Below are 116,401 nucleotides of genomic sequence, written 5' to 3' on the forward strand. Positions count from 1 at the left end.
GGCTTTTTCCATTGAGAGTAGGGGAGATTCAAACAAGAGGACATGAGTTGAGAGTTCGGGGGCAAAAGTTTAAGGGTAACACGGGGGTGGGGGGGAGAATTTCTTTACTCAGAGAGTGGTAGCTGTGTGGAACGGGCTTCCAGTAGAAGTGGTAGAGGCAGGTTCGGTATTGTCACTTAAAGTAAAATTGGATAGGTAAATGGACAGGAAAGGAATGGAGGGTTATAGGCTGAGTGTGGGCCACTGGGACCAGGTGAGAGTAAGCATTCGGTACAGACTAGAAGGGCTGAGATGGCCTGTTTCCGTGCTGTTATGGTTATATGGCCTCGGAGTCCAATGGCTGTTAACGAGGGGCTAACGAGCCACGTTTCCAGAGACTCCCAATAAACACAGGTTTCACAGAGATGCTGCCTTTCCTACTGAGTTTTCCAGCATTTTGTGTTCGTTGCTTTGATTTCCAGCATCTGCAGATTTTTTCTTTATTTGAGCTAACGTTTATACGGAGTTCTCCAACCGATAGAAAGCAAGGATGCTACAGGTATATGCTTTCTGTACTATCTGATCCACTTTTGTTGCCACCTTCAGAAAGCTATGGACTTGCAATCCCTGTACATCAATGTTCTTAAGGTCTGCTCATTCACTGTGCATTTTCATCTTCAATTTGACATCCCAAAATGCGTCACCTGCAGAATCTAACTCCATCTCCCACTTTGCTGCCAAACTTTCCAACTAATTTTACCCTGCTGTAACCTTAACTTTCCTCATGGTCCACAATACCAACAGTTTTCCAGTCATTTGTAAACTTATTAAGAAGCCCACCTACATTTTCAGATCCCTCCTCTGCTCAAATCCTATCCAGTCTTGTGTCATAACTGAAGCATCCAATTCAGGGAGCATCCCAATAAATCTCCTTTGCACTCTCTTCAGTGCAATCACATCCTTCTTGAAGTGCGGTAACCAGAAATGCATACAAGTCCAGTAGTGAGCTAACAATGTTTTATAAAGCTGTACCACAATTTCCTTACTCTAATATTCTGTACCCCAGCTGTTGTGTATTTAATATTTCAGTAATATTTGAGTAATATTGTAAATACATCATGTGATTAAGATTTCTTCATTGTTTACATAATTTATTATGGGCTATATATAAAAGTACATGAATGGCATATGTCATTACAGCATCAGGTCCGTGAAAAGTGGGTGATAATAATCATAAATTTAAAAAAAAAGCAGAACTGGCTGACTACATTGAAAGGCAGGCACCCTCAAATGAACAAGGGGTAACTGGATTTTGTATACTGAGCAAATTGAACAGTATTGTGAAGCAAATGGAATAGCCAATGAAAAGCGAGTGGCAGTTTGGCTGGGTATATTGGGTGGAAAAACATACAGTATGCATATAAGTTTGACAGCTAAAGTGAGCTTTGCTGATATTGTGAAAGTAATGCAGGAATATTTAGAACCGAAACACTGCTCATTGCAGAGTGCTTTAGGTTTCATAAGCAGAATCAAAAGGAAAGGGAGCCCATTTCAGCATGCACGGTTAAATTGAAGATATTGTCTGAGCATTATAAGTTCAGTGACGGGCTTAATGACGCACTGAGAGGTTGTTTACTTCGTGGGATGGTACAAGAAAGCATTCAGAAATTGCTCCTAAATGAAACAGAACTTCAGATAGCATTAGATAGAGCTCTTAAAGATAGCAGAGTCAAGGGATATGGGGAGAAGGCAGGAACGGGGTACTGATTGTGGATGATCAGCCATGATCACAGTGAATGGTGGTGCTGGCTCAAAGGGCCGAGTGGTCTACTCCTGCACCTATTGTCTATTAACTCTCATTTAAAAGAGCAATTGAAATGGGTGTATCAATGGAAACAGCAGCCAGAGGCACAATTGAGTTGTAGTCAGGTATGAAAGTAAGCATGAACAAAATTGCAACATCTAAACTGCCTGGCTAAACAAATTGTTACCATTGTGGGCTCATATGAACCAGACCAATGCAAATTTCAAGGTAAAACTTGCAGGATACATACAAAAAGCATGCCAGGCAGACACAAAAAGCATTGCACATGGGAGAGAAAAAAGATTAAAAAGTCAAGTTGCAGTTTTAAAAAGAGCACTAATCTGCATGCTGTTGATGAAAATCTGATAATGATGAGAGTAACACAGGACTGAATAGGCTTGAGATTTACAATGTGAAAACTAACAAGACTCATGCAATATGGCTTATACCAGAAATGAATGGCAAATTAATTAAAATGGAATTGGATACAGGCTCAACTGTTTCAGTTAGGTCACAAAATGAGTTTGAGTGGCAGTTCAAAGAAGCTGAATTGAAGCCTGCAGATATCCAGCTAATAACTTGCATTGGAGAAAAGATAACTCCTGTGGGAATGATATTAGTTACAATGAAATACAACAGCCAACATGTCACACTAGGCTTGTATGTGGTTAGTATTTTGGGGACATGATTGGTTGAGACAAATACAACTTAATTGGAGATCTGTCCACAATTTGCATGCCACATCCACAGCAATAGAGACAATTGAAAGTGAACTAAGAAAGGTACTGGATGTTGCCACAGCAGTGTTCAAAGATGGTGTTGGAAAACTTAGACGTATCAAAGGTGTAGTGTAGTGTCAGCCTCCGTTAGTCTCAATAGACCATGGGTTTGCACTTTGGAAAGTTTCCAGGACACAAGCCTGGGCAAATTTTTTTTTTAATGGAAGACTGGCAGTTGCCCAAGCTGCAAGACTCCTCTCTCCATGCCCCCAATGTTGTCCAAGGGAAGGGCATTAGGACCCATCCAGCTTGGCACCGGTGTTGTCGCAGAGCAATGTGTGGTTAAGTGCCTTGCTCAAGGACACACACACAGCCTCAGCCAAGGCTCGAACTAGTGACCTTCAGATTAACCACTTGACCACGCGCCAACACCTACCAAAGGTATAATAGTCTTAAATGAAAATGCTACACCCAAGTTTTAAAAGTCTCTCTGGTTCCTTATACCATCTGTGATAAAGTAGCCAGAGAGTTAGATTGGAAGGAAGTTGAAGAAGTTCTCTCCAAGGTTGAGTGAAGCCCATGGGCAATACCAGTGGTCCCAGTAGCCAATAAGAATGCACCTGTCAGAATTGGTGGTGATCTCAGGGTTACAATCAACAAGTGGAATATTATCCACTGACCAGGGCAGAGATAGTTTTGCAAACCTTTCTGGAGGGAAACACTTCAGCAAAGTGGGCTTAGCTGAGGCCTACCTACAGATGGAGATGGAAAAGTCCAAAATGTTTCTCACTATAAACACTCAGAAAGGACTTTACTGCTATAATCGGCTTTTTTTTTTTTTGAGTAGCATCTGTACCAGCACTTTGGCAGAAAGCTATGGACCAGGTGCTGCAAGGCTGCCCACGCATTCAGTCCTACATCATCGTTACCAGTAAGGATAACAAAGAACATCTCCAAAATCTCAAAATAGTGGTAAAACGATTAGAAGATTATGTGCTCAGGGCATGACACAACATGTGTGAATTCTTTAAGCCAAGCTCACTTACTGTAGTTATAGCATTACAGGCACAAGTTTATACAAGTGCGCTGAGAAAATTCATGCAGTGGTGGATGCCCCAGAGCCAAAGGACATGTCACCCTTGTGTTCCATTTTTAGGATTTGTCAATCACTGTAACAGGTTCCTGTGGAACCTGGCTACTGTGCTCCATCCTTTGAACTCACTTCTGCAGGTCAGGAAGAAATTGCAAAGAACAAAGCAGTGTGAGGTGGCTTTCAGAAAGGCACCAGACACTGTACTCACACATTATGATCCACATCGTCCACTGAAGCTTGTCTGTGATGCCTCACCTTATGGTAGAGGTGCAGTGTTAAATGATGAGTGATGGAAGTGAATGCCCGATAGCCTTTGCATCATGTTCCCTTACTACTGCAGATTGACAGAGAGACTTTAAGTCTGGTTTGGGGTGTAAAACATTTCAACCAATAATTGTATGGGAGAGAGTTTATACTCATTACTGATCATCAACCACTAACGTCAATTTTTAATCCACAGAAGGGTGTTCTACCAAGTGCAGCAATAGGCTGGGTTTCTTGGAGGTCACAATTACAAGATCAAATTCCAGAGGATGATTAATCATGGAAATTTTGATGGATTGTCCTGTTTATTTTTGGAAAAGGAAATGACTGAAAAAGTTACAACAAAGAGGACACTCCTCTTGGTGCATTCTTCCTGATGCAGGTTGAAAGTATCCGTATCACAGCCGAGATGATCGAAAGGGAAACCAGTAAAGACCCCACACTGTCTCAGCTTTACATGGCAACCCAAAATGGCTGAAATGTGCAGTAGAAACTCCAGTTCTCCCATTTTTACCAATGCTGGATTTAACTTGCCCTTTTCGGGGGTTGCTTTACGTGGAGATTGAGAGTTGTACTGTCCAAGTTGAGGACTTGTGTTGGAGAAGCTACTGTACATTCCAGTCATCTAAGTGTGGTCGAAATGAAACGGTTGACCCAAAGCTTTGTTTGGTGGCCTGGGATAGATCAGCACATCAATCAGCTTGCCATGCACTGTTTGGGATGCCAACATGTTCAGAAGATGCCAAGAGCAATGCCTGGGAGTGGCTTGCATCGTGGTGGCAGAGATTTGCGGATTTTGCCGGGTCGTTCAGACACAAATTTCTTCGTTGTAGTGGATGCAGCTACGAAGTGCCCAGAAGTGCTCCCAATCGCCTCCACTACCACCTCATAGATGGCTGATGTGTTGAAAAGTCTCTTCTTAGGGACTAGTGTTCCAGAACACTTAGTGACCGACCACATTTTATTGCGGAACAGTTTCAGCCATTTCTGACAATGATTGGAATTAACCTGTACCATGGCTTGTTGGAAAAGTTTGTCCAGAGTCTAAAGAACACACTGCGAGCAATATCAGCAGAACACATTACACTAGCACTGAACCAGAAGCTTGTCAATGTCCTCCTTGCACATCACAATGCAGCACACTCCACAACCAACAACTCACCAGCTATCCTGTTCCTGGTTCATCCCTTGCGCGCATGCTAGGTTCTACTCAAACCCAATCTCAGGAGTATGCAGGACAATCAGCTGAGACAAACTGAAGGCTCCTCAATCAAGGACATTCAATGTTTCACTCCTGAACAAGCAGTCCTGGCACGGGACGACAGAGGTGATTAAAAGTGAGTACATGTGAAGATTAAGGATAGAACTGGACCACTCTCCTACAGTGGAGATGGTGTCTGACATCATCTGGAGCTGACACAGTAAGTAGTTGAGGAGTGCATTCAATTGTTGGAGAAGAAAGGTGTCTGGAACTGTCGGAACTATTTCCTGCAGTCCTGGAGTGAACTCCTACGACTACCACAGAGGCCCCAGAACCTGAGATTGTTTTAAAGCCATAAATTCACCTGGCATGTTATAGTGAACTGCAGTTTATATGTATACACGTATAATTTTCCCTATATTTAAATGTGTGTGTGTATACATATTGAGTCTGCTCTGCTATTTCACCATGGCTGATCCAATTTTCCTCTCAGCCCCAGTCTCTTGCCTTCTCCTCATATCCTTTTGTGCCCTGACCAATCAAGAATCTATCAACCTCTGTCTTAAATATACATAAAGATTTGGCCTCCACAGTGGCAAAGAATTCCACAGATTTACCACTCTCTGGCTAACAAAATTCCTCAAGTCCATTCTAAAAGGACACCCCTCTATTCTGAGGCTGTGCCTTCTGGTCTTAGACTCTCCCACTATAGGAAACATCCTCTCCGCATCCATTTTATCAAGGCCTTTCACCATTCATAAGTTTCAATAAGGCTACCCATTCATTCTTCTGAATACAGTCCCAGAGCCATCAAAAGCAAACGCTCTTCATATGACCAGCCATTCAATCCTGGAATCATTTTCATGAACGTCCTTTGAACGCTCTCCAATTTCAGCACATCCTTTCTAAGGGGCCCAAACCTGCTCACAATACTCCAAGTGAGGCCTCACCAGTGCTTTATAAAGTTTCAACATTACACCCATGCTATTTCTCTTGAAATGAATTACAACTTTGCATTTGTCTTCCTCACTGCAGACAACCCACAAATTAACCACTGGGAAATCCTGCACAAGGAATCCCAAGTCTCTTTGCATCTCAGTTTTTATTTAAAGTTTCTTTCCATTTAGAAAATTGTCAACCATTTCATTTCTTCTGTATTGAATTGTAGTTTGTAGCTAAGCAGGAGTGTTGTGTATTTTGTATTTCAGTAAGTATTCTTCGTTGTTTACATACTACTTTAAGGGTTATATGTAAAAGTACGTGGATGGCATGTCATTTCACCACTATATCATAAGAGCACACCTTACTAAAGAAACAAATTACACATGTACCTTCCAACTCTGTGTTTTTCTTTCAATTAGTTTTATGTTTTGAAGTTACAAAACACAACATAGCTACTAAGAACAACTATCTATATGCAGGCACGAGAGACTACAGATGGTGGAAGCCTGGAGCAACACACAAAGTGGTGGAGGAATTCAGTGGACCAGACAGCATCTATGGAGGAAAATGGACAGTCGCTGCCTTTCAAAGTGTAGGTACATTCTATCCTTCCCAATAACTAAGCATCATGCATGCCTTCACTTCAGTGAATTGAAGTAGAAAAGAAAGGTACAAATACCCACTTGTTGCTACTCAGTAATCATCATCTTCGCTGAAGCCCCTTACTCACCAAAGCCCACGTACCATAATTGACTTCATTTGTAAAGTTCATATTTACAATTAAAACTGAGGTACCTCTTCACTTAAAAGCACTGTCTGGGAATTTAAGTTGCTCGCTTTGACAAATAACGTAACAAGAATGTAATGCTGAAGCTTTAAGGCGGCACTGGTGAGTCTTCACTTGGAGTACTGTGAGCAGTTTTGTGCCCTGATCTAAGGACGTGCTGAAATTGGTGAGGGTTCAAAGGAATAATTCAGGGAAAGAAAGGCTTATCATATGCAGAGTGTTTGATGGATCTGGACCAGCAATTACAGGAATTTAGAAGAACTTTGGGGCAGGGGTGTTGATTTCATTAAAACCTGTTGACCCTTAAAAAGCCTAGATAGAGTGGATGTTTCCTGTAATGGGGAAGTCTAGGGTCAAAGGCCACGGTCTAAGAAAATAGAGGGGCAGCCATGGAGGCCCAGTCATTGGGTGTATTTAAGGTGGGAGTTGATATTATTGGTGGAAGACAGGAGAATGGGGTTGTGGGGGAAATGGATCGGCCATGAAATGACAGAGCAGATTTGATGGGCTGAATGGCCTAATTCTGCTCCTATATCTTAGTCTTATAAACTAAGCTAAATGATCTGTACTGTAGATTTTCATTCAGTGATACAGTGTGGAGTAGGCCCTTCCAGCCCCTTAAGCCACACCGCTCCAGCAACCTCAATTAACCCTAACTTAATCTTGGGACAATTCACAATGACCAATTAGACTTCCCAGTAGGTCAACGATGAGAATAACATCAGCGAATTTGCTGATGATACTAAGCTGGGTGGCAGGGTGACATGTGATGAGGATGTTAGGAGAATTCAGGGTGACTTGATTGGGCTGGGTGAGTGGGCAGATACTTGGCAGATGGCGTTTAATGTGATAAGTGTGAGATTATCCACTTTGGGAGTAAGAACAGGAAGGCAGATTATTATCTGAATGGTGTAGTTAGGTAAGGGAGAAATACAAAGAGATCTAGGAGTCCTTGTTCATCAGTCACTGAAGGTGAATGAGCAAGTGCAGCAGGAATGTTGGCCTTGATTACAAAGGGAATTGAGTACAAGAGCAAGGAAATCCTCTTGCATTTGTACAGAGCCCTGCTGAGACCGCATCTGGAGTATTGTGTACAGTTTTGGTCTCCAGGGTTAAGGAAGGACATCCTGGTTGTAGAAGAAGTGCAGCGTAGATTCACGAGGTTAATTCCTGGTATGTCTGGACTATCTTACGCAGAGAGGTTAGAGAGACTGGGCTTGTACACGCTGGAATTAAGGAGATTGAGAGGGGATCTGATTGAAACATATATTATTAAGGGATTGGACAAGATAGAGGCAGGAAATATGTTCCAGATGCTGGGAGAGTCCAGTACCAGAGGGCATGGTTTGAGAATAAGGGGTAGGTCATTTAGGACAGATTTAAGGAAAAACTTCTTCTCCCAGAGAGTTGTGGGGGTCTGGAATGCACGGCCTTGGAAGGCAGTGGAGGCCAATTTTCTGGATGCTTTCAAGAAGGAGCTAGATAGGTATCTTATGGATAGGGGAATCAAGGGATATGGGGACAAGGCAGGAACCGGGTATTTATAGTAGATCATCAGCCATGATCTCAAAATGGCGGTGCAGGCTCGAAGGGCTGAATGGTCTACTTCTGCACCTATTGACTGTGGGAGGAAACCAGGGTGTCTGGGGAAAAAACCTATTCATTTCATTGGGAAAACATGGAGACTCCATACAGAACAATACCAGGACTGAACTCCGGCACATGCTAACCCCTATACTACCATGGCTCTTTGCCTTCTCTCACCTACTGAGGTCTGCACTCTGAAACCACTGAACTCTGGGATCTACTGTGCAAAACTTGGAGCCTAGCCTCTTCATGTGGACACATCAGGTTTCACCTCTGTACTCTAGAGCATTGATCAGGTTGCAATATCCTTGGTTATGAAGTGGAGTCAACATTTAGACAATTATCCATGTTATAATGCAGTCTCTGTCCATGAAATATACAGCTTCTTTCAATCACAGAAAACTATTCATCCTGTTAACCAAATGAATACTTATGTACTTCAATTAGACAAACTTAATGTTACCCATAAATGCAACAATAGATGACTCAAATCATTGCTCAACAGCTGTAATGTGCATCTTCAGGTCGTCCATGCAGGTCTTGAAAATGCAGTTTCGACTTTTGTCATCAGAGTTGGTGTGTCAGCTTCCAGCTGAGTTAGTGTGGGGTCAGCAGTGAGAGTAGTGGAGTGCAGCAGGGCAAATCTTCAACTAGTGACAAACGGCAATACATAGAAAACCTACAGCACAACACAGGCCCTACATAGCTGCAACATTACCTCTCGGCTCCTAAATTCCATTCCACAATTGATGAAGGCCAATACACCATATGCCCCCTTAACCACAGAGTCAACCTGTGTAGCTGCTTTGAGCGTCCTATGGACTCGGACCCCAGGATCCCTCTGATCCTCCACACTGAGGCACACCACTGGTCACTGACCTCCATGCAGAGTAAGATCTGTCTACAACATATTTCCATTTCTACATTCTCATTATACATACATATTTTGACCAGTGAAATTTCACTGATAACTATCTCCTTGGTGCTGCAGAGATGTTTTCTGTAGATTTGCAAAACCAGGGTGCTTCCAAACTCTCTTCACAGGAATAGGGAGCTATTACTTCCAAACTCCATGGTGTGCATACACAATAAATCGCATAGACAATAGTATTTTGGCACATTCTCTTTAATTGCATTTGTAGTCAAGCATTTCTTTTCCTGTGATGGGAACCATTCTTGTAAGTTTTATCATGTAAAGCAACCTCAAAAAACATAAGTTTGCTAAAATCTACCAATTTTCACTTAAACCAGAACATGAACATAAGAGTGGATGCTTCCCAAAATCTACAATACACCGTAAAACGTGTGCAATTTATTTCAGAGATTACAAAATGCTGAAAGCTAGAATCTAAAAATTCAACTGTTTCAAGCAGCTCAGGTTAATAATATTATTAGGATAATAAAATTAGGATTAAGTCATTAATGTCATAGAATAAGGTAGCACTGTAAAGCAAAAAATGTTGATAGTAAGATTGAGAGGGCAAAATCCCATAAGGGGCAAGATGAGAGATATTCTGTCAACCCCCTCATAGAAAACTTAGATGGGATCCTGAGAGTCTTTGTCATCTGGTCTTCCAAACCATGAAATTAAATACATTGATCCAATGCTTCTAAATTTGACTAAAGAGATTTAAAAAAAAAGCATGGTCTTATTTGAACTTCAAACAAGGTTCCAGAAATTCAGTGAGCAACTCCAGTCCTGTTTAAGCAACTGGATGCTGCAGCAATTTTATTCAAATACTGATTCCACTTATTGCCTAAAACAAATGTGAAGAATGGAGTGGGCAACGGCAGTTACACCGGGCAGGAAAAATACAGGGAATCTCTGAGGCAGGTGATTCAATTGAGGTGTCTGTTTCTCCAGATCCCAACAAATTAATGCTCAGATCCAGGTAAGAAATTCGAGATCCTAGGTTTTATTTACTCAGAATACAGTCATCAGTGGATCAAGCATCAGGGAGGCACACTCCAAGTTTCAGCCTGGTGATGGTGAAATAGTGGTAATCCACTGATGCATGTGCAATTGATATCACAACCACCTATCCTATCACTTTGCTTGTATGCAATGGAGGGCTTGGGCTTAGGAAGTGTTGCAAAGCAGCTGCACTGAGTTGTGGAAATGCACTACAGAAAAAAATAAAACTGTTGCCTGGATCAAGCTTCTTGAACTGTGTTGCTGTTATAGTCTTGCAGGTTGTGGAAAGATACTGGTAAATTCAGAAAACCATTCAGGCTGGCATCTCTAACCTCAGAAAAGATAACGTACCTTAGTTATAGCTACAAACACTTGAATAGTACAAATCCTACTTACTAGCCAAAGCCTGAATGTTGTCTCCATCTTATTATATATGGAAATTGACTGTGGGATGTTGCAAGTGGTGCTGAAGATCTTGGAAGTAACTATCCATTTTTGAACTGAAGGGAAGATGTTAATGTTGGGACACTGCCCCGAGGAAGTTTATAGCAAATACAGTAGGCTGCGTAAATGGTCAACAATCATCACCATCTGTCTTTGTACCAGCTATGAATCTGGCACTCATCAATCACAGTGATTCCACTGACTTAAGGCTTCATGGGTCCTATTCAGTGCCATTAAGAACAAATACTCAGTTTTCACCTTTGATAGATGCCTCTTATCTGTCAATATCACAGGACTGCATTTTTCATTAATTAATGAACAGCTGTTTGGACCGATGGCCTCAGCAGCCTGCTGAATGGTACAGGTCAATAACAACCATGCTCAGACCACCCTGAAAACACTGCCATGGTAGCACATTTCAATATGTGTTTCTTCATATGTTCTCGCATGCAGAAACTTGGGAAGATTTTTAAAGAAATACTGTATCTTGTATGAGAGGATCTTTTGTTCAGCAATACCATCTTAAAAGTATGCAATTAGAAGATATTAGTTCTTTGTTGTAAAACTAATGTACATCAGCATGTGATACAGCAAAGAAAAGCAAATGTTGTTCATTATTGTTGTAAAACTAATGTACATCAGCATGTGATACAGCAAAGAAAAGCAAATGTTGTTCATTACCTTAGGGAAACAGTAACAAATTAGATTAAAAGTGCATTTATAAATTGATAGGCTAACCAGAACAGAGCAAGTCAAGTTAATGTGATACAGCTTCTTGGTCTACATTATAAATTGTGGGATTTAAAAACTGCAAGATCTACCAACCATATCCTCTGATTATGATAAACATTCCCTGCTGCAGGTTAAGATTATTAATTTCCAACAAGTACTAAGCTCAAAGATATTACAAATATTAACTGAAAATGAGGGGTCTTATATTAATTTCTCCCATTAACAAAATACTATTCTATTCTTTAAAAAAAAATCAAACCTCCAAAATTAATCCTGCAGATGTATTAACAGATTTCAATAAAACCTACAAGATGACTTTGTTATAAACATCTGATTTGATACCTGTGATTGAAAATACATGTGTATTTACAAGCTGAGGTTCTTTTTAGGTACTAGTAAATTTAGTGTACACGATGAGCATGGACTTCAAAATATACAATCAGAAATGACAGAGCTCTCAACTAGCTGTTTCATGAATATGACAATTGGCTCTAATAGAGGAACAAATATCTTTTCTTAAAATTAACTTTAATTATATTTTTTAGAGTATATTTATATCAATTGGCAGTAATCCATTAATGTAGATTTCACACACCTGCCTGCACAGCACATTTTGGTTCAGGTGCTAAATATCTTTTTATTCAGTCTACATACAACACTTATTCCCACCTATGGCTGTAGAGATGTTACAATTGTATGAATACAAACATTTAGGCATCCACAAAAAGATCTAGAAAAATCTGATTTTCTTATTTTTGAAATGCCATATTACCAACCTACTGATAATATTGTAAACATATTTAGAAAAGAATCTACCAGTATTTTCTAATTGAAAGGCAGCTGTTCTAATTCAACCTAATGACAAGAACCAGCTGCTTTTAGCAGCAATAGTCAGCGACAGACCAATGCATTAATAATTTTAAATTACTGTAATTCAGATGAATTTACAATCAAGTTTTGTCTATAAATCAGCAGGGAAGAATTCAATGATAAATATATGGACACAATAACTTCCTGATAAAATGGTAAGTCATGCTGCTAAAATTTCTTACCTTTAACCAATCAGGCTGTAGGACATCTTTTATTCTTAACAATGATAGGGAATCAGTGGCAATATTGTTCTGCATAGCACAACTCCCTGTATCAATTTATTCTTAATATGTTTACAGAAAAGAATTTGATACAAACCTTTCTGTGTTTGGACATTTTAACCACTCACAGAAGCTGTGGAATAAATTTATATCATTACAAATTGAATTTTTGTTTTATAAATAAATGTCACTCCAGTCATCTAATTGTTGAAGTATGACCACAAAGTACAGATCATTTCCCCTTTATTTTAAATGAAGACATTGAATATAGTAATCAGTCCATCATCTGAAGATTATGGTATGACTTGATAAATAATCTTTCTGAATTTCTTTGAAATAAAAACACTGAACAATTTAAAAGGCAGACCATCATCTGGAGGTAAAAAATAAACAATGATCAGTAATGTCTTGAGTGGTATTGAGACTGTAGAGGTTAGAATGTAACTAACAATTTATTTAGACAAAAGTTTGTGCAATCCGAAAATGTTTTTTTGCACACACCAAAAGTTGAGAATAGCTTGTGATCATTTTTTTTCCATCCTGGCTTAATGCTAGTGTTCAAAATCATTTAAAATCGGAAGGGAGTGATTATTTATGTGGCCATCGAGTGCAGTTACCTGAAAAAAATATTTAAAAAGTTAAATTAAAATTATTTCTTAGCAGTGAAAAGTTAAATATGGTTAGACAAAGATACAAAATCAGTTTGAGAAGATGATAAATCATTTCCATTATCAGGCTTCTGCCAAAATATCAGTGACATTCATTTCCAGTACATAATTATCACTAATTTTAGAAATTACAGATAAGTTTACTTTTCGGGTGATGTATTAATTGTGGTAGACCCACATCGAGACAATGGACTGGAAAAGCAGTAGTTGTTACACGTTTAAGAATCCAGAGGCTTAGGTGAAAGGTTCTGGCAGTGAGAGTTCATGTTCCATTACAACAAATGATTAAATTCAAGGAATTAAACAAATCTGGAAAAATCTATTTGAAATAGTGACCATAAAGTCCTCAATGGAAGGAAATCTACTATCCTTACCCTACCCATTCAGATCTACAAGGTGCAATAATAATAATACAACAGCACTGGTCTTGATCTTGGTCAAAACATTGCAAAATTCTTCTAATCAACATTTGGGATATGTGTTTCCATTAGTAAGCCCTATCATAAACCAATCAAACCAAATCCCCAGTCAGATTGATAGCAATGGACCTAAGACCAATATTGGGATTCCAGAATCTCCGTTCCATCTCTGGTAGCTTTTGTAAATTACTGGAGATAGAAAGAGACTTAACACAAAGGAAAATGATACCTCATTTCACTTATCTACCTGCCACAAATACATTTTTCCATAATAGCAGACACCAAAACCATTGTCTTGTGACTTTTCAGTGGCAGATTCTACTATACCAAGGACAACATCTATTGTGCTATGTTTACTAGCACCAGCAAAGAGGCAGATTCAATATTGATCTAACAGACTTCAATGAAGAGCTGTGGAATATATCAACATCAGAAATGCATTTCACCATAAGGTGTAACCTCAAAGCTGAGGATTTTAACCATTTCCTTCATATCATGTCAAAATGTTAAATATACAAAATATAAGCCATAGTATCAAAGCTAATATATGGAAAAAGATGCCAAAATCTGGCCCAGTACTAACTGAAATAGAATTCAATATAATGAAATTCTTATCGGACTATAATTACACAAACAGATGTAATGCAATTTTCATTGCACTGCAGCAAGTGATCAAGACTTAGAATTGAATATCCAAAGATATTCAAAATTTACATACATAATATTTCAATATTTTGAAAAACGTGCAAAATTGCAAGGAAACAGAATTGGATAAGTGAGGAATGAAGGTATTGTAATAGAAAGAATAATTAGTTCAAACAAAGATAAGGAATCAGTCTGGGTGTAACTCTGTACCACTAATAACAGGATGACATTGGTGGTATTTGCCTAGAGGTGTCCAAACAATGTGCCAATGGCAGTGACTCAGCCAAGGAAGATCAGAAGACAGATTGCTGCAGCTAATGAAATTCATTGTGCTGGGCATAAGCATGGGGTTTGATGCTGGGTGGAATAAGAGAGAACTACTGTGCATTTTCTATGCTATTCCAGATTCGAGAGTGAATGATATTTAGAATTTAATTTGAAATGATGATGAACATGAAGCATTTTGTCATGATCCACCAAATCTTTCTATAATGGATCAATAATTTCTTCACGCACTTAGATTATTAGCATGCTAAACTTGCTGAAGTGTGACCTTTAGAACAAAATGCTCAGAATATAAATTTTCAAGCAGCAGTGCTGCATTTGCTGTAAAATTGCTCATGATACTTTATTACATAAATAGTAATTAGGTTAACCAGTTTTTTCAAATTTGAGTAGCAATGCACATTACAATCTTTATTCATAATCAAAAGAATTTTATCCGTACTTTGCAAATTTGTGTAGTTAAAAAGACAACATCAAAATTAGGTACAAAATAAGCTGCTTCCCACGAAAGGATTCTGAGACAAAGGATATTTCTCACATCATAATATCTTGAAGGTACTCACAAACTGGAAAAGTGCTCAGTAGCAAAGATTTTTTAAGTGCATTGAGGCTTGCCAGCATGTGTCCATTTTGGTTTTCATTTGAATGGTTTTATTATTGTAATCCCTTTAAATTAGAATAACCATTTCAATGGTTTAGGGAATCTTTTGAGAGATTAAACATATTTAGGAAGTCTAACGTGGTTGATTTAATTCATGTAAAGCAGAAAGTTGTGATCCTGCAATACAATTCATAATGTTACACAACTTGCAAAAAGAAACTTCGGTCTTTTCAAAGTAGAGGACTCATTCCTGGTGATGTAAACTGAAAGTCATCCCAAGGACGTCCAAGTGGCAGGTTTTCTTACCACTAAAACCAAGAGCCCTCAGATTTACCATTGCACCAATAACCAACTCAGGATAATGTTTAAAACCATGACACATTATTTGTGTGTTGAAATAAGATGAAAAATAAAATCAACTTACAGTTTTAGGCTTGTAAGCTCCAATCTTGAAACGGCAACAGATGACATCAACTAAAAAACCCACAAATCCATGCAGCATGCCTAAGGAGAAAATAGGTTAAGCATGTAAACAACTCACTGTACTAATACAAAAAGACTTCATTAGTACATTGACCATAACTCTGTAAAGTACTTTTCTAAACCTCAGGATCAATACATAAAATTCAATGGCACAAAAAGCTACAAGATGAATTTTAGAGCAAATAGGTTGTTCCCATGATCCAGCTATTTTCATGAATTAGTCATGAGAAATAAACAGAACTCCACTGGGTGTTTTTGCTGCTTTTCAGAAGGAAACGTTGCCAGAATAATCCAATTAAGTTTAGGAAAAAACAAAATTTAACAGCAGTTCTATGAAACCACAATCCGTTCCAGCTAAATTATGGCAATGAAATTCTGCAGAAAGCACTCAATATACTATAAAAAACAAATTTATTGGGATGTTGCTAAAGATAAATTCCCTATTTTAACTGAACTATTACCATATTTCATTAGTAAATTTCAGGGTAGCCGAATTATGTGAGATCAGCAATAATGGTTGCTACACAGTCTGGAAAAAAAAGTCCTAAAACTGTTGGCTATATTTTAGTTTTAGAAAATAAGATGAGGGCCCATGGAATTACAGGAAGGATATTGGAATGGGTGGAGCGTTGGCTGATAGGCAGAAAGCGAAGAGTGGGAATACAGGGATGCTATTCTGGTTGGTTGCCGGTTACTAGTGGTGTTCCTCAGGGGTTGGTGTTGGGGCCTCTTCTTTTTACACTGTATATTGATGATTTAGATTATGGATTAAATGTTTTTTTGGCTAAATTTGCGGATGACACCAAGATAGGTGGAGGAGCAGGAAGCGTTGAAGAAATGGAAAGGTTGCAGAGAGACTTGGTCAGTTTAGGAGAGTGGGCAAAGAAATGGCAGATGAGATACAATGTTGAGAAATGTACAGTTGTACATTTTGGAAAAAGAAACAATTGGGCAGATTATTATTTAGATGGGGAGAAAACTCAAAAATTGGAAGTGCAAAGGGACTTGGGGGTCCTAGTGCAGGATACCCTAAAGGTTAACCACCAGGTTGGATCGACAGTAAGGGAAGCGAATGCTATATTGGCATTCATTTCAAGAGGAATAGTGTATAAGAGTAAGGAGGTGTTGATGAGGCTCTATGGGGCACTGGTGAGACCCCATTTGGAATACTGTGTGCAGTATTGGGCCCCTTATTTTAGAAAGGATGTGTTGATGTTGGAGAGAGTTCAGAGAAGATTCACCAGGATGATTCCTGGAATGCAGGGACTAACATATGAGGAGTGTTTGTCGGCTCTTGGATTGTATTCATTACAGTATAGAAGAATGAGAGGGGATTTCACAGAAACATTTTGAATGTTGAAAGGGTTGGATAGAGTAGATGTGGAAAGGCTGTTTCCCTTGGTGGGTTAGTCCAGGACAAGAGGTCACAGTCTTAGAGGGTACCCATTTAAAACAGAGATGAGGAGAAATTTTTTTAGCCAGAGGGTTGTAGGTATATGGAATTTGTTGCGACATACAGCTGTGGAGGCCCAATCATTGAGGGTTTTTAAGGAGATAGACAGGTATCTAATTAGTCAGGGTGTCAAGGGATAGATAATAGGTGCAGAAGTAGACCACTCGGCCCTTCGAGCCTGCACCGCCCTTTTGAGATCATGGCTGATCAACTACTATCAATACCCAGTTCCTGCCTTGTCCCCATATCCCTTGATTCCCCTATCCATAAGATACCTATCTAGCTCCTTCTTGAAAGCATCCAGAGAATTGGCCTCCACTACCTTCCGAGGCCGTGCATTCTAGACCCCCACAACTCTCTGGGAGAAGAAGTTTTTCCTTAAATCTGTCCTAAATGACCTACCCCTTATTCTCAAACCATGCCCTCTGGAACTGGACTCTCCCAGCACCTGGAACATATCTCCTGCCTCTATCTTGTCCAATCCCTTAATAATCTTATATGTTTCAATCAGATCCCCCCTCTCAATCTCCTTAATTCCAGCGTGTACAAGCCCAGTCTCTCTAACCTCTCTGCGTAAGACAGTCCAGGCATCCCAGGAATTAACCTCGTGAATCTACGCTGCACTTCCTCTACAGCCAGGATGTCCTTCCTTAACCCTGGAGACCAAAACTGTACACAATACTCCAGGTGTGGTCTCACCGGGGCTCTGTACAAATGCAAGAGGATTTCCTTGCCCTTGTACTCAATTCCCTTTGTAATAAAGGCCAACATTCCATTAGCCTTCTTCACTGCCTGCTGCACTTGCTCATTCACCTTCAGTAACTGATGAACAAGGACTCCTAGATCTTTATATTTCTCCCTTACTTAACTCTACACCGTTCAGATAATAATCTGCCTTCCTGTTCTTACTCCCAAAGTGGATAATCTCACACTTATCACATTAAACGCCATCTGCCAAGTATCTGCCCACTCACCCAGCCCATCCAAGTCACCCTGAATTCTCCTAACATCCTCATCACATGTCACCCTGCCACCCAGCTTAGTATCATCAGCAAATTTGCTAATGTTATTTTCAATGCCTTCATCCAAATTGTTGACGTAAATGGTAAACAGCTGTGGTGCCAATACCGTGCCCTATGGCACCCCACTAGTCACCACCGGCCATTCCGAGAAACACCTGTTCACCGCTACCCTTTGCTTTCTATCTGCCAACCAGTTTTCTATCCATGTCAATGTCTTCCCCCCGATGCCCTGAGCTTTGATTTTACCCACCAATCTCCTATGTGGGACCTTACCAAATGCCTTCTGAAAATTGAGGTACACTACATCCACTGGATCTCCCTTGTCTAACTTCCTGGTTACATCCTTGAAAAACCCCAATAGATTGGTCAAGCCTGATTTTTGGTAAATCCATGCTGGCTCGGCCCAATCTTATCACTGCTATCTAGATATGCCACTATTTCATCTTTAATAATGGACTCTAGCATCTTCCCCACTACTGATGTTAGGCTGACAGGACGATAGTTCTCTGTTTTCTCCCTCCCTCCTTTCTTAAAAAGTGGGATAACATTAGCCATTCTCCAATCCTCAGGAACTGATCCTGAATCTAAGGAACATTGGAAAATGATTACCAATGCATCTGCAATTTCCAGGGCCACCTCCTTTAGTACCCTAGGATGCAGACCATCTGGACCTGGGGATTTGTCAGCCCTCAGTCCCATCAGTCTTCTCATCACCGTTTCCTTCCTAATGTCAATCTGTTTCATTTCCTCTGTTACCCTATGTCCTTGGCCCATCCATACATCTGGGAGATTGCTTTGTCTTCCTTAGTGAAAACAGATCTAAAGTACTCATTAAATTCTTCTGCCATTTCTCTGATTCCCATAACAATTTCACCCAATTCATTCTTCAAGGACCCAACATTGTTCCTAACTATCTTCTTTTTCTTCACATACCTAAAAAAGCTTTTGCTATCTTCCTTTATATTCCTGGCTAGCTTGCGTTCGTACCTCATTTTTTCTCCCCATATTGTCTTTTTAGTTAAGTTCTGTTGTTCCTTAAAAACTTCCCAATCATCCGTCCTCCCACTCACCTTAGCTCTGTCATACTTCCTTTTTTTTTAAATGCTATGCAATCTCTGACTTCCTTTGTCAACCACTGTGGCCCCTTTCCCCCCTTTGAATCCTTCCTTCTCTGGGGGATGAACTGATTTTGCACTTTGCGCATTATTCCCAAGAATACCTGCCATTGCTGTTCCACTGTCTTTTCTGCTCGGCTATCCATCCGGTCAACTTTGGCCAGCTCCTCCCTCATGGCTCCATAGTTTCCCCTGTTCAACTGCAACACTGACACCTCCGAGCTGCCCTTATCCTTCTCAAATTGCATATAAAAACTTATCATATACCTCCTAATGGCTCCTTTACTGCAAGATCGCTTCTCAAATCCTGTTCATTACATAACACTAAATCCAGAATAGTCTTGTCCCTGGTCGGCTCTCGTACAAGCTGTTCCAAGAATGCATCCCATAGGCGCTCTACAAACTCCCTATCCTGTGGTCCAGCACCAACCTGATTCTCCCAGTTCACCTGCATGCTGAAATCCCCCATAACTACTGAGACATTAACCTTTGCCACATGCCAATGTTAACTCCCTATTCAACTTGCAACCAATATCCATGCTACTGTTTGGTGGCCTGTAGACAACACTCATTTGGGTCCTTTTGCCCTTACTGTTCCTCAGTTCTACCAACACAAGACTCTACTTCTCCTGACCCTATGTCCCCCCTTGCAAAGGTCTGAATCTCACTCCTCACCAACAGGGCCACCCCACCTCCTCTGCCCACATTTCTGTACCTACGATAGCACGTATACCCTTCTACATTCATTTCCCAGGTCTGATCTCCCTGCAGCCATGTCTCCGTTATCCTAACAACATCATAGTTACCCATTCGCACCTGGGCTTCAAGCTCATCCGCCTTATTTCTGACACTTCGTGCATTCAGATATAGAATTTTTAGCCCATTTCTCCTCTCTCTGTTTGAATCACTCCCTATTGTGCTTAACCCAGCTCCCCGAACTCCCATCGGGCTATACACCCCTAGAATTTAATTGTCCTTCTTAAATTTACTTATTCTTTCAACACATTTAACTCCATGTTCCGTCAGACCATCCCTCTGTACGTGTCCTCCTTATCACCTGTTCAGCCTCACCTTTCTCTACTACACACTTAATATTCCGGAACCGTGTAGTCCCCACCTGTCCTTTATTCTTCATCTTGCTATCCTTTCTCACATTCTGGTTCCCCGCCCCCTGCAAATTTAGTTTAAACCCCCCCAAGAAGCACTAGCAAACTTCCCTGCAAGAATGTTAGTAACGCTCCAGTTCAGGTGTAAACCGTCCCTTCGTAACAGATCCCACCTTCCCTGGAACAAAGCCCAATTATCTACAAACCTGAAGCCCTCCCTCCTGCATCATCCTCTCAGCCACATATTAATCTTTATAATCTTTCCGTTCCTTGCACGTGGCACAGGTAGCAATCCTGTTACCCTGGAGGTCCTGCTCTTCAGCTTCGCACCTAACTCCCTGAACTCCCTACACAGGACCCCCTCACTCATCCTACCCACGTCATTGGTCCCTACATGGACCACAACATCTGCATTCTTGCCCTCCCTCTGAAGAATAACCTGCACCCGATCTGAGATGTTTCGGACCCCGGCACCAGGGAAGCAACATACCATCCGAGACTCCCGATCTGACCCACAAAATCTCCTATCCGCCCCCCCCCCGACTATAGAATCCCCTAAAAATACCGCTCTCTTCTCTTCCCTCCTCCCCTTCCTAGTCGAGGGTCCAACCTCAGTGCCAGAGACAGGACCACTGCAGCTTGTTCCTGGTAGGTCATCCCTACCAACAGTATCCAAAACGGTATACTTATTGTTGATGGGAACGGCCACAAGGGTGCTCTTCTCTCTCTGTCTGCTCCCCCTGCCTCTCTTGACTGTCACCCATTTGCCTACCTCCTGTCTTTTCGGTGTGACTACCTCCCAATAACTCTTATCTATCTCTGCCTCTGCCTCCCGAATGATCCGTAGTTCATCCAACTCCTGCTCCAATTCCCTAACTCGGTCTGATAGGAGCTGCAGCTGGATGCACCTATTGCAGGTGTGGTCATCAGGGACAACTGTGTTGACCCTGACCTCCCACATACTGCATACGGAGCATACCACTGCTCTGTCTCCCCCATTACCTGATCCCAGATTTGTCAGAATAAATGAAATGCAGGCTTCTTGCCGAAGCCCGCTGAGCCAAAGCCCAGCACTCTGCTCCTGCGCACTCCGCTGCTTGCTCCTGAAAGTGGGCCGGTTTTTAAAGCCCGCGCTTGCCGCTGATGTCACCCGCGCTTGCGCTTGGGAAAAAAGCCGGAAATTGGAACTAGATGGGAGAATAGTTTAGATCATGGTGGAGTGGCGGAGCAGACTACATGGGCCGAATGGCCTACTCCTGCTCCTTTGTCTTCTGATCTTGTGAAAACAGAAATTGTGTTTTTTCATAATTAGGTTTTATGAAACGTTTAATTTCTTTCCAATTCAACAAAATAGATCTTCTAGCCATTAATGTAAGAAATGCAATCACCCGACAAGCAGAAGAAGATAAATAAATTGACTCCATCACTGGTAAACCAAAGATTGCAGTAATAGGATGAGGTTGCAAATCAATGTTCAATACTGTGGAAATAATATCGAAAATGTCTTTCCAATATTTTTTCAAAAGCAGACATGACCAAAACATATGAGTTAAAGAAGCTATCTCAGAATGACATCTGTCACATATAGGATTTATATGGGAATAAAAACGAGCCAATTTATCCTTGGACATATGAGCCCTGTGCACAACTTTAAACTGTATGAAAGAATGTTCAGCACATACAGAGGATAAATTATCTAATTGAAGAATTTTATCCCAATTCTCAATAGGGATAGTAAAGTTAAGTTCTCTTTCTCAATAATTTTTAATCTTATAAAAGGCCTCTGAACGTATTTTCATAATTATATTGTAAACATTTGATATTACACCTTTCTGAAAAGGATTTAGTTCTAACAATTTCTCCAAAATACCCGAAGAATCTAGATTTGGAAAGGTAGGAAGTACAGTGTTTAAAAAGTCCCTACCATATTTCATTGGTTTTCTCTAACTATGTTATGTCTAAATTTGGAAAAAATTAGACGCGTCATATATGACCCTTCTATTAAATTTGAAAAGACTTGGAGGCCATTTATTCAATATTTTCACATGATGTAATTTGACCCTGTTCCAATCCTATTTGTTTTTCCGGTTTTGATTATATATATGTTGAGAGGATCAGAGTTGGGGACACTGATGATGCTTTGTCTTTTTTGGATACTACAAACAGCCCATTTTTTCTTTCTTTCCCTTTTTTCCTTATTTTTTCTTTATTAGTTAGTGGTTAGTTTGTTAGATTAGTTTTTCTTAGGGTAATGATATATTTTTTCCCCTTTTTCTCTTTTTCTGTTTTTTTTCAACATAATATACCTAGTTTTTTTTGTTTCATTTAAATGATAGTTGTATCATTCATGATTTGGGAAGACTTAACTATACTGTACTTGTTGCTTGTGTATCCTTTTATGTTTATTTTAATTTTGTAATCCCAATAACTATGTATTAATCTTATCATGTTGATATTAATAAAAAGATTGAAAAAGAAAGGGTTTATGAAACGTGATGGTACTGTGGTGAGGGGGTTAAGAGAGGAAGATGAAGCAGACAAGGGCATCAGATGAATAGTCATTATTTGACAGCTAGCATCATCAACAAGCAATACTGGGCCAAGCTTAATCAGTATAAAGCTTCTGATCCATGTCAAAAATCTGCCTTCTGTTTAAAGCAAACAGAATAGTTTGCTGTCATTGCATAAATTTCTCATTTTTAAAACCTTGATATACCTTTCCTTACCATTCATTCATCAAGTACTTCAACAAATACAGTTGGAAATTTGCTTGGATTTTGAACATACTGTGACCACATATTCAATTAAAAAAAAGCTGCAAAAGATCTGTTAAATCCTTCTATTAAAAATGATTTCATTTGAACTATATAATAATTTAGTTTCTTCCAATACCTTGAACTCTGCACAGCACTGATATGTATAGAACTCTTGGCCCTCCTGTCTAAATATTCAATAATAAAGACATCCACCTGGGTTGTGTGTTGTCAACAATCTGGTGCGAATACCTGACCTCCAAGGGCACTTCCACAACAAAGAGGGTGCCTGCTCTGTCGGGTGGAGTAATGCAGTCACTAAGCATTGAGAGTAGGGCTATCTTCTGGTTGCCTGGCATTTCTCATCATCTCTTATTGGATGCTTTGGAAGCTACAGACTTCTTTCTCCATTCAGTTGCACATCTCTCCCGATCCTAGATATTTCTCTGAAATCAACAAGTGGAGCAGATGCTGCCAATCCCAGCAAAGGTTTGCATGCACCATGATCATCCAAGCTGACCATTACCTGTCCTCACAGGCAGCCACTTAAAACTGCACCACGGGAAATTAATCGCTGTGAGAGCAGGGCGTAATGCCGGTTCCTAATGCCGCCAGCAACGTGTCTCTGCATGTGATATCATGGCCTCCTCTAGACTCACTTCCATTCATGCTGATTCCTGGGAAAGTGTTCTGGCTACAAAGTAAGGTACCAATTTCAGCTTTTAGAATGAGTTAGATCTTTTTTTCTAGTTCCATAGCTTTACTTTTATTTTCAGTGACCAATACTTATTCTGTTTCCTTCTTCCTGAGAATAACTAGATAATGACAATCTGTTTCTTAAAAGGAGACAGATCTTTAGCTCTTTCAGATGAATTGGATTTTAAAAACTAAAGCAAAGGTTAGATGTTGAAACAGCAGCTGAAGAGGAACCAAAACGTTTGATTAAATTATAGTGCATCATGTGAGTCTTACTGACACTTAACTGTCCATTCCTCTAACTGAATTACTGCCTGCTTGATGGCAGTGCACCTATAACGTCATTAAGCATGGCGCTAAAATGACTCAAACCAGCAGCAACAAAGGAATAGTTAGAATATTCAAGTCAGTTCAGTTTGCAGTTTGGAAGAGAACAAGGAGGCTGAGGTGTCCCTTGCCACTTTTGCATTACCAGATGGGGGAGATTATGCAATTGATAAGTGTCACAAAAGTTGCTTCAAGATCATTACAAGCAAAATGTGGACCAATGACTGAGGGAATCTAATTAAACAAACTATTTGTCCTGGCTAATGAGCTTCTTTAAGAATCCAATTGTAGTAATGTTGAATGTTACTACAATTGGATCAATCCAGGCAAAGAGAGGGTATTCCATTCCACTTCAGAATTCTGAATTGCAGATGCTAGACAGCTTTAGTGAAAACCAGACAGGAGATAACCACCTCAAAATATCCAGCCACTGGTCTGTTCAGTCAGTCATTGGAGAAACTATTTAGTTTTTGGGTAATGTTGATTCCCCCCCCCCCACCGCCGCAAATTGGTAATTCCTTTCAAATGAAAGCATAGGTGGTAAAACTCTTATTTGTTATTGCTGGTCAATGATAGTGGAGGGTCACAAATACAATCTAACAATTATCTGTGCAGGACTTGCAGTGTGCCAGCACAGGCTGCCTTCATACAAACCATGCATAAGGTAAAAATCCTTCTTCTGAATTGTACTGACAAAGCAGCTAAGCAACTCTGGCAGTAACATCCTGTGATATAGATGACAGCCATCTAAGGGACCACATCAGTGTTGCATTCTGCCAGGCATGGACATAACCATTTGAGAAGTTTTCTTAGATACTATGAGACAGAGAATTGTTGTTGGAGCCATTTGAAAATTGAATGGAGCCATTTGAAAAGTCTCATCGGGAGTGAGTTTTATTTGAGCTAATATAAATAAAGGAGGTGTAAGGGGAGCAGTCATTGTTGGGAGTGGGCCATTGTTACAAGTGGGAGGGTTTGGCAAGAACAGGTGGTGGTTCCAAGCAAATTTTTTTCTTTGTCTATCACAGGGGTCACCAACTGCACCGCAGACTAGTTTAATATTGACAATATTCTTGCAGACTGGCCGACCGGGCAGGTGTTAATCACGACTGGAATATGGGTGATAAGTCAACTATAAGTCACTTATAAATGGCTAATACACTCAATTTCATTTCTAAAAGGGTTTATCTAATGAATTTAATATTAAACACACAGTGCATATTTTCCTCACATGAATATAGTGATAAGTCAATTACAACTCACTTATAAATCAATAGCATCGTAACATATTAAGTAATGATTGGATATTAAATGCAGCACATATTTTCCACATATGAACATATAAAATCATTGCAGCACACCAGTGAGAGGACAAGGTAAGGGCTGGACGTCCCCGTGCCGGGGCCGCGGTGGCTGCAGTCCAGAGAGAGCGACCGACCGAGCAAGGAGAGCGACAGGGTGCATGCCCACCCCCCCCTGTAGGTAGGTAGGACCTATCAGCTGATGAAAGTTTGGCTCGAGGGATGACTTTCAGTAGATCGCAGCGAGGTAGCTGCTCTGCTACTTACAAAATCCTGAGCCTGAATTAGGTCGTCTGCAAATATTTTAGTACCGGGTTCCCCATGAGCATTCGGTGTGCTAAACAGGTTTAGAGGCGGCGCCCATCTGTCCACGCTCCAGGCCAGTGGCAATGGCACTTCTCGCCAGCCGCACAAGGCGGCCGGTTACCCAAGGCCAACCAGTGATCCCCCGCGCGAGGATGTCCCTGCGTTTAGGTGACTGATGACCTTGCTTGCGTGCGTTCAAATTTAACAGTGGGCATGAAAGGGAATGAGGAAAGGTGCAGCTGACTCTTATCATTTCATATCGACAAATCATATAATTTCCTCACGGCCTGGTACCGGTCCGCGGCCCAGTGGTTGGAGACCACCGGTCTATCAGCTAGTGCACTGAGACTAGGCCCAGAGTTAGTGGTATTCAATTTATGTGAGATGTGGGAACTCTGGGAGACCTCAAGTCTCCCTGAAAACTACATCTGCATCAAGTGCATTGAGTTGCAGCTCCTTACAGACTGTGGTAAGGAACTGGAGCTGCAGTTCAACTGCTTTTGGCTCAGACAGGAGAATGAGGTGATAGATTGGAGCTCCAGGGAGGTATTCATCCACAAGTTGCAAAAGACAGGTACCTAGGTGACTGTCAAGATGAGGAAAGGGGAATAGGCAGCTACTGTAGAGTTCCTCAGTGGCTGTTTCCCTGAATAATAAGTATACTATTTTGGATACTGCTGGAGGCGATTACCTGTCAGGGGAAATCACAGTGACCTGTGTGTCTGATTCTGTGGCTCAGAAGGGAAGTGGGGAGAAGAGAAATGCAGTAGTGACAGGGAATTCCATAGTTAGGAGCAGATAGATGATTCTGTGGATGTGAAAAAGAAACCTGGATGGTATTTTGTCTCCCAGGTGCCAGGGTCAGAGAAGTGTTGGATCAGGGCCACAGCACTCTAAAGAGGGAGGGCGAGCAACTACATATCATAATACATACTGGTACCAATGGCACAAGTAGGAAAACGAAGGAGGCCCTGAAGAAAGAATATAGGGAGTTAGCAGGACCACCAGGATAATATCTGGATTATTGCCTGCGCCATGTGCCAGTGAGGGCAAGAACGGGATGATCTGGCAGATGGTTATGTGGCTAAGGAATTGGTGCAGGGAGCAGTTGCAGATTTCTGGATCATTGGGGTTTCTTCTGGGAAAGCTATGACCTGTTACATCTGAACCCAAGGGGGACCCAACATCCTTGTAAGAAGGTTAGAGCTGTTAGGAGGGTTTAAACTACTATGACATGGACATAGGAACCAAATGATAGGACTGAGGATAGGCAGTTAGTATACAAGTAGATGCAGTGTGTAATGTGACTGAAGAATGACAGGCAAATGATAGGAAAATATTGGGAGTCAGTAAGATGAGTTGAAAAGTAATATGGGGGTAAAAATCAAAAAGGGTGATGAATATAGGGTTGAAGGTGTTATATTTGAATACATGCAGTTAGATTGGAAAGTGTGATGTTATGGGCATCACTGAGTCAGAGCTGAAAGAAGATAACTTAACATTCAAGGATACATACTGTACCAAAAGAACAGGTAGGTAGGCAGAGGGGATGGTGTGGCTCTGTTGCTGAAAAATGAAGTAAAATCTTTAGAAAAAGGTGACATAGGATCGGAAGATGTAGAATCCTTGTGGGAAGAGTTAAAAAAACTACAAAAGGACCCTGATGGGAGTTATATCCAGGCCTCTGAATAGTAGCCAGGATGTGAGTTACAAATTACAATGGGGGATAGAAAATGCATGTACAGAAAGAAAATGTTGCAATAGTGATAAGGGATTTCAATATGCAAGAAGATTGGGAAAAACGGGTTGGTGCTGGATCTCAAGAGGAAAGTAGTATGATGCTTGAGATAGCTTGCGGTTGAGACCACTACAGGAAAGGCAATTGAGTTGGGTTTTGTGTAACAAAGCAGATTTGATTAGGGAGTACAAGGTAGAGGAACCCTTAGGAGGCAGAGATCACAAAATGACAGAGTTCACCCTGTAACTTGAGAGGGAGAAGATGAAGTCAGATATATCAGTATTGAAGTGGAGAAAAGGGAATTACAAAGGAGCTGGCCCAAGTTGATTGTAATGGACATTAGCAGGGATGATGGCAGAACAGCAATAGCTGGAGTTTCTGGGGTCAATTTGGAAGGTGCAGGATAGATACATCCCAAAGATGAAGAAGTATTCTAAGGGGAGGATGAGGCAACCATGGCTGACAAGGGAAGTTAAAGACAGCAGAAAAGGAAAAGAAAGAGCATATAATAGCAAACAAAAAGTCATAAGGAGAGAAAAGATTAAATATGAAAGTAAACTATCCAATAACATAAAAAGTGGATACAAAAAGTTTTCTTTCCCCAGATATACAAATAGTATAAGAGAGGTGAGAGTGGATATCAGATCTCTGGAAAATGAAGCTAGAGAGGTAGTAATGGGGTAGAAGAAAATGGTAGATGAACTTAATATTTTGTGACAGTCTTCAATTTGAAAGACATGAGCAGTGTGCCTGAAAATCGAGAGTTGGGGCAGAAGTGAGTGAAGTTCCTATTGCTAAAGGACAATTCCTATTGCTTGGAAAGCTGGAAGGTCTGAAGATAGACAAGGCACCTGGACTAGATGGACTACACCCAAGGGTTCTGAAAGAGGTAGCTGAAGAAATCTGTTCAGGCATTAGTAATGGTCTTTCAAGAATCACAGGATTCTAGAATGGTTCTGGAGGACTAGACAATTGCAAATGTCATTCCACTTTTTAAGAATGGAGGGAGGCAGAAGAAAGGCTATTAAAGGCCAATTACTCTGACTTCTGTGCTGGGAACACGCTGGAGTCAATTATTAAGAATGAGCTTTTGGGGTGCTTGGAGGTACATGATAAAATAGGCCAAAGTCAGTATGGTTTTCTTAAGGGAAAATCTTACCAGACACAGCTGCTGGAATTCTTTGAGGAAATAACAGGCAAGATAGACAAAGAAAAATAAGTGTATATTGTTTACTTGGATTTTCAGAAGGCCTTTGACAAGGTATTGCACATGAGTCTGCTAAATGAGAGCCTATTATATTACCGGAAAGACACTAGCATGGATAGAAGATTGCCTGACTGGCAAGAGGCAGTGAGTGGGAATAACAGGGACCTTTTCTGGTTGGCTGCCAGTGGCTAGTGGAGTTTTGCAGGGATCAGTATTGAGACTGCTTCTTTTTTCATTATATCAGAGTGAGTTGGATGATGCAATTGATGGCTTTGTAGCCAAGTTTGCGGCTGATGCAAAGATAGGTGGAAGGACAAGTATAATGTTCAAGAAGCAGGGAGTTTGCAGAAGGACTTAGATTGCGAGACAGTAGAGGGAAGTGTATGATTATGCACTTGGTAGAAGAATTAAAGGGGTGGTCTATTTTTTTAAATGGGAGAAAACTCAAAATTCAGAGCTACAAAGGGATTCAGGCAGGATTCCCTGAAGGTTAACTTGTAGATTTAGTTGGTGGTTTAAAATAAAAGGCAAATGCAATGTCAACAAGCATACAAGAGCAAGTATGTATTACTGACACTTTTTAAGGCATTGGTCAGACTGCACGGAGTACTGTGAGCAGCTTTGGGCCCTTTATCTAAGAAAAGATGTGCTCGAATTGGAGAGGGTTCAGAGAAGGAATGATTCTGGGAATGAAAGGGTTAACACCGGAGCATTTGATGGCTCTGCCCTATACTCGCTGGAATTTACAAGAATGGGGGGGGGGGGTGGATTTCACTGAAATCTATGGAACATTGAAAAGTCTACATGGAGTGCATATGCAGAGGATGCTTCCTATAGTGAGAGTCCAAGACCAGAGGGCACAGCCTCAGAATAGAGGGACATCAACTTGGAAATAGAGATGAGGAGGAATTTTTCTAGCCAAATGGTAGCGAATCTGTGGAATTCATTCCCACAGACAGTTGTGGAGGCCAAGTCACTGATGTCCTCTGGAAGAGGAGAAAATCAAGAAAAATAATTCACTTGGAACAGCTGGTCAAGCTTAGCCTTGAACACTTCACTCTGCATGGTGAATAGTGGGAAAGTCATAGAGCCTAGAGTTGCTGAGAAGTTATACATTGGCTTCTTGGTTTTATTAACTACAAAAGTTGTTATTTTAAATTTCAAATGACTATTATGCTTCGAGCCATTAAATCTTTTTCTGCAATGCCAGGGCATTAAGTAACTGAAATCTCAATTTCAGTCACCATTCCTGTTACTTAAACAAAACGAAACTAAAGCACTTGCCTGTTGTTGAGAAGATTCCTCCTATGATTCCACACAATCTTACTAAGAATTGCCCTAAAGGCATGTGCTGCTCAGTCACAGTAACCATCAAGGAGCTAATATCATATTTTATGAAAATACCCGAAACTCCATGGCTGCCTGCTGCATGGTTAATCACTCGCTCCTAGAAACAAAAACAGAACAGTTAATAAAAGACATTTAGTGTGTTACTCCTCTCAGTGTAATTAACACATTTTCAATATTTTAAAATAATCACTTCAATTTATGTTCAACAAAATCCATCATCATTTTTGTACAAAACTCTGATTAAAACCCAAGAAAGCTGCTACCCCAACTTGGCAGTCACACAGAGACAGTCCCAGATCTCAGTACCGCATAAATGCTCAAGTTTCATATAGAAATTATGTTGAAGTATCATTATCAACTTTATGCTACATTAAAAAACATGACAACTGCTTATCTCAATCTAATTATCTCTGCACTGGCCCGAAGATAAAATGCCAAAGGCTCATAGACAATGTGTTCACTTGAACGAAATAACAGATCACTATAAAAAATTATAGTTGAGTAACTTTTCATTCAGCTTCATTTAACATAATAGAAATACTTTTTGAATAAAATGCAAATGGCTATTTCACAGTTGTTTTGCTTCACTCTCGAAATTTGACATAGAAACATAGAAAATAGGTGCAGGAGTAGGCCATTCAGCCCTTCAAGTCTGCACCGCCATTCAGTATGATCATGGCTGATCGTCCAACTCAGAACCCTGTACCTGCTTTCTCTCCATACCCCCGATCCCTTTAGCTACAAGGGCCATATCTAACTTCCTCTTAAATATAGCCAATGAACCGGCCTCAACTGTTTCCTGTGGCAGAGAATTCCACAGATTCACCCACCGCTCTCTGTGTGAAGAAGTTTTTCCTCATCTCGGTCCTAAAAGGCTTCCCCTTTATCCTTAAACTGTGACCCCTCATTCTCGACTTCCCCAACATCGGAAACAATCTTCCTGCATCTAGCCTGTCCAATCCCTTTAGAATTTTATACGTTTCAATAAGATCCCTCCTCAATCTCCTAAATTCCAGTGAGTATAAGCCTAGTCGATCCAGACTTTCTTCATATGAAAGTCCTGCCATCCCAGGAATCAATCTGGTGAACCTTCTCTGTACTCCCTCTATGGCAAGAATGTCTTTCCTCAGATTAGGGGACCAAAACTGCACACAATATTCTAGGTGCGGTCTCACCAAGGCCTTGTACAACTGCAGTAGAACCTCCCTGCTCCTGTACTCAAATCCTTTTCCTATGAATGCCAACATACCATTTGCCTTTTTCACCGCCTGCTGTACCTGCATGCCCACCTTCAATGACTGGTGTACAATGACACCCAGGTTTCGTTGCATCTCCCCTTTTCCTAATTGGCCACCGTTCAGATAATAATCTGTGTTCCTGTTCTTGCAACCAAAGTGGATAACCTCACATTTATCCACATTAAATTGCATCTGCCATGAATTTGCCCACTCACCTAACCTATCCAAGTCAATAGACAATAGGTGCAGAAGTAGACCATTCGGCCCTTCGAGCCTGCACCACCTTTCTGAGGTCATGGCTGATCATCTACTATCAATACCCGGTTCCTGCCTTGTCCCCATATCCCTTGATTCCCCTATCCATAAGATACCTATCTAGCTCCTTCTTGAAAGCATTCAGAGAATTGGCCTCCACTGCCTTCCGAGGCAGTGCATTCCAGACCCCTACAACTCTCTGGGAGAAGTAGTTTTTCCTTAACTCTGTCCTAAATGACCTACCCCTTATTCTCAAACCATGCCCTCTGGTACTGGACTCTCCCAGCATCTGGAATATATTTCCTGCATCCTCTTAGCATCCTCCTCACAGCTAACACCGCCGCCCAGCTTCGAGTCATCCGCAAACTTGGAGATGCTGCACTTAATTCCCTCATCTAAATCATTAATATATATTGTAAACAACTGGGGTCCCAGCACTGAGCCTTGCGGTACCCCACTAGTCACTGCCTGCCATTCTGAAAAGGTCCCATTTACTCCCACTCTTTGCTTCCTGTCTGCCAAGCAATTCTCTATCCACATCAATACCATACCCCCAATACCATGTGCTTTAAGTTTGCACACTAATCTCCTGTGTGGGACCTTGTCAAAAGCCTTTTGAAAATCTAAATATACCACATCTACTGGCTCTCCCCTATCCACTCTACTAGTTATATCTTCAAAAAATTCTATAAGATTCGTCAGACATGATTTTCCTTTTACAAATCCATGCTGACTTTGTCCGATGATTTCGCCTCTTTCCAAATGTGCTGTTACCATATCTTTGATAACCGACTCTAGCATTTTCCCCACCACTGATGTCAGACTAACCAGTCTATAATTCCCCAGTTTTTCTCTCCCTCCTTTTTTTAAAAAGTGGGGTTACATTAGCCACCCTCCAATCCTCAGGAACTAATCCAGAATCTAAGGAGTTTTGAAAAATTATCACTAATGCATCCACTATTTCTTGGGCTACTTCCTTAAGCACCCTGGGATGCAGACCATCTGGCCCTGGGGATTTATCTGCCTTTAATCCCTTCAATTTACCTAACACCACTTCCCCACTAACATGTATTTCCCTCAGTTCCTCCATCTCACTAGACCCTCGGTCCCTTACTATTTCCGGAAGATTATTTATGTCCTCCTTAGTGAAGACAGAACCAAAGTAGTTATTCAATTGGTCTGCCATGTCTTTGTTCCCTATGATCAATTCACCTGTTTCTGACTGTAAAGGACCTACATTTGTCTTGACCAATCTTTTTCTTTTCACATATCTATAAAAGCTTTTATGTTCCCTGCCAGCTTTCTCTCAATCTTTTTTCCCTTTCCTAATTAAGCCCTTTGTCCTCCTCTGCCGGTCTCTGAATCTCTCCCAGTCCTCAGGTGTGCCGCATTTTTTTGCTAATTTATGTGTTTCTTCTTTGGACTTGATACTATCCCTAATTTCCCTTGTCAGCCATGCGTGTACTACCTTCCCTGGTTTATTCTTTTGCCAAACTGGGATGAACAATTGTTGTAGTTCATCCATGCGATCTTTAAATGCTTGCCATTGCATATCCACCGTCAACCCTTGATAAGTATCATTTGCCAGTCTATCTTAGCTAATTCACGTCTCATACCTTCAGTTACCCTTCTTTAAGTTCAGAACCTTTGTTTCTGAATTAACTGTCACTCTCCATCTTAATGAAGAATTCCACCATATTATGGTCACTCTTACCCAAGGGGCCTCGCAAGACAAGATTGCTAACTAACCCTTCCTCATTGCTCAATACCCAATCTAGAATGGCCTGCTCTCCAGTTGGTTCCTCAACATGTTGGTTCAGAAAACCATCCCGCATACATTCCAAGAAATCCTCTGCCTCAGCACCCTTACCAATTTGGTTCACCCAATCTATATGTAGATTGAAGTCACCCATTATAACTACTGTTCCTTTATTGCACGCATTTCTAATTTCCTGTTTAATGCCATCCCCAACCTCACTACTACTGTTAGTGGTTCACTTTTGAGAACCTTACACTATTTCCACATCAATGTGCAAAGAATGTGTTTGCTGCCTTTTTTGTTTATGTAGGAAAAGATGGACCATGTGGTCCTGGTGACACCCAACTTTGGGCACTGCAGTATGTTACAAAGGATGAACAACTCTGATGGGCAGAAGGGTGCAGAGTTGCCCATGCCCCCCCTTTTTGGAGAATCGCAAACTGTTACTATTTTGATGCTGCTAACGAGAGAGTAAGAGAGACAAAAGAAAACAGGCCAGGACATCTATTACTGATACCAGCCTGAGACAGAGTTATGTTTATCCACCATGTTATGACTCTCAAAAGACTTATGGCTGCGGAGAGGACTGTTTACGTGGTACCATCCTGCTCATTAAAATTCCTCAGTGGACAGCCAGAATGGGCTGGTTTAATGGGTTAAGTCATTCAAACCTGATTGACACCTGAGACCTCGTGAGTGGGGATAAAAGTGAGGTCTGGGGAGACACCCCTCAGACACACCAGGAGACACACTAGTGAGCATCAGAAACCCACGAGAAAGTGTGGGGCATCAGAGACCGAACGAAGGATCAGTCAATTTCACTCACAGTGGTTATAGCAAGGCCGGTGGGGGCTTGTGTGTGCGTCCACCCTTGCCTGGGTGACGAGTCCACCACTGAAGAACGGTCTAGCTAAAGGACAGAGGGGTCATACTTGAATGGCCACAACAACACATCGACGGATCAAGATCGTAAAGGAAGGTTTGCAAGACAATAGCTGTCACTGTTTGATCGCCCTCTCTCTCTCCAACAATTACAACACGTCAACCAAAAACTACCTCAGCCTGCATGAACTGAACTGAACTTTATATTTCCATGTGATAATTCATTATCCCCTAGACAACAATAGAGCTTGTTTATCATTATTATTATACCCACACTTTTAGGTTTAGTATTGCTAACGTGTATTATCTGTATATTTGCATTGATATTGATTTGTATATTTTACTAATAAACACTGTTGAAAATAGTACCACCAGACTCCAACGGATACTTCTATCTTTGCTGGTAAGACACCCAGTTATGGGGTACGTAACAAGTACAACATGGATTTCCCAGCATAGCAATGATTTAGGATATCTGCCATAAGTGAATTACTTAATTTTTATTCTTCGAAAACCCTTCAACATTACAGTGACTGAGGTGGTCCCCCAACAGATGAACTGTGATCTCAAGACTTCCATGCACTCTTCTTCACAACTGATGGTCTCCAATGCAAAGTTCCTTCCCCAAATGCATCCGTTTCTCCAGCAGCTGATCTGACTAATCACCTTGATTCATTTGAGTCAAATATCAACTCTCAATAATGTCCTGACCTAACTCAAGTGCCGATACCAAGTCCCCTAATCCCACTCAAACACAGAGCTACTCAAAGACAAAGGAGGGAATCCGTGTTTGCAATTAGAGGACGAGAAGGATATAGAGGGTAGTGAGTGACAGCAGTATGAGACTTGCTAATGCGATGGTGAATTTTGAGATCGTGGTGGTGGTGCCAAGTCTTTTGAAGAGCTTTCTGACAAGTTCTAGAGGCATGATGGATATGTTTTAGGTTTTTTAAAGGGGACTCCTGCATCATTGCTAGCAACAGGCCAAATTTGTTCTTCTGTTCTAGAAGGGAGATCGGGATAATCTAGGAAATATTTGGTGATAGTGGTTAACAGAGAGGATTTTTTGAGAATAGGGATAGTATTTACGTACACATGGAAAGGCACGGCCTGATGAGGGACAGTCAACGTGGAAGGGCAGGTCATGATTTACAAACCTGGAGAGTTTAATTTTAAAAGAGGTGACATATGTAAATTGACACAGGGAAGTGGTAATTCTAAGAAAGAGCATACCATGAGATAAAGCAGTAGCAGTTAGAGCAAGCAACAGACACAAAATGCTGGTGGAACTGGCAGCATCTATAGGAAGAGGCACTGTCGACGTTTCAGGCCGAGACCCTTCGTCGTCCTGCACAAAGGGTCTCGGCCTGAAGCAGCGACAGTGCTTCTTCCTATAGATGCTGCCTGGTCTGCTGTGTTCCACCAGCATTTTGTTTGTATTGCTTGGATTTCCAGCAACTGCAGATTTCCTCGTGTTAGCAGTTAGAGCAAATTTTGTAATCAGGATAGCCAGAGAAATTGTCAAAGCAGGGAAAGGAACATTCAGTTAAACTGCTTTTATTTCAATGCTCAAGGTTTTAACAGGTAAAGCAGGCAACCTCAGAATATGGATTGACCTCTGAGGACTATGACATTAGACCATTAACAAAACACGGCTGAGGCAAAGACAGAGCTGGCATCTCGGACGTTCAAATGCCAGTGGCATGACACATACAAGTAAGTGGGTACGTGCAGCTATGCAGAGATGATTTTCTCAAGTTTTATTCAGTGAAGTAGCATGGGTAGAACTTCGGAACAATGGGAGAGTCACTCCAGTGGGGCTATATTATAGATGCCCCCTCCAAAAATAGTCATTGGAAGCTTCAGGAGATGTGTAGAGAAATTGCCCATAGATTAGGAAAGTGTGGTTAAACTGGAAAGAATGCAGAAAATATTTACAAGCTGTTGCCAAGACACAAAACCATAAGTTATAAAGAGAGGTTGACCCAGATTTGACCAGGCCTTTATTTCTTGGAACCAGGGAGAAAGAGATGTGACCTTATAGAAATGTTTAAAATTATGAAAAGCATGGGTAAGGTGAATGGTAACTGACTTTTCCTTATGATAGGGGGGGGGGGGGTCCAAAACTAAGGGCCATTGATTCAGGGTGAAAGGACACAATTTAAAAAGGGACCTGAGGGGTAACATTCATACAAGTGGTGAGTACATGGAATGAGTTGCCAGAAGTGGTGAGGCAGGCACAATAGTGTCGCTTAAGTACTTGCATAGGTAGATGGAGGAGAGAGGCTTAAAGGAATAAGGGCTGAATGCAAGACATTCAGACTAATGGGGTGGGCATGGACTCACAGGGCCAAAGGAAATGGAAGAGAGTTGAGGTGAGGTCAAATCTAAGAGGAAAATATACAAGTCCACAGTTCCTTGAAAGTGATCATGCAGTTGAATTGCATGGTCACGAAGCTATATGACATAATTGCCTTCATAGGTCATAGCACCTAGTTTGAGCGTCAGGAAGTCACATTACAGCTACATAAAGCTTTGCATTTATGTGTGCATTTCTGGTTTCCTCATTATAGGAAGGATGTGAAAGCTTTGGAAAAGATACAAAAGTTTACCAGGTTGCTCCTTGAATTAAAGAGCATGTAGCTACAAGAAGTTAGACAAATTTGGACTGTTTTCTCTGGAGTGTTGGGTTTGGGTGCTGAGAGCACACCTGACAGAAGATTATACAATTATGAAATGTTGACAGCATGGACATTCAGAAACTTCTCTCCTCCTCCCCCATAGTAAAAATGTCAAATACTGGAGGGCAGAAAAGTTGAGCTGTGGGGGGAGAAGAGATCTTTTTTTTATAAGAAGTACGGTGGTGGGTGCTTGGAACAGGCTTCCAGGGTTAGTGGTGGAGGCAGATACCATAGTGCCATTTAAGCAGCTTTTAGCTGAGGGCACTGGAAGAATGTGGAGGAATAGAGATTTAGTTTAATTTAATAGAGTCCACCGTGGCATTTACACCTGTGCTGTACTGCTCAATGTTCAGATAATTTGAAACTACATTGAAATACTTCCTTAGCATATGCTCCCTGTGCAATTGGTTAAGCAACTGACAAGAATATTTAAAAAAATGAATGTACACCAGCAAAGAGAATAAACCGAAGAAAGAATTGAAACAGATGTGATTGTTTAACTTGCTCATCTGAGTGATGAAATAAAACCAAACTTCAGAAAATAGCTTACCCTCTCTGTGACTGAATACTGATGGGTTTCTGCTGAGAATTTGTAAGTATTCAGTTTCGTTGGCACAATTGTGATGAAGTATTGAAACATCTGATTATCTAAAATACAAAATAAATGCATTTGAAATTTCAGAAAAGCAATCAGAGAGCATTCAAATACAGTGGATTCCAGTTAATTGTGTCAACAGTTAATTAGAGTGGCCACATATTTGGGACAACACAAAGAACAAACTCTACAAGAAAATAGCCAGGATTCCCTTCATTTATTTAGAACATTATGCCACTGTTTTAGGAGACTGTTGTTAAACTTTCTAACTAGCATCAATTGTGTGCACATGTGGCCGTTAAACGCTAACTGTGCTTAGACCAAATAATTTTTAAATAGTAAACAGAAAGTGCACAGCAGATGCCGGGGTCAAGGCAACATGTACAACATGCTGGACAGTGATTGACGAAGGGTCTCGGCCCGAAACGTTAACTGTTCGTTTCTACAGATACTGCCTGACCTGCTGAGTTCCTCCAATATTTAAATAGTATTAGATGCATGTGTTTGTGTTCAAAAAGCAGTGATTTTAGTCAGTGATAGTTGGCACGAAATAAGCAGTAAGACAATTTAGAACTGCTTTGCTCACTGCAGCTTTAAGCATTCAGACTTGGAGATGCCAGAAATGGCCAGGAGTGAAAAATTAAACGATTTCACTATTTCAAATTTGGAACTACTAAGAATTTGAAGGTTTCACCAATCACGTTAAATGTTACAATGAAAATGGAGATTTGGAGGATACAGTCATTGAAAGCATTGTATGAGGTAGTCCATTATCTGCACTGGGTGTCTATGATGATTTTGTTCACTTACAGTCAGTCAAAAAAACATGGCAGTATATACTGAATTAATTCCCCTGTTGCTAAATATTAGGTACTACAGTTTCATAGTACTGTAGTAGTATTGTTAGTGTTCCGGTTTGTTCTACATTTCATTTAAATACATAATTTGTCTTTCTTTAAAATAAGTTTTAACTATTTTCATGTAACCTTGGCTAACTGGAGCAGTCACTTAATTGGGTCAAAATGTACTGGGTCGCATGTATTCCTATTAACTAGAATCCACTGCATTAGGGTTCTCATTACCTTTATACCAATTGTGAACAGTAGGGTCTGGGATGGTGATGAGTTTCAGATTGCTCTGACCAGCTGAAACATACAAGATGAAATTTCCATATAAAGCTGGTATCCAGCAGTCAACCCCTCCATCTGTCACTGCAGAGATGAAGTCATACCTAAATTTTCATTTGTTATTTTGGCCAGCTATTTATCCCTCATGAATTTGACACCTTTGTGCACTCAGTTGGTATAGTGGTCACAAATTTCAGCTACCAAGCTGGTTATTTCATGAGAAACTGTCAGCCTTTACTCCAGTAACTGTTTTAATGTAAAGAACTTCTTGATAAGTTTTCATGAATATGCAAGTCCTGAGCTTCGACATGATTGTATCCTCTGGCATCTCAACTAGTTTCTGTTTTGAGACTAATGTGGAATACATATTTCGGCACTTCAGGATAAACAGGATAAACACACTTCTGCACTTTCTGTTATCAGGAAATTATCTTGCTGCAACTAAACCACAGTGTAATAAATTTGTAAACTAACCATGAATACTATTGTTCACATCTCTATAGTTACAGGTTCAGGCTCCAGCAAATTCAACTATGCCACAAAAGACATACTTAGTGAATTTTAAAAAAATGCTTAAAAATCATATAGAAGATGAATTGCCCTGTAAATACTTCAGTCAAGTGTAGTGTATTGACATCATTTCAACTACATACGTATGTGGCAGTTTAGTACTGTAATTTACTGTAATTGTTATACTTGTGTATCTCTCCCCTTATTTGCCTCCATGTATACATATAAGCCTCAAATTCTGAAATTATTTCTTTTAGAACCCAAGCCCTTTTGTTTCCTTTTTACTATCTTCAACACTCACCTCTTTCATCAAGCTATTGTTCAACCCTCTTACATCTCCTCATAACTGGATTCTTTTTTGATTTTTGCTTCAATGCATCTTGGAAATTTACAAAATGTACCTTGTTATACTGGATGGTTGCATCTCTCACTGTCCCTACTGAAATTGTACTTGTTTCTTCTTTTTTTGAATTTTCATCTACTTCATTAATTCTCATCTGTTATTTCCTTTGGTTATTTTTCTTAAATGGGTAGGAGACAGGAAAGTACAACATATATGTCTGCGTACTGGTTTGTGGTTATGAGGAAAATATAGGATTAGTGCTTCTCCCTTTTGTGCTGTCCTCTTCTGTCTACTAACTTCAATATTGTTTTCTTTTTTATTATTACCTTCCCTCCTAATATCACCTCCTGCTGACATTGCCTGCTCACTCCCTGATATCCTCCACCTTCCTCTCCACAGCTTGTTGTGCTACTGACACCTGCTCCTTCATTTGAGTTGTGGGCAAGTTGCATTATCTCACTGTGAACAAATTGTTATCAAATCAATACAGCTCATGTCACAGAATAGAAAGATTAATAATCAACCTGTAAGATCTCAATGAAATGTCTGACTTGAAGGCATCACATAAAATCAGTGTGAAAGAACAACTGCTGAGTAAGAATTCAAGAGTAAAGGACACACACAGGAATAAAACGAATGGAAGAAATTCTCCACTTGTGTTCCATCTGCAAGAATACAAGAAATGCATAGAAAAGTTTTCTTCATCATTTTACAATGGACAAAATAATAAATTAAACTCACGATCTATGGCAATTTTTTCTGTTCCATCTAGTGGATTGATAATTCCTGGAATTGGTTCTCCAAATGAATAGTGATCTATTCGATGTGAAAAATTGTACACTGAAAACAAATTTTAAAGATTATTATACAACAGTAGTCTTCCATTTTCACGAATATATCAAACAACTCTTCAGAAACTTGTTAGTTTTGCATGTAAACTTCAATCTGTTCTCCTAAAATTGTCCATTTTATAACAACAAAACAGCCAGAATTAAGCTAGTACATTGAAATGCTGGATTTACAGGCATTTCTCATCTTTTTCCTCTCCAAATCTTCCTAAGATACAAATATTCTTTTCAGAAATTGTGGTCAAAATTAAGCACACAAAAATTAATATTCAAATAAAGCAACCTTAATCCCTTGAAGACTTTGTTGTGGAACAGACTATTTGAAGAGTGTCTCCATGTGGTTAAAAACATTGTCTCGGTGAAATTTTATTTTATTGTTTTATTTTACAGATTTATTTTAAATCTTGCGTGCAGTAGAAGGTTATAGGTTAAAAAACTTCTTAGAAACCAGTTAACGGAATGATAATGCTGTGATATATTAAAAGCAACTTTAAATCTAATTTAATTCCACTGATTGATATATATGCCACTTGGATCAGCAAATATTAGGCCTGATTACATTTGATAACTAATATAAGTGGGGTCAGGGATAAAGGTGGGTAATTGACTGCAAGTGCTTTTTAACTGAGGGAGGGGAGAAGAATCAGTCAATTCCCAGACGTGACAGCTATTCATTGATTACTGCTGGAATTACAGAAGTGGATTCTTGCCAATTAAACTGTGATAATCCCTGTGATGACTCAGTTCATGAACAATTCTCACTTTCTAGGCTCTCATATGAAGTAAAGCCACTTTGGTGAGATGCCAGGGAATACCCAGCAGCTGTGAAACAAACAAAAGAAAAATCTGCAGATGCTGGAAATCCAAGCAACACATACCAAATGCTGGATGAACTCAGCAGGCCAGGCAGTATCTATGGAAAAGAGTACAGTCAACGCTTCATCAGGATCGGAGAAAAAAAGATGAGGAGTCAGAGTTGGGGGGGGGGGGGGGGTGGTGGTGATGGTTAGGGAGGAAGAAACACAAGGTAATAGGTGAAACATGGGGGAGGGTTGGTGAAGTAAAGTGCTGGTAGGTTGATTGGCAAAAGAGATACATAGCTGGAGACAGGGGAATCTGATGCGAGAGGACAGAAAGCCATGGAAGCAAGAAAAGGGGGAGGAGCACCAGAGGGAGATAAGGGGCAGGTATTGTTTCAAAGGGGTTTGCATCCAATAAAAAAAATTTGAAGTGTATTATATTTTTGAAATGTTAGAAATGCAATAATAATATATACACAGATAGCAAAGTCATAAAGGCCAAATAATTCATTTTACTGATGTTGCTTGGCCAGAGCTTTCCTAATCTTTTCTGAATGTGTGCAATAGGATTTTAAAAAAAGAGCCATTAAGGTACACAGAATCTCAGAGTAAAGACTTATCCAAAAAGTAGGACATCTGATAGTACAATACTCCCTCAGGATTGCACTGGAATATAAGCATAGATTGCACTTAAGTCCCTGGAGCAGGACTTAAACAACCTTCTAACTCAGAGATAAATGCCATTAACTGAGCCATAGCTGAAAAGGTACACAGAAGTTCCCATTAGTTAGCAGTCCACATTTTATAATGATTTCAATGACTATCATGTATTTAATATAAAACACAGCATCTTTCTTTATTAATCAACCTATAATAATATTGGACAAGAATTCATCAACACTTACCATCATGACTAACAAGAGCTGCCATATGTGCATGACCTCTTGGGTGAGGGATTGCCCTAAAAATGCAGAGAATTTATCCATTGGAAATTAATATGCAAGAATTTTTGTCAACTGGATACAGTCCCAAAGAATCCAGTAATCCTGTATTTTTAATAGTGAACTGTTGAAAAAGTCACAACGTATTAATAGTTATCAATAAAGCCATCATTCAATATAATCTGATGCTTATTTCCCCATGCAGACCATAAACTTCAGCTTACCGAGAAGAGGTAAGACTTCAATTAAAACATGAGTGCAGGGTAGCAAAGAAGAGGCCAGCTTGTGAGTAGTGGCAGGTCAAAGAGAGAATCTGGTTAACAATATTAAAATTACTGCTAATTTCCCTAGTCCTACTCCAAGTAGAGAAATCCTGAACACTTTGTAGAAAATATTAGGACAGGTCTGGAAAACAAAATCACAAGAAAAAAGAGAAATGTATTTCCATGGTCTTGTAAGAGCTATGATGTTGGTAAAGAAAGGTCCAAAGTTCTGCAAAATGAATTTAAGTCTGGGAAACAGGCTTTAGATCAGATTTTTAGAGGTATTCTCCAGCACAGAAAATGGTAAAATGAAATAAGAAACATGTATTGGTAAGAATGTGATATCTGAAAAGGATTTTTGGATGTGGTCATATGATTTAGCATAGATAATAAGAACTATTCTGCACAGACCATTTAAAATAGAACTGGCAAATATGAAATGAACATCAATTGATCGTTCAAGGATTCTGGCAAGGTTCCAAAAGATTGGAAAATTGCAAATGTCACTTCACTCTTCAAGAAGGGAGAGAAGCAGAAGAGAGATTTATAGGCCAGGTAATCTGAACTCAATGGTTGGGAAGATTTTGGAGTCGATTGTTAAGGATATGGTTTTGGGGTGCTTGGGGGCACATGATAAAACAGGCCAAAGTCAGCATGGTTTCCTTGTGGGAAAATCTAGCCTGATAGATCTGTTAGAATTCTCTGAAGAAATAACAAGCAGGATAGATAAAGGAGAATCAGTGGATGTTATGTATAGATTTTCAGTAGGCCGCTGACAATTTGCTGCACATGAGGCTGCTTAACTAAGAGCCCCATGGTATTAGGAAAAAAAACATACTGCATGTATAAAGTATTGGCTGATTGGCAGGAGGTACAGTGGGAATAAAGGGAGACTTTTCTAGTTGGCTGCCAGTGACCAATGGTGTTTCAAAGTGTTGGATCTGCTTTTTACATTATATGACAATGATTTGGGTGAAGGAACTGATGGCTTTGTGGCCAAATTTGCGGACAATACAAAGATAGGCGGATGGGCAGGTAGTGTTGAGCAAGTAGAAAGGCTACAGAAGGACTTAAACAGATAAAGGTGAATAGGCAAAGAAGAGGCAGATGGAACACAATATTGGGAAGTGTACAGTCATGCACTTTATCAGAAGAAATAGAAGCATAACTATTTTCTCAATGGAAAGAAAATTCAAAAATCTGAGGTGCAAAGAGACTTGGGAGTCCTCATTCAGGATTCCCTAAAGGTTAATTTACAGGTTGAGTCAGTGGTGAGGAAGGTAAATGCAATGTTAGCATTCATTTTGAGAGGTTTAGAATATAATAGCAAGGAGGTAATGCTAACACTTTATAAGGCCCTAATGAGGACTCATTTGGAGTATTGTGAGCAGTTTTGGGCCCCTTTCTAAGAAAGGATGTGCTGACATTGGCGAAGGTTTAAAGGAGGTTCATGAAAATGATTCCAGGATTGAAAGGCTTATCATATGATTAGAGCATATAGCTCTGGACCTGTACACAATAGAATTCAAAAGAATGGGGTGGGGGGGCGGGGGGAAGAAAAAAAATCACTTTGAAACCTATCAAGTGTTGAATGGCCTTGTTAGAATAGAATTGGAGAGGTTGTTTCCTACAGAGGGGTGGGGGGGGGGGGGGGGGGTCTAAGGCCAGAGGACAGAGTTTCAAAATGGAGGGATGTCCATTTAGAACAGATGAGGAGGAATTACTTTTGCCAGAGAATGGAGAGTCTGTGGAATTTGTTGCTATAGCCGGCTGTAGGAGTCAAATCTTTGAGTATATTTAAGGTAGAAGTTGATAGATTCTTGATTACTCAGGGCATGAAGAAATACAGGGAGAAGGCAGGAGTTTGGGGCTGAGGGAAATGGATCAGCTATGATGTAATGGTGGAGCAGACTCAATAGGCCAAATGGCCTAATTCTGCTCCTATACTTTATGATCTTATGGAATCAACTAATAGAGAAAAAAAACATTTGGCATAATATTGATGTAGCAAGTCAATAAATCAGGAGATTAAGGAAAAATGAATTAATATCAAGCTCATTTACTAAAACACAATAAACTGAAGAATATGTATAATAGATTAAATGAACAAGGGATCATCTTAATGTAGAAAGTAATAGTTACTTTGCTAATGAGCCAAATATTAGAGAGAAGCAAATCTTAGTTACCCAAGAGTAGGCTCATGACGCAGGGAAGAAATTTTCCTTTTAATTGTCAGGTAAAAGAAAAGCAAACATCAATATCTGATGGGATATATCCCAAGATCATGAGAGAGAAATGGTAGGAAATTATCTGAGTACTATAAATTAATGTGCATGATTCCACACATGTTATTCCACACACTGCTCCTCCTCACCATCACCTCTTTAGATGCTTCCGTCACATTCAAACAGCTAAATACTTATCTTACATCGAATACTGGATGAGCAGAAATAACAAGAATAAACTGGCTGTAGCAATTGCCTTCAATCCTGGTATCAATAATCTTTTGTGATACCTTATCATGTACCTCTGCAAATCCTTAAAACACCAAGCCTACCAGTTCCCCTTTGTTCATTATGCTTTATCATTTGGGATTGGTGAACTTAAGTATTTATTTTAAATAAATATTTTAATTATTAAAATTTAATGGTTATGTCATTTTACCTTAGTGGGTTTTTGAATGCTTCTGAAAAAACATTGGCAGGTTTGTCAACAAGTAAAGCTTTGTAATACTTTTGTCAACTTTCTCAGCAGCTTTGTAGGTATGGTGAATGCTGGACCGAGTGACATTTAAGGCCACAATCTGCTCCAATAAATTTCAAAAGCATATTGTTTCTGTATACCTACAGTAAACAGATGATGGTGGTGGTGTATGACTGGTGACCCCCCCCCCCCCCCCGCCCAACCCACCAGGAACTTCTGAATCAATTTATGTGGAAAAGTCTCCTAGTGCCTTATTGATAATTCATTGTGCATAAAAATGGAGAAAGATTACTTTCACTTTGGTTAAAATTCCCCACAGATGTATGCAGTGGTAAAGGTATAGGCTATTCAATCCTTTTAAGTTATTCGACTAATCAATGAGATCATGGCTGATCTTTATGTTAACCTTCAACATATGCCCTTTATTACCTTTGCTTTAAAGAAACACAAGCTAGAAAGCCACTTGCAGATGTAATACCAAAATCCTACCACACCAGGAGAATTATGTTCCCAAAAATTCTAGCCCCGATTTTTCATGTCATATACTCTTCAGCTGTACTTCCCTAATCTTTCCATCCTTGACATCCCTCACAATTTCAACAAAGCTCATCATAAACTTGAAGTCTTTCAAGAACACTTTAGCACAAATAATTATTTTTCTATCTCTATCAATATCACTTTCGAACTTATCCTGTTTATTACCATTCCATTTTGCCTTATAGTATAGTCATCACTTCATCTATCCTGCATTCCACTGCATATTTGCTTCTTAACATTTGTTCTTTTTTCTCTTATCCCGTACAATGCATCTGAAAAACTGTTTAACTTATTTTTAGTTCCAATGACAGACCATTGACCAGAAACATTCTGTCTTCCTTACCAAAGAAGTGGCTAATCTTGTTTAATCTTCCGAGTGGCTTGTGTTTTTAGATAAGTTAATACATCATTCCTTAGTGCTGGATTTCTTTTTAATTAATTCAAACATCAAAAAAAATTATTGGGATCTCAGGCATGCCCAGTTTAATGTAAATTGTCTTAGTAGCTGCTTGAAGTCAATCAAATATGATTATGATTTAAAAACAAATGAATAGTAAATGGGAGCAATCTAAGATCACCTGGCTTCATGTTTGAGTAGTCAGTCATAGCACAGAAACAGACCCTTCAGTCCATCTAGTCCATGATGAACCATTAATCTGCCTAGTCCCACCGACCTGCACCCAGATCATAGCCCTCCATGGCCCTCTCATATATGTATCTATCCAACTTTCTCTTAAAAGTTGAAATCAAATCCACATCCACCACTTCCACTGGTAGCTCGTTTAACACTCTCACCAGCCTTTGAGTGAATAAGTTACCCCTCATGTTCCTCTTAAACATTTCACCTTTCATCCTTAAACCATGACCCCTAGTTCTAGTCCCACCCAATCCCAGTGGAAAAAGCCTGCTGATATTCACAATATCCATGTCCCTATGTATACCACTACCAAATCTTCCCTCTTCATCCTATGTTCTAGGGAATAAGTCCTAACCTATACACAGTATGTGCGCTTGCAACACTGTGTGTCAGACAGAGTGGTCAGCAGCACTGGGGCTCCACAGGGGACTGTCGTGTCTCCCTTTCTCTTCACCATCTACGCCTCAGACTTCAGCTATAACAGAGTCTTGCCATCTTCAGAAGTTTTCTGATGACTCTGCCATAGTTGGATGCATCAACAAGGGAGATGAGGCGGAGTACAGGGCAACGGTGGGAAACTTTGTTATATGGTGTGAGCAGAATCATCTGCAGCTTAATGTGAAAAAGACTAAGGAGCTGGTGGTGGACCTAAGGAGGGCTAAGGCACCAGTGATCCCTGTTTCCATCCAAGGGGTCAGTGTGGACATGGTGGAGGATTACAAATATCTGGGAATACGAATGGACAATAAACTGGACTGGTCAAAGAACACTGAGGCTGTCTACAAGGAGGGTCAGAGCCATCTCTACTTCCTGAGGAGACTGAGGTCCTTTAACATCTGCCAGACGATGCTGAGCAGACACCAATAGAATCAACAAACTCATTCATAAGGCCAGTGATGTTGTTGGGGTGGAACTGAACTCTCTGACTGTGGTGTCTGAAAAGAGGATGCTGTCGAAGTTGCATGCCATCTTGGACAATGTCTCCCAACCACTCCATAATGTACTGGTTAGGCACAGGAGTACATTCAGCCAGAGACTCATTCCACCGAGATGTAACACTGAGCGTCATAGGAAGTCATTCCTACCCATGGCCATCAAACTTTACAACTCTTCCCTCGGAATGCCAGACACCCTGTGCCAATAGGCTGGTCCAGGACTTATTTCCACTGCATGATTAACTTATTATTTAATTATTTATGGTTTTATATTGCTATATTTCTTCACTATTCTTGGTTGGTGCGGCTGTAACAAAACCCAATTTCCCTCGGGATCAATAAAGTATGTCTGTCTGTCTTTCCCTACATCTCAGGTCCTTAAGTCTTGGCAATGTCTTTGTAAATGTTCTCTGCACTCTTTCAATCTTATTGACATCTTTCTTGTAGGTAGGTGACCATAGCTGCACACAATATTCCAAATTGGGCCTCAGCAACATCTTATACAACTTCAACATAAGATCTCGTCAGGAAACACTGTCAGACCCTTAGGACTTGTCCATCCTAATTTGCCTCAAGACAGCAAACACCTCCTCCTCTGTAATCGGTATATGGTCACCGCTATTTTCCTCACTTCTGTAGACTCTGTCTCCCAGGTAAATACAGATGCACAAAGTCTACACGAGATATCCCCCATCTCTTTCAGCTCCATGCATAGATAATTTTCAAGACCAATTTTGTCTCTTGCTATCCTTTGCTCTTCATATATCTGTAAAAGCCCCTGGGATTCTCCTTCACCTTATCCACCAGAGCAACCTCATGCCTTCTTTAATCCTCCTGATTTCCTTGTGTTCTCTTGCACTTTGTCAAGTACCTCATTTGTTCCATTCTGCCTATACCTGCTATGCAGCTCCTTCTTTCTTAACCAAGATCTCAATATCTCTCAAAAACCAAGGCTCCCAAAACCTGCTATCCTTGCCTTTTATTCTGACAGGAATATACAAACTCTATACTCTCAAAATGTCACCTCTGAAGGCCTCCCACTTACCAAGCATGTGAACATCAACCTGAGGACCAGACCCACGCTTTTCCAAAATTACGCTGAAACTAATGACATTATGATCACTAGATGCAGTGTTCCCCTACACAAACTTCCGTCATCTGCCCTGTCTCATTCCCTAATAGTGCAATACAAGACCTCCTCTCTCTAGTTGGGACCTTTATCTATTGATTAAGAAACTTTTCCTAAACACATCTAACAAACTCAATGCCATCTCACCTTTTTAATCGAATGGCAGTCCCAGTCAGTATGTGGAAAGTTAAAATCACTTATCACAATCTTTTGTATTTTTGCAACAGCCTGCAATTTCTCTACAAATTTCCCCTGTAGATCCTGCGGACTGTTGCATGATTTATTATATATTCCCATTAACATAGTCATCTCTTTCTTATTCTATAGTTTTGCCATATGGCCTCTAACTGAGCAACGCTGTGACATTTGCCCTAACTAGTAATGCCCCTTTATTCCCTCCCGCTCTACCAAGTTTAAAACACCAGAACCTTGAAAATTTGAGCTCCCAATTCTGCCCCTCCTGCAACCAAGTCTCACAAATGGTCATAACTGAATATGCTGATCCATGCCTCAACATCATCTGCCTTCTCTATAATAGTTCCTACATTGAAATACACAACTCAGAACGTTAATCCTAACATGCTCAATTCTCAATTCCTGACTTTGAATACAGACCTAACATTTTTTTTTTGCAGAAAAATATCCTAAATACACTCAAGAAATTTGCTATTATTAGATTTGAACAAATCTTACTCTAATCTACTTTGGTTAAAAATCTGTAATAAAAGCATTTATACAAGTGTCTATATTTTGCAATAATAATTACTCCACTTCACAGATCCTACTTCTTAGCTATATGCTCAGGATTGAGAATCACCACCACTGCAGCCAATTTGCACAAAGCTATTATCCATGCTATAAAAAGGTAATTAACAGATCAACTATTTTATTCCTTTATCAAAGTATTTTCTTTAAGGAAAATATTACCTGAACTTCTTCTCTCAGAAATCTGTTCTCAGGAAGTCTCAGACCTGAAACTTAGTTTCTTTACGTAGATGGTATTTGACAAGCTGAGCTTTTTCAACATTTTCTGTTTTTATTTTTTTATATCTTTTAATCTATTTAGTAGCTCCTGCATAGTTGTTATGCAATATATACACCAACTCTGTGCATTTGAAAATGTTTTAGTTGAATGATCCATATAAATCTCTTGTAAACTTTAATTACAAAATACCTGATGGACCATTCTTTCCCAGCTTTGCCATACCAATAAAGTATTAAAGCAACAATCAATTTTACCAGCAAGTTGTTTATAATCTTGCCTCTTGAAACTCAAAGTATTAGTACCTTTAACTATCTACGACCAAGTTGGACAATTGATCACAGAATGAAGTGAATAGGGAGAGAAGTGAGTACATATATGTCTTCTGAACAATCTCTTTGAACTTGTCCTACCAACGTTTGCATACCACATACAGCACAAGAATGATGGCAGAGAATGCCTCACACTATAATGTTCATAAAAAATTCTAAATTTAAATACCAATGGAAACTAATTAGTCATTTGCTTCAGAAAGGAAGAGTTAATAATATATTAAAGATGCACGTACTTGCCCACAGTTATGTGGAAATTTCCTGCTACTTTGTTGACATACAAATGTCCATGTATTCTACAGGCATCATGTGGATAAGATAATTTGTCTTCCCTGCAAATATTAAAAATAATTTTCTTTGTAGTTACTAAATTTACTATAGTCACAACCAACCAATATTTACAAATACTAATGAACACCGAAGAGCTGAACACAATGATTTCAAAACTAATCAGTGCTCAGAAATATTAAGATTACTGATTGTGAAAAATGGAAACATTGCATTATTTTTACACATAGAAGTGCAGACACCTCAGTCTGTAATCTTGTCAAGCCTAAAGTTGAAACTGGAGAAGGTCAAGTTTCATTTATCTACTACTTATATCCCCTATTTATCTACCAAGCATCCAAAATCATACTGACATATTAGACAGACATTTTATTGATACCAAAAGAAATTAGTGTCATAGTAGCATTACAAGTGCACAGATATACAAATATTAGAGAGGAAAGAATCCATATTAATCAGTTATGATAATCTATTAAACTAAACAATTTCTCTTCCTATAGAATGCACAATTCAATTCGGATTCTATATGTAACATCATGAACATTTTTGAGAATAACATGAAATTCTTGACATTTATATACATACTCTACAAAAATAAATTGAATATTGAACAAAGAAACCTTTTATTAAATTAATAAAGTAGTTTACTCTTTATTATATGGTGCAATTTAATACTTAATAATTCAAAGGTATTTATTTGTGATTTGTGCAATCTCACAACTTAAAAATTGTACCATATATAATCATGGAGAAAGCAAAAGATCGAAACATGAATGTGGTGTAGTTAGCATGGATACATCATCACCAGAACTAACTTACAAGTTACTTTGTCCTTCAGATTGAGAATAATTGAATGTCTCAAATCACTCTGCAACATTAATTCTGAAAACTGGAGGTTACAAATTATTCCTCATTGGTCAGCACTGCATATCTTTTCTCATTATAAAACAAATATATAAAAGTGTTTAACCAGGAAGATCCCAGAACTACTTTCCGCCTTTATGGCCTCTTTAGGCTGATATTCCACAAATTAGACATCTCAGTGAAGTATGAACCTATGTGCAGTCAAGTTATTCTATATCCAACAGCATTTGCAGATGCTTGATTTAACTTTTTTCACAAAATGTTATAAACATAATTAAAATTAAATTAGATCACTTGAGTGCTATGTAAATGGGTATATCATTCTTTTGGCAAGTGTTTAATGTCCGAACCGACTGTGACACAACAGGTGCATAATCTATACTGGGAATTCCAACACTGCATGTACAGGAGTGAGTAATCCGGACATCAGTAATCAAGACTGAATTGACTACAATATTTGGGGCAAAGGTGTGAGCAATATTTTCCTGGGTCATCTCGTGCTCTTACAACATTCCAATGAAAGCATTGGAGCACCAGGAGCAACACTTCATATTCCATCTAGGTAGCCTGCAACCAGATGGAATGATCATCGATTTCTCCTTCAGATATTCCCCCCTCCTTCCATTCCCCACATTTTCCCAGCCACTGAAGTTAGGCTAACCAGCCCACAATTTATTTTTTTTCCTGCCTCCTTAAGTTCTTAAAGAGTGGAGTGATTTTGCAATTTTCCAGTCATTTGGAACCATTCTAAAATCTTGTCATATCCATCACAATCTATCTGCTTATTGAAATCCCCCATGACTATTCTAACATTGCCTTTTTTTACATGAGTTTTTTTATGTCCCATTGTAATTTGTACTTCAAATCCTGGCTACTACTTGGAGGCCTGCATTTAATTCCCATCACTGCAGTTTCTTAACTCTGCCCATAAGGATTCTAATCCTTATCATCTAATCCTACGTCACCTTTCTAAGGATTTGATTTGATTCTTTTACCAAGCGCCACCACACCGCTCTGCATACTTGCCTGTCCTTTTGATACAATGTGTATTCTTGGATGCTAAGCTCCCAACAATGATCAGCCACGACTCAGTGACGACCACAACATCATACCTGCTGATCTCTAACTGTGCGACACGATCATCTAATTCTATATACGATACACATTCAAATACAACACCTACAGTCCTGTATTCATTATCCTTTTCCAATTATGCTCCCACGTTACACATCAACTCATCCCACTGACTGCAATTTTGCCCTATCATCTGCCTGCCTCTCAGTCTCACTACACACTATGTCTACTTGTATACCAACTGACCCATCCTCAGCCCGATCACTCTGGTTCCCACCCTGCTGCTAAATTAGTTTAAACCTTCCCAAACAGTACTAGCAAATGTGCCTACAAAGATATTGGTCCCTGTTGGGTTCAGGTGTACCTAGTCCTTTTTGTATAGGTCAATTTTCCAAGAAGAGATCCTAATGATCCTGAAAGCTGTAACCCTGCCCCCGGCACAGAGAGCAATCCAGAAATTACTACCCTGAAGGTCCTGTTTTTCAGTTTTCTAATTCCCTATATTCTAGCTTCAGAACCTTCTGCCTTTTCCTACCCATGTTGTTGGTACCAATATGTACATGACTTCTGGCTGCTCACCTCACTCCATTAGAATGATATGGACCCAAACCGAGACATTTCTGAGCATGGCACCTGGGAGGCAACAAACCCCCAGGGTGTCTTTCATGTCCACAAAGTCTCCTATATGCTCCTCTGATTATGGAATTCCCTATCACAATTGCACTTCTCTTCTTCCCATCCACCCCGCTTCTGAGCAACAGAGCCGGATTCAGCACCAGAGACCAGACCGCTGTGGCTTTCCTCTGCTAGGTCACCCCCACCCCCCACCATAGTAACCAAAGCTGTATACCCATTATTGAGGGGAACAGAGGTACTCTGCACTGGTAGCCTAACTCCTTTCCCCCTGTCTGACAGTCACCAATTACCTGGGTCCTACACCTTGGGTATAACTACCTCCTTGTATGAACTGTTCATCTCCCTTAGCCTCCTGAATGATCCAGATTTCATCCAGTTCTAACTCCAATTATTAAGATGGTCTCAAAGAAACTGCAGCTGGATGTACTTTGTGCAAATATGGTAGTCATGAAGGCAAGGTCACATCACGCAAGAGGAGCATCCCACTATCCTGCCTCTCATTCCCAAAGGCAGGATAGTGCCAGTGGGAATGCAAGGAGCAAGAAAGAAAAATTAAACAAAAAAAAAACGACCTACAGCTTTTGCCTCTCTTCTCTGAAGCCTCTATGAGCCAAAGCCTGAGCACCCCACTTAATCAGTAATTGATATATTCTAGAACAAACTTTGTTAAGTTTCAACAATCAAATTTAGCTGGATTATTTACCTTGGTGGTAATGCAGTTGGGGAGCCTCTAAAAGCACTTTTGAATAAAAGGTCTTGAAGAGAGTGTTCTTCTTGCACTTTTTTGCGAATCTTTTGAAGTGTTCTTAAAAAGGAAACATCAAATTATTTGAGCCACTACTATTTCTGTATTCTAATTAAAACATCAGCATGCTACTTATGTAATATAACCAATTAATTTTAACAGTAATAAATCTAATGAACCTGCAGGTTTTCATTTCGATGACCAAATTGAAACGGCAAGTCAAAAAAAGCTCTGCATGATAGACAAAAATAAACAAATTGTTTGGTTGTGACATTTCCCTACTGGCGAACTGTTAATCTGCTTTCCCTAGAATAAAATAACATGGCTATGGATGTTGCCTCCTCTTGCAAATTCTCTCAATAATTCATTCAGTTATATTCTACCACTGAAAGAATGTAAGAAGATATAGACCAATGACTTCCTCCAAGATATTGTCAAGTAGGCTAGGGAACATAAGGCATTGATAAACGGAACATGAACATTTTATGCCCTTAAACAACCTTCACAAAGCTTGCACCCTAATTGAAGGCAAATTGTGGAAGGAATTGAAGCTTGTTAGGAGAATTGTGTTTATTTTGCTGCATTCGGCAAACAGACAAGCAATTCTACATTTCAGATTTTGAATTATTAAACATGAACAGTCACGGCAATATTTGTGACAAAGCAGTTGGCAGATGCTTTGTATTATTAAGTGATATTTAAAAAACAATTTAAAATCTGTTTCTTACCTTTGCCACATTTTCTGATGAGAAGATAATTCAAACACAGTCTGTGATATAAAAGAAATGCAAGTCAATTACATACAAAACCCAACTTACAAATGAAAATTCTTAGTGATTAGATTGTCAGGCTGCACGTAAGTACAATGAACAAGATGTATCACAAAGTAATTGCTGAAATATTTAGGCCCACAGAAAGAGACCTCATTTTAATGGGCTATTAACCAATTTGCAGAGCTGATATGTTTATATCAAAATGAAGTGTTAGGACCCTTTGTACCTTCTCTCCAGGTTTCATGAAACTGAACACACTGAGGGATATACAGGGATGGAAAATTGCAAGGAATACAATTTGAAACTGAACAAGCCAGATGCAGCTTTGCACAAAGCTTATGGAAAAATGAAATACAGGTCTACCATCTCAAATCTGGTGACCAGTAATCCAGTTCCACTGCTGGTTTGGACATAATTTTCGCTAACCTAATTTCAAATTTCCCACATCGCTGCGCCAACCCTGTTTTAGTGGCGCCATTAGCAGAATCAGCTGTTGGCAAGGTCTTTAAAAGAAGCAAGTTGTTCCTCTGTTATTCGGCATTTATTTTATAACCTGTGTTAAGGAAGTGCTTCTCATGATGTAAAGCACTAACACCATAAATTATCTATACAAGGTGGAAGTTTTGAAAAAAAAAACACAACTGGTGTGCCTGTGAAAAGCATATTGACTTGTTTAACATTGGCTTTTCCACATACAAAAGGAAACAAAAAGTTGTTCTAGTCCTTTGCTGACAGTGAATCAAAAATAATTATCTGTTTTCTAAGGAAAATTATGAAAGATGAAGATGTTCACAACTAGGTAAAGTTCTCAAAGTGGTTTTAAACTCCGCATTAGTGAAGGCGTAGAACTGTTAAGAGATGAAGGAACAAGCAAAATTATTTTGAGAAGAATTAGGACTGCACTATAAGTGAGATTATGAATGCAATTACAGTGAAGGGTGGCTTCCACATTTCAAACTGGCATATGGCAGGTGGTGCTGGCATTGGAGAGGGTTCAGAGGAGATTCATAAGGATGATTCCAGGAATGAAAGGGCTCTCATACGAGGAATGTTTGATAGCTCTGGGTCTGTACTCACTGGAATTTATAAGGATGGGGGGAGGGGGATCTGACTGAAATCTTTTGAATGTTGTAAGGACTAGACGTAGAAGTGGAAATGATGATGGGGGAGTCTAGGACAAGAGGGCACAGCCTCAGGTTAGAGGGGTATGCTTTTAAAACAGATGTGGAGGAATTTCTTCAGCTAGAGAGTGGTGAACTTCTGGAGTTTGTTACCATAGTCAGCTGTGGAGGCCAGGTCTTTGGGTGTATTTAAGGCAGTGCTTGACAGGTTCTTGATTGGACACAGCATCAAAGGTAACAGGGAGAAGCCTGGGGGTGGAGCTGAGGAAGAGAAAGAAGGATCAGTCATGACTGAATGGCGCAGCAGACTTAATGGGCCAAATGGCCTAATTCTGCTGCTATGTCTAATGGTATTTTTTCCTCTAAATCCATGTTTCTTCTCTATTTCATGTTCCCTTGGGGCTATTAGCTAATTTCCCTTTGGCTACTTTCTCAATGAACTGACAATGCTACATAATCAGCCAAAACTTCCTGCAATTTGTAGGGAATTTCCCTACAGGTGTATGCAATTTCCCAACTGCTCTCTAAACCAGACCATAATCTTACATTTCAGAGGATTTGTGCGGGGAATAAGTTGAATTAATTGCACTTGCATGCTTTGATTGTTTTCAAGTATTTTAATTTAATATTTTCATAGTAATATAATTGTAATAGATTTCCCATTCACTTTCTAATTTTTCTAACATTTTTACAATAATATGGCAATGCTGTCTTGCAAATTGTCAAAAAATTTTAAGCATTTCTGAGGCAGGACTTCTATGCAAAGCAAGTTTGGGCTTAAGCAGCTGAGTACAGGGGCTTGCTGTTGTTAAGAAATTCTCATTTCACATACCATCAATTATAATTGTAGCTACGTTTCCAAACTTGTAATCTGGAGAGCTTTAGGAATACTCCAGAGAGTAATTTCATTAAAATACAAAAACAAAAATGGGGTAGCAATCTTAAAAATCCAGCTGTTCGTTCAGACTTACCTGATCTGTCCTAATTCCAAACTAATGCAGATGACTTAATCTGCCCTCTTAATACATCAAACTGATAGTGGTTTAACGAAACAACTTCTCAACGTCAAATTGAAGGTGGGCAATACAAATGCTGATCCGGTCAGAAATATTCACATGCTAGGAATTAATATACTATCACAGATTATAAAATCTAATAAACAGAGGAATTTGAATGTACATTTCCAAAACGATGATGATTCTTCATTTAGATCTCTAAAGCAGTTTATTTCTCTTAAAGCTGTGAAGTAGCTATGTAATAGCACCTATTATCTGTCGTCAACGATACATACTGGTTCATATTTTAGCCCTTCTGAAGCAGCCACCATTGTTTCTGCTAAGTCCAGGACATCTGCACCGACATCTATTTAAAAAAACAGAAGTATTATCTCAGTGATTGATTAAAAATTCTCTCATTACTGTCAGATAAAAGCATCAACTTTCTTCAGTAAACAATTCTTGGATATTTGAAATAACTATACTTTATTTTACTCATAAATCACACTACTGAATTTGATGTAAATTAACCCAAGTATTATAGGGGAAAATCTAGGGAAGCAAACATTTCATGAGGGAAGTACTATTCCAGTTGACCATAAGGACTGAATTAGGCTGATCGAGTCTCTTCTGCCATTCCATCTTGACTGATTTACATTCCCTCTCAACCCCAGTCTATAACCTATAACCTTTGATGCCCTAACAAATCTATCAACCTCCACTTTAAATACTGGTATTCTTTATGGCAATAACTGAAAATAGAAAATTATATACAAGTACATTTCAGTTAATAATTTCACCTGGAAACACCCAAGACAACTTTATCAAAAACTCACATCAAAAACCTAGTTAGCAGTTCTGCCACTTGTAAACAATAATATTCAAAGGAGTATATTTTGTGCAAGGTACTCCTCAAAGGAGATCATATTAAAAGTATAGCCACATCAAGATGCTTGTTATTTGGTTACATTTGGACCCCTTCCAAAAAGAGAAATGACACATCATTGAATACATGCAGTTCTCCAAGGTACCTATCTGAGCATCAGATTCAGCCAGATAATACTTGCCAAATAGAAAAGCAAGTCTGAGTGGGTTGCAAAACCAGATCAAGACATATAATGAAAACATGAATGAAAAAAAAGTTGCCTCCATGCTTAAGATAACAGTTTAAGATTCACAGGTAACACATGTTCAAGTTGTAACAGATTTTCTCAACTGCTCAGGAGTTTTGAACAATATCTTCATTGTCCAAACTGACCCGATTATTGTATTCATTTCACTGAAAGATGCATTCATACATTAAACATCACCCTGGTATTCACAAAATCAAAAAGTCACTTTTTTTTTGGCAGTAAGCATTACCATGATCAAAAACAGAAAGCAGCAGAAAAATCAATCAACCATACTCTTGAAAGCTACTCAATTTATTCAACATTTGTTCCTTTCTTCACAAGTATGCAAATACTCCCTCCCCTTCGAGACAGTTATCAGTCATCTGTACTCTATTAAACTACAGAGCTTTCAATTCTTGCTCTCACGGAAAATATCCACATTTCTCCTTTCAGCAGAAAATAGTGGACAAACTCCTCCATCGATAACTATTAGGAACTATAGATTTATAGTACTGTAGCCGTATTACTAGTGTTCCAACATCAGGTGCTGAAAATGCAGCCAATACTGATTGAACGACTGCTTAATAATCAGCACAAAGATTAAGATGAATTTGTTGCTGTGCCCATAAAGCATTTAAATTCAGTTCATGTTTCCATTAATCCTGTACTTCACAAATGTGTTTATCAGCAAAATTCTGTTAGGAGCCCACGTGCATGGAATCAACAGGTCACATGTTAAAAAGATAGTTTAGTAAACAAGTTACCTTCACAACAACTATAAAAATTAGGATGAACTCAGAATCGGCAATAATATTGACGGAGTACTTACAATGGCATTTCATTGAAACTGTAATATCTAAATTGATTCTCAGTTTGCTGTAAGATAAAATAAGAAACATTTACTGCTCCAGTGAAATAATTCTGTATTTCTGAATTAGTCAGTAATCAGATTCCAAAATAAAAAGCATTATGAACACAGCCACATTCACTCCCTCTGCATAGGAGATACATACTGTAAACAAACTATTAACATTCAAATTTAAATCCAGAAATTGGGCCTTTTGTGGAAGAGAGTTCCAATTTCCCATTTGATATGTAGATGCCTCTATCACTGAGTTGTAGAAGGCCATTTAATTCTCTTACCATCCTTGTCTCTCCAACCTGAAGGAAGTTTATTTTCTTTATCTACTTTATCAGTTTATTTAAATACCTTAAAGCCCCCATCTGCATGACAGGCTCTACACTCTACGGGAGAACACATATACTGATAAATGCCAAGTCTTTGATTTTCTATTTCATGTTTCAGAATCACATAACTGCCACAGGCATCTCTTTAAATCACTGATGGCCATAGGCACTTACTACATTTAACAATTCTGCACAAACTGAAAAATTTCTGTTGATGATCTGGTTTCTCCTAATGATTATATACCATGGCACAACAATGGTAGCTCTGGAGCTTAAGTTTACAGAGGCTGGCAGCTTTCTGCGTAGTCACACTGAGTCTTAACTACTGAAGACTTATGCCAGCAATGACAGATACGGAGAAAGCCTCATCAGAGGTTCAGATTGCTTCCTGTGCAGTTGAGAAATTTTATCTTAATTCCCCAGGCAAAAATTTAGCATGACATGACAAAATTGCAAAAGCTTCATATTTAAAAAATTAATAATTAAGCATTCTTTTATATTGACATACACAATGAAATTTGTTTTCATTTCTAAAAATTAGTTAACTAGAGGGATTATTAAAAGGCAGGGGCTTTTTTGGAGCTGGAATTTCAGACAAAATCTTCCTTGAAGGCAGCATTTACAAAAATGAGTTCTCTAATTGCATCTTGAATCTTATGACTAGAAAATTACTTAGTGCACGTCTATTTTCTCAGGCATGTTATCACCATAGTCGCAAGGCTTCAGCTGGCAGAAATTCACTGCTTGAATAAAGCTTAGCAAAGCAGGAAAATGTTCCATTATTGATGTGCTTTGGACATTGAAGGATTTGTCTCCTCTGCAATTCACTGAAGGGGATTTAACCAACAGACCACTGAAAGAAGATTCAAATGTTACTCTGAATATATATGCAGCCTATTTTCATTGTGACTAATGATATTGGGACATTTGATATCAGTGAGCCTGAGTAAAAGCCTCACTAATTGTCAAGGGCATTTAGGAACTGAACCAATCATTTACAATTGGAGAGTCACCAGTCAGCTGGAAACTAGCCTCCATTCAGAATTTTGAACTCAAGGCCATATTTGAATAAACAATATAATCCAAGGCCAGGCGATCAGTTATCAGAAGATCCAGCTCACTAATATATCCTGTCAGCTCTTTCCATGTCTCCATTTATCCCAACCCACCCTCTCAATTCTAATATCATCTGAATAGGCAAGACAGTGGCTATATTCCTTTTGGAGTTTGAGGAGATTTGGAATGTCACCAAAAACACTCAAAAATTTCTACAGATGTACTGTGGAGAATATTCTGACTAGCAGCATCACCGTTTGGTATGGGGAAGCTACTGCACAGGATCGAAGCAAGCTGTAGAGAGTGATAAAATTAATCAGCTCTATCGTGGGTAATAGCCTCAGTAGTAACCAAGTCACCTTTGAGGATCGGTGCCTCAAAAAGGCAGCATCCATCATTAAAGACCCCCACCATCCAGGCACACCCGCTTCTCAGTGTTACAATCAAGCAAGAGGTACAGGAGCCTTGAAGGCACGCACTCAGCGACTCAGGAACAACTTTTTTCCCTTTGCAGTCTGATTTCTGAATGGACATTGACACCATCAACATTACCTCACCACTATATATATACTCTGTAATTTGCTTCCCCACCATATTATCATGTATTGCATTGTACTGCTGCCACTAAGTTAACAAATTTCATGACATATGCAGGCGATTTTAAATCTGATTCTGATTACTTCTTTACTTCTGTCCTCCAATCATCGTGGAAAGGATTACAAAAGTGCCCTCAATTAAATAAATCAAATAGTCACCTGGCAAAATCTTTATCCACTTCATAATCATATTTCATCCATGTGTCCTGATAGACAAAAAATTCCATAATGGACAATAGAGCAATGGTGGTAAAGGCAATTATAGAAACTGCAAAGAAGAAATAATTGTTATTGTAGTTAACTATTAAGAATAGAGTTGTTTTGAAATGTTTAAAAGTCCTGTTAAGAAACTAAATTTAAAATACCTGTTCCACCAGCTGTAGAAGTTTCAATATAACTTTCAGGAATCTTTGGGAAAGCATCAAGCTCCTTCATTAAATTCAGTGCCTTTTTCTTATTTAATCGCCTCATCTTCAAAGATGCATTTAGGGATTTTCACTTTCAGCTTCATAAATTAAACCTGCAAATACAGTAAGTACCATTAATTTAATAGTGGAAATTCTGAAAGAGATGCAAGTTTTATATCAAATGATATTTCGTGTCACACAGTACATCATTCCTTCTCTCCCCACTAAAGCCACAATTTAGGTTACTTGAATCACAAAATGGATGACCAGCTCTATTTCGTACAATGATCTCAAAGCTGTTAAGTTTAAGCAATTAGATGTACCTGTAGTGTAAGACTGCAAGAAATTGCAGAGATATGAATGCATCAGTCAGTCTTGCAAATCAACCCTTTTTCCATTGATTTTAAGTCAAAAACACTTCCCAGTGGCCCAGAAAAGCAGCAAAATAAGCAAGGACACCTTCCATCTCTGTCATTCTCTATTTTTTACCCTTCAGGAAAAGAAAAAACCTGACCACACAGAACAGACTCAAGGTCAGATTCTATTGTTGTTATTAAACTTATGAACAAACTTCTCATATGCTGAACAATAAACTCTTGATCTCTTAATCTCTCAATGTAGCCCTCCCTTACATTTTTTGTCCATTTGTACTGAACTTTCTCTACAACTGTGAAACTATGTTCTGTATGCTGTTTTCTTCCTACTACCTCAACATAATTATGCATGGCATGACTTATCTGAATGCCATGCAAGACCAAGGCTGTTTGCAGTATCTTGGGACATGTGAGAATAATAAACCTACACCAATTTGTATGAGAATTACATTTGAGTTAGTGACTCAATTTTCCTACAAACATGTAGATTTGTAGGAAATTAATATAAATTAGAGCAAACTTGTTTTCCTTTGCAAGCTTTCTTCTCTATTTTAATGAAGTTACTGAACTTTCACAGGTTTAATAGGCATCACAGTAACATGACAATATTACAACTCAGGGCGCACTGGAGCTCAGAGTTCAATTCTGGCGCTGTTTATAAGAAGTTTATGGTTCTCCCTGTGAACCATGTGGGTTTCCTCTGGGTGCTCTAGTTTTCTCCCACAGTCCAAAGACATATTGGTTAGGAGGTTAACTGGTCTTTGTAAACAATCCTGTGATTACGCTAATGTTAAATAGGTGGGTTGGTGGACAGTGCGGCTCATTGGGCCGGAAGGGCCTCTTCCACACTGTATCTCTAAATAAATACCGCCCACCTATTAAGAATTGCTGAAGTTGGCATCCAGGACAGTCATGCTATGAGTATATTTAGTATTTTGCCAGTCAGGACCTGTTTGATAAGTTATGCAAGGAAGATCCAGCAGCCACACATGGAATTGTTTGTCATGTCTAATTCAAGTTCCAGACTACTGTATTGTTAAGGTGCAAAAACATTCCTTTGGCAAAAAACCTAAACTGCATCAAACTAATCACAGACTTGAAAAAAATTGGCTGTTGCTTGATCAGATAACCTGTGGAGAATGTAATATGTTTGGCAATCCGGAGGCCTGGCTGTCATGTAAGGAAACGTAGCAGTAGATTTGCACACCGCAGACCTTAACAAGGTACACGAGCAAATGTTTTGCACATGACACCTTTTATTAAGGGATAAACATTCACATAGACCAAAGGTTCCCAATCTAGGGCCCACGTACCCCTCGGTTAATGGTAAAAGAGAGTGGGGACCACCAGCATAGATGCTGAAGAAAGCGCTCTGTACTTAAACAGCTGATTGCCTTCTAGCAGCACCACCACTGGAGGCATCCCAGCTGGTCTTCTGCTGGGAAGCTTAAATTTTTATCAGTGTGGTTGAATGATCTAGCAGAGTTGACATCAAACAAAATACCACCTCCAGACTTCTGACTGAAATTATAAACCTACAGATACAGCCCCACTCCTGGCCAATTCCAAATAGCTCATACTAATCCAGATTGTAGGATCTTAATGTATGTTTGTCATGCCAATGTCTTTTTCACTGCTTCTCACTGGAAAGCTTAACATAAAACTGCTGACTCTAGAATATAGAGGGTATCAGAGGCATACTTTCAAACAACAGGAAAGAATGTATAACAATCTCTATTAGAACAAAATTGAATTGGACCAATTGCAGACTAGTTACCAGGACCAGATGGGCTTGAAATTTACAGTTTTAAAGTAAGTGGTAGGAGAGATGGTAGGCCATATCAAAACTCACTAGCTCCTGCAGTGCACAGCAGTTTAAATTACAAATGTGACATCTTTGCTTAAGGGAGAGAAACCAGAAGTTGGGAAATTTTCAGTCATTTAGCAAAATGCTCATTGTTGGGAAGATATGATTAAAGAATAAACAGCTTGTCATTTAGAAATAAACTTCATGCAATCATGCCAAGGCAACATAACTTTATAAAAGGATTATGAAGTTTGATAACTTTACAGTGTCATAAACACAAGACAGTCTGCAAAGCTGGACTGGGGAGTTTAGGAGGAAGTGATCCCTGTGGAAAGCAGAGGGGCAGCGAGGAAACGTAAAGGTACAGTTTCTTTGGTGGTATGGTCCCTTTGGAGATGGCAGAGGATGATGTTTTGGGTGTGGAGGATCATGGGCTGGTAGGCAAGGACAAGAGGGACTCTACCTTTAGATGTATCATGTTGGAATTTCCAGAAGTGATTCAATAAGCTGCCATAAGAGGATAGATAAGATTTGATTATAGTTCACAATATTGGGGACTACAATTTAATGTGGACTGAAAACTGGTAATCACACTGACAAAGAGTCAGAAGCAATAGGTCTTGCTCACACTGTAATCAGTAATTGTGACCAATTACTGGATTAGTCCCTGGCCTTCAACTATTAAGTAAATGAGATTCTTTGCATACTATTTGATTGTCCAGCAGAATATAGATAAGTTGAAAGAGTATGTAAAAACTGGCAAATGGAAAACACATGATCAGGCACTTTTGGTGGAGGAACCTAAAGACAAACTATTAAATAGAATGTTACCATTTCCAGAATAGGCATTAGAAGCACCAGATGTGATCATATAGTAATTAATAAAACAAATAGCATATTCGCCTAAGTGGACGGAATTTAAAATAGGCATTTTATTGTGCTTGCCTACTTAGCAAAATATGGAGTTATTATTTACAGATTATATACAGTACTATGCAAAAGTTTTAAGGCACATGTAAAAAAATTCTGTAATGCCAATATGTTTCCAAAATAATGAAATGAAATGTTTCTAAATATCAAAATAAAACAGTAAAAGCAGTAAACAGCAAAAACAACTAAATCAAATAAATATTTGGTGTGACCACCCTTTGCCTTTAAATCTTCAATTTGCTCAGGTACACTGTTATGCAGCTTTGTTAAAAAGAAATTGGCTGGTGGGTTGTTCCAAATATCTTGAAGAACATGCCACAGTTCTGCTGACTTTGGCTATCTCTCCAGACAACCTCGATGATGTTGAGATCTGGGCTCTGTGGAAGCCATACCATCTGTTACAGAACTCATTGTTCTTCTTTTTTGCTGAAGGTAGCTCTTTATGACCTTGGCCATGTATTTGAGATCATCGTCCAGCTGCAGAATGAAGTTGGGAATGATCAGATGCCTTCCTGATGGTATTGTGTGATGGGCGAGAATCTACTTGTACGTCTCAGCATCGAAGATTCCGTTGATTCTGAACAGATCACCAACTCCATTTGCAGAAAAGCAACCCAAACCTACAGGGAACCTTCACCGTGCTTCACTATTGGCTGCATCCATGTAGTGCTCTCCAGCTCCTCGATAGACAAACTGCCTCCTGTTTAGGACAAGAACGTCAAACCTCGACTTGCCAGTCCAGAGCACCTGCTGCCATTGTTCATCACCCCAGTCCTTGTGTTTTTGTACATGGGCGAGTCTCTTGGCCGTTTCCACTTTGGAGAAATGGGTTTTTGACAGCAACTCTTTCATGAAGATCTCTTCTGACAAGACTTCTCCGGACTGTAGAGGGGTGTACTTGGGTTCCAGTGCTTTTTGTGAGTGCAGATCTGATAGCAGTGCTGGACTTCTTCAGAATTAGGAGGGACACCAGACTGATGCATCTCATCTGCTGCACTCAGTTTCCATGCCCAACCACTGCTTTTCTGATCCTTAACCTCGCCCGTTTCCTTGTGCTTCTTCAGAAGACATTTTGAAACTCCTATCTGCTGCAAAATTTCCACTTGGGAAAGACCTTGCTAATGCAGGATGTGTCTTACTCCTTCCATCGTGTAAGAATTGATGATTTGAAGGTTATACTGTCACATCTATCACTCACGAGGAAATCTGCAGACGCTGGAAATTCAAGCAACACACACAAGATGCTGGTGGAATGCAGCAGGCCAGGCAGCATTCATAGGAAGAAGCACTATTGACGTTTCGGTCTCAGACCCTTCGTCAGAACTAATTTAAAGAAAATATAGCAAGAGATTTGAAAGTAGCAGGGGGAGGTGGAGATCCAAAATGATAGCAGAAGACTGGAGGGGGTGGGGTGAAGCCAAGAGCTGGAAAGGTGATTGGCAAAAGGGATACAGAGCTGGAGAAGGGAAAGGATCATGGGACGGGAGGCACAGGAAGACAGAATGGGGGAATGGGAGCACCAGAGGGAGATGGAGAACAGGCAAAGAGTGATGGGCAGAGAGAGAGAATAAAAAAGGGGGAGGGAAGGAATAAATAAATCAGGGATAGGGTAAGAAGGGGAGCAGGGGCATTAACGGAAGTTAGAGAAGTCAATGTTCATGCTATCTGTCACTCCTTCACTTTTTAGCTTAGTTGTCCTTCACCCAGTTTGATTCTTTCTGCACATGTTTCTGTTTCAGTTAAACAGTTTAGTTCATTCAACTCATTGATATGTTTATTATCGTTGTTTGATCATGCATTGGGCAATATATCTACAAAATAATCAGGCTTTACATTAAAAGTGGTTTCTTTATTTAACAAAATATAAAAATTTCTCTATAATGCTCAAGTTTTTTTGGAAAATGAATGTTTGGAAATTTAAAATGTGCTCGTCTACTGACACAGTCATGCAAAGACAAAAAAAAAACATTTAAAACGAAATTTATTTAAAAGGTCCATAAAAGTATATGTTACGAGGGAGGGAGAAGAGCAGGGCTGGCCTTGTGGGATTAATTCCTTAGAAAGTGGTTCATGTCATCATTTTTCCATAATCAACGCAAATGTCAAGAAACAAGTTGAACAAAAATGTTTTTGTAATTTCTCTCCTCATCTACAGATACACACATTCCATGAGACAGAAATTTACTCTGTATCTCAGATTTTTGGGCGATGATACGTGAACTCTACAAGGGTGAATTTTTCATAACCCAAAAAGCTGTTGCCTGTGCAGTTTTGGTCCCATTAATAGGGAAGGAATATACCAGCATTGAACATAGCCCAGAAGGGATTCACTAAGCTAATTCTTGAATGAAAAGATTGCTCGATTACCAATGGCTAAAAGCATTATAAAAGTATTCTTTCTATCTTAGATGAAGGAGCAGTGATCTTACCCACATTTTTACCACATACTATAAAAGATATGGTCTCCTTTATAGTGCAGAAATGAAACAAGATTTGCATGTCTCGTTTGCAGAACACCTTTATCTAATCCACAAGGGCAAACATGAGCTTTGATACCATATCCCACTTCTACTTTGGCTCTGACTTCCTGCACCATTCCAACAAAATCCCAATGCAAGCTTCATAAATAAGTAGGACTAGACACATTGCAGTAACTGGAATGAAATAGAATTGAATAATTTCAGGTTCCTTACTTTTCCCTTTTGGAATAGAATTGGCCAACTAAGTTGCGTAGTTTGTCACTTGTAACTAAAATTTCATCAAATCTGTTGGACGTTAGCTATTTGGTTAGAGGGTGTGAACGTAGAAGAATGTACAGATGAGGTTTTATAAAGCATTGGCCAGACCACATTTGGAATATTGTGAGCAAATTTGGGCCCTGTATCCAGGAAAGCATATGCGAGCACGAGAGGGGGCCTAGAATGACTTCAGGAATGAAAAGCTTTAATATACGAGGAGCATTTGATGGCTCAAGGCCTGGACTTGATGGAAGTCAGAAGGATTAGGCGAGGTCTGATTAAAACCTACTCAATACAGAAAGGTCTGGATGGAAGTGTTTCCATTAGTAGGTGAGTCTTGGACCGAAGGCAGTTTTAAAATAAAAAGGTGTTGCTTTAAATCTGAGGTGAGGAGGAATTTCTTAAGCCAGAGGGTAGGAAATTTGTTGAATTTGTTGACACAAAGGGCTGTGAAGGCCAAGTCATTGGGTGTATTTAAGACAGAGACTGATATGTTCTTGATTGGTAAAAGGGTTAAAGGTTACATGGAGTAAGAAGCAGAATGGGATTAAAGGAAAACTATCAGCTCAATTGAATCATGGAACAGATCCAAATCGTCAAATGGCCCAATGCTAGACTGTAAGACCAGCAGGCTGGAAGTCACTCCAGAGGACTGAGAGGATGATAGGGGTCTCCCCAACATCCACTGGGGACATTTATCAGGACCGATGACGGGGCCCTTAGTATTATTAAGGATCCTACTCATTCATCAAGCATCTTCATTGAATTCCTACCATCACTCAGGAGACTCTGATGTATAAAAACAAGAATCAGGATGAGAAACAGTTTTTCCCCTCTCAGGCCATTAGGCTTTTAAACTCCCTGCTTCATCACATTTGAAGTGTTGCTGGTTAATCTGTTCCACACTTTACAAGACTTATCAGTTTAGTTTGTTACTTATGTGTGATTCATCTGTAGATTTTAACCTAACTTTTATAAGTTATTGGGGGTTATGTGAACAATTCTGTTTTACACCCTGGTCCGGAGAAACATCTTTATTGACAGTATGTATGTATATAGTTAAATGACAAAAAAACTTGACTTGAAAACTCCTCACAATACTCCAAATGAGGCTTTACCAGCCCCTTATTAAGCCTCAGCATTATATCCTTGTTTTTATATTCTAGTCTTCTTGAAACGAATTTTAACTTTGTATTTGCCTTCCTCACCCTCCAATTTAACCTTTAGGGAATCCTGCACAAGTCCCTTGGCACCTCTAATTTTTTGAATTTTCACCCTATTTAGTAGAATGAATAAAAGTGTAGACTATTTTCTAAAGTGCATGACCATACAATTCCCTACAATGTATTCCATCCACCACTTCCTTGCCCATTCCGCTAATCTGTCTGTTATTCTGTAGCCTCTCTATTTCCTCAAACATCTTTGTATCGCCCAGAAAAGCCACAAAGCCATCAATTCCATCATCCAAATCATTGACAAACAACATAAAAAGAAGCGGTTCCCTGCGGAGCACCATTAGTTACCGGTAGCTAATCAGAAAAGGCCCTTTTTATTCTCACTCTTTGTATCCTGCCAATCAGCCAACACTGGTACCTTTCCTGTAATACCACGGGCTCTTACCTAGTTAAGCAGCCTCATGTGTGGAACCTTGTCAAAGGCCACCTGAAAATCCAAGTAAACAACAGCTACTGATTCTCCTTTATCTATGCTCAATTCCAACAGACTTGTCCAGCAAGATGGCCTGTTTTATCATTTGTCTCTTTCTCCAACTAAATTTCCTCATTAATCCATTAGCCGGATTTGTAATCATTTGAATCACCTCAACAATCCTTGTTTAATCGTATCACTTTATCCTATCAACCCCTTCTTCACTCTCTCAAATACTTAAAAATAACTTGTTTGCTCACATTTTCAATTTTGGTGATGGTTCTGCAGCCTGAAACATTACCTGTTTCCACAGACACTGCTTTACATACAAAGCATTTTCAGCTTCACAAACCATATCAGAGCAAATATTAAAACCGTGTGTTTTCTTACAAAGGAGGCAAAAAATAACAGTAATTCCACCCCCCCCCCCACACACACACACAGTAGTTTGCCCTACACTTTGACCAGTATTTACTCATTTGATCAACAGCTTGCAATTTAATAGTGCCGTTAACAGAGAAAAAAACATCTCAAATCACTTCATAAAGGTATAAGCAGGCACAGACACTGGACAACTATGCAGGCAATTGAGTACTAAGAGCCAAAACAATACGAAAAAGAGCTGAAAACAGAATCAAGTTCAGAAAAAGAACAGAGTGAATACAGGAGAAACAAATGACACTGAAAATGTCAACAATCCAGTTCACCCTAATACGTGGCCAGGAGAGGTGATGAAACTTGTGACAAGGATATTATGTATCAAGTTATTCAAACTTTGATCTCCAGGACTACATTCCAAAATGCATTTCCTCCTTATATCATCAAAAGGTAAATCACATCCTTCCAATCTACAAATTTAAAAAGACTATTGCGCAAGCATATGGCAAACACCATGCTTTCAAGTTGGTAAAAATCGCCAATCCTCCTCGCGACCTACAGTTCCAATTCACAAAGGTGATCGAGCAAGTGCGAGTTGCAACAGAAGGAAATCCAAGCCGAGCCATTTGAATGCCCCAATTAAGTTACTCTTGGTCTGCAAAACTGTTTTAAACGCACCAATGTGCTCTTAACAGAAAAAAATAACAAGATCACACAACTACTAACCCTCCCACCAAGAAAAAAACCCGTTCTTCCTCTTTTACGAGGAAACAATAAAATGTTGAAAGAGATCTAAAAAATCGAAGTATTCGTCAAGCTGCAATTTCAAGAAACACATGAAATGAGTCTGAATTACAATGAAACCCCTGTAATGTTAACAGCATCGGTGAAATGTTAGAAATATTACTTAAATATGATACCAAAGGCAAGTGCATCAAATATTTTGACGGCTGCTCATTTCAACACATCAGAGCAAACATTAAAACTGTCAGATTTCACCCATCCACCCTTTGCTTTGGAGGTAAGCTCGCTGAGGGAAAGCACGGAATGAGAGACTCACTGCGAATGGTCGCCACTTGCCGGCCGCCGGGCTCCTGGGCTGGCAGCGGCTCTGGGTCAATGCCGCTGGCCGGCGGGCACTTTCGGCTCATACGGCGCGGTGTAAACCCCCTGGCCCTGTGATAGCGGAGGTGGGTGGCGGCAGTGCGTTACCCAAACTCACTACTGCTCTCTCACTCGTGGACTAAGGACCGAGCCTATCAATGCGCGCCATGTACGGCATTTCGGTTTCCAAGGGAGGAGGAGGGGAAAGACACGGCGACCTCTGCCCTCCCACCTCCCAGTGACGTAACTTCCTGGCGGCGGGGCTTCTCGCCGAGCTGCTCTTCGTGTCGCTTTTCAGCGGGCAGCAAGATAAGTGGGACAAGTGGGGTGGGGGGCTGCAACACCAGGGATTCACCCTGTCGGGCAGCAAAACAGAGAGACTGAGGATAATGGAAATCCGGAGCAACACACAAAGCACTGGAGACACTCAGCGGGTCAGGCAGCAGCTATGGAGGGAAATTAATATTGCAGGCTGATTGCATCCTGAAACGTGACTCTCTGTGGATGCTGTCTGCCTTGCTGAATTCCTCTAACATTGTGTGTGTGTTGCCTCAGGTCAAGCAACACTCTGTTTCTGGGAATCAGCGGGTCTGGGGAGCGGAGGGAAAGCGTTGTCATTTCGGATCGTAAGCCTGCATCAGGACAAACCACCCCTACCCCCAAGGTCAGAACTGGAAGTTAAGGTGCAGACAGCGAGAAGTGGGGGATATAGAAAGGACAATGTAAATATCACGGCGAAGAAGGAAAACAAAAATTATCATCTGCAAAATTTTAAAATTGTTACTGTTTGTTGAAGTACCGTGGAGAGCATTCTGACTGACTGCATCACCGTCTGGTATGGGGGGGGGGGGGCTACTCCACAAAATCGAAGTAAGTACAGAGTTGTTCAGTTATTCAGCTCCATCATTGATACTAACCTCCGTAGTATCCAAGACATCCTCAAGGAGACGGCGTCCATCATTAAGGACCCCACCCCAACATGTCCTCTTCTCATTGTTAACATCAAGAGGGAGTTACAGAACACTGAAGGCACACACTCAGCAATTCAGGAATTAATTTCTTCCTCTCTGCCATCCGATTGCTGAATAAACATTGAACCCATGAACTTCACTTAACTTTTTATTTCTGTTCTTGCACTACTTATTTAACTTACATTTATATATGTAATTTACAGTTTTTATATATATATATATATATATAGATCTATTGACAGTCATCCAGCAATGCCTGACAATCTGTTGACTGGTGAGATGCCCATATCTCCTTATCCGTGTCTCGATAGTTTCTGTATTCCTTCTTTACACCCGATCACTGAAATTTCCTTGATCCTCTCCATCCCATCTTCCACTTTAAAGTTAAAGCCTGTTTGTTCTTCTCTCAATCCCAGTTATGTTGAAGGGTCATCGACCAGAAGCATTAACTGTGCTTCCATTTCTCCTCAATGCTTCCAGCATTTCTGCTTTTGTTTAGTAACCATGAAAAAGTAGAGCTCAAGGAACAATAACTTTTCCTATTTATGTTGGGCTTTAAGCAAAATGAAATTATCTGAGGCAAAATGGTTTTCAAATACAAATAAAGGCAGCTGAACATAAAGTAACCAAAATTTAGCCAAAGAAATGGGTATTAAGAAGCAACTTAAAAGGAAGTAAAAACCTTAAAGGATGGAGGCAGATGATACAGGAGGTGGACACCAAATGGAAATAAGCATCCTGAGTGAAGGTAGGAAATACGAGCAGGAAAGCCCAGAAAGAGGAAAAGGGGGGGGATTGGTGATAGTAATCTAATAGCATTGTGATTTTAAGCAGACTACCAGCAATCAGTGGCCCAGATGTTGCAATTATTGGTCATGTTATGGAGTTTGTTCTTCTGATGACTGTCCAAAAAGTGTCTGCAAGTATTTGAACAAGCATAGAGAAAAACATTGGGAAACGACAACAGATATACAGAAAGTAAATTATTTTGAACCCTCCAATGCCAATTAACTTTCAAGGACTCAGACGCACACTTAATTTGGACACTCAGTGCTATGAAGGTTCTTCAGCAATAGCGCTCATGCAGGATAGCTGACCCCTGAATAATATCTGTATAAAGTTTGGAAATTCACCCTTACAGAATTCACAAACCATTACCCCAAATTTTAAGAAAAGGAATTAAATGCAGTCTCACGGAATTTTGAAATTGTGCTTTTCCAGATTGTTTAGTTTTGTGAATGCTGCTTATATGATGATCTGTGCCTATGATATTGCCGTGAGTTTCAGAATTAGCTTTAGTATCATGGAAATATGCCGTGAAATTGGTTGCAGCAGTATATTGCAATGCATAAGCATAAAAAAGTGAGTTACAAATTACAATAAATTTTAAATTAAATAGTTCTCAGTGTTTATTATCAAAGTACATTATGTCACCATATACAACCCTGAGATTTGTTTTCTTGTGGGCATACACTGTAAATCCAAGAAACACAATAGAATCAATGAAACACTGCACCCAATCGGACAGACAAACAACCATTGTGCAGACAACAAACTGAAAAAACAAAAGTAACATATAAATAAGGTACAGGTAATATTAATAATAAATAAATAAGGTTCTACAAAAAGAGAGCAATAAAAAGAAAAAAAAAAGTGAGGTAGTGCACCTGGGTTCTTTGTCCATTGAGAAATCTGAAAACAGAGGGGAAGAAGCTGTTCCTGAAACGTTGAGCGTGTGTCCTCAGGCTCCTGTTGCTCCTCCGTGGTGGTAGCAATGAGAAGAGGCCATGTCCTGGGTGATGGGGGTTCTTAATGATGGATGCTGCCTTTTTGAGGCATCACCTTTTGAAGGTGTCCTTGATGCTGAGGAGGCTAGTGCCCATGATGGAACTGGCTGTTTAACTTCCTGCAGCTTTTTGCGATCTGGCTCTTCCATATCTGATGGTGATGTAACTACTGTAGTTAAGAATATTTTCCACGGAACATCTGTAGAAATTTGCGAGTGCCTGGTGACATACCAGTTCTCAAACTCCTAATAAAATATAACTGTTGTCGTGCCTTCTTTGAAATTGCATCAATGTCTTGGGCCCAGAATAGATTTCCAAAGATGTTGACACCTAGAAACTTGAAACTACTCACCCCTTCTATCCCTTGATGAGGACTGGTGTGTGTTCCCTCAACTTCCCCTTACCCCTTCCACAATTAATTCCTTGGGTTTTACTAATGTTGAGTGCAAGGTTGTTGCTACGACATCACTCAATCAGCTGATCTAGCTCACTCCTGTATGCCTCCTCATCACCATCTGAAATTATGCCAACAATAGTTGTATTATCAGCAAATCTACAAAGCTTGAGTTGTGCTTACCCATACAGTCGTGGGTGTAGAAAGAGTAGAGCAGTGGGCTAAGCATGCATCCTTGAGGTGTGCCAGTTTTGATTGTCAGGGAGGAGGAGATGTTATTTCCAATCTAAGCTAAGTTGTGTCCAGATAAGGAAGTCAAGGATCCAGTTGCAGAGGGAGGTACAGAGGCCCAGGGTTTGGAGATTGTTGCTTCATACTGAGGGTATGATGCTGTTGAACACTGAGCTATAATGAATAAACAGCAGCCTGACTATTGTCCAGGTGATCCAAGGCAAAGTGGAGAGCCAATGAGATTGTAAACTTATTGAGTCAATAGGCAAATTGTGGTGGTCTGGGTCCTTGCGTACGTGGGAGTTGATTCTAGCATGACCAACCTCTGAAAGCACTTTATCACAGTAGATGTGAGTGCTAATGGGCAACTCACTCTGCTCTTTTTGGGAACTGGTATGATTGTCACCTTTTTGAACCAGTTGGGCACCTCCAACTGTAGCAGTGAGAGATTGAAGATGTCCTTGATCATAATTGCACCTGTGCATACAAGTTCTTGTATGTAGGCAGCTTTTGATCCCAGGGGATCATGGGTTTGTGCCTCTGGTGGACTGTGTCCTCTCCAGGGCACAAGCCTGGGCAGGAAAATTTGAAGAATAGGCTGTTGCCCATGCAGTGAGTTCCTCCTCTCCACATCACTGATGGGAAGGGCAAGCACTGATACAGCTTGGCACCAGTGTCATTGCAGAGTGAAGTTGTAGGCAACATCAAACTGCCTTAGGGATCCCAGCTCTGGATTTCTTCGTCGGGGTTTACTCCCGAAGCCTTTTCCATGGTGTGTATGGCAACAAGGCAACAGAGATTTAAAATCAGAGTTTTCCTTCTTGGCGGGCTGCCATCCAAGGCTGATGAGCCCCACCTGCCCAAAAGTACGTGAATGAGACAATAAGCTTTATTTTGACTTCGACTTTCAGGACTTTGATGTCTAGTCTATCCTTGTACTTCTCCATCACAACTTTAAAGCCTACTAGGTTAAAGTCACTATCTTCGAAGTGCTCCCCTACCAACATACTTACCATTATCTGCCTATCTTCCCAAAGATTAAGCCCAGTATTGCCCTTCTCTAGTAGGACCATATACATACCGGATATAAAAGGATACTAATAGTAACAGTTGGAGTCAACTTTTTTGTTTAAATCCTTTATTTAAGTAGTTTTCCTTTGCCCTCTACCTCCTCATGATTTTGAAAGTCTGGTATTTTTATCATACATCTTGCAGAATGGTGTGCTTGTAACAACTTAATACTACCAAGACAGTAGAAATGAAGATTGATTTCTACTGACAACCACCCCTCCCCCTTGGAAATGAATGGTTAGGTTGTGTCTGTGGTTGAGTCATTCAAATTCCTGGGGACTAGCATTACCAATACGTTGAAATGAGACATGCACTTTATGCTCATTATTAGGAAAGCCCAGAAGAAATTGTTCTTCCTATGCTTGTTTAGGAAATTTAACGTATCATGGTGTATCTTGATGAATTTTTACTCAGCCATCATTGAGGGTGTAAAGACCATCTACATCACCATTTGGTTTCCCACCACCTCCTCCCTCTCCGTCCAAGTTGCAGTGAGTGGTCTGCTCAGCAAAGAAAATCATTGTCTGTCAGCTACATTAAAAGACCTGCTCATTGCCAGAGCGAAGAGCTGAAAAAAATTACTGTGGACTCCACCCACCCTAACCTAACCTCTTCATTAAACTGCCATCAGGGAGACACTACAAGTCCATCACCATCAAGACTACACCATCTCTGAAGTTTCTGTCCCTTAGCTATCCAACTTCTCAACAAACTTCACTCCGGTGTAATACCCTGACTATCCCTCCACAACATCCGTTAAGTACTCTTTCCTGCTCTCCTTGTTCTGTTGATAATTATTTAGTCTGTGATATGTCACATTTATTTAAGTTTGGTTATTGTTATTTGCACATGTGACCGTTCTGTTAATTGCTGATTACTCATGGCCGTTTACACTTTTGTCTTGTAAACTGTTGGTTGCTATTGTGTTGTCTGTTATGGTATTGTCCTCTATTGTATACTTGGCACCGAACCACAATCAATTCTGGTATGTTGCACTGGCAGAAAAGTGATTCTGATTCGATAGTTCATTTCATTGATTTTTTTAAAACTTGAGGATAGGTTTTGTTTCAACTAAAGCGTTAAATTATATTTCTAAGCCATAATATATTTATGTAAAAATACCTAGATTTTTCAAGAGCCCTTCTATTCAAAGAAATAAACTCAAATGTTCATTGAATTTACCCTTTTATAGGCTACGAGGTTTACAACAGGAATAGTCCTGCCGAAGGGTTTCGGCCCGAAACATTGACTATACTGTACTCTTTTCCATAGATGCAGCCTGGCCTGTTGACTTCCTCCAGCATATCTCTTGCTTGTGAAAACAATTTCAGTACAAGAATAACATTTCCTCACTGTTTTCTGCCAGGCAAGTAACCGAAAGATCAAATAACTAAAGATTACATAATATGGTAGTGTTAATATTAAGATTTTAATTCAGAATATTTTCAACATTTAAATTACAAAACAAAAACTTTTGAAGAAAAATGAAAATCTTTGTCTTTTTGTTTACTCAAATTTCCTTATAAAAGAAAGTGCAAGCTTCACATATCTACACCTGGATAGGTGCGAAAATAAACTGTCAGGAAAGTGTAAATGATAAACGCAGTGACAAAGCTGGGTTAAGTGAGGACAAAAAAAAGGTGAAAAATAAAGTGCTGTGTTGGAAAATAATGTGTATTTTGATATAAAGAACAGATAAACAGATTTGAAAAGAAATACTGAGCAATTTGTTAACTTCATATAGAACAGAAAATACAGAACAGTACTGGCCCACAATGTTGTGACAACCTTTTAACCTTTTCCAAGATTAATTAATGCTTCCCTCCCACATAGTCCATCTTTATTCATTCATGTGCCTATCCAAGAGACTCTTAAATGCTCCTGATGTATCTGCTTGTACCACCAGCCCTGGCAGCCATTTCTGTCCTTGGAAAAAGGCACTGGCTGCCCCTTATCACATTCGAAACCTCTATCAGGTCTCCTCTCATCCTCCTTTGTTCCAAAGTGAAAAGCCCTAGCTCACTCAACCTTTCCTTAATCTAGGCAGCATCCTGGTAAATCTCCTTTGCACCCTTTAAAGCTTCCTTACCCTTCCTACAATGAGTAGCAAGAACTGAACTCCAAATGTGGTCAAACCAGAGTTTTATAGAGCTGTAATGTTAACTTGTGACTCTTGAACTTAATCACCTGACTAATGAAGGCCAACACACTATATACCTTCTTAACCATCCTGTCATCCTGACAGTTTTGAGGGATCTGTGGATGTGAACTCCAAGATTCCTGTTTGTCCACACTGCTAAGAATCTTGTACTAGATCCAGTAGGGCCTCTCTGGTTGGCTTTTCCACATAATGTATCAGGAATCTTTTGACACACCGAACAAATTCTGCCCAATCACAATCTTTTGCATAAGGAGATGCCAATCAATATTAAGGATGTTTAAGTCATCCATGACAACAATCCTGTTTATTTTTGCATCTTTCCAAAATCTACCCACGATCTGCCTCTTGTGTCTGCTGCTATTGGGAGTTGTATAGAATACTCCCAATAGAGTGATTGCTTCCTTCATGTTTCTGACTTCCACCCACACTAACTCAATAGATGATCCCGCCATGACATCCACCCTTTCTACAGCTGTGATAATATCCCTGTTTGTCATTGCTACTCCCCCACCTATTTTCCCTCCCTTCCCATCTCTTTTGAAACATCTAAATCCCAGAACATCCAGCAGCCAATACTGCCCCTTTGACAGCCAAGTCTCTGTAATGGGAACAACATCGTGGCTTATGTACTGGTCAATGCTCAAAGTTTATCACCCTTGTTCCTGCTACTTCTAGCATTAGATACATTTCAATCTATCCAACGTACTGAATTTATGCCCACTGCCTATCCTTCTTCACAGTCTCTCTACACATTGTATCTGCCTCTACATTCCGTCCTCTGACCTATCACTCTGTCCCATCCCTCTGCCAACCATGTTTAAACCCTCTCATCACTCAAAAGTTCTAGCAAACCTGCCCACAAGGATATTGATCTCTCTTGAGGTATAACCTATTTTTTTTGAACAGGTCATTTCATCCCCAGAAGAGATCCCAATCATCCAGAGATCTGAACTAATCTGTACTAATTCTTCTGCCACACATTCATCTGCCCCTATCATCCAATCCATACCTTCACTAGTGCATGGCACAGGCAGCTATCCAGAGTTACAACCTTTGAGGCCCTGCTTTTTTAAAGCTTCCTACCTAGCTCCTCATATTCACTCTTCAGGACATCATCCGTTTTCCTTCTTATGTCAATGGTACCAACATGTACTAGAATTTCTGCCTGCTCACTCTGCCTCTTAAGAATATCATGGACCTGATGGGAGATGTCCCTGACACTGACATCTGGGAAGCAACAAACCCATCCAGGAGCCTCCTTCATGTTTACAGAATCTGCTCCTCTAACTATTGAATCCTCTAACACCATCACTCACTTCTTCTCCTTCCTTCCCATGTGAGCCAAAGAGTCAGACCCAGTGCCATTGACCTGGTCACTGCGGCTTTCCCCTGTGGGTCATCCCCTCCCCCAACAATATTCAAAGCAATATAGTTGTTACAGAGGGGACTGACCAGAAGGGTACAGTTGTGTATTTAATATTTCAGTAATATCTGAGTATATTGTAGATTATTTGATTGAGCATTCTTTGTTGTTTGCAAGTTATATGTGAAAGTACATGAATGACATACGTCATCTCTCCACCATGTCATTTACGTATGCGGCTTGCTTAAAGTAAAAATGAAATTAGACTTGCATTCCCGACTCCCTTGTTTTTCTTTCAATTAGTTTTATGTTTTGGTAGGCCTCTTCCCTTTCCTTCTCCTGGCAGCCACCTAGCTACCTGCCTCCCAGTAGCTCCTAAATATCAACTCGTCATTCTTCCAAATGAGTTGAGGGTCATCCAGCTCCAGCTTCCATTCCCTAACATATCTGAGAGAAGATGCACCAAAATGCACTTCTCGCATGTGTAGCAATCAGCAACAGAGGTCATCTAGATCCTGCAAGAGAAGCAAACCACTGTCCTGAGATCCAGTCTCGCTGCTCTAGTTTGGCACTAATAAAGAAACAAAACGACAGAAACCTCAAGTTAGCCCCAGCCTCTTCTCGCCGAAGACAGCTGAGCCCCACTCTAACTCTGTCCCCGCACGTTATGGCTGCTCACACAGTGGCCATTCTGCTTAAGTCTAGCTTCTTTTTATTGGTTCTTGCCAATTGCCTAAAAACCCAAATGATACCATGCTCAGCAAAAAGTACAGGCAGGGCCCCACTCTGTAGTCTGGTATTCCTCCCCAACTTTATACAGACACTGTATTTGCCTTTCTTAGCATATAGTTAATGTGCAGGTATGACAGACAGTTAGGAAGGGAAATGATAGTTGACATTATTGCAGAGGGTTGAAGGACTTCAAGGTGCTCAATGTGGAAACTTGGAGGGTATCTGCAGGTGATGGTATGCCATGCATGTTCTGCCCTTGTCCTTTTGTAGTAGAAGATGATGTTGGAATAGCTAGCAGAGTAACTGCAGTGCACTTCGTAGATTGTACATATTGCAGCCACTCGACACCAGTGTTGGAGGGTGGTTGAAAGAATGCCAATCAAGTAGGCTGCCTTGCCTCGGATAGTGTTGGCCCTGAGATTTGTTGTAGTTATACTCATCCAGGACATCAGAGTATTCCATCACATTCCTGACAAGTACATTGTAGATTTTATGTCTGCAAAGGCTCTTGGACGTAAGAAGTGAGTCACTCATTACGGATTACTTAGTTCTTGACCTGTTCTTATTGCGACTGTACATGTATTGCTGATCCTTTTGAGTTTCTAGTCAATGTTGACCCCAAGAATGTCGCAATTGGAAGACTCAGTAATGGGTAAAGCCATGAGATGTTATGGATCAGTGGTTACACTCTCTCTAGTTGGAGATGGTCATTGTCTTCCACATTGTGGTTCAAATGTTATTTGCCACTTATCAGTATGTGCCTGGATATTGTTAAGGTATTACTTCATTTGCTGAGGAATTATAAATAGAATTGAACATTGAGCAATTATCAGTGAGCATCCTCACATCTGACTTCGGAAGATGGAAGGTCATTGATGAATTATCTGGAACTAGTCAGGCCGAGAAAATTGACCTGATAAATTCCTGTCGCGATGCCTGAGGTTGAGATGATTGATGTCCAAAGCTTTGATCAGTTTTCTCTGTGTGACTCCAACCACTGGAATATTTTTTTCTTTGATGCACATTGATTTCACTTGCACTGGGATACCGTGATACCACACTCCCTGGCTGCCTTAATGTCAAGGGCAATCAATTGACTTTTGTAGAGTCATAGTTATACAGCACGAAAAAGGCCCTTGGTCCATGTTGTCCAAGACCCTCATCTGAACAAGTCCAATGTAACCCACATTCCTCTAAAACAATTTTTATCCATCTAAAGCTTCCCTACTAAACTCTTAAAGTTTTAAACTCCACCCTAATAAAAAGGACCTTGACTGTCTACCCTATCTTGTGCACCTTTTCATGATTCCATGAAGCTCCATAAGGTCATATTTTAGCCTCCATCACTCCAGAGAAACTGTCGTAGCCTCTCCCTATAACTGGAGCCCTCCAGTCCCAGCAACATTCTTGTGAATCTTTTCTGTACCCTTTCTAGCTTAAATCACATTATTTCCCACACAGCACTGAGGATCAGGATCAAACATGGGATGCAAGGGCTATGATGCAACACCTTAGCCAGCCGTGCTACAAAATCTGTTCTCCATTTCCTGAAATCATATGACCACAAGATGTAGGATCTGGCATCAAAGTTGAAGTTAACTTCTATGCTAATGTGAGAAGTGGATAAGATAAAGAAGTCCAACAGTGACTGCTCTTTCATTACCAGTGCAGTTAAACATAGAACTTGATTCAGATCTTTGGTTTATATTGGATTCATACAAGACAAAGCAGAGGATCAACCCTGATCTAACCGAATCATGGGTCATGCTCAAGAGGCTGTATGGCCTACTATTTTTCATGATTCACTGATTTTATTTTATTCTTTTAAATGGAAACATAAACATGTCATGTCTTTATTTTTTTCTTATATTTACTTGTACACTGAATGTGATTATATCTGGTGCCTTTTATTCATGACTGATCATCAAATTTTGTTATTGTATTGTTTTATTTTTATTTTTGATTAAAAAATACTGAATTGAATCTCTCTCTAAAGAAGAATAAACAATAAATGTCAACTGTTTTCACTATATTGCAGTTGTTCTCTGTACCTACAATCTGTTTTACTATTCGAGGGAATATCAAAAGCACATATTTTTTTCTTGCAGTGACTTATGTATATTTCTTCATAGTTGGTTTAGCTTGTTCCATTAGAATAAGCAGCCTTCTGTAATGAATTATTTTATTCATATTTAAAAATAACTGTGTGATTATATACTGTTTGATATATAATATAGTCACCAGTGTTAACCTTGCTGTAAGTAAATATTTCTGCTTCTGTCCTCTGCGCACTTCACGTTGACTTCCATTTGGGAATACAGGTTGAGTACCCCTTATCCGAAATTACAAAATCTGAAAACCACTGAAATCCAATTTTTTAAGCACTGACATGAAGTTACAAATGAAAAATCCCTCAGGATGCTAGGAAGGTTCCAAGGTGATGCACAGGTTTCTGCATGCCACAGAAGTGACCTCACATCCATACAGAACAGAAGTTAATGAAAAATAAAAAATCTCTGCAAAAAGTGAAAAATGAAGATTTTGACCATGTATTGTCAAAAAACCTTAAAAAAGTAAAATATATAACAGTGTACTGTAATCTTTTAATCAAAACATGGTATTGTAGGTGGAGACTGAAAGCCTGCCATTGTTTTCTGTTGTTGAACAGCTGATTCAGGTATTCTCCCGATGCTGCTGTGCCGCTTTACCATGTAAACATTATATTTTCATTTTATTAATAGTATGTAATAATTTTTACTGTGTGTTGAACAAGTGTAACATGAAGACCGTTTACCGGTAGCATATAAATTCAAAGTCAGAAATGATGGTGATCCCAAGCTATCTCATTATGCATCCTGAAATCAGAAAAAAATCCAAAATTCAAAACACTTCCAGCCCCAATTATTTCACTGAAGGGGACTCAATCTGTAGTACCTTACCTAATGACTCTGAACAGATAGCAAGTCTTTTATTTCCCCCACCCCCCCCCCAACCCATTTTTGGTCCGATTATAGAGAATTCTCTACCTTCATTTAAATCAGCTAACTCAGTACAGACTGAGAAATAAACTTGGCACCTTCAGCAACTGGAGGGCGAGAAGAACTCAATGGGTCAGGCAGCATCTACCAAAGGAAATAGTTGACATTTTGGAGTGTGGAAGTTGCATCAAGACAAGGGTTAACATAATGTCCCGGCAGTGATGGATTGCAGACAGCCCAAGTCAGAAAAGTGTTTTGAAGAACATAGCCTCCCTTTGCACAGCGGTGGGGTGGGGGGGCATTTTGCTTGGGGAGATGAGGTAATAATGTGACGGAGGAAGGATCCAAGCCACACACACCAACTAAGAGACAATTACTTTACTAACTTTGAATGATCATCAGTTGTTAGCTTGAAGTTTCTATTAATACCTGTATTGTTAATGGTGATTGAGCTTCCAGGTAAGAAATTCAAACCTACCAAATGGTCAATATGTGTAATCGCGAGTCAATTCTGCATAAAAATAAAAGAAAAGGTTAATAGTGATTGAGCATGAGGCCAGCTGGTGCTGTAGTGACATCAGCACCGGACTTCGGAGCGAAGGCTCTTGAGTTTGAATCCAGCCGGCTCTTTTTATCTGTGCTGGGTTGACCGTTGAGCTAGCAACTCGGCCTCGTAAAAACAAGAAAGCCTGCTAAAACAACGCCATCATGATGGTATCCTGATGACTCCACTCGGAGTTAAGGACTTTCTTCTTCAATGTGACTTGTTATCAATCAGCAGTCTAGTGAATGGTTTCCTAGCACAATAAATTGGACTCTTGAATTTGCAATCCACCTTGTTAGAACCTTGCAACTTATTGCTACCTGCACTGCACTTCTCTGTAGCTGTTAACACTTTAATTTGCATTGTTATCTTTTTGTTTTGTTCTACCTCAATGTATTGTGTAATGATCTAACCTATATGAACAGTATGCAAGACAAGCTTTTCACTGTATTTTGGTACATGTGACAACAATGAAACAAATTAAATTTCAAAATAGTTGTAGTGTATTAGTTGATTGACAATTTTAAATTTATATATAAAGTTTCATCACTTATGGTGATCACTGAATTCCAAACTCCTGAAACATTGTTATTCTTGCCAATACTGTAAATGAAAGTTCTTCCCAGAGCAGCATAGTTCATTGAAGACTCAACACATTAAGAGGAAAGAAAATTAGTACAATGCGACCATTTATATTCAACAACAAATGTCATATTTTGGCCTCGGTATTGCAATGGACTAATTTTCTAATTTCTCATTTATATACTGTGGAGATGGCATGGTACTGCAATTGGAGTATTATTGCAGTTCTGGTCGCCTAACGATGTATAAGGAGGTTACCTGAACTGGAGGGCTTGAGCTTTAAGTGAAGACTGATTAGGGTGGTGCTCTTCCCCCCCAGGAGTGACCTTATATCTACCATTCAAGATTTTGTGTTCCTTCAAAGATTAAGGTTTAGTCATTTTCCCAAGGTAGGCAAGTCTGAAAACTAGATGTTGATTCTGCAGGGTTAAGTTAGGTAATGAAAAGGACCAATAGTCCAATCTTTATTTGTGAGGAAGGATTTAATCAACCATTTAATCACCAAAATTTCTTCATGATGCAATTGTATCTAACCCTTAATTCTAACCAGTAGACATGGTATAAAATAAGAAAAATATAAACAACTTAATGAAAAGGAATTAGAACAAGGTATGAAAAATAATTAAGTGATACCTTAGTTACAGTGATGCAGTTATTGTCCTGACCTGTTAACTGTTTCTGCATGACAAGATGTACGAGGGGTGATTGATAAGTTTGTGGCCTAAGGTAGAAGGAGATGAGTAATTAATGTCAAACTTTCTGCATAATCACTCAGAGTTCAACTGCATGTGCATGTAACCAGAGCTGCATAACTCATCTCCTTCTACCATAGGCCACAAACTTATCCATCACCCCTGCTGTGGACTTTCTAGAGGTCCAAGATCCGTATGCTCCATGACTAAGTGTGTACATGTAGGAGGAGACTATGTTGAAAAATAAATGTGCTAGGATTTCTAAAGTTGACTTCTTCTACCTAGGCCACGAACTTATCAATCACCCCCTTGTATATTTCTAGAAATTTCTGATTTTATTTTGTAATTGTGACTTCCACTGTGCTTTTTAATTCAACAGTATACCATTTGCTTTTCTACCGCAGCTGACAGTGCAAAAGCATTTTGTTTCTATATTTCTGATTATGTAACTGGCTTTACTTGTCAGATCGGCCTTGATCATTATTCAGTTAGTGCTTGGAGTGTTTCTATCAGTGGCAGGAGAAAAACATCACTGTACCCATATTTGTCTTGCATCAGGCAACCCAGCATACTCCTATTTCACTTCCTCACTGTGATTTCTTATAAATTAAGGATTTATTGGTAATTGGTTTATTGTCATACGTAGAAAGATTCAGTGAAACGCCTTGCATGCCATCAAATCAGATTATTCCAAATACAGTTGATTCCAATTAATTGGGCCATCAGTCAATCGGGGCAGCTGCTTGTTTGGGATAGCTCTCAAGAGAACAAAAACAAATAAGAAAATAACTGGGATCCCATTAATCTGGGATTATATGCCGCTTAATTGGGGCAGGAGACTGTTGCCAAAAAGTTTCTAACTAGCGTCAGTCACATGCAGGTCGTGTGTCTGTTAAGACACTACACCGTGCCTATAAGCAGTTTTTAAATAGCATTAGTTGCATGTGTTTGTGTTGACAAAGCAGTGATTTTTGTCACAGATATTTGCCCAGAAATAAGCAGTAAAATAATTCAGATTTGTTTTGCTCACTACAATTTCAAGCATTCAGACTTGAAACTGCCAGAAACAGCCAGTAGTAAAAATACAATGATTTCATTTCTTAAGCAAGTTAGGAACTATGAAGAATTTGAAGGTATCGACAATCATCTTGAAAGTTATCTTTGGTTCCCACCTCAGTTCTCATCTGTGATTACAATTAGCTGTCCGTGTGCAACAGTGGCCACACCCCAATACGCCATGTTGGATCTGATTCTTTAATTCTTAGATTGGATTATTTAATTGTTATTTTCTTTGCAGTTTAACTATTAATTATCTGCTTATCTTTTATGCAAGTTTAATATATCTCTGGCTATACAAAGTATAATTCTGGATAGCTCTTGAAGCTTCTTTGTTCTGCATTTAGTGAATAAGTGTGTTTGCATTGGTTAACTTGGTACTGCAGTATTGAATAAGTACTTTCTAATTGATTAATACTTACCTATAGATTTGAATGGAAGTTTTCCTCATCTGAGTATAAAAGAGTTAAACACAAAGCAATGCCATCTTTAATCTTAGTTTACTCTATCACTGGCGGTTCAGTTTTCCTCTGTTCTATCAAATCTTAATAAAACAATCATGAACCATCAAGTTTTGTCCCTCATTCCAGACTTCTAAAAGAACCTTGGATCAAAAATATAAGAATCCAAAGAATGGCATAGTCAGAGAGCATGATTCAGAGCCTGGAAAAATTTTGTACACAAAGTGGAATTTTCAGCACCTAAAAATGGATAAAAACTTCCTCTATGTTCCAATTTGTCTGGCTTCAACATAATCAGATGGGAGTTAGGAGAGAGGAACTGCTCCATAGCCATTTTAAAACTCTGTAAAATAGAAACACAACCGGATACAGCTATGAGCAAATTCAGGAGAGCACAGATTAAATTCTCAAACCGGTAGAGAATCAAAAATTAAATTTGTACAAGCAGTGAAGCACAGATTTAAAAAAAAATAAAAGCCAATAGAGTGCACCAATAAACTTAAGGACATTCAAGCTAGCAGAGAACAGGAAAAAGAACTAAATTCAGCTAGCTGGCCAGCCTGTTAAAATTTCAAGATTATGGTCAAAGTACGTGTGAATTAAGATTGAATCAAAATAATGGCCAAAGTCATGAAACCTATGAAATATTACGTAAATGAAACATTTAACTTTGCTAAATGAAAAAGTCTTAATGAAATATACCAACAGTGTTAAGTTTATTAAGGATAAGAAGACATGCATTAAGATCCAGAAAATGCCTGCTACTGGTTTATAGATAAGACTGGTCAGTTTGATTGAATGTGTGAGCAACTAAAAGGTTTACTGGGTTGAGTGAAGTCTTTGACCAATCAAAAGGAACGTGAAAAGTGAAAAACTAAGAAAGCAGCATGATAGAGACAGTAAAAAGTCTAAATAGTAAATCTCTGCATTAATTGAACAAGTGAAAATATAACATGGGTAATTCAACTGAAGTGCATTGTTTATAGAAAGCACAGCAGAGACTTCAAGGGGGCAGTCCTGTGAGTGACACTGCTAGTGATGCTACTGCTGGTACTCTGCCCTGGGAAACAACTACTTTTGAAGCTCTGCCTGAGGAATTATAGCTCACATTGAACAGTCTCCAGAGATACTACCACCATCCAAACTTTGGAGAATTACAGGCTAAATCAGACAGACTCTGGGAACAGCAATACCATCTGACCTCCAAAGAATTACAGGATGATGTGGACGCTACAGCAGCCCCCTAGTGACTCACGTGAGAATGACAGTGATGAAACAATAAGATTGACAGCTATGTCAGCTTGCTCCAATGAAGACCAAGGGAGTGAAGATACACAGTACTGAAGATAAAAACAATTGTTAATCATTGTATTGACAAGCTAGTGGCAGGTCCATTGACTATTGCTGAAAGGCAGTAAGTGCTCGGATGACCCTGTGACTCTTCATGAAGAACAATTGAAAGTGTTTCAAACTTTAAAGGTGACATTAAGAATCGTCTGTATTAAGAATACCTGATACAGGTAAACCATTTACTCTGTACGTTAATGAGAAACACATAATATCAGTATTAGTTCAAGAGCATGGAGAATGACATACACTAATGCCTTATCAATGAGTGAGAGGGGAATTTGAATGGTTGTTTCTAGAACTGCAGTGCTGGCATCAGGAAACATGGCTCCTGGTACCTCTGTACAACAGACAAAACTAAAAGCTTTGATTGAAGCTTTTAAGTTGGCAGAAGGAAGATCAACTAATATCCACATTAATGTCTGATATGCTTTTGGAGTTATTCGTGATTTTGGGAACTTATGGAGTCAATGAGGATTTCTTATGACTTTAGGAATGCCAATCAAGCATGGCCAACTAGTACAAGGACTTATGGATATCATACAACTGCTATCAGAACTTCTTGTATTGAAATGTAAAAGTCACTCTAAAAAGAATACAATGGAATTACATTTATGGATGAAATTGAAAAAAGACTATGAGAAAAAATATTTAAAAATTACCAAGAATACATACAATGAACCTGACAACTGGAAGAAACCAAGCTGAACTCTCGTACAGACTATCTGCTTTGTTTGCAAACAGTTGACAGTAACACAATTGATGTGTTCTACTTGAAAATAATCTGAACATCTTGTTAGCATTACAGGTCCTTAGTGTATTTATTGTTGGTTACTCAGTAAATGAATAACCAAATTTCTAAATGAGCAATGCAGTGAATCTAACTAAAGTAAATTCTAATACTTTTCCAAAAACTGTAATAAAAAGTGCTGGATTATCTGACTAAATCATTTGCTCTCCAAAAATATTTTTAAAACAGACATTTCTAATATCATCATTTAATACATTTATTGTAAAATGTTTAATTCAAATTCTGTAAAACAATTTTCCATAACCTTCATTTTCACTTCAGAAATAAGATTCTCTTGTTTCAGCTGCTGAATCAGTTTTTCCATTCTGTTAAGCTCTGCTGTAGTCCTCCGTTCTTGTTGCTTGAGTTTTTTTATCTTCTTCCGTAATCTGGAAATTTTTTCCCACAGTTGGGCTTTGTCAGTATTTTGTCTACAATATGAATGATCAACATGTAGAACCTCAGTGTCTACAGGCAGCGTATTGTTCAACAATTGCTTCATTTCAACCTCGTATATAATTGTGAAGGGCTCAATTGGTAAGTCTTGAACAACAAATTCCAGATTTTCATTGACCAGAGTTGGTGCAGTGTTAGTACCTGCATTCCCTTCAGCTTGCTCAACGTAGTGTGCACTAGCAAGTGGTAACTCTAGGCTTTCACTTTTGATATCAGTTGACGCAGCCGGACCAAATATTTCCAGTTTTGTTTTTGATGTTCCCTTACGTGAAATACTTTTTCTACGAATACGACGAATATTTTTCTTCTTATCCTGAAAGATAATTTTTATGCTTTTGATGTGAAGAGATTTTTATTGCATTACTTGTTGTTTAAACCGTTAATTTACAAACTAAGGTATAATCTTACCTGTTGATGAGTTGGAAATGAGAAAAGAGTTGGTATAGCATGTGTCTTCAAATAGCGTATACCCCAGCGCCATTCAAATGAATCTGCAGTAAAATGGTCACTACAAATGCACTGATGCTTAGTAGGGAACCAGTTCTCTCTCTTCATATTTTTGATCCATTTGCTAAGTCTTTCTTTGTTTTGGAGTGGAAACCTTTTCAAAGAGAAAAACATAATAAAACATAATAATAATTATCAATCTTATGTTCTCTGCAACAGCTTTCTTAACTGATGCACATGTTGCAGTGTAACAATACTATGCACCTGTATGGAAAGTAACTTTTAAGAAAAAGCTAATTGTTGAGATTAAATCATTATACATAGTAGGGTCCAATTACTGGAACATAGATCCATAATTCATTGAAAGTGGCCACACAGGTAGATGTGATTGTAAAGAAAGCTTTTGCCACATTAGCCTTCATTAATCAATGTATTGAGTACAGGAGATGGGATGTTATGTTGAAGTTGTATAAGATGTTGGTGAGGCCTAATTTGTAGTAATGTGTGTAGTTTTGGTCACCCACCTACAGGAAAGATGTAAATAAAGTTGAAAAAGTATGGAGAAAATTAACAAGGATATTGTCAGGTCTGGAGAGCCTGAGTTATAAGGAAAGACTGAATAGGTTAGGACAGTATTACTTAGAATGCAGAAGGCTGAGAGGAGATCTCAAAGGTATGTTTAATGCCAGAAATGTATACAACATATATTCTGAAATTCTTTTTCTTCGTAACCATCCACAAAAACAGAGGAGTGCTACAAAGAATGAACGACAGTTAAATGTTAGAAATGTTAGATCGATAGAGGTATACAAAATTATGAGGGGTATAGATAGGGTCAATGCAAACAGGGTTTTTCAGTTGAGGCTGAGTGGGACTACAACCAGAGGTCATGGCTTAAAGGTGAAAGGTGAAGTTTAAAGGGAACATGAGAGGAAACATCTTCACTCAGAGGCTGGGGAGAGTGTAGAACAAGCTGTCAGCACAAGTGGTCCATGTGAATTCGATTTCAATGTTTAAGAGAAGCTTGGATAGGTACCTGGATGGTAGGGGTATGGAGGGCTATGGTCAGAATCAGGTTTATTATCATCAGCATGTGGCATGAAATTTGTTAACTTAGCAGCAGCAGCAGTTCAATGCAATACATAATATAGAAAAATGTAATAATAAATTATTTTTATTGCTATTGATACAGCTATGAGTAAATCCAGGAGAGCACAGATTAAATACTCAAATCGGTACAGAATCAAAAATTAAATTTGTACAAGCAGTAAAGCTAAAATAATAGTATATTGAATAGATTAAAACATTGTGAAAAAAAGATATAAAAAAAAGTGAGCAGGTGTCCAAGGGTTCAATGTTCATTTAGGAATCGGATGGCAGAGGGGAAGAAGCTGTACCTGAATTGCTGAGTGTGTGCCTTCAGGCTTCTGTATCTCCTGCCTGATGGTAACAGTGACAAACGGGCACGCCCTGGGTGCTGGAGGTCCTTAATAATGGATGCTGCCTTTCTAAGACACCACTCCCTGAACATGTTCTGGGCTAGTACCCAACATGGAGCTGACTAAATTTACAACCTTCCGCAGCTTCTTTTTGTCCTGTGCAGTAGCACCCCGCCCTCCACCCCCCATGCCAGACAGTGATGCAGCCTGTCAGAATGCTCTCCATGGTACATCAATAGAAGTTTTTGAGTGTATTTGTTGATATGCCAAATCTTTTCAAACTCCTAATGAAGTATAGCTGCTGCCTTGCTTTCTTTATAACTACATTGAAATGTTGGGGTCAGGTTAGATCCTCAGAGATCTTGATACCCAGGAACTTGAAACTGCTCACTCTCTTCACTTCTGATTCCTCTATGAAGACTGGTATGTGTTCCTTTGTCTTACCCTTCCTGAAGTCCACAATCAGCTCTTTCGTCTTACTGATGTTGAGCTCCAGGTTGTTGCTGCGGCATTAGTTCACCAGTTGGCACATCTCACTCCTGTACACCCTCTCGTCACCACCTGAGATTCTGCCAACAATGGTTGTATTGTCAGCAACTTTATAGATGGTATTTGAACTATGTCTAGCTACACAGTCATGTGTATTTAGAGAGTAGGGCACTGGGCTAAGCACACACACCTGAGGTGCGCCAGTGTTGATCATCAGTGAGGAGGATATGTTATCACCAATCTGCACAGATTGTGGTCTTCTGGTTAGGAAGTCAAGAATGCAGAGGGAGGTACAGAGGCCCAGATTCTGCAGCTTCTCAACAGGGATTGTGGGAATGATGGTATTAAGTGCTGGGCTATAGTTGACGAACAGCATGCTGACATAAGTGTTTGTGTTGTCCAGGTTGTAAAACTGTGTGGAGAGCCATTGAGATTGGGTCTGCCATTGATCTATTGTGGGGATAGGCAAATTGCAATGGGTCCAGATCCTTGCTGAGGCAGGAATTCAGTCTAGTCATAACCAACCTCTCAAAGCATTTCATCACTGTTGATGTGACTGCCACTGTGATAGTCGTTAGAACCCACATTATTCTTCTTAGGCACTGGTATAATTGTTGCCCTTTTGAAGCAAGTGGGAACTTCCACCTGTAGCAGTGAGAGGTTGAAAATGCCCTTGAATACTCCTGCTAGTTGGTTGACCAGGTACTCCATCTGGACCTTCCGCCTTGACGCACAGGACTTCACTCTCTTTAAAGACAGCTTAACACCTGAGGCAGATAACAGGGTCATCTGGTGCAGCAGGGATCTTCACAGCTGTAGTTGTGTTCTCCCTTTCAAAGCGTGCATAGAAGGTGTTGAGTTCATCTGGTAGTGAAGCATCGCTCCCATTCATGCTATTGGGTTTTGCTTTGTAAGAAGTAATGTTCTGCAAACCCTGCCAGAGATGCTGTACATCTGATGTCGCCTCCAACCTCATTCCAAATTGTCTCTTCACCCTTTAAATAGCCCTCCGTAAATTATATCTGGTTTTCCAGTATAGGCCTGGGTCACCAGACTTGAATGCCACAGATTTAGCCTTCAGCAGACGACGTTCCTCCTGGTTCATCCACATCCCAGTGCAAGTCGATAGGAGTAGGCAGTTTAAAGTGGTTTGGCATGCTTGAAGTGGAGTGAAGGGGCTGTTCCTGTGCTGTACTTTTCTGATACTAATTAAAGAAAATACTGTTTTAAAAAAAAAGTGATCAAAATTTCTCTTTGTTAAAAGTTTCCTTCATGTGAACACTACATTTCCATTTTTTTAAAAGATCATCCCCATCTTCTAATTGTTCTGGAACTAACACATTTGCAGACTAATTTTTTTGTTTTTGAGTTCCATACAGCCACATAAAACTGTTTGATTCAGTACAACCATCATTTATGTGTTACCCCACCACCCAGGATGTGCGCTCTTCTTATTGTTACCATTGGGAAGGAGGTACAGAAGCCTGAAGACACATACTCAGAGATTCAGGAACCCTTTGACATCCCATTTTGTTTTTGCCATGTATATACTTACTGTAATTCAGATTTTTTTCTGTATATTTATCATGTATTTCAATGTACGGCTGCCATAAAGTTAACAAATTTTATGACAATGGCAGTGATATTAAACTGGATTCTCATTATATTAATCTCACTTTCCACTTATAGCTCAAGTTTCCAAAGATATCAAGGTGGAGGGCAGAGGCTGTATCTGTTTGATCAGAGCAAGATTGCTTTTCTATCCTTTCTAGAAGAAAGCTTAGGCCAAGTCAATTGTATTAATACCCTAAAGGAGTACAACAAACTTCTGTAAATTGCAGCAGGAAAAACAAAAAGTACAAGGTATTAGATTTTATTAAATGTATAGTTAGCACTTATAAATTCCATTTCACCCATCATCAATCAGATTTGTTGAGGCTAAAAATGGTTTTCAATTAAACAACAATAAGTTTTTAAATCAATGAATGATTATACATAGTAAAATTCACTTTGACACCTTTACAATGCAAGTTAGATTTATTAAGAATGAAAACACAACAGGTTTAAAATAATAATAGACCTTGTGCTCTGTCCATAAAAACATAGTTTGTTACGACTGTTAATATACTTACAAGTAAATGCCAAAGCAACTTTTCAGTAGCAATTATAACTTTCAACCCAATCAAATTAGTGAAGCTATGGGTGATGGGCAACCAATGGTTAGTACAGGACAAGCTACTTTTGCACCTATGGAATGTTTCAGTAATCATTATTGGAATAGTATATACAGTTGACCAAGGTTTGGGTAAGGGAGTCATTTGTGAATTTAATAGAAGTTTCACATTAAAAAAACAAAATAAACTGTAGATGATGATAAAGTACAACATCCTAATAGAACTTCAGTTCCAATGAAGAGTCTTTAACTCTGTTTTTCTCCACAAGTGCCCTGCTTATGGTTCTACCATTCCCATTTTATGTAGAACTTACATTATTTCATATTGATGGTATGTCTTGAAGGAGATGAACTGCCACATGGGCAGTACATTAATGTTATAACTGTGTTTATCAAAAGCAATGACTGAAATTTTAATTTTTTGACTGGCCCATGATTTATTTCCTGTCAGTAATCATTGACTGGTGTTCCGAATTATATTTTTCCTTTTACAAATGCTATTATTTCAGCTTTTGCTAACATTGCTATTAAATATCAATACTTCATCACGATGCAATATAATTGAAAAGGAAAATATTATACTTATGTAACACATTATCAAAATGTCTTCATTGCATTTTTACTCCTGAGCTAGTTTTTAGACATAACTGTCAACGAAAGTGAAATCAACCATTACCCAATGCTGTTTTCTGACCTTGTACAGTAGAAGGATTGAACACTATGACACATTGTAAAGCAACAACTATTTTAGTTAGTAATGGAGAAGTTTTTTTTTAAATGCAGAGCTGTTGTGATTTACTATAATTCAGATTTTTTTCTGTATATTTATCATGTATTTCAATGTATGGCTACCATAAAGTTAACATAAAGCTTGTGGAAGTATACTTATGTGCATCTTTCCAAAGTGAACTGGATACATGTCTGAAAAGAAATTGTAGAATTATGGAGAAAGGAACAAAGATGTGGTAAAGTTTGGATAAATTAAAAAGAGCTTGAACAGGCATGATAAACTGAATTGCATTGATCTGTGCTGTTGGATCTTTTGAGTTTCACTACAGAATAGTTTATTTACAACACAATAATCAAATAAAACTTACTCAAAGGCTGCTACATCCAATAATATACTCAAACTATTTTACTGTTAGCCCAGCAAAGTTAGCTCAAATTTGCCTCAAAAAGCATGTTTCTTTATACAGTCAGCCCTCCTTATCCGTGAGTTTCGCATACGTGAATTCAACCAACCGCGAATTGAAAAAACCTGGAAGTGCTCTTCCAGTGTTTGTTGTTCGAGCATGTACAGATTTTTTTCGTCATTATTCCCTAAATAATGCAGTAAAACAACTATTTTACATAGCATTTACATTATATTAGGTATTATAAGTAATCTAGAGATGATTTAAAGTATACAGAGATGATTTAAAGGATGTGTGTGGGTTATCATGGATCGGGATTGAAAAAAATTGGAAGGTCTCTTACTAAGTACGTCGGAACAGGTACATCCAGTATTATTTAGCGTCAGTTAGTCAAACGTTTGTCTTAGTATATATTTTACCTTTCTATGCATATAAAAAGCTTAAGAACTTATGTTTCAGTGATGGAAGGATCAAAAACCCAAAACCCAATAATTAAACCACTGCGTTGCTTAGTAATAATTGTAGCTTCCTTCGGGGCAGGGCCTTTCTCACTTTATACTTTAAAATTGTTCCGATCATTGACCAACGTCGCCTAACGCTTTTCCAGTGACCGATGGTGTTTCACCTCTTTCCGATCGCTTTATTATTTCCACTTTATTTTCAATCATGATCGTGATTGTTTTCGTGAACAGAAACACTGGGGATTCAGAGCCACGCCGCCGGGTCCTAATATGAGACAGGTTAAATAAGGTCTGGGGTTCCGCTGGGTCCTAAGGTCCACTGCATTGTGACAGATTGAATAAGGGACTTGAGCATCTGCATTTTTTTGGTATCCGCGAGGGGTCCCGAAACCAATCCCTCACGGATAAGGAGGGCCGATTGTATTTACAGATTACAAGGTGGATATAGTCCTTCAGACACTGAAGTCAAATTTAAAAGGTATGTTGTCTTGTGCATGCACACATTTCATTGGAAGGTAAAAATTATTAACTGCAACACCTTTTGTAAATGTTCTATTTTCATTTGATTTTAATCATAAGTTTTTGGAATTTTCATCTGAACATATCAGTTTGATATTGCACTATTTACCATTGACTGATTGAAGAGTCATTTGACATTGACATCCTAGCTACAACTCCAAGTTCACAGGACTTAGTGTTTTCTCAAAACCTTATATCCTCAGCAGCGTACTGATTAACTCCGCTTGAGACCTGTTAAGTTCCATTTACTCTTTCTCACTTTCCCCCTCTACTTCTTCCTGCCTCTGTCCTCAAAGATCTTTTTGAGTAGATCTTTCTGGAATATAACTTTTCACTCCCACACCAAGTATTTTTTCCTGTCTCAAATCGTATCATTTCCTAATTGTGCTGATCTTCAGTATTCAATCATCTACTCCAATCTGCCTGCTACTGTTTGCTTCCAGCTAAATAGAGCATCTTTCACCACCTTTTCATATTCAGAAGCATTAGTGAAATTTTGGACCAAGTTTAATCAACATAGCTTTCTTTTGCAACTTCCTCAAATCTATTTATTTCGTTCATCCCAATACATACCTACCTTGTTGTGAAAATATCTGACTGATACATTCAGCGTCTTTCTTCCTCCAGCACTCAAATCAGCTTTACCTGGTGTTGCCCTAAATGCACATTCGCTTTTATGTAAATATCTATTTGTAGCTTTAGCAACGCAATGATTTTTTTTTTAAAAAAATATCCTTTGGTCACGAGTAGCCTTGATTTTGGACAGTTTATCCTAACTCACTTGTAAGCAATATTTACTTACTGTCCATTATGCCGCTGGTATTTAGGGCAGCAATGAAGGTCCTCCATCTCTTGCGGTATTCAGGGCTTCCTTCATCGCGTCAGTAGCTTCCTCCCGATTTTCACCACTGCCAATCATGCATGTTCCGAGTAGAGACCGAGGAGTACTGTCATACTCAAATGTTCCGTTAAGTCTGGGTCGTTAGCCCTGAGCTGAACCCCCGAACCTGTAGGACCAGCGGACCTTTCTTAGTCTGGCCTCTGCCCTTTGACCTTTTTGGTATGGGTGACCCGTCTAAGAGTCCTGACTTCAGCCGACAGAGCTCTCCGGGTCATTGAGATTCCAAAACACAAGGCTGTGGTCCTTGGGAGGCTTGCCAACAATACCACAGCGTATTCACGTTTAGGTATAAGTTGTCATCCATGTGGGATGGAATGATTCCAGTCAGATGTACTGAATTTGCAGCAATATTAAAAACGTTCAGACTTAGAACAAGGTTGATATTTGCGTCATAAACCTTAACGGAGTTCCTGACCCTTTACCTATTATAAACATCAGCACAGCTATTCACAGTACTGGAGCCGGCTACGACGTTCCGGGACCCTATACTTACGGGTAGAAGCCGAGCTTCTGATGATCGGACGATAACTGGCCACTTCGGTTCGAGCAATTGCCCACCGCGCAGTACCTGGTCATCGCTGCGGGGCAACTGGGCTAGCCGCGCAGGCGCCTTAGCAAGCGGACGTGAGGTCACCGAGAGGTGGAGGTGACGCGAGGCGAGGGTGGCCAATGAGCGAGTGATTCGTGGAGGAACGGGCTGCAGGTGGAGGCGGGCCCGCCGGTGCTGGGTTGTGTTGTTCGGTGTGTTTGGTGCTCGGCGGGCGGAGTGGGAACCGCCGGACGAGGTGAGTGGGGCAGGGAGGGGCCGTGCGGAGGGTCCTTGCCCCCGTGACCCCATTAATAATTGCCCCAGCCCTTCGTTGATGTTAAAACGCTCCCTTTCCTGGGGGCTCTCCTACCCCACAAATACGACCCACCGTCGTTAAAGTGCGGTGGCTGATGCTCCTCGCAACAAGGAGTGTCTCTTTCTGGGTGGCGGCCGGCTGAGGGGGTCAAAGTACCCCGGCTGCATTTGGTCTCGGTGTGGTAATAGCGGGCCCCGTGACCAAGTGCGATGCTGCTGAAAGTCACGTCAGGATGAGTTCGAGCATCCCTGTTTCTGAAGGGTTGTCGGATTCCTGTTCGTTGGTGTGATGTGCATTTTTGTCAAAATGTTATTCTGCCCCACCTTGATGGGCGGCGGGGGCGGGGTGGGGTGGGTGGGTAGTTCATCACGGAGCACGGATTATTCTGTAGTTTTCCCAGACTGAAATTTAATCTGCAGTTCAACAACGTCATAATGGTGTTTTCTGTCCAGTGCTGTACTCTGTTCCAGTCAGCTTTGTATTTGGGTGTGAGGAATACGGACCTGACAAAAATACTGAATTTAAACAGGAAGCACAGAGATGCTGGACTGTACAAGGCTGCATTGTCTTTTTAACCATATCTTTGAATCAAGCCTACAAAGGAGAACGGCTCTGCTTGTTTCCTGGTGTTGGGGGGTGGGGGAGGCTAAGGTCTACCTTGGAGATTAACGGGAGAGGAATTCAAGACATTTGCTGATATTAAAGTTTTGCATATCCCTATTTCGGGATCTCCCATTTTATAAATTCTAATGTAGATTAAGGAGGTTTGTCACCACTAACTCAGTGCAGATACCATTGGGTAATAAATGTGGTTTTAGTTTCTGTTTGTCGATGTTCAGAATTTGAGTATAAAGTGCAGGAAATCAAATTGCATTTCCTCCTAAAGTATATTACTTAGCAGAACTGTTAGTACTTCAGTACATTACATCTGACAGCGCTTACCTTGAATTGTACTCTTTAATAATCTCTCAGAATGTTTATCCCAATAGAAATATGAATGTGCTCCAGATATTTTTTTAAAAGAAGCTGCAAGATTTCTATTTCTGTCTTGCAAAAGCAAGAGTTCTGTTCCAATTAATTTGCTGGGCATTTACTGATCGTTAGGAGTTTCCTAATTTAGATGGGAAATACTTATTTAAAAGATAGGCTATTCAGAAAACTTGATCACTGTTTAAGATTACATCAAGAAGTATGCAGAATATGTATTATTAATAAATCTTTTCAAATCTGTGGAAAACTGATCCATATTCATTCCCAAAAGTCAGGTTCAGGCACCTGGTATAACTATAATTGAAGCTTCAGTAGTTATATAATCTCATGTGGGAATGTAGTGCATTTAACTGCAGTAAATCTGACTTTCTCCCATGTATGTAGAAGAGCTGCTCAAATCATGTTCTGTATTAATTATTGTCTCTACCTCTTGGATTTTTGCTTATTTCATCACAACTTTTGCAATTTTAACAGAAGCAAATGAACTCTGGGAGGCTTTCCCATGATTTTTGTTAGTAAGATTGAGAGAAATTTAAACTTGACTGAATAATGCCTATTTAATTGAATGTTTGCAGTGTGTGATTATTTTATATATTATAATGCAGGTCTTGCTTTCCAGGAAATCTTGACAATGGCAACAGCACAGTCGGTCTTTGCTTTTGCTGTCTGCATTTTAATGATATCGGAATTTATATTGGCGAAGAAAGATTACTATGAAATTTTGGGCGTGCCAAAAAATTCTTCTGACCGGCAAATAAAGAAGGCGTTTCACAAACTTGCAATGAAATACCACCCGGATAAAAATAAAAGTCCTAATGCAGAGGCAAAGTTCAGGGAAATTGCAGAAGGTAAGAGCTGTAAATGGATTTTGTTTGTGTGGCTCTTTTATTTGCATTATCTGTTGATATAGATTTTATCCTTGTGGGAAGATTACAGTTCCAGCACAAAATTTAAACCAATCCTCCCAAAATAATCTCATCTATATCTATTCCTTATCAAATGGTGGTTTACAGGGACCAAAATGACCTTCCCATGCATTTCTAACCTCTTGCCAGTGTTATCCTTTCTTTACCCCCCCCCCCCCCCCCCCCCACATCCAATCAAAGAAATTCTGGCCTCTCAACATGCCATCCTGTGCTTTGTATGTCCATTCTATCTATCTATTCTGGACTTCTTAAGGCACTCTTTCTAAAACCTACAATTTTATACAGGACTTTGACCAGTCTGCTAATTGTGATTCTAGTGTAGATATATAGTATTGACTAGTATAAATATAGTTTGTATATTTATTTGGAGTCACAACTCAGAATAGGCCCTTCCGGCCCTTTTGAGCTGCACCACCAGCTACCCCTGATTTAACCCTATCCTGACCACAGGACAATTTACAAAGACCAATTAACCTACTAACCGGTACGCCTTTGGACTGTGGGAGGAAACTCACAAACTTCTTACAGAGGACGCTGGAATTGAACTCTTGCAAGACATCGACGCCTTGAACTGTAATATTATTGCGCTAACTGCTACGCGATCACGACATCCACAAGTTTCTGCGTAACTGAGTTACGTTCTTTTTTTTTACAGCATATGAAGTCCTTTCAGATGAGAAGAAAAGGAAAGAATATGATCACATGGGTCATCAATTTTTCAATGCAGGCGGCGGTGGCCATCAAACTAGTTCTTTTAATTTTAATTTTGATGACTTTCTTAAGGATTTTGACTTTGATTTTGGCCACAGAGCACATCACAAGAAACATTTCAACAGTCACTTCAGGGCACATCAAGAAGCACAAAATGCACATAGGTTTTCTTTTGGAGATAGACAGTTTCCTTTTGGAGGTGGGTTGTTTGATGATGTATTTGAAGACATGGAAAAGATGTTCTCATTCAACACTTTTGGCAGCACACACAAGCACACAGTGAGAACTGAGAAGTTTCAAAGCACTGGGAAGCAGCACTGCAAGACTGTCACGCAGCGGCGAGGGAACATGGTCACCACGTACACGGACTGTTCAGTGCCGTAAATTTAAATGGAAGTACAACAAATGTAACAGTGTGGTTGACAGCTTTTATGTGTCATGGTTTGTTTCCCATGCAGAGTGTCAAGAATGGCAGTAGCTGAGCTGACTTGCACAAAAAAAAAGTTTTCCTGTTAGTTTTTGAGGCCCTTCATAGAAATTATTGGGTGCAATGATCTAATTCAAGCTAGAAAATGTACTTGGCAGTAGTATACACTTTCTTAGTAAAGTTCCAAATGTATGAATAAAGCAATAGTAACAATTGTAGTAACAGCTAGCTCCGGAAGTTAAAGTAACAGGTTTAAAAGAAATAATTATGCAGCAGTTTACTCAAATGCGTCTGCATTTGCTTAATTCTAAAGTATCACATGCATTTTAAGTTCAAGAGAAGATTTTGTCATTACAGGACAAATGAAGTCCTGTCCTAATCGCTTGACTTAGTTACCAGCTTACCAGTTTTTTTAAAGAAATATGAGCTACCATATTTTGTCTTTGATTTCTGAATGTGAATGCTAAACCCATGCCTTACTGCTTTTGTTTCACGGCTTGAAAGGTCTTCACACTTGATGTAATTTTGGATTTGCTATATTGCCGTGACTTTTTGGGCCTTAGATTTGAAAATAATTGCATTGCAAAAGCATATATTGTGAGGAAATGCCTTGTTTGAATCTGAACAGTTGGTATAGCAAAATCGAGCATTTAGTTAAAACTTGTTAATTTGAAATTGTATACATTAAGAAAATTAAAATATGAAGACTTAATTCCTGCGGAGTTCAAAGTGCTGAATAAAATCACATTTTAATATAGAAATTAGAATTTAATTTCAAACAATACCTAAACTGGGTTCTATAAAAATAATATTTACAAATTTATAAACCATAGCATGTTTTTCTGATAAAAGATCAACTTTCAAATTGTGTGTAGGTGAGGATAAGTTCCATTCCTCAGATCCATATTGATTTTTGTTGTGTTATCTAGCTAACAACAAGCTATTTAAATTGTTCTTAAATAACTACAGTTAACATGTACTCTGGCATGTTTAGCAAACTTGTATTACTTAAAAGATGTTTAGTTACATTGTGATCAGTTGCCCTGTCTCCATCTTTTAGGTTAGAGTGTACAGAGTTTATAAAATCTGGATTACCTCATTTCATTTTCTGAAAAACAGGTGAAGAACTGTTTTCTGTCCAGTGTGCAATATTAGCAAGCAGAGACCTGTTCCTGGATTGCAGACTCCATTAGTTTTTAAAATTGTGATATGTGTCCAAAATGTCAGCACTTTTCCAAAATGCACTTGTTAAATAAATCCAGTTGATAAGACCTTGTATTGTTTAAATAAACACTTTTCCCATGGTTTCTTTGAGGTTTGAATATGCAAAAATTCTTTCAATGGTACTCTTACATGGTATATCTTTTTTATTACCACTACTTTGCTAAAGTTTGATAGAACTTGTCATTTTTTTTTGTTCAAGACTCTTACCTCAATAATTTCAATGTACTCCTCTACCATTTGAGTGGAGAGTCTCAGGGCCACAATCACATTCTCAATGTTTCTATCCAAAAAGATTTGCATTTTAACACTGGTAGTTTTAACACCAGTTTCTCCTGTCTTTTAGTACATCTCTGAAGTTTTTCTGTGCTACTAGCAATGAATAGGAATCAAGTTTATATTCCCTGACACTTGTGAAATTTGTTTTGCACAAGCAGTACAGTACAAGCTGTTGATTACTGAGGCCCTCTGTTGATGTTACTTCTTAGCTTCCCCACATGATACACAAGCCAGGGCAATGCAATTTGGTCAGCAAGCTATTGACCATGCAGCTGTCTCCCTCTCCACATAGCTGTTGAATCCAAAGGAGCGACAGAGACTGATACAATTTGGCACCAGCAGCATCACAGGAGTTGCCAGTCAGCAATGAACTCAATATAGGACTTCCTTAGCGATTCTGGCTATGCATTTTTCCTTGGGGTTTACTCCCATGGCCTTGCACATGAGTGGACATAGCCACAAGGCAGCGGAGGTTTGAGATCAGTTTTCCTTCTAGATGAGCTGTCAACCACGGCTGCCGAGTCTCATCTGTCTGAAGCGACTGGTTTTAAAGCACCAGTAGCCTGCATTTGCTGCTGCTCCTGTCTGTAGAAATGGTTCTCCTGGGATTAGTAGCTTGGCCACACATGAAGGCTAGGAGCTGGACTTAGTTTTAAGAAGCTGTTTGAAATGCAGGGTATGGGAGCACTTAATAGATAATGGGAGCTTATACCCACTACCACCCCTGGCCATAACAGCCTTAAGGACCAGTGTAAATTAACTATAAGCTATACTTGAGACATTGACTGCGGATCTTCAGTACTACTTCCCCAATGATAGTAACACAGAGAAGGAAAATACACCCCCTGTTGTCATCATCATCAGTATGTGTATAATGTGGGCGATCATGATCTTCCATCTGTCTTCCCATCTGCTCTCATTCTCTTCTCTATCCATGACTGTGATGCTTTGGCAATTTTTTCTATATGAATAATTTGCTATTACTGCCTTCTGTGCAGTGTCTTGACAAATGGGTGACCCCAGCCATTTTCAACATTTCAGAGATTGCCTGGCGTCAAGAGGTGGCATAACCAGGATTTGTGCGATGAACCAACTGCTCCCATAGCTTCATGTGACCCTGATTGTGGAGTTAAGGATGACCTGAAGGTTAGAGGTGGGAAGGAGGGCCTTACACCACCTTTGGCAGAGACATCTTCCTTGAGCCATCGCCTCTTGAAGCTGGCCTCAGTGGTGCAAGGGTTGAACCTGCGATGAAACTAGCTTAGTCTACAACCCAATGCCCGGGATTTCTTAGTTCTTAATTAAATGTTTCTTTTCCCACTCCCACCTTGACTCTGTCCAGTTTTTGTAGAATCTGGGCAAAGCTAAACAAAAAATGCTCTGGCAAATTAATTGAATATTGCTGTCTCCTTGGATTTTCTTACACCTGCCTATTCCTTGTAAACCTTTCTGCAGAATGCTTGTTAAAATGAAGAATCAAGCTTCAAATAAGCCTTTGCTAATTGCACTGGTAGAGCTCTGATGTAATTATGCAATAAAAAGATTTCTGAATTTTATTTAAATTCTAGCTAAATTCTTAAAACTTATTTCGTTAGCATTTGGCTTCTTGTAAGTAGATGAAATAGCTAACGCCACAAGATGGCACCAAAATTCTGTGGCATTTTTGCTATATAATTCATATATACTAGGTATAAATCTCCACTTGACTTTTCTGCCAATCTGAGGTGAACAGCTTGTGAGAAATCCCAGATGTGCATTCCAATTCTGACCCATCTAAACTAATAGAATTAACATTGGTTTATGTCAGGAGATGTTAGATTGACTTTCTTTGAAGCCTTCATTCTTGATGAGGTTAGCTGACGAAGATCAAATAGAATTGTTTTATGATATATTTACTTAAAAAGGATAGAAATGCATTAAAGCAACCCATGGTAAAGCCAAGCTCTAGCTAAACAATACTTAAGAACTGAGCAGCATACAGATTGCTGGAAGAACTCAGATCAGACCACATCCATGGAGGGGAATAAATAACTGATGTTTTAGGTCAAGAACAGTCTTGGACCTGCTGAGTTCCTCCAGCATTTTGTGTGTTGCTCTGGATTTCCAGCATCTGCAGAGATTTGTATCTTAAATTTAGAAGTTTTAATCTTTTGGACTAATTTGGAATAAATTGTGGTAAAGATTAGCATACCACTTATGCTGAAAGCAAGATGCTTTTCTATGTGCTAGTGCAATGAGGATGTTATACTTTAATTAAAAAGTACATCAAATGGAGAACTATTTGTTCTTGTAAGTTATTTGCATATCTAGCTGAAACTGAGTGCTACTAAGTGGAGGACAGAATGAGGCTTCAGGGAATCTAGATGGATTAAACAAATGGACATTCATGCAATACAACATGGATAAATGGGAAGTTATTCACCTGGGTATGTAGAACAGGAAGGGATGGTTATTTAAGAGGTGCTAAATGTTGATGGATAAGAGGATCTTGGTGTCTTTGTACTCAATCCCTAAAAGCAATTGTGGAAGGGAGCAGGCAGCTAAGAAGGTGACTATATCATTAGCTGTGATTGCAATGGAACAGGAGAAAGGATGTCTTGATACAGTTATACAGGGACTTGGTGAGACAGCACATGGTAGAGGGTGTGGAGTTTATGTTTCATTACCAAGAAATATATTTGCCACAGAGAGTTTGTATGTTCACCAGACTTATTCCCTGGATAGCAGGACTTGTATGGAGAGAGGAGGAGCTATGCATCTGTTTTCTACCTGCATTGTATTCTGTGTTGTGTGTCTATATGGTAAATAGTCATGCAAAAGGAATAAGTTACGTATTCTTGCTTAGAAACATAGAAACATTATATCTTTTTCAGGCCTTACCTGTTTTTATTTCTAAATCCTTTATTGATTCTCTTGATTCTATCATATCTTCATATATATGGAAAAATAAACATTCTCGACTAAATAAAGTTCATCTTCAAAAAGCTAAAAAGAATGGCTTTACCAGATTTTAGGTTTTATTACTGGGCAGTCAATATATGGAATCTCATGTTTTGGTTATATTATATTAACCTAGAGGACAATCTGGTTTGGGTTTCTTTAGAAGCTAACTCTGTTGATAAATTTTCCATTATCTCTCTTCTCAGATCATCAATTCCTTTATTTTTAAGTAAGCTAACTGATAGTTTTGTAGTTAAACATACTTTGAGGATTTGGGTACAATTTAGAAAATATTTTGGTTTATTGAGATTTTCTCTTTCAAGTCCCATTTTTTCTAACTTTTTTTAAACCTTCTATGACTGATGTAATTTTTAAAGATTGGGATAGACTGGGTATTAAATACTTTCAGGATTTATTTGTTGGAGGAAGTCTGTTTTCTTTTGAGCAGTTGTCAGCTAAATATAGCTTACCAAAACCCCACTTTTTTCGATATTTACAAATTAGAGACTTTCTGCGATCTCAATTACATACATTTCCTAAAAGTCCTGATAAGAATTTATTAGATGTAATTTTTAATTTGAAGACTTTTCATAATGGATCATTATCTAATATTTATGGTATGTTGTTTGGAATGAGAAATGTTCCTTTAGACAAAATTAAAAATATCTGTGAACAAAATTTACAGACTTTAGTTTCTGAGGAAACTTGGAATGATTTTTTATATTGGTTAATCCTTAATTGTTATGTGCCTGTCACTCCCTCCTACAATTAAAACTGGTCCATAGGGCCCACATGACTAAAGATAAGCTGTCTCATTTTTATTCGGATATGTCTCCTTATTGTGACAGATGTAACAGTGGAGATGCTTCATTAATTCATATGTCCTGGACATGTCCGAGTCTTGAAAAATACTGGAAGGAAGTATTTCAAACTTTTTCTGTACCTTTTAAAGTAAATTTTAAACCAAAAACTTTGACTGCCTTATTCGGTATTGTTGGAGGAAGAGATATTATTTTAGAGACACCTGATTTGCACATTTTGGCTTTTATTTCTCTTATAGCTAGGAGGGCATTGTCGCTTAGGTGGAAGGATGTTGCTCGCCTACTCATGCTCAATGGCTAAGCGTTCTTCAATTTCTGAATCAAGACAAGACTTTCTAACATAGTGGGGATCTTTTTTTGAATTATTTTCAAAATCTATTTGTTATCAAGTACAGATGTTGGCTAATAATATGCTTTACAATATGATAAGGATTTTTTTCCTTTTTTCTTTCTTTACCAAACAGCTTTTTCTTGGTAATGGGTTTAGATTTTTTTGTATAATAAAATTATTACTTTTCAATATTACAATTCAATTTAATTTACATGAATATGGGGTAATGAGACTATAAATGTGATTCAAATATATTGTAATTGATATATGATATATATCCTCCAGTACTCTGTATTCTTTTTTGTAAGGTCAATAAAAATATTGAAAAAAGAAAAGAAATATAGAAAACCTACAGCACAATACAGGCCCTTTGGCCCATAATGCTGTGCTGAACATGTACTTACTTTAGAAATGACATAGGGTTACCCATAGCTTTCTATTTTTTTAAGCTCCATGTACCTATCCAGGAGTCTCTTAAAAGACCCTATTGTATCTGCTTCCACCACCGTCGTTGGCAGCCCATTCCACCCACTCACTACTCTCTGCGTAAAAAACTTAACCCTGACATCTCTTCTGTATGTACTTCCAAGCACCTTAAAACTGTGCCCTTGTGTGCTAGCCATTTCAACCCTGGGATAAAGCCTCTGATTATCCACATGATCAATGCCTCTTGTCATCTTATACACCTCTGTGGGATCACCTCTCATCCTTCGTCACTCCAAGGAGAAAAGGCCGAGTTCACTTAACTATTCTCATAAGGCATGCTCCCCAATCCAGGCAACATCCTTATAAATCTCCTCTGCACCCTTTCTATAGTTTTCACATCCTGCTGTGAGGAACTGCTTATCCTATTGCAGTTTGTTGCTGGGGACCGAAGGAAGTCATATCTTTTGTTGCACACTCAATTACACTTAGCTCACACTTGGGTATGCTTAACTTTCATCACTTTAAGATAGTATGTTTGCTAATTGCTGATAAAGAATCAAATACGTATCCTAAACCTATGAAGTAATTATTACAGTGATGAGGTCACAAATCCTTAGGGTTGCCTGCTGTGGCCACTACAGAGAGATTGGGTCAACCTGGTTTGTATTCATTAGAGAGTTGATCTAGGAATATACAAAATTCTAGTAGGGTTAGATGGCTGCATCTGCATTTGGAGGTGGGACTGGGAAGCAGCATATTTCTTCTGGCCTGTGCGTCCATGATGAGTCCATTTGCAGTGATTAAAGTGTTGCTAAATACTAAAATAAAAAGGTGAACAAAAGGAAATCTGGCATGATCAGGTCTTCATCTGATTTTAATCTCAAAGCAAAGTGCCTGAACCTTAATTGCCTTCTGAAATAGCTCAGCAAGTATTTGAGTTTGAGCAATTAGGAATGGGTATTAAGTACTGACCTTGCCAACAATACCTGCATTTTGTGTATGAATATAAAAAATATAACTGCTGGTGACTATTATGTGTCTGTGGGGCAAGAATGACAGCGGAGCCATGTCGTTAAATGAGTTTACTGAGTCCTGTTAGTAACTGTGCACTCTGAGCAATATGCAGTGTGGGAGCTATGAACCGGGCCCGCCAAGACGAAACATGCGCGCTGGAAAGCTTCCACCCTAAAGAGAGCGCCTCCCACATGTAGGATGCTCAATTGATTCACCACGTTTTTAATCGTCTGCATGCCTACTCACCACATTCTCGCGATCAATCTCTGCCTCCCCCCCGCCCAGTAGATAGGAACCGAAGCCGAAAGGAATAAGTGAGATTAACTGAGGAATATGAAATGTCCATCCCGCTTGGTAATGGTCATCTGGCTGCTGGGAGGCAGCTTCCTTCCTGGTTAGATGACGTCAAGGGCAGTGGACTGTGAATCCCTTCTTCTCTAGATGAAGCATCCATTTGTTCATCTGCTGGGATGCTGGCCTCATCAACCGAGGACACTTTTATAACTTCTCCGGGAGCCCTCGTCAGTTCACCGGCATATATCATCCAAATGTTACCTGATAAATTGTCCGTCTGTCAGCTGATGCTCTGCTGCTTGACCACGATCATCCTGGCTGGTATCCAGTAGCCAGTTTTCTTCCTGCGAGATGTATGTGTAGACTTTGTGTCTGGCACTGTACATTCGTGGCCTGAAGTGTATTTCATAGCTTTGTTTCACGGCCTCTTGCCTGATGTAAATTTGCTTCTGGACAGCCAGCTGTAGGTATGCTGGCTGTGATCCATCAGTTGCTTTTTCTACCTTTGGGCCACCAGTCAACGGCACTGGGCAAGCCTCGTAAAACTTCGACTGGAAGTTCTCCTCAAACTCCAAAGAAGCTGTTAGACCACTATTAACCCAAAGAAAACACCTGGTCTTTTTGTATTAGCAAATTCAACTTGAATTCTCCCCCCACCCCCCCCATCCAATATGGTTGATACAGTACAGCATCTATCTTTTTTAATCCAATTTCTGCCCAGCAAATTAGGCCATTGGCCTCCACTGACCATATGCACGGGTAGGTGAAACATGTATCCCGGTGAACCACTTTTGCTGTAAATGCACCACACACGCCCACGCTACTCCCAGTGTGGCTGTGCAACACCGAGTTTGCCAGTTGTAATTCTGGAATCTGGCAAAAGGATAATTTGCATAGCAAGGTGATGGCTGATCCTGTATCCAGCTGAAATTTCATGGGCTGGTTGTCCGCTGTGAGTGGTAAACGAGTAAGGAGGTTGGTTTGGTTGCCCGTGTCATGGGTTTGGACACAGAGCCCACTTCTTTGTTCTGGCTGTCTCCTTACACGGACTCGATGGTTGAATTCTGCCATTTGCTCAGAGGGCTTTGCTTAACGAAGCACACCTTGTTGAGATGTCCTACCTTCTTACAGACCTGGCAGAGTGTTTATTGATGCTTGCAGTTGGACCTTAGGGCCTGACTTTCACAACAGCAATAGCATTTCTGTGGAGGACTATGTGATCTCTGAAGACTGCAGGCTCCCGGTTGGTATCCACCAGCAAACATTGATGTTTTCAGGAGGGGCCTCTTGTCCAGTACTGCCTGAATCAGTGGTGATGGGTGTGTCTGAATCTGCATAAGGGAACTGTTGACAGCCTCCCAATGGTGAACTGTGGTGTATGCTTTATCCCAGGATGAATCGAACAGGAGGCTCTCCTGTGTGCTCCCATATTTAACACTGACAATCAACTTGAGATTCCGAAGATGCTGGAAATCCAGAGAAACACACACACAAAATGCTGGAGGAACTCAGCAGATCAGAATCAGAGTCAGGTTTAACATCACCGGCATATGTCGTGAAATTTGTTGACTGTGCGGCAGCTGAACATTACAATGTATAATAATAGAGGGAAAAAACTGTGTATTACAGTAAATACATACACATATAGTATATATTACATAGTTAAATAAATAGAGCAAAATAAAAAAAAAATAATGAAGTAATGTTCATGGGTTCAGTATCCATTCTGTAACCAGATGGCAGAGGGGAAGTAGCTGATATAAGACATCAGGCAGCATCTATAGAAATGAATAAACAGTTGTCATTTTGGGCTGAGACCCTTCATCTGAACTGGAAAGGAAGGAGGGAAGGAACCAGAGTAAGTAGGTGGGGAGGGGAAGGAAAACAAGCTAAAAGGTCATAGGTGAAGCCATAGAGGAAGGGGGTGGGGTGAAGTAAGAAGCTGGGAGGTGATAGGAGTAAAATGTAAAGGGTTGGAGAAGAAGGAATCTGATAGGAGAGGAGAGTGGACCATGGGTGAATGGGAAGGAGGAGGGGCCATCGGGGAGGTGATAGGCAGCTGAGGAGAAGAGAAGTAAAGGCATATGGCATGTCTGGGTAGCCTCAACCTGATGGCATGAACATAGGTTTCTCCAACTTTTGGTAATATTTCCCCCTCTTTCTTAACTCTTCTTCAATTCCACACTCTGGTAAGTACAATACCCAGTTGTTATATGTTTGTGTTTTTGTTCTACACCGTCCTCACATTCGTCCTGGTCCCTGTCACTGGTGAATACTGAAGCAATGTATTCATTGAGGACCTCCTCTTCTTCCTCCAACTCCAGGCATATGTTTCCTTTTATCCCTGATTAGCCCTAGCCTCACTCTAGTCATCCTCCTGTTATTCACATAAGTGAAGAATTCTGTAGGGTTTTCCTTAATCCTGTTCATAAAAACCTTCTCGTGACCCCTTCTAACTCTCTCAAATCCCTTCTTAAGCTCTTTCTTGGCTACCTTATAATTCTCAAGAGCTCTGTCTTATCCTTGCTTCCTAAACTTTGAGTATGCTTCCTTCTTCATCTTTACCCTATCACCCTTCCTTTGCCTCTCCGGAGTAATAAACCTGTCCAGAAACACATATAAGTGCTCCTTACAGGTCCATTGTACTTTTCCCTGAAAATATCTCTTCCCAATTTACATTTCCAAGTTCCTGCCTAATAGCATCATAATTTCCTCTATCCCTATAAACATTTCCCCTACAGTCTGCTCCTATCCCTGTCCAAGGCTATGCTAAAGGTTAGGCAGCTGTGGAATTCTCTGAAATTCTCACCCACTGAGAGATTTGTTAGTTGACCAGGTTCATTGTCTAGTACAAAATCCCGTATGGCCTCTCCTCTAGTTGGCCTGTCTGCATATTGTATCCTTCTTGGACACACCTACAGATTCTGCCCTAACTAAACGTTTTGCATTAAGAAGGTTCAAGTCAATATTAGGGAAGTTGAAGTTACCCATGATAACAGCCCTGCTGTCCCCTTTCTCCAGCCCTTTATCTCTTTCACCAATTAACCTCCCAGCTGTTTACTTCACCTACCCCCTCCCCCCAGCTCTCCTGGTTTCATACATCACCTACTACCTTCCTCCCACCTTTTTACTCTGACTTCTCATCTTTTTTCCCCAGTCCTGGTGAAGGGTCTCGGCCCGAAATGTCCACTGTTTATTCTTTTCCATAGATGCTTCCTGGCCTGTTGAGTTCCTCCAGCATTTCTTGGATTTCCAGAATCTGCAGATTTTCTCTTGTTTGTAGCCCTGTTACTTATGCACATTTCCAAAATCTGCCTATTGATCTGCTCCTCATGGGGCTGACAGTGTACTCCCAATAGAGTGATTGCTCCTTTCTTGTTTCTAACTTCCTCCCATAGTAATTCAGTGGACAATCCCTCCACAAGGTCCTCTCTTTCTGCGGCCGTGATACTGTCCCTGATTAGCAATGTCTCTAATCATTTTACCTTCTTCCCTGTACCTTTTGAAACATCTGAACCCCAGAGCATCCAGCAGCCCTTCCAGCGCTTGCAACAGCTAAGTCTCTAATGGCCGCAATGTCATAGTTCCATGTACTGATTCATACTTGAACATCATCTTTGTTGCTGATACTTCTTGCATTAAAATAATCTTGTATTTAGACAAATAGTATATTAAAGTGAGAGGATCAGGCAGTTTTCATAACTGATAATGAATAAAAATTTAATTGTAAAATGCTTGAAGTAAGCAAATGTATATAAACATCAAATGTGAGGTACAAAATGGAATTTCAATGTGTTTCAACCATAAATATGTACTTATTTTTGTAATAATCTTAAATCCACTATCAAGGTGACTAATGTAAATCATGCTGTATAGCTGACGTAAATATCAGAAAAATATTTAAGTACCTTTAAAACAATGCTTATATTCATGGCAACCACAAGATGGCAGGCAGGTTTTATATATAAAGCTTAATATATAGTCAATCATGCAAAAAAATCAAGGGATAAACTAATCTATTTCCCTTTCATCTTCTCATTTTCTAAAAAAAAACAATGGATAGAATTTAACCAGCTTGCTTGGTAGAAGCTCTGAGGACCTCATTAAGGCGCAAGTAGCCAGCCCGCAGCTGACCTCCTCAACTCTCTAGTTCTGGCCTTGTTCAATATCATACAGTGCCTTGTAAAAGTATTCAGCCCCCACACCTTTGTTCACATGGATGAGTATGGATTTTGCTCAATTTAGCTGAGAATTTTAATTTGTGAATCACACGCTCTTTTTTCTCACAGTAGAGCCCCCAAAACAGGAAAAAGTGTAGAACATGAAAGACTAAAAATTCAAAAATGCAAGTGTCAGCACTTCCCAAATATTCATCCTACTTTGCTCAGTGCTCAGTTGAACCACAGCTTGCAGCTATAATGTTATAGTCTTTTTTGATAAGTCTCTACCAGCTTTGCACAATGTGATGGAGCAAGATTTGCCCATACCCCCTTGCAAAACTGATTAAGTTGTGCCAGGTTAGTTGGGCAGCAGTGGTGGACAGCAATCTTGAGGTTTTGCCAGAGATGTTTGATGAAGTTAAGATCAAGACTCTGACTCGGCCACTCATGAACATCAGTCTGTTTCATTTGAAGCCGCTCCATGGTTGCTCTGGCAATGTGCTTTAGGACATTGTACTTTCTCCCCAGTTTAAACTTTCTAGCAGAGGCTAGCACAGGCATGGGCAAACTACGGCCCGGGGGCCATATGCAGCCCGTTAAGCTTTTTAATCCGGCCCGCAGAACTTGATGAAATTATGTTATAAACCTTGTTAACGTTTTTTCCCCGCATTTCTGGCGTTTTCCCAATAGATGACGCACTCTATATACATTTGTGGCGACCCATTTCCTGGCACATCCGAACCGGCTCACAATTAGCCAGTGTTCCGGCTGAGGGAGATAGCCTGCGGGGATTTGCAAGCACAGAGCTTTGGAGCCTCTGCGCCACGGGGGGCAGGTTGAGGGAGGCTTAAAAGTGAGGCTGGGGATTTCAAATAAAGTTTTTTTCTTCGACTGCAGTTACCGACTCCATGTCGTAATTTTAGCGCTGCATGTAGCACACTGCTACACATTGACCTTTGTTGAGGTGCAGCGTATTACTCCACATTTGCGTTTTACTCTTTGTTCGGCTCGACCTATTTGTGTGAACAGGCGTTCAACGTCATGAACATCAACAAAGCCAGCCACAGATCCAAGTTAACTGACCAACACCTCAGATCCATTCTGAGAATCGCCACAACAAAACTAAATCCAGACTTTGGTGCGCTGGCTAAAAAGGGAGACCAACAACACTGTTCCCACTGAAATTAAAAATAAGTTTCTTCATTGTGTTATGTAAAAAATGCATTTGAAAATATTTTTTTCAATAAGCCTTACCTGTTACATGTCATTTCTGTTAAGTGATGGACATGAGTAGTGCGCAGGTGCACGTACGTTCTCAAAATAAAAAATGCGCTCCAGATCAAATAACGCGCTCCGCATACTGGCGCGCTGTCACTGTTCTGTCCTTGTGCTGGTCGTTGTTGAGTTTTGGCACAGGGGACAATTGAATAAGAAGGAGCAGGACAAGTAGACCTGCATCTCCTACCGTTTTTGAAATAAAGACAGGCAGGAGGAGAGTGATGATGATAATATCTTGAAGGATAACAGAATTTTCAGTGCTTTAAAATAATAACTGTTACTATTTAAAAAAGCTGTATTTTATTCATTTAATTTTCAGTGTTTTAAAAGTCATTTCAATAAATAGCTAAATACCATGGGACTTCAAAGACAGATATTTTGCTGTAATGCATTTGTTCATTTTCAATTAAAATTAAAGCACTTTTTCTACATATCCCATGATATTTTATTTTCTCTTATGAGGTGTATTACCAAAACACTCCGTCCATCTGCTCCTGGTCCGGCCCCCCTGTCAAATTTTTTGTGGCCCATAAGTCAAAAAGTTTGCCCACTCCTGGGCTAGCAGCTTTCTAACCTGGATTTCTCTGTATTCAGCAACTTTCATATAAGATGATGAGAGGCATTGATCGTGTGGATAGTCAGAGGCTTTTTCCCTGGGCTGAGATGGCTAGCACAAGAGGGCACAATTTTAAGGTGCTTGGAAGTAGGTACAGAGGAAATGTCAGGGCTAAGTTTTTTATGCAGAGAGTGATGAGTGTGTGGAATGGGCTGCTGACAATGGTGGTGGAGGCAGATACAATAGGGTCTTCTAAGAGACTCCTGGATAGGTACATGGAGCTTAGAAAAATAGAGGGCTATGGGTAACCCTAGGTAATTTCTAAAGTAAGGACATGTTTGACACAGCATTGTGGGCCAAAGGGCCTATATTGTGCTGTATGTTTTCTAAGTTTCTATCTTCCCATCAATACTGACCAGATTTCTAGTCCCTGCTGCTGAAAAACATCCCCAGAGCAAGATGCTATCTCCACCATACTTTACAGTAGGGGTGATGCTACCTGTCTGATGTGCAGTATTAAATTTATATCACATGTACTGCTTAGTGTTGAGGTCAAGATGTTTTACTTTAGTCTCATCTGACCTTCTTCCACATCTTTACAGTATCTTCTAAGCAATGCTTTGCAATGTCTTTACAGGCAACAATATGCTTTTTTTTTAACCAAGGCATCTTCCTTGCCTTTCTTCCATAAATATCCCTTTTGTGCAAAGCCTTAGACTGGAGCCATGGACTTCAGCTCCAGTTGCAGCCGCTGACTTCTGTAGCTCAGTCAGCGTGACTGTTGGCACCACAGTAGCTTCTCTTACAAGTGCCATTCTTCTCCAGCAACTAAGTTTAGCGGGGCATTTTCAGCTTCACAATTTTGGTTGTTAATTTAGTAAATTGTTGACAGGTTTTAGAATTTTTCTTTTGACTTTACAAAATGCACAATGTTTTGTAGGTTGGCTCAAAAATCCTGCTTCAATATATTTTTAATTTAGAAAATGAGACAGTAAAATGTGAAAATAGTGTGGGGCTGAATACCCTCAAGGCACCAGTAGGGCAGCAGGTCTGTGTTCACATATAATCTTCCCCTGAGATCTACAGAAATATTTTAAATTTATCTTGCTTTGCTTCCGTGCCACTCCATATTTTACTGAGTAGGCTGTCCACAGCTCACACTTGTCTTCAATGCACCATTAAAATTCCATTATAGCTTGTAGGATCCCTATTTGATAGACATGTTAGTGTTTGGTTCAGGCAGGCACCATTGGCATCCAGAACAACTCATCAGAAGAATCGTGATAAAATGGGAATTGGACAATCTTCTTTATTGATCTTTGTTAAATCTGAAGCTTGGCGAATCTTTATCCAAGAACCTAATGATTATGCCAATACGCTGTCATTATCTTCAGTGATTACTGTTGCATTTTCAGCATAGTAAAGAGCCTTCTCACAGAAGATGTTTGAGTCATAATCAATTGCTCCTCTGGTCTTAACAAATTAGTTACAGACCTTTCAGAAGTCCGTTAACCGTTGTTTCAACTGCTAAACAAGAGGAGAATTCAACACATTGGTGGGAAAACCAATAAAACAGAGATAATTAACACACACAAAATGCTGGAGGAACTCAGCAGGCCAGGCAGCATCTGTGGAAAGAGTAAACTTGACATTTTGGGCCGAGACCCTTCATCAGGTCTGGAGAATAAAAGATGAGGAGTCAGAGTTGGAGGGTGGGGGAGGGGAGGAAGAAACACAAGGTGACAGGTGAAACTGGGAGGGGTGAAGTAAAGAGCTGGGAAGTTGATTGGTGAAAGAGATACAGGGCTGGAGAAGGGTGATAATCCAAATTTCCAATTACTATGAGCTGAAGAACATGCAATAACCTCTTTTTTTTTATTATTCTAGGTAGAATGTCAAAGGTTGTTTGAGGGAGAGTAGGAAAGATTGGATGGAATTATAGCTGGTTAACTCTGTGTGAGCATGCATGTGTATATGCACCCTAATGTTTATGTATGCATATGCATGTGTGTGAATGTAAATGTTAGGATAAAAAAAAACTTTTGCTATGGAGCTCATCCTCAGAGAAAATGGGAGATCATTAAATTAGCTCCAGTTTTGCTCTTTTGTTGGGGTTTCTCAGTACTGGAGAAAACTACTATAGACATCTCTTGGTAGACTTAGAGGAAGACGATTTGGTGAGAGGGAAAGGTCTGGCTGGGAGGAGACTGATGGGAAGAGGGTTGGGGGTGTAGGTCTGAGGGAGGGGTGGATTATGGGAGGAGAATGAGGGAGGAGACCAGGAGATCAGTTTTTGTAGATGCCTGTGAGTATTTCTTCACATGTTTATGTGTGATAACATTCATTCAGCAGTGACTAGTTCCCAGCTGTCTATGAACTCTCCCCTGGCTCAGAATGATAGCTTCACTCTGTCAAGACCATACAGTTGCTGGTATCCCACAGCTACCCACAGCCACCTTTCAAAAAACTGCCACTCTCTACTCCTCTTCCTATGTTTCAGCACACTAACAAAAAACACACGCATTACATTCATTAACATATTTTGCCCAAATCTACATAGAAGCACCAGATGAGCCCAGAGGGGAGGCCTGCTCTGACACTGGTCAATTTCCAGCAGGAGACAAGTCACTTGTCTTTGGTAAATGCAGCGTCAGAGTCAGAAAGGGCATGAAGTTCCGGAAAAATGTTACTGGGCCGGCGAGAATAATAAGTGCAAATTCCATTACAGTCTGTCTTCCAACAACATGTTTGGAACATGGGCCGGTTATAACCACCACCCTGTTTCATCAGTTAAGTGTGTACAAGCCTTAAACTAGCATCCTTGCTCCAGGTATTGCGACTGGCTAGATCAGAGGCTCCCAACCTGGGGTCCATGGCCCCTTCAGTTAATGGTAGGGGTCCATAGCCCTGGGCATTGGGAAACCCTGGGCTAGTCATTTGAGTGAAGGATTGATTAGATACAGCCATGACCAGTGCTATTAACATTCACTGTCATCCTAATCAAACTGTCAGTTAAATAGTAATGGCATCAGAGACAAATCAGTGTTGAAGAACTCAATGTCCTTGTAAATAAAGTTCTGTTTACAGAGCATCTTATGAAAAGCTTGCTGAATGCTGACTAAAAGAAACTACAGTGTGCAGATTGTGCCTGGTCTGCCCTTCAGTCCGCCATGAGTAACATCTGTGGAGGGACTCGTCTTCTTTACTGAGGGATATGATAAAAGTAGTTAAGTGATCCAGAAAAAATTAATCATAAATGGAAAGTGTTCTTGGGCTAGAAACATCATTATGTCCTAAGAGAGAGAGAAAAAAAAAGACAAAGAACTGAGAAGATCCAGCAGGTAAATGCTAACTGTGAAGTACATGGACACTCCAGCTCAACGCTCCAGGGTCACAGTCAAGTTAGAGCCAAGAGTGGAAGAGAGCTTAGCAAAGGCAGTGAAGAAGTCACTGCCTTTAGAAAAGAACATTTCAAACTTTTTTTTTGAAATTGGTGATATGTCTTGGATATAAGTATCATTCTATATTGCATAGGTATGTTGTTTTACCACCCATCCAATTACTGAAAGTGGGACGTCATCTAGGACAAATAAACCTCCTCCTGGCAGAGAAGCATTTCTGGCACCAATTCATGCCCTCATGTCTTTATCTTTCTTGTGCCATGTGACCCCAGAAACATTGTAGTTATGACCATGTTGAAGAAAAGAGACCAGCCTGACGGCAATAATTCTGAAAAATTTATTCTTTGGGATCTGGACTTCACTGGTAAAGTCAGTATTTATTACCCATTCTAAAAATCTGGTGGTGGTCTGCTCCTTGGATCACTGTAGTCCTGTGGTGAAGCTATTTACCCAGTTTGGACAGGAAACACCAGGATTTTGATCCAGCAGTAATGAAATACTGGAGTTATAATTCCAAATAAGAATGGTTTGCAACTTGCAGGAGAACCTGCAGGTAATGATGTCCCCATTTGTCTACTGCGCTGGGCCGCTTTGATGGTAGAGGTTATAGGTTTGGCCAGTGCTGATGATGTAGATCAGAGAAGTAAATGCAATACGCTTTTACCATTGGTACACACACCAGCCATAGTGTACAAGTGGTGAAGGGAATGGTTGCTTAAGTAATTTGATGGGTTATCCATCCAGCTGTCTGCTGCTCAAGAATCACTGGAGTTGCATTTATCCAAGCAAGTAGAAAGTATTCCATCACACTCCTCATGTGCCTTGTAGATGATGGATACAGTGCAAGATCATAACAAGGTAGATTGTGAGTTCAAGAGTCCATCTTATCATACAAGAGGTCCATTCAAGAGTTCCAACATGGATAAAGAAATTTCCAGAACTCTTCTTCCAAAATTAAATTTCCTGCTTTTTCTGTGGTGAGCTCTCTCCTTGTGGTGAACTATGTGCCTGTCTGGACACGCCCCCTGCTGACTGCTCCTGTGGCTCCTCCCACAGGCCCCTGTATAAAGGCGATCTGAGGCCTGACGCTCGGCCTCAGTCTCCAGGACATAGTATGATAGACACTCACTCCTGGTTCCTTCTTCCAGTCAATAAAAGCCGATATCTCGCCTTACGTCTCAGTGTGAGTTATTGATGGTGCATCACTCCTGCAGAGAGCTGTGGACACAGCATAACCTTC

The 116,401-nt window shown here is 39.6% G+C and overlaps 3 protein-coding genes across 5 annotated transcripts; 1 reads left to right on the plus strand and 2 right to left on the minus strand.

Moving 5' to 3' along the window:
* Window positions 1-12,761: 12,761 nt before the first annotated feature.
* ergic2 (ERGIC and golgi 2) lies at window positions 12,762-69,579 on the minus strand. The gene is made up of 14 exons (XM_059978239.1): window positions 69,320-69,579; window positions 60,344-60,498; window positions 60,138-60,246; window positions 57,968-58,014; window positions 56,323-56,393; window positions 53,866-53,906; window positions 53,096-53,197; window positions 49,767-49,862; window positions 41,977-42,032; window positions 40,165-40,263; window positions 37,399-37,496; window positions 29,968-30,130; window positions 15,601-15,680; window positions 12,762-13,175 (listed from the first exon to the last, which is right to left on the minus strand). Exons 2-14 carry the CDS (start codon window positions 60,447-60,449, stop codon window positions 13,110-13,112), a joined length of 1,134 nt encoding a protein of 377 aa, XP_059834222.1. The 5' UTR covers window positions 60,450-60,498; window positions 69,320-69,579; the 3' UTR covers window positions 12,762-13,109.
* Window positions 69,580-85,085: 15,506 nt separating this feature from the next.
* On the minus strand, window positions 85,086-95,214 carry LOC132398586 (THAP domain-containing protein 5-like). 2 transcript variants are annotated; one of them, XM_059978240.1, is made up of 3 exons: window positions 95,035-95,214; window positions 87,388-87,580; window positions 85,086-87,292 (listed from the first exon to the last, which is right to left on the minus strand). In XM_059978240.1, the coding sequence occupies exons 1-3, from the start codon at window positions 95,115-95,117 to the stop codon at window positions 86,741-86,743; spliced, it is 828 nt and encodes a 275-aa protein (XP_059834223.1). In that variant the 5' UTR covers window positions 95,118-95,214; the 3' UTR covers window positions 85,086-86,740. The 2 variants fall into 2 exon arrangements, with proteins under 2 accessions (XP_059834223.1, XP_059834224.1); XM_059978241.1 differs by having other exon boundaries at window positions 94,443-95,109.
* On the plus strand, window positions 95,196-99,749 carry LOC132398587 (dnaJ homolog subfamily B member 9-like). Of its 2 annotated transcripts, none has more exons than XM_059978242.1 (3): window positions 95,196-95,326; window positions 96,996-97,224; window positions 97,958-99,749. In XM_059978242.1, exons 2-3 carry the CDS (start codon window positions 97,008-97,010, stop codon window positions 98,395-98,397), a joined length of 657 nt encoding a protein of 218 aa, XP_059834225.1. In that variant the 5' UTR covers window positions 95,196-95,326; window positions 96,996-97,007; the 3' UTR covers window positions 98,398-99,749. The 2 variants fall into 2 exon arrangements, with proteins under 2 accessions (XP_059834225.1, XP_059834226.1); XM_059978243.1 differs by having other exon boundaries at window positions 95,229-95,326; window positions 96,982-97,224.
* The last annotated feature ends 16,652 nt before the right edge of the window (window positions 99,750-116,401 follow it).

The sequence above is a fragment of the Hypanus sabinus genome, chromosome 8 (genome assembly GCF_030144855.1).
Source record: "Hypanus sabinus isolate sHypSab1 chromosome 8, sHypSab1.hap1, whole genome shotgun sequence".
NCBI lineage: Eukaryota > Metazoa > Chordata > Chondrichthyes > Myliobatiformes > Dasyatidae > Hypanus > Hypanus sabinus.

Excerpts from the sequence above, each read along its gene's own strand:
- ergic2 (XM_059978239.1), bottom strand. The coding sequence starts at position 60,449 with ATGAGGCGATTAAATAAGAAAAAGGCACTGAATTTAATGAAGGAGCTT. Across the intron at positions 42,033-49,766 it reads TTCCACATAACTGTGGGCAA|GGCAATCCCTCACCCAAGAG; the intron begins GTACGTGCATCT and ends CTGCATTTTTAG. Across the intron at positions 30,131-37,398 it reads AGTATTCAGTCACAGAGAGG|GAGCGAGTGATTAACCATGC; the intron begins GTAAGCTATTTT and ends TTTTGTTTCTAG.
- LOC132398586 (XM_059978240.1), bottom strand. The coding sequence starts at position 95,117 with ATGACCAGGTACTGCGCGGTGGGCAATTGCTCGAACCGAAGTGGCCAG. Across the intron at positions 87,581-95,034 it reads CAGAAGCTCGGCTTCTACCC|GTTTCCACTCCAAAACAAAG; the intron begins GTAAGTATAGGG and ends CTCTTTGAAAAG. Across the intron at positions 87,293-87,387 it reads CATTTCCAACTCATCAACAG|GATAAGAAGAAAAATATTCG; the intron begins GTAAGATTATAC and ends ATTATCTTTCAG.
- LOC132398587 (XM_059978242.1), top strand. The coding sequence starts at position 97,008 with ATGGCAACAGCACAGTCGGTCTTTGCTTTTGCTGTCTGCATTTTAATG. Across the intron at positions 97,225-97,957 it reads GTTCAGGGAAATTGCAGAAG|CATATGAAGTCCTTTCAGAT; the intron begins GTAAGAGCTGTA and ends TTTTTTTTACAG.